This window comes from Artemia franciscana, chromosome 10, assembly GCF_032884065.1.
Source record: "Artemia franciscana chromosome 10, ASM3288406v1, whole genome shotgun sequence".
Classification (NCBI taxonomy): domain Eukaryota; kingdom Metazoa; phylum Arthropoda; class Branchiopoda; order Anostraca; family Artemiidae; genus Artemia; species Artemia franciscana.
The window spans coordinates 4,702,068-4,846,246 of NC_088872.1; the positions used below are offsets into that span (position 1 = coordinate 4,702,068).

The following is a 144,179-nucleotide window of genomic DNA, read 5'->3' on the forward strand; positions in this document are numbered from 1 at the left end:
TGGCATTCATTTTAATATGTTCAAAAATAAGTTGGATTAATTTAGTTTTTGCGTGAATGTATTTTGTCTGTAACAGAGCAGGAATGTTCTCCTTGATAAATACCTTACATTGTCGTATTCAGGAGAAAAGATTTTATTTCTGGATAACAACGGGGTATAAATTTTGAAATTTATATTACCATCTCCTTTTTGTACTTCAATGTGGTTATTCTCGAAAATATAATAAAAAGAGAATTAAAAATAGCAAATAGTTTAAGCGTATAATTTAATCGAAGCAAAGCTCGAATGCACTTTGCAAGTTTTTTTCTCTGTTAGATTTTTGAACAAAAACAGTTCTTCAGAAAAGTTTAAAAAGTTACTCTTGATCTTCTAAAAGTTAATGAAAATTTCAGATTAACCCTTTTATTATAGGCACGGTACTCTATGATTTTAACAACGTAAAACAAGAGTTCACGTTTTTACCCAGTCCACGGATTTCTTCATCGCTGAAGATATCTGAAATTTTAAACAGCTAAAACATGATAAATTATACTGAGGCTCTTCTATGGAAGAGTATTTTCTCTCAGCAATTTTTGGCAAAGCCTAAAAAGATAAATTTTTGTATACTTTTACTTAAGTAGAATATGGCCCAGTCATCTGTTTCAGGCTAGCTAAGATATCGGGTTTAATTGTTCAACTAAAATAGAATGCAAGAAACAAACCCTCTGTTAATAAAATCATTTGGTTCTCCTAATTTTTTGATCGATCACTCTATGTGTTCGATAAAAATAACTACTAAAAAAATACAAAATACTTCTTACCGATACCGTGTACATCAATACCTTTCTATTCCAGTGCAGTCAAAGCATGGATATGCTTTACTAATATCCAAATCAACAAAATCTGTCTTATTTCCAAGCCAGGGGGGGTTCTGGCCTCTCTTGCACCAGGGAAAAATATTCATTAGCGCCCCCTCCCCCTGACTTCTACAAAATTTTCAGACCAAATTTTTACCAAATTCTCATTTATGAACAAAATTATTATCAATTTATTAATTAATTAAAAAGTAATTTTCATTAATTTATTATTTGATCATTTTGATTTGATTATTTTAGTTATTATTTAACGATTTTCGAATTTACTGCACCCACTACCTTATTAATAAAATTTCAGAATTATAAAATGATTATTGGTTATTTTTTTGAAATTTTGAAGATTATTCGTTTGAAATTTTTCACACCTAAAATTTGTGTGCCCGTGGCAAGTGCCCCCTCTGTCCCTCCTCTAAAACCACCTCTGCTCCAAACTAAGTACGTAACTTCAGTTATCAAAACACTTATATCGCTATCTTTCCATTAATACCGTTTCTATTCTACCTTTTGATCGATGCCGAACTTATCAATATCTGTGTGGTATTATGCAGCCAAAGTGTGGACCCTGCTTTACTAATACCCAAGTCAACAAAGCCTACCTTACATCCAGACTACGTACTTGGCTTTCATTATAGAATCCCTCATGTTATTACAGTTTCTATCGTACCTTTCTTCTGACACCGTTTAAATCGATAACTCTCTATTGCAGCGTAGTCTAAAGATTAATTCTGCTTTCTTGATATTCAACTCAATAAAATTAGCATTAAATCAAGAATGGGTACTTTGCTTTTGTGTATCAATACCCTTCTATCGTTATCTTTTTATCTATAACATTCCTATTATACCTTTTTATCAGTACCTTGTAGATTGATACCTTTTTATCAATGCGTAATCAAACTATGGATTCTGCTGTTTGAATATTAAACGTAATAAAATTCGTCCTTATCATCAGTGGGTAATTATGAATCCTCTGTCTATACCTTTTCACAGATACCGTGAACATCAATACCTTTCTATTGCTGTGTAAGTGAAGTATGAATTCTGCCCCCCCCCCTAATACTCAACTCAATAAAATCAGCCTTACACCAGGAATACGTACTTGGATTCTGTGTATCGATACCTTCGTTTATTACCTTTCTATTGATGGCATTCCTATTACAACTTTCTACTGATACCGTATACATTTATACGACAGCTTTCTATTACTGTGTAACCTAAGCATGTATTCTACCTACCTAATACTTAACTTACAGAATTAGTCGTCATCATCAGAAGGTGCCTGTCTTTCATTATCAATACCCTTTTCTATTGATAGCTTTTAACCGATACCCCGAACACCAATGCCTTTTTGTTCCTTTGAGGAAAAGTATAGATTCTGCTTCACTAATACTCAACTCAACAAAAACAGCCCCACATCAAGACTAGGTACTTGGCCTCCGTGTATCGATACCCTTAATTTGATACTTCGTATATCACCATCTTTCTGCTGTTATCAAAACCAAAATAGGTTTTTGCCTTCCTAATACTCAACTCAAGAAAATTAGTCCTAGTCGCTACTTGGCTTCCATGCACACCTTTCCTTATAATCTTAAGCAAATAAAATAAAACAAGTTCCTTCAAATGAAAGTAAGGAGCAACATTAAAACTTAAAACGAAGAGAAATTATTACATATATGAAGGGGGGCCCCCTCCTCAACACCTCGCTCTTTACGCTAAATTTTTTTAGCACTTTTAAAAAAGCTTCTTATTGTTTTTATTAAATGACCCTTGTGTTTCAGGAGTCGTTGTTAAAGAATTGGGACAAATCAAACTTCAGCGTAAAGAGTGAGGTGTTAAGGAGGGGGCAATCCCCTTAATATACGTAATAATTTCTGTTCATTTTAAGTTTTAATGTTGCTCCTTACTTTCATCTGAATAATTGAAAAATTGAGGCGGAAAAGAGAAATCAAGACATATAAAAAGAATTCTGCTTAGGAATTTTAGAAAATTCCCAGTGTATAATTTCCTCTGATAAGTTCACCCCCTGGAAACTTCCCTACCCATGGAAAATTCCCCCGTAGAAGAACCCCGAGCAGGAAATTTTTCACCCTCCCACCTATACGAAAATGTATACAAACTTCCCAATAGCAAATACTATACGTAAACAATATGGATATGTTATAACCTAAAGACCTTTCCCTTTGGGCTCAAGGGGGGGGGGTTACATTATATACAAAGGCATAGTTATTGGGCCTTTCAATTATGTTGAACAAAGTGGCTATCTCAAAATTTTGTCCAGACGATTTTGAAAAAATGGGCAGGGGAGGGGGCCTAATTTTCCTCTATTATTTTTGGTGACTTAAAACGAGCACTAGAACTTTTAATTTCCGTTTGAATGAGGTGTGTCACGATATTCTAGGACCACTGAGTCGATACGATCACCCCTGGGAAAAAAATAAATACACATCTGCGATTTTTCTTCTAGCAAAAAATACAACATTCCACGTTTTCCCTTAAAATTCAATCTCTCACCATATTCTGAGACCACTGGGTCGAAAAAAAAACAAATATGCACGTCCGTGATCTTTCTTGTGGCAAAAAATTTAAAAATTCCACATTTTTGCAGATGGGAGTTTGAAACCTCTTTAGTAGCGCTTTCTGATATGCAGAATCAGATGGTATGATAATTATTAAGGTTCTGTGACTTTTAGGGGGTGTTTTCCCCTTTTCTTTAATATCAGGCAAATTCTCTCAGGCTTGTTGCCTTTAATGGGTAAGACTAAGCTTTATAAAACTTATGTATTTGAAATCAGCATAATAAGCAAATTTTTTTTATATATCTATTGGTATCAAAATTCCGGTTTTTAACAGTGTCGGTTAGTATTGAGCCGGGTCGCTCCTTACTTACAATTCGTTACCACGAACTCTTTTTTTACTGTGCTAATGATGATTATTTTTTTTACCTTCAATTCAGTAGCAATAAATGTCAGTTTTGATTTATATCGTTCATTTATGGTCACCTCTAGATAAATAGATAGATAACTAATACTTGACTCTCTTAAACTGTGTCGCAAGCAATATGTGCTTAGTTTCAGTTCGTGTCAAAAATATAGCTTAAAATCCAACCTAGTGTTAAGGGTTGAAAATCTGTAAGACTTGTGATAAAATAAAACGATTATACGTACTCAGCCTCGAACGTAGGAGGGGGGTTAGTACCTGCCTTCGAGAATCTTGATTTTTGTATAATCCACTCATTTCTAATACTGTCTTTTAATTTTCGAATCGTTTCCCCTCACACTTGAAATCAGCTCGTGCCTATGCACCAGCGTGAACAATTAGAAAATATATATATATATATATATATATATATATATATATATATATATATATATATATATATATATATATATATATATATATATATATATATATATATATATATATATATATATATATATATATATATATATATATAATAGCTATAAGTAAACAAGTAAGAATTAGGGGATATACTATAGGATCAGTTTATATTGCTGATTAAAAGATATCTAAATTAACTATAAACTGAGCTGACACAGAGAAATTGTCCTTTCTTGAAAATCGGACGAATTTTCTTAGCTCGTAGCTTTTGATGGATGACATTAAATTTACGAATCTTATATATTTGGATTCTGGACAAAAAAGTTAATTCTTTTGATACGTCTATTGATATCAAAATCACGTTTTCTAGAGTTTCGATTACTATTAAGCCTAGTCGCTCCTTACTTACAGTTCGTTACTTAGAACTATTTGATCACAAGTTTTCATTGGGCTCAAGTGAATATTTTAAATTGAAATTCTGTAAAACATTCTGTTAAAAGTACCTGCAATAGACTGAGCCGAAAAAGGGGAAAAAAAGTGAACGGCTGGTAAGAATACCTCATTAAGTTCTTATAAAATACAAACAGATCAAATTACTTTGACAAAAAAAAAGTTTAATAACTATAAAGACGCTTTTTTTTAACTTCGAGCAATTTCAAAATTCGATTGTCTTTGTGATCGTTCTGTCAATTGTCATATAGAAAAGAGTAATAAGCTTTTTTTGTACAAATATTCTTATGCGGTTCGGATCAGATCTGAACTTTATCCTATTTTAGCTGTGAAATGGCTCAGCAAGGACACGCAATGCTATTCGGATGCTCCGAGGAATTAATTGTCCACTCTCAATATAATGGCTTACCCGTAGGAAAGTATTCTGATATATACACTACGAATTCATTTATTCAAGTTCATTGGCAACTACTGTATTGGATCTTGTTAGAAATTAAATAAAAAAACAAGTTTTTTTTTAACTGAAAGTAAGGAGCGACATTAAAACTTAAAACGAACAGAAATTACTCCGTATATGAAAGGGCTGCTCCCTCCTCAACGCCCCGGTCTTTACGCTAAAGTTTCACTCTTTCTCTCAAATCTACTTTTTAAAACAGTAAAAAACTTTAGCGTAAAGATTTCCTAAAATAAGGCAAATCTTCTCAGACTGGTTACTTTTGACGAGTAAGACTAAATTTAATGAAACTTATATATTTAAAATCCTCATAAAAATCCAATTCTTTTGATGCATCTATTAGCATCAAAATGTTTTTGATGCTTCAAAAACTTTTGATGTATCTCCATTTCTTAGAGTTTCGTTTACTATTGAGCCGGGTCGCTCCTTACTACAGTCCTTAATACCACGAACTGTTTGGCTTAATCAGCCATGTCGTTGGCAACTAGTAACCCTACATTTTTCAGGGTAAACTTCGAATGTTTGGTATAGACATGGAAAAATACTTTTTAGCAAAGCTTGTTATAATTTTTAATATTATTGCCCATTTGCCCTCGCCTTTCATTCCATCTTAATAAGAATGATCCTTTTTTGTTTATTCTTTTTGTAAAAATAATCTCACTGACTTATTTTAAAAAATCAACAATTTTAACATTTTTATATACTATTTTTTCCCTTCGGTTTTAAGGAAAATTTTAGTCTCTTTACTAGTTAGGCCCTATGAGATTAAACTGACAGAGTAAATTTAAAATTTTACTGTGTTTGTGATAAGTCTGTAAATATGTAACTAAGAAAAAATGCAATAAAATTTGTTAGCCATCTTTTTCTTATGTGTCATACGCTAGATCTAATTTTTATTCTATTTTTGCAGTGAAGTGGTTTTATGGGGGTCTACTACTGCCACTACTACTAACAACAATTCAGTGCAGCACCAAGCTGCCTGAAGCCAATACAGCTGTGCATGCTCCCCCTATACCCCCAATCTATTCTTTACCCCCACATATACAGTTCCAATTTCCTTAGAATCCTTTATAGTGACCTCTTCCACCCTATTTAGGAACGACCTTCTTTATGTTTGGCCTCAGATAGGTTGTTGAAAAGCACAATATTTGGCAATCGGTCAATCTTCACCCATAAAACATGACCTATTCATCTTGATCTTTCTTTCATTATATCACTAGAAAGTAGGATCAAACCTCATTTTTGTAGTGCTAATTTTTTTTGTTTTTATCCAGTCACTCGAATGGGTAACTAAGACTACCCTCGAACAACTTCTCAGGAGAATATAGAACAACAGTGTTAGGTACACGGGTACCATTGACAATACCATTGACGGGTAACATTGACAATACTGTCAATGTTCAGTGGTTTTCTTGCAAGACACTTTTTTTTGTGGGAAAGCAAACATAATACGGTATTAATAATTCATGTGTTCATGATTCGCCGGCAATTATTGTATTCATTCTTACTCTACGTCAAATATATTATGCCGGGGAAACCCTATTTTTTGGAGAGTGGAGGACCCTAAAATTTTGAATGTAACCTTCTATAACACATTAAATTTTTAAAACTACACGGAAAAGACTTCTCTTGAAACTTGATATAAAGATAGACAATATTGATTAAGGAATAAGGTTGTTATCTTCTTAAAATCCTTTTAGCTTCTTTTAGACATTTTTTACAATATTGATAAAGAACTTCTGAATAAGGTTAGTGCTCTAAAAATTCTAAAAATGGACTTTCATCAAATGATCTTGAAAAAGAAGTTATTGAAGCTGTAAGAATCATTATTCTGATTTCATTTTGCTTTTAGAAAAAAATCAGTCCATTTATTAGCCACAATTTGTGAGATTATATTAAAAAAGCAAATTTAAAAGTTAAATGTATTTATTAGATAGGTATATATTGTGAAAAAGCCATAGGGTCCTGGTAACCCAGCAATTATCCCAGCCATCTAATGGTATCATAATAATTCACTACCAACCACACATTACATATTACAGAAACAATTAGGCGTACATCAGGGGCTTTTCTCTTCTTAAGCATCTTTAAAAGGTGTTTTTTCTATTTTTTATTTAATTTCAATAGCATGGTGTTCAAAATAACAACCAAATTATTTTCTTTAGCCTTTCTCTTGCTGTGCAATGATAAACCAACCCCAAAACCCCCGAAGATACAAAGAAAAGAACTAAAATAAATCAAAATATAAAAATAAATCACATAGGATATTCTACACCGTATATTCTACCTGTACTTAGGAATATAGGTAGAATTCCCTAGAATCCTTTTTGTTTTGTACTTATCTAATGTTAAACATTGTTATGTATGAATTACATTTGCTTTAAGTGACCTAAAATGCAAAAGCCGTTTTTGCCACCCTTTAATTGGAAAATATTTCTTTTGAGCGTACCAATGTTCTGGGACTTTACATAGTCAGGTAGTGCGTTTCCATTCCAGCTACGTTCTGTTGAAGTTCCTATCATTTTTGTTCCCGAAAATAGAATCACCTTGATTAGAGCTCTAGGTTATTACCTACCGGAAAGTGAGAAAGAAGACGATATTGCTCAAGCTTGAACTTCTGCGGAATTGTACGAATAAGGACCTTTTAATCTTATATCTCAGGGCTGCTGAAACTGGTTGTGAGATGCAGAGCCGTTCCTAGGGTTGGAGGTGCCGGGAAAAATTAATTAAAGCTCTGGTGAGAAGGTAGAGCATAAAAAGTTGTATCAAAACCGACATTGACAGGTATGGTTGACGAAGCAAAGCTATGATTAAAAAAAACGTTAATGAGAATGGTAACGAGATCCATTAATGAGATTGGTAACGAGAAATGGTATCAGAAACGAGATTTGGCGATTTCGAAGAGCGTCTTTCCTGAATAGGAAAGATCGAGTCTCCAGGATGTTAGAATTAAAAGATCACCGTAACGGCTCATGGCCATGACCCATTCAAGCATTCTTCAGCTAAGATAAGATGATGGCTAGAGATAGCTCATCTTTTCGGTGTAAATTGAGGGATATAGCTGGGAAAAGCATTGTCCGCCAGCTGAAACATTTATAAGTAGGGTTTGAAGACGATATTATAATATTCAACACCATTACTGGGGGTAAGGAACTGACAGACCCCATCTACCAGAGCCTTGATAGATAGGTCCACTCTATATAATACAAAGTTGATCCCCTTCAGCCCAGTGCTTAGAAGGAAAAACAAAGAATTAGGTTTCAAAAGTAGGGTTCCACAAACAAAACACGAGTAAAATAAAACGATATTTTTGTCAAATAATATTTTTTTACGGTATTACTCCACAGGAAGTATTAAGCTCTCGATCGAGATAATTGAAATTACCATGTTAACATTTATGAGAAAATTTTTGTGTCTCATTGGCTCTAAGTCCGTTCTTCGATTGACGATTGCTAGTTAGAAAGACGACCTATTAGCTCCTTCTTCGGTATTTAAATGCATTTTCTTTCATCGATTGTCTTCTCTGAATCTCATCAAGCGTAGTTTCACATATCACCGTGGAAAAAGAACACTATCATAGCTTTTGAATTGAATTTGTTAAAAAAAAACATAACTATATAGAAAAATCTACAGTGTTTTACATAAAGCAAAAACAACAAACACTTCAACTTAGTTTCCCCTGTAAGGCTCTATGGACAAAAAAAAAACAGGGGAGAAACATAAAAAAAACTATTACATGCATGATTTTTTTCCCCATCGGGTTAGAAAGAGCTAGCCCGGTCGGGTTCACCGAGCATGGAGCTCACTCTTCCTGCGAAAAAAAATTAAATACAAGAATGAAAAATGGTTTGAGCTTCTAAATGTGATAATTTAGCATACTTTTTTGGATTTCCTCGACCGCTTATTAGCTTGACATCCTAACCCTCTTGAAGTTCTAGGTTTGCGAGTGATTTTTGTGTAATTACCTAGCAACCCGGCGACTGCTAGTTAGAAAGACAACCTACCAGTTGTTATGAGAATGTTCATATATCTTCAAGTGTAGTTTCTTTTTTACGGTATTACTCCAGAGGAAGTATTAAGCTCTCGATCGAGATAATTGAAATTACCATGTTAACATTTATGAGAAAATTTTTGTGTCTCATTGGCTCTAAGTCCGTTCTTCGATTGACGATTGCTAGTTAGAAAGACGACCTATTAGCTCCTTCTTCGGTATTTAAATGCATTTTCTTTCATCGATTGTCTTCTCTGAATCTCATCAAGCGTAGTTTCACATATCACCGTGGAAAAAGAACACTATCATAGCTTTTGAATTGAATTTGTTAAAAAAAAACATAACTATATAGAAAAATCTACAGTGTTTTACATACAGCAAAAACAACAAACACTTCAACTTAGTTTCCCCTGTAAGGCTCTATGGACAAAAAAAAAAACAGGGGAGAAACATAAAAAAAACTATTACATGCATGATTTTTTTCCCCACCGGGTTAGAAAGAGCTAGCCCGGTCGGGTTCACCGAGCATGGAGCTCACTCTTCCTGCAAAAAATAAAATCAAATACAAGAATGAAAAATGGTTTGAGCTTCTAAATGTGATAATTTAGCATACTTTTTTGGATTTCCTCGACCGCTTATTAGCTTGACATCCTAACCCTCTTGAAGTTCTAGGTTTGCGAGTGATTTTTGTGTAATTACCTAGCAACCCGGCGACTGCTAGTTAGAAAGACAACCTACCAGTTGTTATGAGAATGTTCATATATCTTCAAGTGTAGTTTCTTTTGTCTATGGCCTCCCCCAAGGGCCATCAAGTATATTTCCGTTAATCTTGGTGAAAGAAATACCTTTGAAAAGTCGACCCTTAAAGCGGCTCCTAAATCTTATCTTGAAATATTCTTGCGTAACTTTAGGAATGCTTAGCCTTGTATGGAAACATAGTAAAAGTTAAAAAAATGCCTTCCTTATCTATTAGTATATCAGCATAATTTACGAGCGTTAACTGGCAATCCTTATGCTGCGTTGCCGACAAAAGAATTAGAAAGTTCAAAAAGCAAATTTTGACCAAAATTCATGGCCAATATCTAAGACGAAATCAATTTGAATCTGAATTATTATTTCATTTCATAGAAATGAATTATCATTTCTTAAAGAGTGTATTTTTCTTACAGTAAAGCTACTTTTATTCAGCCTCCAATCTATACAATGGCCAGAAAAAGCCCCCTAGCATCACATAGATTTTTGCTCACAAGAGAAATAAGGAGTATGCCAGCTCATAATTACCTTACTGACTGTGCTTGAACTTCATATCATAATGAATTGTAAATAAGGAGTGACGCTGCTCGATGCCAACCGAAACTCTAAGAAAAAGAGTTTTGGAGTTTTGGTATCAATGCACATGTCAAAAAAATTATGCGGATGAAACAATTGATGAGATTCATTAAAGTTTAGTACTACCGGTCAAAAGCTACGAGCATGAGAAAATCTGCGCGATTTCCGAAAAAGGGGAGAAATACCACCTAAAAGTCAAGTGATGTCATTAATTAAAAGTCAAGTCAAAGTCAAAGTCAAGTCATTAATTAAAGTTAATGAAAATCACAAAATCAGTTTCAGTGTATCCCGAGAACCCTATTGTAGAAGTTAAAAGCTTCTATCTGCAAAAGCGAGGAATTTTGAATTTTTGCCAGAATAAAGTCCACAGGTGCGTGTTTATTTGATTGTTTGTTCTTTTTTCTTAGCCCAGGAGGGATCACATCGAACCAATAGACCTGGAATATCAGGAAAGGACTCATTTGAACGGAAATTAAAAGTTCTAGCACCCTTTTTAAATGCCCAAACGGATTGGAGGGCAAATATACTCCCTCCCACCCCTCGTTTTTCCTCAAAGTCGTCCGATCAAAATCTCGAGATAGCGATTTTGCTTAGCATAGTTAAAATGTCCAATAAATATGCCTTTGGGAATAAGATGACCCCCTACAACCCCTGGGAAATGGTCTGTTAGTCATGAAGTTTATCCATTACTTATCTATAGTATTTGAAATTGGGGATGTATACTGACGTAAATTTTCAGTCACTAGTTGCCCAGTAAAAAGATGCATCTCTTTGACCAAACTCCTTGAAGTAAAAAAATCCTACAAAGTATATCTTTATGATTAATTCAAATAATTAAAACAAAATTACAATTCTACCCAACGGAGAGCAGAGCTCAACGTATCAGCTTTATTCGTAAGTAGCTGGAAACCAACACAAATATTCTCAGACAAAAATAAGACAAGTCAAGGAAAAAAGCACAAGACGTAGGAAAAGACACAGCAGAGGCTATCCTAGCGCGAATATAAATCAATCCAAAATTTTGACTAAATTTATCGTTCGCAAGTCCCCGCATCCCGATCAGGAAAAACATACTTTTTCATTTACCAACTATTCTTCGGAGTATTTCAGCCAGTTTTATGCGCAACATAGGGAATTTGGTAGTTGAGTTACTCTATTCTGGTACCGGTACTTAATATCAAAGACAAATAAATCAGATCAGCTATTTTATGTTTTTTTTTTATCCAACACCTAGTTTGAGCATTCAAATATCCTAAATTCAGTGTTTGATAAGTTTGGAGCCAAATAGTTACAAGCAAGCCATGTATTAGGGGAATTCTCTGTTGTCATCACATTTTCAAACCAGCAAGGGTGGACTTATAGTTTTTACCGTCCCTATAGTATAACAGTAAAAAATAAGGCTAAGATATTACCAGGATATCAGCATTTTGATAAGCCATCAATGTAGGTCAGGAATAATAAGGGCACTTGTGTGAATATTACATCCAAACAAGTTTTTCGGGCATGCAAATATGATTTCAGTAATTTTAATCATTTACCTATAATCCCTACATTGTTCGTTTTTTCAAGTAGAATTTTGTGATTTCTCGAATAAAAAACATTTTTCTTATGTCACAAAAAAGGTCGACAACTGATTTTGTCATTGAGAGAATAATTAATCTATTATTTTTATCATTATTGCTGTTTTAATTTTGATGATTTATTACTGTGTCTATTCATATAATTTGGGATAGTTTTGTAGAATGAACGTATTAAATATATGAAGGAATAGAACATAAATTACACATACCATACCTTTTAAATATCTTCATGAATAAACGATAATTCTTATTTCCCATTAAAAAAACGACGGTGTTATAATGGAGTAACTAAGAAAGTAGAAAATAATACAATATATACTAGAGAAACTTACTGTGAAAATTTCAAGCTCCTATCTACAAAAATGTGGAACTTAGTATTTTTTTTCCCCAGAAGACCAATAACAAGTGCGTGCGTATCTATATGTTGTTTTTTTTCCCAGGGGTGATCGTATCGACCAAGTGGTCCTAAAATGTCGCAAGAGGGTTCATTCCAACGGAAATTAAAAGTTCTAGTGCCCTTTTTAAGTTACAAAAAAATTGGAAGGCACCTAGGGCCCCTCCTACGCTCATTTTCCCCAAATTAACGGATCAAAATTTTGAGATAGCCATTTTCTTCAGCATAGTCGAAAAAACATAATAACCATGTCTTTGGGATTGGCTTACTCCCCCAAGGTCCCTGGGGGAGGGACTGCAAGTTGCAAACTTTGACCAGTTTTTACATACAGTAATGGTTATTGGGAAGTGTACAGACCTTTTCGAGGTAATTTTTCTTTTGGGGAAGGGTTGAGGGGAGGGAGCTACGTGGGAGGATCTTCACTTGGAGGAATTAGTCATGGGAGAAGAGAAATTGCAAGAAGGGGAAGCAGGACTTTCTAGCATTATTTAAAAAAACGAAAAAATAAATATGAAAAAGTTTTTTCAACTGAAAGCAAGGACCAGCATTAAAACTTAAAGCGAACAGAGATTATTATGCATATGGGGAGTTCGTCTCCTCCTAAAGACCTCGCTCTTTACGCTAAAGTGTTTTTAGTAATTTCAACTATTTGTTCTACAGCCTTTGTGATTCAGGGGTTATTCTTAAAGAATTGGCACAAAATTTATTTTAAAATTAAAATAAAACCTATTCCACATATGAAAGAGGTTGGCCCCTCCTCAACACCTCGCTCTTTACGGTAAAGTTTAACTCTTTCTCATAACTCTACTTTTTAAAACAATAATAAAAGACTTTAGCGTAAAGAGCGAGGTGTTGAGGAGACGGAATAATTTCGGTTCGTTTTAAGTTTTAATGTCGCTCCTTAATTGCAGTTAAAAGAATTTCTTTTTTTATTTAATTTCTGGACGTTTTCGAATTAATACATGTTTTGATTTTTGGCTCAGCGCACATGAATATTTAAAACGAAATTTGCATATTAATATTTTTTGGCTTTCTTATAGTTTTGATTGGACGATTTTGAAAGAAGGAGTGGGGGAGGAGACCTGGTTGCCCTCTGAATTTTGGTTACTTAAAAATACAACTAGAACTTTCCATTTTTTTCACGAACGTTTTTATTAGTAACAAATATGCGTAACTTACGAATTAACTAACGTAACAAATTTCTATATTTTTATATTTTTATTACGTATAAGAGGGGGTTCCCCGCCTTGTCAATACCTCGCTCTTTACACTAAAGCTTGAATTCAATCCCAGTTCTTTAAAAATGACCCCTGAATCACAAAGGCCTTAGAATAAATAGTTGAAATTACTAAAAAAAAATACTTTGGAGTAAAGAGCAAGGTATTGTGGAGAAGATGAACCCCTTTATATATTTAATATTTTCTGTGCGTTTTAAGTTTTAATGCTGCTCCTTACTTCTAGTTGAAAAAAAATTTCTTATTAATTTTCTCATTGTTTTGGTTTTTTAATAATACTAATGCATCCTGCCCACCTTCATGGAAATTCTCTTCCCTTATGATAAATTCCTTTATGGAAAGACCCTCCTATGTTACCCCCTTCCCCACCCCAACTCTAAAAATTTCCTCGAAAAACGTCTGTACACTTCGCGATGGCCATTACTCCCCCCCCCGAGCCAAAAATCCCCCTGACAGTGTCTGTAGACTTCCCATTAACGATTACCATATGTAAACAATAGTCAAAGTTTGTAAGTTTCAGCCCCTCCCACGGGAAATGTGGGGGATTAATTCGTCCCCAAAGACATAGTTATAAGGTTTTTCGACAATGCTGAACAGAATGGCTATCTCAAAATTTTTATCCGGTGAGTTTGGGCAAAAATGAGCGTGGGAGGGGACCTAGGTACCGTCCGGTTTTTTCGGTCACTTGAAAAGGGTACTAGAACTTTTAATTTTTGTTAGAATGAGCCCTCTCGTGATATTCTTGGACTACTGGGTCGATACGATCACCCCTAAAAAAAACAACAAACAAATAAACACATATCTGTGATCTGTCTTGTGGCAAAAAATACGGAATTCCAAATTTTTGTAGATAGGAGCTTGTAACTTCTACAGTATGGTTGTTGGCTACGCTGAATCTAATGGTGTGGTTTTGGTTAAGATTCTATGACTCTTAGGGGTTTTCCCCTATTTTTGAAAATAAGACAAATTTTCTAAGGCTCGTAACTTTTGATGGGTAAGACTAAACTTGATGAAATCAGCATTAAAATTCCATTCTTTTGATGTAACTATTGGTATCAAAATTCCGTTTTTTATAGTTTCGGTGTATATTGAGTCGGGTCGCTCCTTACTACAGTTCGTTACTTCGAACTGTTGGATACTAGTCTTCTCTTTGAGCTCAATCACTATTATTTATGATCAATTTTGGCTGTATCGTTTTATTTTTGTTTCGATTGTTGCTTTATTAAATTCCAAGTATTTTGAAGTGAAGTTTGACACCATTTTTTTTCACCTTTCTTCAAAATAATGCCAATCTAGTCTTTATAGCTAAGATTTGATTTTAATCTAGATAATATGTTGGTGAGTAACTTCTCACTTTTATAGAATTAGTTTTTGTGACTATCGTTTTTATTTTGAGATCAAGCATTATAAAACAGTGGTATAACGAGTCTGTCAAGCGCCATAGTGGTTTAGAACTATTTCTAGTGATTTTTATATTGCCTAAGAAACGAATTACTAAATCAGCACATAAATTACTAGATTATTGAAGGAAATCACTAAATTAAACAAACAATCACTAAAATACAGTGATTTTTTTTTGTTTTTCATTGAGTGGCAGCCCCACACGAATGTAGCCTCACATTGATCCAATAGCCAAAATATTGTCAACAAGAGAAGAAGAGGCTTTAGAGACTCGTGTAAGATATACTAGGTTTTCACCGTAAGATAACTTACACTCTAAAGGACACGGGGCATGCCTATGAACCCTTTTGCTGGCTAGCCGGATGACTGTCCATTACATTAAGATTAAAGTCACCAAGGATCATAAGGGGCACTCGAAGATCAAACATTATACTTGACACTGTCAGTAGTTTATTTTGTGGAACCATTTCGGTATACGGGGATAAGAATTCCTTTTTTAACCATGCATTTTTTACTATAATTGCAAAGCCATCATATTTTTGTCAAATTCTATATACATAAAAAAAATAGTAATTATTGGTATTAATTTTATTTGCAGATTATTCATTCAAAAAGGTCTCGTATACCACAAAGATATCTATGTATGATTCATGAAGAAAATTTCAACTTGTTCGCTCCTCCAATAACGATTGTTTCAAAACGATATTCTTCGTGCACCAGGACTTTTAGGGACTATTTCATAAGAGTTCAAGTATTTATTCCGAAGGACAAGAACAGAATTGGAAATTTTATTCTTATCACAAACTAGAGGTGCCTCAAAAACATTATCAAAGAAAGTTCTTTCAAATTCCTCTAACCTCGATACAGATGCTCCACGAACCCAATGAACAACATAAATATTTACAATATCAACACGTATCTAACAATATCAACATAATACAATATCAATATCAATATAATACAAAATCAACAATATCAACGATATTACAATATCAAATATTTATCTTACACCCTTCTGCCTTCCCCAAGAAGGATACTGTTCCTTCTGTCTTCCCCATTTGGAATAATGAAAAAAAAAGAAATAGTAGACACTCGTGCTTTTCTTTGCAAAAAAATAATTATAAATCAAACCAAATAAACTTTTGCTCGCAAAAAGTTCATAGTACCCTGCTAGGGGTCATGAAACAAAACATCACACCAAAAAGGAAAGAACAGAGGAAATAAAGTTTCTTCAATTATAAGCACAGTGAAGTTAGATGCAGATAAGAGCCAACATATTAACCGGGGCCCAATCTAATTTCATTTCCTCACCGAACTCGTCAATGTAGCACACCACCAGAGACTGGAGAAATCCAGGCTTAAAATACTTTCTGTTTAAGTTTATTTTTCTTCATTATAAGAGATAACTGAGTATCTTGAACTGATCTGCTAACATCATCTATTAATTATACATTTGACAAGATCAAGCATCTCTCAACATCAGCTTCTTTTCTAAAAGCTAGGCATCTAGGTTTACTGCTTTGCAGAATCGTGAATTTATCATTTACGTTGCAAACCCTGAACATAGTAAATTTTACCTTTTGTTAAATGATCTGAAATTCGTACTTTCAGCAATAGGTCAATGAATTGTGTAAAAATCTTATCTTTTATTGAGCACTTTAACACAACTTTAAGTTGCAATATTATTATTCTGATGTTCAGCATTTTCTAAAATGAACCCTATGTCTGTAAGTAGCCTGAGGCTAGAATTATCAACAGACTTACTCAATGACACGACTCCCACCTCATCTTTTAGTATTGTAATAGTACTATCACGAGTATCACTTGAACATTTAAGTACTGAGTCGAAGAGTATGGGTCATTCAGTTCAACATTAACGCCACCCAGCGTTTGGGGATACTAGTCATTTTTTCAAGCTTTGTAATCGTTTTTCTGTAAGGAACTAAGAATAGACATTTATTACTGCAATAATTTTATCAGCTATACAAACTAAATTAATTATTCTTATTATTAGGCTGAAAAAAAAATTCCAACAAACACTAAAAAGCGTTGAGGCTTTTTATTAACCAAAAATACTATGCAAAAATTTGTACAAAGGATAGACAGAGGCAACTCGTTACGTGTCCTTTCATAATAAAGAAAATGAAAAATAAATTAAATTTCAGTAGCTGTCGCTGAGCAGAGAGGAAAAGAAAGAAAGGAGTAAGAAAGAGAAGAATAAAAAAGAAGAGAAGAGAAAAGCAAACGAAGAAAATATTAACTGACGGAGATAAGGAAGGGATTTACAAACAAAATATAATTAAATCAATAATTCATTCAATCCCCGCTAATTGAGGCGGAAAGGACTGTCTCTTATAATTTCTGTTTATGTATATAAGTGATAGTGATTCACTTGCTATATTCAAATAGTGATTCAATAAGCTTATATTTATATATATTGATAGTGATTCAAATAGCTTATATTTGTTGGCGATCTGGGGAGGTTGATATCCCAAACTGAGTTTTGAAAAAGAAGCTTATGCCTAGGTCTTGACAAATGGCTATGCTTATTTTCAACCGAAATTTCCATGCTGTGGAAAAAATGAGCTCTTTGTTGGATGTTTGAAAACCATATACCCAAACCAAGGTGAAAAATTTGTTGCAAATCAAGAATATTGAGAAATAAAAAAGATGTTTTAGTTCAGATAATTATTCTGTCTTGCTAGGGTGTGTTAAAACATGGTCGAGGATTCTTATTGATTTGTTTTGAACAATTTGGAGCCCTCGTAGATGCGAAGGGAAAGTCAACAACCAAACGTTCATGCAATATTAAAAATAGCCCTCGCCGAAAAAAGCCCTGTTTTGAGTTTTATTTACTCTTTTGAGTATTCGGTGAATCTTTCAGCGCAGAAAAATAAATCTTTGCACCCTAAAATTGATGGTTTAAATGCATTTCAGGAGCAAACACTGGGTTTTCAAAAATACATAAAAAACTCAAAAACTCATAAAGATTCTGGGTCTGTTTTAGGGAAAAGAGCCTACCTTTCTTCGATGATATCAGTGTAGTATCTTATCTACTGCATAATCATTGCCCTTCACCAGTTTTCACAATATTGAAAATAGCCCTTCACCAGTTTCCACAATATTGAAAATAGCCCTTCGCCAGTTCTCATAATATTGAAAATAGCGCTTCGTGAGTTCCTACTCTAGTCACTTACCTATACTATTTGTTCTGGGTCCTAGAAAATATGCTTACTATCTCATGTCTATTTTCTAATTTTTGGCTACTTAGTCTTTGTACTTCATCTTGAATATTTTTCAACAGTTAATAAAAATCTACTGGTCACTTGCTATGGAATCTTGAATTAACTTGTGTATGACTACAGAATATAAACAATATATTGTAAAACTCGGTAAAAAAAAAAGGCTTGTACGTAGGGAGTCGATCGATATCAAACAGTTCGTGGTAACGAACTGTAGTAAGGAGCGACCCGGCTCAATAGTAACCAAAACTCTAAAAAATTGAATTTTGATACCAATAGCTATATCAAAAGAATCGCATTTCAATGCTGGTTTTAAATATATAAGTTTCATCAAGTTTAGTCTTACCCATCAAAAGTTACGAGCCTGAGAAAATTTGCGTTATTTTAGAAAATAGGGGGAAACGCCCCTTAAAAGTCAGAGAATCTTAACGAAAATCACGCCATCAGATTCAGCGTATCAGAGAACCCTATTGTAGAAGTTTCGAGCTCCTATCTACAAAAATGTGGAATTTTGCATTTTTTGCCAGAAGGCAGATCACGGATGCGTGTTTATTTGTTTTTTTGTTTTTTTTTTTTTTTTTTCCCAGGGGTGATCGTATCGACCCAGTTGTCCTAGAATGTTGCAAGAGGGCTCATTCTAACGGAAATGAAAAGTTCTAGTGCCCTTTTTAAGTGACCAAAAAAATTGGAGGGCACCTAGGCCCCCTCCCACGCTAATTATTTTCCCAAAGTCAACGGATCAAAATTCTGAGATAGCCATTTTATTCAGCGTAGTCGAAAAACCTTATAACTATGTCTTTGGGGACGACTTACTCCCCCACAGTCCCCGTGGGAGGGGCAACAAGTTACAAACTTTGACCTGTGCTTACATATAGTAATGGTTATTGGGAAGTATACAGGCGTTTTCAGGAGGATTTTATTGGTCTGGGGGAGGAGTTGAGAAGAGGGGGATATGCTGGGGGAACTTTCCTTCGAGAATTTGTAATGGGAGAAGAAAATTTCCATGAAGGGAGAGCAGGATTTACTAGCATTATTAAAAAAAAAAAAATTAAAAAATAAAAGTGAAAAAGCTTTTTCAGCTGGAAGTAAGGAACAGCAATAAAACTTAAAACAAACAGAAATTATTACCCATATGAGGGGCTCACCTCCTTCTAATACCTCGCTCTTTACGCTAAAGTATTTTCGGTAATTTCAACTACTTATTCTACGGCTTTTGTGATTCAGGGGGTCATTCTTAATGAATTGGGATAAAATTTAAGCTTTAGTGTAAAGAGCGAGGTACTGACGATGGGGCGAATCCCCTCATATATGTAATAAAAACATGAGAATACAAAAGTTCTTTACGTAACCTAATTTATAAGTTACGTAAATCTTTTACCAATAAAAAGATTCGTAAAAAATTAAAAGTTCTAGTTGCCTTTTTAATTAACCAAAAAATCGGGGGGCAACTAGGCTTCGTCCCCCGCTCTTTTTTTCTCAAAATCATTCGATCAAAATTATGAGAAAGCCATTGAGCCAAAAAAAAAAAATATGCAAATTTCGTTTTGATTATTCCCCTGCGGAGAGCCAAAATCAAAACATGCATTGATTCAAAAACGTTCAGAAATTAAATAAAAAAAACAAGTTTTTTCAACTGAAAGTAAGGAGTGACATCAAAACTTAAAACGCACAGAAATTACTTCGTATATGAAAGAGGCTGCTTCCTCATCAACGCCCCGCTCTTTACGCTAAAGTTTTTTACTGTTTTAGAAAGAAGAATTGAGAGAAAGAGTCAAACTTTAGCGTAAAGAGCGGGGCGTTGATGAGGAAGCAGCCTCTTTCATATACGAAGTAATTTCTGTGCGTTTTAAGTTTTGATGTCACTCCTTACTTTCAGTTGAAAAAACTTGTTTTTTTTATTTAATAAATAAAAAGGCCTGGTAATTTTTTTAGTAGCAAAGAAATAAAGCAATGTTGCTCAAATATTATAAGTTCTGGGTCATACATCTTATTTCAGATCTACTTTACAATTCTTTTCTTAATCCCTGCACTTAATTTTGGATATTATTTAATACTTGATAAAATCGGATGGACAGCTTTTGTGGGATTTTTAGTTGCTTTGTGTATGCTTAAAGAATGTAAATAATGTAATATAACTGATGTTCGCCTACTTTGGTCACTGATTTTTTTTTGTAATGTAGCTGATATTCACCTATTTTGGATTCAACTTGGAGAAAACAAGAATAGGATGGCTTTTAGGGAGGGGACCCATTTTCATAATAAATAGAAAAAGGGTTACTAACTTCTACTTTGTGACAGAACACAGAAAGGGGTGAAAATGTTCCCATATGTAAATGTCAGACTGGGTGCACATGTGGCTACCAAAATTTGTCCTTACCCTAAACCATAACTATCTACAACTATAAATGATCTAAATTTAAAAACAAACTATTACCATTATTAACATTTATTTATACAAATCAAAGAGCCCTGAGACAAAATACAAGACTAATCATTTTCATAACTCACACTACAATACGTAAATAACCCTTTTGTCCGTTGGGTCATAAATCAGGTACTTCAACAGCAACATTAATCATGTCGCTTGAAAAATATATCTTTATTATACTTATTTGTATGGCACCGAAATTTCAACTAAATATCAATTGATACGCCAGCAAATGGTTCTTTTAATCAATAGACAACGATCCGTTTTAATTCATCTCTTGCTCGTTCAGTGAATATGCACAGGTCTTTATGCTCTGTCTCACCATGCAACTTCAAAGAGACTCGGTGTAATACAACTTCCATTTTAGAAAATCTGTGATCATCCCAAATCTAAAATAGAAAAAAAAGAAACAAAGGGACGAAAAAAAATGTTATTAATTTGACTTTTTATATTGAAGTCAATATTTTCCAGGGCATTTTTTTTTTTTTTTTAAAGTTTGATTGAACTTAGTATGTTTCTTAAACGCTTTTATGGAGAATCGGTGTAATACAACTTCCATTTTAGAAAATCTGTAATCATCCCAAATCTAAAATAGAAAAAAAAACAAAGGGACGAGAAAAAAAGTTGCGAATTTGACTTTTTAACATTGAAGTCAATATTCTCCTGGGTATTTTTTTTATGAGAGTTTGATTTAACTTAGTATGTTTCTTAAACGCTTTTATGAAAAATCAGTGCAATACAACCATTTTAGAACATTTGCGATCATCCCAATTCTGAAATGGAAAAAAAGAAATAAAGGGGCAAAAAAGTCTTGCAAATTTGTGTTTTTGACATTGAATTTAATATTCTCCAGGGCATTTTTATAACAGTTAAATTAACTTAGTACGTTAATTAAATTTTTTATTGACGCTCGGTGTAATGCAACTTCCATTTTAGAAAATTTATGATCATTGCAAATCTAAAATAGAAAAAAAACATGAGAAGAGGAAAGTTGAGAATTCACAATTTTAACATTTAATCCAATTTGATATTCTTAAGGGCATATTACATTTAGTTTGGTCCGTTTATTAGGTCATTTAATTGAACTTACAATTAATCCTGCCAACTATCACCCCGTATCTCTTTCATGACTGTTTAGTAAAATTTTTGAAAAAGATATGATTCCTTGAGTTCAGGAATTTATCAATTCTAAATATATTTTTTTTTCATCAAATTTACTTGAGTTTTAAGGCAAACCATTCAACTGAGCATGCTTGTTCAACTTTCTTGAATTTCCACATTCAGATCTCGACGGTGCTCTTTTTCTCGATGTACAAAAAGCATTCGATTTATCACAACACAAGATTTTTCTTCAGAAATCGTTCATATGGGTATGACAGTGAGTGCTCATTCTTGATTTCTTTTATATCTGTCTGGTCAGGTCATCTGTGTTGATCTGCTCTTTTAAACTCTGAAATAGAGTTTGGAGTTACACAAGGATCTGGCTTTAAGTCGATCCTCTTTTTTCTGTTAATAATCGTAATGAAACGGTTAAAAATAAAATATCTACGATTTTCTGTCGTCTTCGTCAACCAGCATCTGCCACTAGCTGTTGCATTTCTAGGAGCAATTTATATGATCATTTTGTACAGGCTGGCTCAGTCTTACGTTTTGTATTGTCCAGTTATTGGATGTCAACCTTTCCCTCAACATCGATGCCACTTTCAAAACTTTCTGATAAAGCAAGAGCTATTGTTCAGGAAACTAACCGTTCTCAAGTTAAGCTCTTACTTGATTTGAAATCTCTTCGCTTTTTGTTTGGTACTGCTTTCACTTTTTTACAGTTGCATCGCAACCTTTCAATTGACATATGTAATAATATGTTTTCCATTTTTGGTCCGTCGACTTCTCATCTCCACGCTTCCAGAAACTTACTGATTCCTCATACTCCATGATTGCGGTTTGACTTAAATCTCCTGATAGCTTGTAACATGATCTAGAACAAGCTTCCAGAGTCTGCACGAAGGTGCCACTCGTTTCGTATCTTCAATAAGAATGTTAGTAATCTTCCAGCCCATACTTGAGTTTTTTCTTTTTTTTCTGTTTTTTTTTCAGTTCCTCTGGATTTGATGTCTCTAGAGGGAATTCGGATGTTTATTTGAGCTGATTAAATTATTGACTAATACCCCCACCTAGCTCATGATTTTGAGGATTTTTTACGAGAGCTAAAGGATTATTTTCATATTTTGTTGGTATTTTTTCTTCTTTGTTCTTTCCTAGTCATGGAGCCTTACGAGAGAGACTATATTAAAGTGTATGTTTTGTTCTCGCAAATTTATCGATTGATAAAAAAAATTTAAAAGTCAGAACTTAGTCTGTTTATAAGATCTTATGTCAAATCCTCAGAAAGTTTCCAAAAACTCCAGAAAAGTCTAAAGAAAGTTTTCAAAAAGTCTTATAAAATTCCCAGTCGAACGCATCGTATATACCGTACACAAGTAGTATAGTTTTTTTTCTAGCTTAGGTGGCAAATCAACTAAAGAATTTTCTTCATGTAAGTACTGCTAGAAATCCAGGGTAAGCTTTTAGGTAGTATAAAATAAGTCTTCTTTCGTGGAACATAAGAGCTCCGAAGCATATTGGGCGAGAAACATAAATGCCAACCTCGAGACAAGAGTGTCGCCTATGATCCTGCTTAGGGTGGTGGTACCCTCCTTCTCGAGCACAAAGAGGCAAGGCAGTATTGTAAACATTTAATTTGACTTATAGTGGACGTCAATGAAGCTTAAAATGAGGCCGCCCTGGTTATCTTAGAGAAGTAGCAAATATTGCTGAGAAGGCTAAGAGTATCACTTGAAAAACAGAGACTACCCTAGGAATCCAAGATGAGGCAAAGGAATGGTAAATACAATTAAGGTACCTATAAAAATCCTTCCCAATGAAAGAGTTGAACACTCAATTGAAACTCGCAACCAAATCAGGATTAGCATGTCAAACAAAGTTCAAGCAACCAGGGGAACGACCCTGTACCTTAGATAACTTTTAAATGTCAGTTCTACTTTCAGAAATATTTTCCCTGCTTTCTGGTTGTGTGTATGAATAATGTGGTAAAATTAATGGTATCACAAGTAGTGTCCTATTCAAAGGTTAGGAAAAAGACACATACAAGCGAAAGTTTAATTCATATTTTAATGATGCTCATTAATTTATATTTAGGATGTCAAAAGGTTATAGCCCTTGAAGCATCCATTCCCTTGTCATAAAAACATGACGAAACAATTTTTTGCAAGTATCTGAAGAACGTTATTAGCCTCATTTACTTCCTAGCTAAGAGGCAGCTCCAGGAATTTAAACACTGTCAAAAATAACATAAATGCTTAAGCTATTCTTTTAAATGTAATTTATATATATATATATATATATATATATATATATATATATATATATATATATATATATATATATATATATATATATATATATATATATATATATATATATATATAGGGTTGGGAAGAGGGGTTGCAAAATTTTTATTTTATGCATCAAAATTTGTTAATGTCCATTTTGGTTTTTTTTTTAAGAGTAAAACAAAAATTCCCTGGAGGTTTCAAACCAGGTAACCTCCTCCCCCTGGATATAGTCTTGATAATATATATATATATATATATATATATATATATATATATATATATATATATATATATATATATATATATATATATATATATATATATATATATATATATGCTTAACCATAAGCTTCCCTTAACCTTAACTTCTGGGAAGCTTAACCATAAGCTTCCCAGCCTCCTTTAAGCTTCCCTTAACTTCCGAATTTCAGATGGTAAGAAAGGCGGGAAAACGCGCTAGTGAATAAAATCGTAATTAAAAAGAATGAATTCTAAAAATTTGTGATTCCAGTTATAATTGGCATAAAATGTTTTGCAAAAGTGCGCTATGTGGTGTAATTTGCATCACCTGAATCTAGCCTAATAAAAATAGTGATTGACATAGGTAGCTCTGTTTATTCTCAAAAATCCGAAATAAAACAAGTTAAGTCTCCTCTTGTTAATGTGAGTCCCATATTCAAGTGTACCAGACAGCACAGAGCCAATCCTTCATGAATGCCACTCGAAAGCGGCTTTAGCAAACTTGCCCCAAAAGTGATTTCTTTGGCCTTGCATATTCTTACAATACTTCTGTCTCAAAAACCGAATGAAGAATTTAAAGGATACACAAGAAAACATACTCATACCACTTTGTGCTGTAGTAGACATAAACCCTGTGCAAAGCACTGATCAAAGATAGTGAGCGCATGTAATCCCTTGTTTTGTCAAATAGAATATGTGGATAGTTTCCCTCTCCTTTAAGCCAAAAATTTTCCCTCACCCTAAAAATCACACCATGAAATTTTTAATTATTGAATTATTTATATAAAATAAAAATTTAATAAAAATTTAAAATTTAAATATTGAATTATAAATTTTAAATTTAAATAAATTTAATTTAAATTAATATTAAATTTAAATTTAAATAAAAATTTAAATATTGAATTATAATATTTAATTCACGCCATGATTAAGCTGACTGTTGAAGTTTCTTACCTTTTCATCAGCATGATTTGCATTTTCCGGGTCAGATCCTTCCGTCGTATGTACTCGTTTAACGAGCCTAGAAAATATACAGAAAATTAGGCTGAAACAATTAAAAACGGATAGGAAAATGAGAAAATTAGTTTTACTCGTTTTTGTGATTATTTTATGCTCGAAGTACCAAGGAAATCAAAATAAAACATCCTTTGCCCTTAGACTCTTGTTAGTTCCAATTATATCTGAGCTTTTCCCAGTTGGGTATTTGAGACAGAACTTAAAATCCAACTTTGAAGGGCAATATGTCTTTCACGCTCAAATGGTTTTTCTCCTGAATAGCCCTTCAATGCCCAAGAAGAATTGCCCAAATGGGAAAATGCTCTCTTGTAGATTTTACTTTCAAGTGACTTTTTTTTTTCCTCCTGCGTGTATTCTCTTCCTTGGTACTTAATCCACTTTAACATCATTTGTTGCACTATAGTATAAAACACGTTTTATGTGCATGGTACTAAAACCAGAAAAGTCGTTTCGAACAGGCTTAATCATAAAGATCAAATTTTTAGCACAAAATTCATGGGGAAGGGTATTTCTTTTGGAAAGGCTGTGGGGAGGGGGGTGTAAAAAAACTTGAGTAATATATCCAAAAATTGTTTATATGCGTTTTTGTTACATTTTTACGAATCGGGCAAGCATTTGGGGGATGGGGCTCAAAACCCCTGCCCCCTGGATATGGCCTTAGTTCCACTTAGCTAAGTCAAACAGGTTTTATTTTCACTGTCCTTCGCACTTTTAACTAAAATCGGTCTTTATTTAGCTAAAAACATTGCAATCTTACACGATACTTTCATCACTTTAACAATAGAAGCATTGGTGTCAATTTGCGAAATTTCAAGGGTGGAGGGGGGGGGATTTCAAAATGTATTTATCAAATCTATAGGGATTACTAAATTCGTCACTTTTTCAACTTTTCCCCAAAAAAAGGTATTATTCATTGGATTTTTCACCCAAAAAAGGCATTATCCACTTAAAATATCCCACAAAAAGTTTTTTTTTAATCTATATAAGGGGACACATGCAAGGTCGTATTCAGTATTTTTGTTAGGGTTGGGGGGGTGGAGTTATTGTTTTTTTCGTGGGGGGGTTACAAAAAAACTTTTAAAAATGTATCCAGAATTTCCTATGTTTTTTCCAGTCAGAAAAAATTCGAGGCGAAAGATATAAGCTGGTAACTCTTCTTCGTGGATATGGCCTTGAGCACATGCCCCTACCCTAATCGACGCCATTGTAGAAAAGTGCCCTCTTCATTTGCAGCCAGAATTACAGTTACAACTTCTGCTAACTAAGGAAGTTGTTGCGATACACGGATTACAAGTTACAATCCCTAATTTTTATGGCACTTGGTATTTACCGAGTGACATGCAGCGATCGCAATTTCTGTCGGTCTGTCTGTCCCGGTTTTGCTAGTCTGAGCACTTCCAGGTAAGCTAGGACGATGAAATTTGACAGGTGTATCAGGGACCAGATATGATTGAATTAGAAATAGTCATTTCCCCGATTCAACTATATGGAGGGGGAGAGTGGGGAGCCGTTAATTCGGAAAAATTAGAAAAAATGAGGTATTTTCAACTTACGAACGGGTAATCGGATCTAAATGAAATTTGATATTTAGAAGGATATCGTGTCCCAGAGCTCTCATTTCAAATCCTGACCAAATCCGGTGACATTGGGAGAAGCTGGAGGAGTAAACCAGAAATCTTGGAAAACACTTGGAGTGGAGAGACCGTGATGATACTTGGTGGGAAGAATAAACACAAGTCCTAGATACGTTATTGACATAATCAGACCGGATTGGCTCTCTTTGGGAGAGTTGGGGGGAGGGTAATTCGGAAAAAAAATAGAAAAAATGGGGTATTTTTAACTTACGAACAGATGATCAGATCTAAATGAAATTTGATATTTAGAAGGACTTCGTGTCTCAGAGCTGTTATTTTAAATCCCGATTGGATTTGATTACATCGGGGAAAGTTGATGGGGGAAACACGAAATCTTGCAAAACACTTAACAGTGCAGAGATCGGATGAAACTTGGCGGGAAAATAAGCACATATCCTAGATACGTTATTGACATAACCGGACTGGAGTTTTTGGGGCAATTGGGAGGATTTGCTAGTTTGGAAACTTCCAGATAAGCTAGGACTATGAAAGTTGGCAGATGTATAAGGGACCAGACCAGATTAAATTAGAAATATTCTCTTCCCGATTCGACCATCTGGGCGGGGGGGAGCGAGCGGACAAAATAGTTGAGAAGAATTTTATTTGCCGATGAAGCAAATGATTGTTCTTCTCAAGTATGGCTTGTGGTCTAGGGGTATGATTCTCGCTTAGGGTGCAAGAGGTTCCAGGTCCGAATCCTGGACCACCCCAATTTTTACATGGAGAAGATCCGAAACTAGATACGTGATCAATATAGCGATCGATGAAAGTTGGTAGGCGTATCAGGAACCCGACCAGATTAAATTAGAAATATTCGCTTCCCCGATTTGACCATCTGGGGGGAGTGCAAGGATGGTTAATTCGGAAAAATTAGAAAAAATGAAGTATTTTTAACTTACAAACAGGTTATCGGATCTTGATAAAATTTGATATTTGGGATGACCTCGTGTCTCAGAGCTCTTATTTTAAATTCCGACCGGATCTTGTGACATTATGGGGAGCTGGAGGGGGAACCAGAAATCTTCGAAAATGCTTAGAGTGGAGAAATCGTAATGAAACTTGGTGGGAAGAAGCTATTGGCTCTTCCAACCTCGTCACAAGTGCCATATGAGCTCTTGGCTCTTGTTGAGTAGCTATTTTCTAATATGAGTTCAATAAAGATACCCCTTGCTATTAACTGTATTTTTGTCGCAACCAATTCGTTTTGGCATTGAAATTCATTCATTGACGATAATCAAGACATAATGACAGTGGCTTGCACCTCAAGGCAGTTCTGTTTTATTTGATCAATAAGCACATGGGAAATGGTTTGATGGTAATTTATGCTATCAGAGGGGACAGGAAATTGCCAATCGAAATTTCCTTTTTCAGGTAGATTAGGTGGCTTGTAGGCAGGGTTGCCGGTCGATGGAAAAAAAACTACTAGATTTTAGTGATTTTGTAGTTGGTTTACTGATTTCCTTCAATAATCTAGCGATTTATGTGCTGATCTAGTGATTTTTAACTTTAAACAATATAAAAAATTAATTGGGGCTGAAGTTGGGAGGAAATATAGAGCCTATCGATAGTATTGAACCGATCGAGTCTTTCAGTTTCCAATTGATAGCATTTTGGCCCTAATTGGGCTATTTTGTTCAATAATGCCAGAAACCGGAACTTTTCTGTAGCACAATTTCATTTGTTCCTTGAAAAGGACACTGAAAATTTAGATTTTAGTTTAACCTTTTTATTATTTGTTTAATGACAGTCAAGGAAGAAAATTGTTATCTACTTAAGTATGTGGTCAATTGTCCTCTTTACTCAAACATTAAAGGAGATTACTTCAAAAAATCGTCCGGCCGAAGTTCTTTTTAGTGTTATCAAAGATGTACGAAGAATTGACACAGGTAATCCTTTTATGTGTTTTGATTTATCCTGTCTCAACATTTTGCCTTTACAATAATAAAAAGTGAAAAAAGGTAAGAAATACAGTTCCAAATCACAAAGAAATATAGAAAGGAGAAATTATCCTCAGGAAATAAGTCCCCAAGCAATATTTCACTACGAAAAAACATTCATTGGCAGCGTTGAGTGTATATTCAACCTCATCGCCCTCTGCCATATGTGTGTGGTACTTGAATAATATGCCCCCTACTCCTCAAGTTGCTCATGCATTGGCACACTGTAAACCGGTTTCTTTCGCTAGTTTCTTTCAACTTAGTATGAAAAAAGACAAAGGAAAGTGACAGAATAGATGGGAAATATATAATTTGGGCTATAGATTTGCACAGTTTTAAAAGTATTTGGACAGTGTGAAATAAGAAAACAACTCTTAATTCATAATATCAGAATAATTGCAGCTTATACATTTTGCATACAGACCAGCTGTACTTCACCCTTACCCCCACCCCCTAATGTGCAAACGTATAGCTCAAATTTGTTTATAAAGTGTTATTTTTCTATCATGATTAGGCATATTTTATTAGGATTAACCTAACTTCACATCTTGAGCGTTAGGGAATATATTATACAAGTACCGTGTGTCTCTATCAAGAAAATTTGGCTCGAAATAAGGTAGTGGTAATGGAGGGCTAGTCCACTTCCACCACCGGGTGTATATTTCAGAGTGCCACGCATACCACACGGCCAATACGTGTAACGCAAAGTTCCGCAACGCCTGGCACAGTTTTCCCACGCTTGACAAGCATCATCAAATTTACATAATTTCAGAAAGTGTGCAATCCCTTGTTGAAAATGAACTCTTGTTGAAAATGTATTGACGATAAATAGATATTAATAAAAACACTGCTATTTTCTATTCCGGCGAACATTTTTTCAGTAACTTAGTTGTGGCTTAAGACACGCTAAAAATTCCAATGTCATTGTTCCTTTCTCATGGTTGTCGAGTTAATGGGAATCATAAGCCTGCATATTGATAATTAAATGGCAACTCCGAAAATAGGTATGTAGGACGAAGTCATTGTTGCGTAGAAAGTTATTCGTTTACTTTATGGGCATCGTAGCAACCATTTTAGACTTAGTTTCCCGAAGGTAAATTTGATGTAACTTCCACTGGTTGGCCATAATTCTATTTTAGAGTTGGCCAGCTCTTTCCAGGAAAAGCGGGGCCCGGCACACAAAATCATGGCTATCGAAAATCAGCTTCAAAAAAATGCTCACTGCAAAAACTCGTCCCAGGTCAATGCAGCACCGAACCATCTTAACTTCTTGAGTGTATTTACCTCAAGGGTCTCAATACCTTAAAGCCGTCACCATTGCGTGTTCATGAAACTGTCGGTTATGAACAGACACGCACCTCTTCTTCGTATATTTTTCTCTCTTATATCTTTATATAGTCCAATTAGATAGTCAAATTTATTATATTTTCAATGCCAATGTTTCGGCTTTTTTTAATGTTAGCCCTCGAAACGCCTCCCTCAAACCCATAAAAATGTTTCAGCACATTTAGCTGATTTTCGATTCCAAATAATAATTTTACATCATCGAGAATCAAGCAATTTGTGGTAATGAACTTTAAGTAAAGAGCGACTCAGTCAAATAATAACCAAAACTTGAAAAAAAAGGAATTTTGATGCCAATTAATATATATAAGTAGATTAAGCCTTTTATTTTGATAAAACAGAAAAAAGGTTTCTTCAACTACAAGTAATAAGTAACAGTAAAACTTAAAACGAACAGAAGCTATTACTCATATGAGGGACCTGCTTCTTCCTCAGCTTTTGTTCTTTGCGCCAAAGTGTTAAAATTCATTAAAAATAATTCTCGTTCAAACTCTAAGCCCTTTCTATTTCAGGAGTGCTTCTTACAGAATTGATACAAAAAGTCTAGCTTTGACGTAAAGAGCGAGGAATGACGAAGAGGGAGCACCCCTCATACACAGAAAGGTTTAATATTGCTCCTTACTTTCAATTGGAAAAAAACTTGTTTTTTTTTAATGTTTAATTTCTGCCCGTCTTTAAAATTATGCCAGACAATCCGCCTCCCCCAACTGAATTCCCCCGGAAGCTTTCCTCCCTTTGGAAAATCCCTTTCCCACCCAGAATTTCCCCATGGGGAAATGAGACCAACCAAGTAAATATTTATAAATTCAACATTTCCTTCGCAATTTAGCTGACACAGAAGACTGCCACCTTCGTTAGAAATTTATTTTACATTTAGGCAAGATTAAAGAAGAAAAAATTTACATCAAGACTTGGAATGAACTTTGTCATTGAACTCTCTCTGAAAAAAAAGTAGTGACGGAAGTTCATTATTTTGCAAATAACCCGAAAGTTAATTATTTTTTTGGATAAATATGTTAGTTTCAAGTATAATACTTCAGTATTTCTGACGATCGCTGCATATGTGATGGAAATATTTAGACTTTTATACCTGTTTTCGCTGTCTAAATAAATGGATTTATTCCCATTTGAACGTTTATTTTGTAAGATTTCACTTTCGTAAAACACGGATTTTTAAAGGTTATCAAAAGTCAGGGCCCTCTAGAAGGAGTGGTGCTGGGTACTACTAAATACCCTCCCGGGACATACTTTAGTCTGTAGACCCATCCCTGAAAGTTTTATTTTCCTAACCTAACCCCTTTCCAAGATAGCAAAAACTAGCTAACCTAGAATTTTACAATATTACATTTTTATCATACTCAGGTATATTTCGTTAGGATTGAGCGTCAGAGAAGCATATTAGAAGAACATTAGGCAGGATGTTTACCATACAAGTACAGAATTTTGTTTTTGTATTTAATAACAGTTAAAGGCCAACAGGCGGAAGGGAATATATAGGTAAAAATTGAAAAGTGACTTGAAAAGTGAAAGGGAAACAACTTCCTTTTTGAACCAACTTTGACATCTTATTTGCCAAAAAGTTACCTGACTGCGAAAGCCAGACTGACTTTTTTACGTATTAAATATAAAAACAAGTTTTTTTTAACTGGAAGTGAGGAGCGACTTTAAAACTTAAAACGAACAGAAATTATTCTGCATATGAAAAGGGCTGTCCCCTCCTCAATGCCCCGCTCTTTACGCTAAAGCTTGGCACTTTCTCACACCTCTACTTTATAAAACAATAAAAAAAATTAGTGTAAAGAGCGGGGCGTTGAGGATGGGAGAGAAAAAATCCCCCCTGAAAACGTCTGTATGCTTAACAATAACAAAAACAATGGGCAAAGTCCGTAACTTGCAGCCCTTATCCTGGGGACTCTGGGGGATCAAGTCGTCCTCAAAGACTATTAAGTATTTTGACTATGTTGAACAAAATGGCTATCTCGGTGACTTTTTGATCCGGTGACTTCGGGAAAAAATGAGCGAGGTAGGGAGCCTATTTACCCTTCAATTTTTTTGTTCACTTGAAAAATGCACTAGAACTTTTAATTTCCGTTGGAATGAGCCCTCTCGTGAAATTCTAGGACCACTGCGTCGATACGATCACCCCTGGGGAAAAGTAACACAAAACAAATAAACATGCATCCGTGATCTTTCTTTCGTGATCTTTTCAAAAAATACAAAATTCCACATTTCCGCAGATAGGAGCTTGAAACCTCTACAGTGGGGTTCTCTGATACGCTAAATCTGATGGTGCAATTTTCATTAAAATTCTATGACTTTTATGGGGTGTTTCTGCCTTATTTCAAAAGTAAGGCTAAACTTGATGAAACTTATATATTTAAAATCAACATAAAAATAAGGTTCTTTTGATATATCTATTGGTATCAAAATTCCGATTTTAGAGTTTCGTTTACTATTGAGCCGGGTCGCTACTTACTTACATTTCGTTACCATGCATTGTTTGAAACTTTTTTAGAGTGTAAATAAATTTCAAGTTTTTTGGAATGCAGTTCCTGTGTTTCTCCCCTCGAGTGTACAAGGATGCCCTAGATACTCCCCTTAAGATCAATTGAAACTAGTACCCTACAAAAACTTAAAGGTAATTCGGATTTTTTTACGCGTGTCCTTAGTCTGACCGTAAAGCGGTTTACACCATAAGATGGCACCGGTATAATATGCAAATGTTAACTTCTTGCCTGTGTCTCTCCAAGTAAAGACCAAATGTCAAGAGAAAAATACGTTTAGACCCCACAAGGTAACAGCCAACTATAAAAGCGTAACGTAATACGTACTTAATAACTAAAAACATTTACCAAAATCCGAGAAAATTGAACATGGCTAAAAAGCCCTTTGTTGAAACAAAAATCACTGGAAATAGGAACAGATCACTACTAGTGACACTTGAACAAATGACCAGATTTACAAAAAAGTATCATCGTTTGTGTCAACTATATTTTGAAACTAGATCAAAAGTCATGCCAATAAAGCGTGATTAGGGTGAGTATGAATAAACACGAGTCTTAAGTCACTTGAACCTTGCTAATTCATTTCCCATATCAGCATGGAAAATTAAGACTTACAAGTCAATTATAGCAATAGCTATGCCTTATTTATTACAATTATTCAGTAAAGATCCATGGGGTAATTAATCAATATTATTATTCAGTTATATTTATTATTTGTTCAATTAAATTTATTATATTTATTCAATTATATTATTATAATTATTCAATAAAGATCCGTGATTAATGAAATAGTTTTATAAAGAGAGAGAAAAATCAATTTAAGGCACCATTTTAGACTGAACACTCATTTGCATGAGGCAAAATTTCCAAATGTTTTAATTTTTGGCTTGATTAAAATTAAAAATGATACTTTTCAAGTAATTCTTAATTTACTCTATGACAGATACCAATTTGGAACCCGTTGGGTAGACATTCTCAAAGCATTACAATATTTAAGCTATATATAGTTATTATTCATAACAAACATAAAAGTAGAGCCATTATTTTTCAAAATATGTACAATTTCTTAAAAACCCTCATCACTCCACACACATAAGAATTTACTCAACGATACCAGCGTTAAAACACGTAACCACGCAGCATGGTATGATTACAGACCATTGGTGACTTCACAATTTTTTTTTTGTAAAGCCAACAATGATCGGAGAGTCATGAAAAAGATATTTATTATGCCACAGTTTTTATAATAATTAATTTATTTCTCTTGGAAAAACAAACACTACTCACCAAGTACAAGGGGAATGACCTTCGCTCGGTGAAAAGAAAGGCCATTGTAATTTAAGACAGTTAGAATTGTCCTCAAAACAATCTAATTTGTGAATTATCTTGAATATGGAGTTGTTGTATGCAGATTCGATTATTTCAGGTCCGAACGTTTCATAATTGTAATGTCGCTATTCACTCACTCATGCAACAAACCGTCAACCTTCAGATTTCCGGTTATTTCCGGGGGTTAAGTCTCTAAGTTCGGTCAGCACACGAATTGCGAAAAATATGTTAAGATAGCTGGAGGAGATGCACACTTTCCCGAAGTCATGATTTTCTCCAATTTGTTAAGGGTCCTCAAAACAATCTAATTTGTGAATTATCTTGAATATGGAGTTGTTGTATGCAGATTCGATTATTTCAGGTCCGAACGTTTTAATAATTGTAATGTCGCTAATCACTCACTCATGCAACAAACCGTCAACCTTCAGATTTCCGGTTATTTCCGGGGGTTAAGTCTCTAAGTTCGGTCAGCACACGAATTGCGAAAAATATGTTAAGATAGCTGGAGGAGATGCGCAGTTTCCCGAAGTCATGATTTTCTCCAATTTGTTAAGGGAGATACAATAAAAGGTTTTTTAATAACCAAGACAACAGTATAAATTTAGTTTTTCCACTTTTTCAGTGAAAATGCCAAAAAGTATTTTTTTTTCCAGTCTAGGGGAAGGGATATAATTCATCTCATGCCATCCTGATTTGTGCTCCTGGAGAATAGACCATATAGTAGAAAAGATGTAACTTTGAATTGTCTGAAGAACCCAGTAAGATAGGATAAAACAGACTAAATCAATAGAGCATACTTGCTGTGTAGGCCTTAAATTTAAGTCTTACAAAGAGTTTCACGTAGCCTTTTTTGAATTGCAGCAGCAAATTTACTCCAAGCAAGGTAAGTTTAATCAAACTGACCATAACAGAAAAAAACAAATTTAAAGGAATAGCATGAACCACACATGAAAACATGGTTTTACAGTCACTGTGGCTTTCATACCCGAAGATGCTGAAGATTTGTTGTCAATAGTCACACTGTGAATTTTGACGCTTAATTACAGTCTTAAACCACTTATCCAATGCAAATGGGGAGATTTGATGGTAGCAGAGCAGCAGGATGTAGATACAATTGGCGATTCCTTGTCGATGTGTCTGTGCCTCTAGAACCAGAGGAGCAGGAATATACTGAAGCACCAAGTGCAACAGTACATGAAGCAGCAGACAAGCTTACCTCAACGACGGTTATAAAATGATATATGGCACGCAGCCTACCTTAAGAGAGGACGTGACCAAAATTCCCAGAATCGTCGTACGAGGTAGCAAACCAGTTCATAGATAGTCCTCAGCATGTTCGACACTTTAAATTCCCAGTTTAAAAACCAGACACTTAACAAAAAAGAATTCATAAATAAAGCCTTGACTGAATGTCCATTCAGACATTGTGACATTTCAGATGATGTGCTTAAAACATAGTTTGCATAAAGTATGCTGAATACTAAAGTGGAATTTCTGAGGAAACAGTTGAACCTGCATTTTGATTGTTCACAATATGTTAAGCGAGAGGGTTTGGCTGGAAAAACTTTTATAAAGTATACAGGATATGGTTTGAGGGTACTTCTATGATATACCCCAACTTAATATTCGGTATTTGTATGATACACCCCCTACTGCTCAAGAAATGAAGTTAGGTTAATCCTACTAAAATATACCTCAATGGATAAAAATATAATACTTTTGAAACAAATTTGGGCTGTATAGTTGCACATTAGGGGGTGGGGGTAAAACATAGCGGGTCTGCATGCAAAATGTGTTAGCTACAATTATTCTCCTTGTCTTTTATCACGTTAAGCTGAGAGAAACCGGTTTACAGTGCGTCAATGCATGAGCGATAGGGGGTACATCATACAAGTGTGTAATATTCTTCATCTAAGAATAATCTGCTTCTCTGATGCTCAACCCTAATGAAATATGCCTAATTTTGATAAAAATGTAGTACTTTAGAATCGAAATTTGGGCCATATAGTACGGTTATTCTGCATATTATGAAGTGAGAATTATTTTCCAAATTCACACTGTCCAAATACCTTTCCCCCACCCTAATGTGCAAATATATATCCCAAAGTATATACTTTTCATCTATTCTGTCACTTCTCTTTGTCTTGTCTCATGCTAAGATAAAAGAAACCGAACGAGAAAAAAAAAAACGGTTCTACAATGTGTCAAAGGATGAAAAATTTGAGTGGTCGGGGCTATCTGGGCTGCAGTGGTAACTAGCAAACTAGTAAGAGACGATCGAGACAATATTGACAAAGAGCATGCTTGCGAGGGTGAAATTATAATGAAATTATAAATTATAATATAAGGGGGCTTATATTAAAATATATAAACATATATATATATATATATATATATATATATATATATATATATATATATATATATATATATATATATATATATATATATATATATATATATATATATATATATATATATATATATATATATATATACATATATAGAAATTAAAAAAATTTAAAAATTTTCTAAGATTTCTGGGAAAGTATGTGTAGGCTTTTAGTTTTCTATCATTTAATCTGATCTCTTATCCAAGCCTCACAAGTTATTGCAAGACAAGCCAAATAATTCCAATAGTTTGGCCACACAGAGTAAAAACAGTTATAATCAGCGAGATAGGGTGATCCTTTAAGGTATCGAATCCTCTTAAACCGTAGTTACTAAACTTTTTCACCGCTCTTTACGCTAAAGTTTGACTTTTTTCAATGCCCCGCTCTTTATGCTAAAGTTTGACTTTTTTCAATGCCCCGCTCTTTACGCTAAAGTTTGACTTTCTTCAATGCCCCGATCTTTCCGCTTTTTCTCACAACTCTTTTAAAACAATAAAACATAATACTTTTTAAAACAATAAAATACTTTAGCGGAAAGAGTGGGGCATTGAGGAGGGGGTAGCCCTTTCATATACGGAATAATTTCTGTTCGTATTAAGTTCTAATGTCGCTCCTTACTTTCAGTTAAAAAAACTTGTTTTTTTTTTTATTTAATTGAAGAAACAGTAGAACATGTATTATTTGAAAGTCTAATGCATGGGTGTCTTAGGTTGAATCTAAGTTTAAATCTGAGTTACTATTATTATGATATCCCTTGTTCATTAAGTACTATATGGCATAATAGAGACATTTGAAATTTGCTTATAGTTATATTTTGCAAACTATGCGTTTTAACGTTTAATTGTTTATTCAATTTAACTGATAAATGGCGTATTTAGTTGTCCATTATTTTTTTAATTCAATTTTCTTTTTCTCATTCATTTTGTTTATCTTGGTAGTTTGTATTGATTTATTTTAGGGAAATACTTCTTTTGTCAGTTTAATTGCACAATAAATTTATTCATAAATGGTTTGAATGTTTTTACAAACGAAGAAATAAAAACAAGGGTGAAAATTAGGTATTGATGTTGGCGGTTTTCGGTGTTGCCAAATCCGGTGTAGGTGACGTAGGATCATTTTACAAGCATTAGTCTTGGTTTTCCGAGAAACAGTCGAACTGCCAGTGACTATATATATATATATATATATATATATATATATATATATATATATATATATATATATATATATATACATATATATATATATATATATATATATATATATATATATATATATATATATAAGTAAATAGAAGAAAAAATGTGGTATTCATGCACTATATCATTTCATTGCCAGGGTCTATTAAATCATTTAAAACTTTGTTAGAAAAGTGATTCCCTCTTAGTAAAAGACATTTTTTATAAAAGATACAAATATATATATATATATATATATATATATATATATATATATATATATATATATATATATATATATATATATATATATATTTGCTAGGGCAATTTTTTATTTTCTTATGATCTTTTTATTGTAACTTTGATATTACATTAAACTGCTAATGCCTGTTATGACATGTTTTTATAATTTTCATTTACTTATTTCATTTATCATGCTCAAGCTCATATTTAAGCTCAGAGCCCCCCTCAGTATTTAAGCTCAGAGCCTCCCTCCTCTGTGTATCATTCTGATTGCATATATCTTCCTTTTTTTTCACACTCCTTAACAAAAATGGGCAATTAAGTCTATTTTTCACGCAAGTTCTTAGGCATTTATTTTAGGGAAAGAAACATAAATTTGAAACAAAAATAACCGAGGCCAATTATTTTAGAAATACTCTAGGCTGGTATATTTTTGAAATCTCATCTGAAAAATAACATAAGTTATCAAATCTAATTTTCTGCCATCTTTTGTAAGGAATAACAGCTAAATCGAAAGAAAAAGGTATTTTTAACTATTTGTAAACAGTAGTTAACTTTAAAAACTGTTTGACTTGAAAGATGATTTAACTGTAGAAAAAACTAATTATATTTAAAAAAGACTATAAGTAAACAACAACAGAAAACCCATTTTTTAATCATGAAAACTATTTTATTTTGGCGGAACGTAGGCTAATTTGTTCATAAGATCTGAAGAAAGTAAAGAGAGTAAAGAAAGTTCACTTTCTAAAGAAAGTGAAGAAAGTAAAGTAGTAGAAAGTAAAGCCAATTAAGCTTAAAATATTTACAGAAGATAGATAATTACTTATAGGTATTGCCATACATTTAAGACGATTGGTGTAAAATTAAACGTAGAAACAATGAATGATACTGGCTGATTTTGGAAAATATGACGCATTTGATTTCATTGTTGTATATAGTCATATAGCTCCAGTGACGGTTCTGGCCTCCCTTGTGTCCGGGTTAAAATCTTCCTTAGCACCCCTCCCTTTATCCCAAAAGTTTTCAGGTTAAATTCTTACAAAATTCTCGTTTACTCACAAAATTCGAATACAAAATATTAAAAAGAAATCCTCAAACTAACTAAATTCGGTCCATTTACTTGGATTTTCGAGGAATGGTGATGAAGATATGGAGAAAATGAGAACTTCAAATTCAATTTCCTTCTTGCCGCCAAGTGTGCCTTCTACTTTATTTTAGTAAAAAAAAATTAACTTTATAAAATAATTAGAACCTTTAGATTACTTATTTGAAATTTGGCACCCCTAAAATTTGTGCACCCAGGGCAAGTGCCCCTTCTGCTTTTTTCCTCTCATACCTAAAGCTAATCGACCAAGCATCTAACGAAGTCCGCTTAATCATTTGGTGAGGGATAATTTGTTGTTTTTTTTTCTTAGTTGCCAAGGAACTTAGTTTATACCTGACGGAAAGTGAAAAGCCATTAGCTGATGCTTAGTATTTTCGGGTCTATTTTTGTTCATTTACGGTTAAAATCGATGGGGGTGAATTAGGGAGATTGAAGGACAAAGGAAACATCTTGTATCTATTATGATAATTGTATTGTTCAGAAAAAAGAGAACTTAATTGTAGAAATGTTGTGACTCAAAAACTGCTCGTTCTTTCTATTGGCTTAAAATTTCATACAATAGAGCCAATCCGATTTTTCGTTCTCTTTACTCGCTCAACAGTTCATATATCAACAAGAGCTAAGAACTCATATGGCACTTGTGACGAGGCAAGAAGAGCTAAGAGCCAAGAGCTCGTATGGTATGAGCTCTAACAAAATTCTAAGAATCAACAGATTGATTTAAAAGGAAAATTAGAGGCTTAATGCCGGTCGTGAAAATAAGAGCTCTGAGTCACGATTTCCTTCTAAAATATCAAAATTCATTAAGATCCGATCACCCACACGTAAGTTATAAATACTTCATTTTTTCTAATTTTTCATCTCCCTTTAACCCCTCCCCCCAACTCCCCCAAAGAGATCGAATCCAGTACGGTTACGTCAATAACGTATCTACGACATTTGCTTATTCCATCCACCAAGCTTCATCCCGATTCCTCAACTCTAAGCGTTTTCCAAGATTTCCGATTTCCCCCTCCAACTCCCCCAATGTCAACAGATCTGGTCGGGATTTGAAATAAGAGCTCTGAGACAAGAATTCTTTCTAGATATCAAATTCCATTAAGATCCGGTCTCCCTTTCTTAAGTTAAAAATACCTGAATTTTTCTAGTTTTCCAAATTAACACCCCCAGCTCCTCCAAAGAGAACGTATCCGTTCCAATTATATCAATCACGTATCTGGAACTCGTGCTCATTCTTCCTATCAAGTTTCATTGCTCATTGCTCATTGCTGGAACTCGTGCTCATTCTTCCTATCAAGTTTCATCCCGATCTCTTCACTCTAAGCGTTTTCAAAGATTTCTGTTTCCCTCCTCCAACCCCCTATGTCCCCGGATTCAATTCAAGTCGAAAATGAAGCATCTGAGTCATTAGGATCCTTCTATATATCAAGTTTCATTAAGATCCGATCACTTACTCGTAAGATAACGAGTAAATACCCCAATTTTCAAGATTTCCAAGAATTCCGGTTTCCCCCTCCAACTCTCCCCAATGTCACAGGATCTGATCGGAATTTAAAATAAGAGCTTTAAAGCACAAGATCCTTCAAAATATCAAATTTCATTAAGATCTGATCACCCGTTCGTAAGTTAAAAATACCTCATTTTTCCGAATTACTCCCCCCCCCCACTCCACCAAAGAGAACGGATCCGGTCCAGTTATGTCAGTCAAGTATCTTAGACTTGTTTTATTCTTCCCATCCAGTTTCATCCTGATATCTCCGCTTTAAGTATTTTCTAAGGTTTCCGCCCCCCCCCAACTGCCCCCAACAATTGAGATTTAAAATAACCAGATCTGAGTTACGAGGTCCTTCTAAATATGAAGTTTCATGAAGATCCGATCGCTCCTTAGTAAGTTAAAAATAAGTCATTTTTTCTAATTTTTTAGAATTGAACCTCCCCCCTCCCCAATAGAGCGGATCCGTACCAATTATGTCAACCCCGTATCTAAGAATTCTGCTTATTTTTCCCACCAAGCTTCATCCCGATCCCTCCACTCGAAGCGGGTTTCATGATTTTAGGTTCCCCCCTCCACACTCCCCCGATGTCATCAGATCTGGTCAGGATTTAAAATGAGAGCTTTCAGACACGATATCCTTCTAAATATCAAATTTCATTGAGACCCGATCACCCTTTCGTAAGTTAAAGATACCTCATTTTTTTAATTTTTCAGAATTAACCCCCCCCCCAACAACCTCAAAGAGAGTGGATCCGTTCTGGCTATATCAATCATGTATCTAGGACTTGTGCTTATTTTTCCCACCACGTTTCGTCCCGATCCCTCCACTTTAAGTATTTTCCAAGATTTTAGGTTTCCCCCTCCCAACCCCCCCCCCCCACCAATGTCACCAGATTCTGTCGGGATTTGAAATAAGAGCCCTGAGACACGATATCCTTCCAAACATCAAATTTCATTAAGATCTGATCCACCGTTCATAAGTTAAAATACTTCATTTTTTCTATTTTTTTGTATTAACCGGCCCCCCATTCCCCCCAGATGGTCAAATCGGGAAAATGACTATTTCTAATTTAATCTGGTCCGGTCCCTGATACGCCTGCCAAATTTCATCGTCCTAGCTTACCTGGAAGTGCCTAAAGTAGCAAAACCGGGACCGACAGACAGACAGACAGACCGACAGAATTTGCGATGGCTATGTGTCACTTGGTTAATACCAAATGCCATAAAAACAGGTAAAAAGGCATGGTCATTTTGCTCCCGTGGATGACGCGCGGTTAAGAAATAATAAGACTGGTTAGCAAAAGCCGACAAAACGTCATAAAAATATAACTTCATAATCATCATAAACATTATTAAAATCAACCGAACTTTCTGACAGAGAATTATAGGACATTAATCTAAATTTTTTACTTTTTAAGTTGATTTTTAGTTGTTGAGGGCTCTGGACCGCAACCACAAAATAGAGTTTTGGAATCGACATTTCCAAAATTTTTTTTATCCTTTGACGCTATATGAAACTCACAAAACAAAGTCAAACAACAAAGTTTTATTTTGATAAAATTTTTCAAAAATTTGATATGGCCTTGATACCTTAGTTTAAGAGATGACATTGAAAATTCGAAGCCCAAAAATAAAAAATGGTGATTTAATCATATTTTTTTTGTTAGGTTCATTATCTATAGCTGATTAAAAAATAAAGACAGAGTAAACGAGTAAACGTTAGCATTAGGCGAAATCACTACTTGAATCAAGCGATTCTTGGTGTCAGTAACATATCATTGGTAACCAAACGAATGAGCCGTTGAAAAGCTCAACATAACAGCGTCACGACATGCAGCTACAAGATCATATCTTTCTTGTTTCTATGGAGAAGATCCAAATTGCATCTATTGTGGTCAGATAGAGACCTTAGCACACCTCATCATCCATTGTGTCGGCACAGAATGTTACAGGACAGACATTAGAAGGTTTATGAGAGAACATCGAATAAAACTATGTGAAGAATTACTCGGAGGAGCATTAACTGAAGAACAATCGGTTGAAAGTATAAATTTAGTTTGTGAATTTTTGAGATTGATTGATAGAAAAAGAACGTTGTAAACTGTCGTCTTTCGGCGATTCACTTCACTTCACTCAACATAACAGCACTGGAATGGCAAGTGACTACTATGTCAGTAGACTTAATGTTTGAAAAGGACGCCGCTTTATGAACAATGAATAGTGTCCCTCGTTTCATCGTTTAAACGAGTTCACTTAATATTTAAAAATACATCTTCACACTACAAATCAGACAATCAATTCCCAATTACTATGTTAGAATTTCGTTTCAGCAGTTGGATTCCAGATCACCCGGTGAAAAAAGTCTGAGGGATACTCGATATACTTCTGCACCAGACCAGACCTAAGAGAACATTTTTACCGGCAGAGAAACTTGTTTTAAAATAAATAATAACTTGATCTTCATCCAGTATTAAAAATATCGTCTCAGAATTCCTTTTTGAATATGCAACCAAAAGAGTTCTTTTTCGGAATACTTTTTAAAGAGAATTTAGCTTTTAATGAGGAATACTAGTCAGAATGGACATAGCAATGACGCTTAGTGATTTCCGTTTGATAATGTTTTTTTTTTTAGAAATTAGTTTAGCCTTGGTTTACAAGTGTAATTCCTGGATCACCAATACCCAAAAACATGTCCCTTACTAACGGCCGTGCTTACTATAGGAGTTTTCAAATCATTTTGACAAACTGCGTTTTCGCTTTTCGACCAGAATTACTAGTTCAAATTCCCACGGTGATGTCGCTTGATTTTACCCCCAAGATTTTTTACCCACCTCCTTCCTAACTTTTTAAAAATACCCTTTCCTTGATAATTTCATTGGAAAATGGCACATTTTTTGTATTTTCGAAGAATGTGTTGAGGAAAAAACAACATTGGCCCCCTACCCCCTAAATTTTAAAAAACAAACCCTCACTAATTTGCTGTTACTGACACAACCAGCTGCCAAAATGACTGTGTTTACTATTTGTTTTAAAATCCTTCTGACAAGTTACCTTTCTTTTTGATCAAACATACCGTAGTAATGCCTTTTATGCACAGCTTAGATACCAATATACAGTTATGAAAACTCTTGTCTAGCCCATGAGAAACTTTTGGTACAGAGCTCTGAAATTGGCGCCTCCTCCAAGCCCGCGCTCCGATGCGTAGATGGTACTACAACACCATAGGCGGGAGCGCAATTTTGTTTTGTTGTATATACAGCTTAGATACCAATATTGGTTATCTAAGCTGTGCTACCAGTTTCCTGTCTCCAGCCGCTAGCATCGCTACCGCGCACTGTGTCCCAAAAATAAATCGAGTTTTCATAACTGTATTGGTATCTAAGCTGTGCTTTCATGACAAGACTGCATTAAATCTTCACTGATTTACTTATAAATCTAATGATGGTTCAAGGCTTGCGGTTTGCAAGTAGTACACCTTTTTAAATAAGATTTTTGATGAAGCTATAAGCTTCATCAAATATAAGAAAGATGTTCTTTCATATAAGAAAGGAAAATAAATAATGTATGTGGATTTCATCATTGAAAAATTTCCAACAAGGCCGTATACAGAGAATACGGAGGGCGTTACGGAGTTTGAACCACCCCCAGAAATATTTTCCCCAACTTGTAAAAATGCAATTAAAATGCATAACCTAACAAGATTTGATGAATTTTCCAAAGTTTTTTTTATATCCCCCCCCCCAGAAAAATCCTGGATGCACCCTCGACTTCAAGTAAAATAGCGAAGACTGACCATGGTAGTTTGTCCTATAGTTTTTCCAAGGTACTTGAAAGGTACCTAGAAAATGCCACCCTTCCCTTTACGTTTTCTCCTTCTTATGGAAAGTTCTTAGAAAAGCCACAACAAAGGGGAAAAACAGATGGAAAAGACAATAAATCAAAACTTAGAGCTAGAAAACAAGATTTTCCATGGGAAGGGAAGTTTCCACGGAGTGAATTTTCCAGGGGGAATTATACACTGGGAAAATTCGCCAGAATTCCTATACAAAATTCTTTTTGAATTTTTGCTTTCTCTTTTCCGTCTCAATTTTCAGTATGTTAGTTTAATCGGAACAATAAGAAGCTTTTTTCAAAAAACTAAAAAACTTTTGTGTCGAGGAGGAGGCAACCCCCATGATCTACCTAATAATTTCTGCTCGTTTTAAGCTTTAATGTTTCTCCTTACTTTTATTTGAAAAAAAAAACTTGTTTTTTTTATTATATTGCTAATTAATGCAATTGTGAGATGAAACTAGAATAGCACTTTTGATTCTGTCTACATCAAAGCGGCATGAGCAAGCTGTTGTTCACAATAGAATACCGTTGTTCTGCACAACTCTATACCTTCGACTCTTGCACCTGCACCCAGTATTTTATCCGCACTTCCAGTTCCACCATTATGCCTCGACGGCAGATGCGGTTTTAGGGGGACAAAGGGGGCACTTGCCCCAACCGTAGAAATTCTTGGGCGCAAAATTTTGAATAAACAATCTAACGGATATAACCATTTAGTAGATTTTTTAATTTTATTTTTATTACAATAATGTAGAGGGTGTAATTAATAAATTACCAATTAATTAATAAGGAAAATAAAAATTATACAATCTAGATAATAAATTAAAAAATAAATTATTCATTAATTGATAAATTAAAAAAAAAATTGTTAATTAATGAAGATTTACTAAAATTTGGCCTGAAGATTTTTGTGGGGGACAGGAGGGGGGAGGGGCTTAAATTAAGACTTTGAATCGGGCGCAAAGGAGGTTTGAGCTGCCACTGCTCTACAGCTTTAAAGCACGATGATACCTAGTACTTATCTATTTAGACTTTGTTTCTTCTGAAGCCCGCAATGAAAAAAGGAATTCACGATATTCCTTTTCAACACCAAAGCTAAAATTAAATTATAATCAAATAAAATATTTGAAAACCATGTGGTTTATTTAATATCAAAAATAAAGAATGTCAGGTTCTTCAGCAATGAAAACATTCTTAAAAACCCTTTAAAAAAGAGAAGAGGGCACTTACAATATTAGCACGGCTATGGTAATGATGGCAACAGCAACACCACAAAGTGCAGATATTAATGCTAAATGATATTCCTGGTCGATGGTAGATGACTCCACTGTAAATTCAAAAGGAAATCAGTCACAATTAGAAAAAAAATTCTCTTTGCAATCATACCACTGTCAAAAAATAGAAAGACTTTGAGGAAAAGATTTAGTTGTTTATTTTTTTTAAGCAGTAGTTAGGAGTTACGAGACTAGGAAATTCGCGGGTAGATGTTATTACTTTCTAAATTGGGATAAATTCAAAAGGAAATATTTAATGATTTCTCAGACATAGTTAATGACAACGGTTGAGCTGATAACCATGCGTCAAACTTTAAACTTTACAAAATATACATCATACGTCTTGATTTCAAATGGTCTAATGGTTTTGTGGTCACGTTGACTTTTAGCATCATCTTTCTTCACTTTTTTCAAGCAATGTTTCATCTGCGAAAATCCCTGTTTTCTGCTACCTTTCGTATTGATATTTTAGCATAAAAATTAAAAAGACAGAAAAATAGCGGAAAAGATTCATCCGGTAAGCAAAATTGGGAAAGCATATATATATATATATATATATATATATATATATATATATATATATATATATATATATATATATATATATATATATATATATATATACATATCTATATATATAAAAATAAGTTGTCTGTCTGTCTGGCTGTGTGTCAGGTGACGTCATGTTTCTGTGTCGACTGACATCATGTTAAAAAACTAAAAAAAGGAAACAAAAAGAAAAATAAAGGAGAAAAACAAAACTAAAAAAATAAAAATAAAAAAAACTAAAAAGAAAAAAGAAAAAAAAAACTAAAAAAAAACTAAAAAAATGTAAAAACCAAAAAAAAAACTAAAAAGAAAAAAAGGGGAAAAATACAAAAATTTATTTCATCATTTACCATTTCAAAAACGAATGTATATACCCACTGGGACACCGGAATACAAATGATGACCGGGACACAGGGAATATAAATGACGACCGGGACACAGGGACACAACTACAGCGGGGACGCCGGGGGGCACAGGGGGATATATAAATGACGATGGGGACACAGAGAATGTTCGATTAGCAATCCCCATCAACAAAGCTCAAGGGCAATCATTAGAATCATGAGGTATAACTAAAAAAAACTAAAAAAAAGGCAGAAAACTAAAACCTAAAAAAAAGACCAATTCAAAAACGAATGTATATACAGACTGGGACACCGGGACACGAATGACGACCGGGACACAAGGAATATCAATGACGCCCGGGACCCTCAAAGAGAATTCACAGACTGGGACACCGGGACATAAATGACGACCGGAACACATGGAATATAAATGACGACCGGGACACCGGGGGGCACACGGGGATATATAAATGACGACGGCGACACAAGGAATCGTCGATTAGCAATCACCATCAACAAAGCTCAAGGGCAATCATTAGAATCATGAGGTATAGATCTGAATACGGATTGTTTTCCCATGGACCATTATATGTTGCATGTTCAAGAGTCGGTAAACCCGACAATCTATTTATATGCACAGACAATGGGACAGCAAAGAATGTTGTATATTCGCAAGTTTTACGTAGTTAAAAACATATATATATATATATATATATATATATATATATATATATATATATATATATATATATATATATATATATATATATATATATATATATATATCTATATTCACAGGTGGGACATAGGGACACAACTACAATGGCGCGTAACTAATATGGCGCGTACCGACTTACACGCGCGGGGGGGCTTTTGGGGGGGCGCGAAGCGCCCCCACCAACTAGGTGTTGGGGTGGCGCGAAGCGCCACCCCAACAGCTAGTATATATATATATATATATATATATATATATATATATATATATATATATATATATATATATATTTGACATATTAATTGAAAAAGTTTTTCAAATGCCTGCATTTAATTGAAATACATTTGTAGTTCTAAACTAGCTTTTTTCCTCACTTGAACAAAAATTTTATTCTCACTAATTACGTTTAAAACCTTTTTTATTTGCATAAAATCAACTTAGCATAGTCAGCATAAAAATGACCAGAACCATCCTATGACGGTTTCGTGGTACCCTACTAATGAATAAATATGCTTAAATGCTAAAGCTTACGTAACTCTCTTCAATGTTTCAGACTGGGAACAATGGTCAGGTTTCGGTTTATTAAAAAACAAGCTTTCTTAATGAGGGTAAATAGAGAAAATTGAAACAGCAAGGATTACCGTGGTCCTGCTTAAGACCAATTCACAATGAGATTTTACTAATGTTGACACACAGCTAGCACTGATTTGAGCCAATAAGACCTTTCATAGAATTTTATGATTGGTTCAAAAATTATAAGGAAAAATTCTGAAAAATCTCCGTATTAGTAAAATCTCATTGTGAATGGGCCTTCATTTGTTTGGGGGATTTGTATGATTATTTCTGTTAGACTGTTACCAGATATGCATTTCGGGGCACCACAAGTTGCAGACTTGGCACCACACGTGGTATACTTCCATCATGCTTGGCACGTTTCACAGGGTATAGGCAGTATTTTTTTTCGAACGGACTACCACCCAAACGTGATTATAATTAAAACTTAGCAGTGTTGTCAATTGCATGGAATAGAGTTGTGCTGCCTAAAAGTGAAAATGCACCGAAAGCTCCGTTTTTCTAGTGAAAATGCGCTCAGTGAACAATTTTCCCCTCAAAGATACACCGATTCAAAAAATTCAATGCTTAAACATCTCAAAAACCCTCTCGTAAATCTGCCCCATCTACCCACTCTGAAACTAATAAGACCTAGAACATGGATGTCACCTACCAAATAAAGGTAAGACCGAACAGCCCGAACCACGAGGCAATAAGAAAAACTAAAAAAAAAACTCTGGATATATTTTAATTTGTATATGTTCCAATAAGATGAGAAAATAGTCATTTTATCAAACGCTCAGGTTTCTGATCAAGATCAGAAGGACGACGAAGTTAATAAATACGATGATTCTAACTGTAAATATAATTTTTGCCGGGCAAAGTTAAAATTACGAATTTTTCATATTTCAAGTTAGCACAAAAGGCAGAATTTTTTCTGACAATATTCATGGCACTAGGGTGCTAAAAACTTTGGCGTGAAATACATTGTTTTAATTATGTTGGTTTCTATGCATATAAGTTTAGTATAGAATGGTGCTAAAGGATTGCAATCATCAAGAACGAAAAGTCTTACGCTAACATTTTAGTCATTTGTCGATGACGAATTTTGGCCGATTGCATACATTCATTGGGAAGGCCAACAAAAATTGAAAGTTCCATCAATGTTATTAATTCGCAGTATTTTTAGAAAGAGAGGGGGGGGGGCAAAAATGTGTTTTGCATTCGAGTGGGGTAAATTTGTCGAATTTTTCTAGAATTTCTTTAGTATGAGCTCAATATTGACGCTAGTGAGTCGACACATTTATATAGCATATACTCAGAGAATTCTGGAAGATGTGGTTATTCTAACAAAATGTGGGAAAATCTAAAGATACTACTGCTAAATACACAATATCAAACATACTAAAAAAATAAAAGACATTCTAAAAAAGAATCAAAGCAAAAACTGTCCTGCTGTCAGTCGGGAAAATTTCACTACTATAGGGGAAAATAAGTTAAAATATTATGACTATGATAATGCCGTTGCTCGTTTGTGCAGCAGATACCACCCTTGCTTAATAATTCAAAAGGTGTTATGAGACATTTTTTCCACGGGATCATACATAACTCACCAAGTCATAGAAAGATTGGAGACAAAAAGCCATGCAAGTTTCTTTCTTTCTTGATGACAAATTTTGGTCTTAAAAGTGAAAAATATGTACTTTATCAATGTATTACGAAGATCAAGATCATTTTGGAAGATTTTTTTGTCATTTTAATGGAACCCTTAAAAAAAATAAAATAGTAATACTAAATCCTCAACATGAAAGTACTTTACAAAACACTTATTGGGAACATGTGCAACAAAAACTAATAAGGCAGGCACACACGTTAGTATTATTGTTAGGGTCGGGCTACTTAAAAAAAAAAAAAATTTTAGTTGATAATTCAAGCTAGAAATTTTTGGAAATTCAGGAATATTTATGATTTTGAAGAGGTCCCAGGCTCCCAGATTCCTCTATTCGTACACCCCTTCAAAGGAAAACATATGGTATGTGAACATGATCATGAAGGCACTTATTTGTCGAACACCATCTCGGCTACGGAGGTTGAAAAGGTATTATACCCCACTTTTTGCGACAAAACCAATTACAGCTCACCCTATTAAAAAACAAATGTTTGATAGATTGGTCTAAACCGGGTTCCCGTATCTTATGTAGGTCTCAACATAATTAGACTGTTATTTTTTCGAGAATGTCGTTTATTTACTATTCTAAGATGTTAAAATAGTCACAATTGTAAACTTTTAATATCAATACCTTATTAGTATTATCATGAAGACTAGATAAAAATCATTTATTTACAAAAGACTATATGTCAAAAACAAAACAAAATATTGAAACATATTTTTAAAGTGTTTTTTGCCATTCTATAAAAACTTATAAATTGAAACGTATTGCCGTTCGAATTACTACTGTGAACGTGTATTTTGGAAATTTGGAAATATAGGACATATAGGACGTACAGTGCACATGACTATAAAAAAAGTAAAAAAAAACTTACTGGGATATTCCTTATACTGACTCTGTAAAATCAAAGGTAACAACACAGCTTAAACAACCATAAAAATGCGAGAAAATCCTGCCCCACCATACTTTTATTGTTAGAAGCGCTTCATTAGTAATTTTTATACAGTCCGTGTTTAAATTTAAAATGAATCTACTATTTTGCACTGGTTTATATCTTAACAAAACCAGATTTGTCCTCTCTGGATCCTGGGTTATCACGTTGTCATTGTGCTAAGTTCAATCAATATTTGGTGTTTTGCACTGGTTTATATCTCAACAAAACTAGATTTTTTTCTTTGGATACTGGGTTTTCACGTTGTCATTGTGCTAAGTTCAACAAATATTTGGTGTTTTAGTCATTCTTTTAAGAGCTTCATCATTTATTGACAGTATACTTGGAATATTGTTGCTTCATAATCATTGCTTAATTATTCTTTTATGGGATATTACCGCACATTTTCTGCTTCATTAGGAGTTTATGCGTTGAAGTTGCACTTTCTTAGACGTAGTGAGAGGGTGGTAGTCCTCCTCATATTTTGGAAAGCCTGGATAAGGTATGCGTGCGCACAGATGCAGATCATTAATGAAGGTGCTGGCTAATGGATTCTTATATGGGGAGGGGTTTCCAAAACTCATAAAATGGTTAAGTCCACTTTTTGAAACTTTTGGTCAAATTTTTTTTGCCTCCGACCTCCCCTCAATAGGAAGAATATATATACAGACCTCATAAAAAAAAAACATGTTGTATGAGTGCTGATGGACGGATGTCCTGTTTTTATTTAAAAAAAAAACAAATGAAATTTTTATCTCGAAGCATTGTTTTGCAAAAGTTAAACTTTGATTTAGAGATACAGACATTAAAGGGTGTTTCACAAAATTGAAACCCCCCCCCCCTTTCCCCTTCAATGTCTTTTTAACTACTCTGGTGCAAGCAAATGTCTTCTTTCTTTTCTTTTTTTTCATCTTTCGTTCCCAAAAATCGAGAACGAAACTTAAACGTGATTGAAAACGGGAACGGCAGGAAGAGCGTGATTGAAAATCACAGTTAAATTTCAGAATATTTTAATTTATGCAAGACAAAAAGGACTAATTTTTCTTTCCTCCCAAATTTCAAATTTTTATTCCTTAATTTTGGCATTTCCATCAAATTTGTTCCCCTATTTGCACATTAGCTCAACTACAACCAGGAATCAGTTCTGTTATCTCCGCCTTCTTTACTTTAATAACGCTAATGCGTCGGTTGTCTCTAGTGAATAATTTTGGTAAAAAGCTTCTTAGGTCAACATTTTGAAACTTTCTACGAGAGGTGCCTTAATATATATATTATATTAATATGTTAATATATAAATATATTAATATGTATATATATATATATATATATATATATATATATATATATATATATATATATATATATATATATATATATATATATATATATATATATATATATATATATATATATATATATATATATATATATATATATATATATATATATATATATCTATCTATATATATAAAAATAAGTTGTCTGTCTGTCTGTGGATGTGTGGATGGATGTGTCAGGTGACGTCACCTGAAAAAACTGGATTAGGTGACGTCAAAACTGAAAAAACTAAAAAAAGGCAAAAACTACAAAAAAAACTAAAAACTAATAAAAAAAATAAAAAAGCTAAAAAACTAAAAAAACTATAAAGGTAAAAACCAATAAAAAACTAAAAAAAAAACTGAAAAAACTAAAAAAAGGCAAAAACTACAAAAAAAAACTAAAAACTAATAAAAAAAGTAAAAAAGCTAAAAAACTAAAAAAACTAAAAAAACTAAAAAAAGGTAAAAAACTAAAAAAAATAAAAAATAAAAAAAAACTAAAAAAAAGGAAAAAACTGAAAAATAAGCTAAAATAAAGGTAAAAACCAATAAAAAACTAAAAAGAAAAAAAGGAAAAAACTAATAAATGACGACACTCAAAGAGAAAGCGACCAGGACAAAAGGAATGTTCGATTAGCAATCAACAAAGCACCGGGACACAGGGAGTATAAATGACGACCAGGACATAAGTAAAAAAAAAAAACTATCTATATATATAAAAATAAGTTGTCAGACTAAAAAAAGGCAAAAACTACAAAAAAAACTAAAAACTAATAAAAAAGCTAAAAAACTAAAAAAACTAAAAAAAAGGCAAAAACTACAAAAAAAACTAAAAACTAATAAAAAAAATAAAAAAGCTAAAAAACTAAAAAAACTAAAAAAACTAAAAAAAGGTAAAAAACTAAAAAAACTAAAAACTAAAAAAAAATAAAAAAAAGGAAAAAACTGAAAAATAAGCTAAAATAAAGGTAAAAACCAATAAAAAACTAAAAAAAAACTGAAAAAACTAAAAAAAGGCAAAAACTACAAAAAAACTAAAAACTAATAAAAAAAGGAAAAAACTGAAAAATAAGCTAACATAAAGGTAAAAACCAATAAAAAACTAAAAAGAAAAAAAGGAAAAAACTAAAAAAAATTTTCATCTAAAAAACTAAAAAAAACTAAAAAAGGTAAAAACTAAAAGAACTAAAAAAGAAAAAAATAAATGACGACACTCAAAGAGAAAGCGACCAGGACAAAAGGAAAAAACTAAAAACTAAAAAAAAATAAAAAAAAGGAAAAAACTGAAAAATAAGCTAAAATAAAGGTAAAAACCAATAAAAAACTAAAAAAAAACTGAAAAAACTAAAAAAAGGCAAAAACTACAAAAAAACTAAAAACTAATAAAAAAAGGAAAAAACTGAAAAATAAGCTAACATAAAGGTAAAAACCAATAAAAAACTAAAAAGAAAAAAAGGAAAAAACTAAAAAAAATTTTCATCTAAAAAACTAAAAAAAACTAAAAAAGGTAAAAACTAAAAGAACTAAAAAAGAAAAAAATAAATGACGACACTCAAAGAGAAAGCGACCAGGACAAAAGGAATGTTCGATTAGCAATCAACAAAGCACCGGGACATAGGGAGTATAAATGACGACCAGGACATAAGTAAAAAAAAAAATTAACAAAACTAAAAAGAAGGTAAAAACTACAAAAAAACTAAAAAGAAAAAAAAACTAAAAACTAATAAAAAAACTAAAAAATCTAAAAATCTAAATAAACTAAAAAAGAAAAAAAAAGGAAAAAAATAAAGGAGAAAAACAAAACTAAAAAACGAATGTATATACAGACCGGTACACCGGGATACAAATGACGACCGGGACAGAGGGAATATAAATGACGACCGGGACACAGGGACACAACTACAACGGGGACACCGGGGGAAACAGGGGGATATAAATGACGACCGGGACAAAAAAACTAAAAAGAAAAAAAAACTAAAAACTAATAAAAAAACTAAAAAATCTAAAAATCTAAATAAGCTAAAAAAGAAAAAAAAAGGAAAAAAATAAAGGAGAAAAACAAAACTAAAAAACGAATGTATATACAGACCGGGACACCGGGATACAAATGACGACCGGGACACAGGGAATATAAATGACGACCGGGACACAGGGACACAACTACAACGGGGACACCGGAGGAAACAGGGGGATGTAAATGACGACCGGGACACCGGGACAGGGAATGGTCGATTAGCAATCACCATCAACAAAGCTCAAGGGCAATCATTAGAATCATGAGGTATAGATCTGAATACAGATTGTTTTCCCATGGACCATTATATGTTGCATGTTCAAGAGTCGGTAAACCTGACAATCTATTTATATGCAAAGACAATGGGACAGCAAAGAATGTTGTATATTCGCAAGTTTTACGTAGTTAAAACCATATATATATATATCTATCTATATTCACAGGTGGGACATAGGGACACAACTACAATGGCGCGTAACTATTATGGCGCGTAACGACTTACGCGCGCGGGGGGGCTTGGGGGGGCGCGAAGCGCCCCCACCAACTAGGTGTTGGGGTGGCGCGAAGCGCCACCCCAACAGCTAGTATATATATATATATATATATATATTATATTATATATTATATATATACATTTTTTTCCGACATTTTTTTTTTGGTATTAAAATGCTAAAATATCAATACGAAAGGTAGCAGAAAACAGGGATTTTCACAGATGAAATATTTCAGGAAACAAGTGAAAAAAGATGGTGCACATTAGGAGGAGCGGACCCCTTCAAAAATTGAATAATCTATGTTCGCCTTAGGTTTGATGTCGCTCTTTACTTTCATTGAAAACAAATATTTTTTGAGGAGGACCAATACATAATGGTCAGTTAACAAACATTTCTAGTTAATTTTCACTTTAACTAATAGAGAAGACCTCTTGGTAGTGACCTGGTATAAAGCAGAATTATAGCTGACGATGGAGCCAACAATTTTATAAAGAGGGAGGGTGGGCTTCAGCAAATTCCTCTAGTAGTACATTGCTCTTAATAGGCTGCCTTAGCTACAAAATATTTGGGTAAAATTCTAATTAATTGACTTCTTGCTTTCTCGGAAAGGGTTTAGGTTTGGAAAATGAAACTTTCAGGGATGGACTGGTGGAGGGCCAGATAAACAAGCTAAGGACCATATTCTAAAGTACTGAAGAGGACCAAGACCTAATGTTCTGTTAATAAATATTTCTAGTTCATTTCCTGCTTTAAATGGCCAGAACCTAGTGGCAATGACAGACAGAATTGAAGTAAAATTAATGACAATGACACTTACAATTAGTAAAAGAAGACGAAGCTGTAGCCTCAACAACATATACACTTGATTTAGGAAACATTCGACACAGAATTGTCAGCAAGGAGTGTGGAAAATTGTCTCCGGTTCGGGACTTTTCTTTAGAACTGCCTTGCAACAATTAAATCCTCTCTCGCTGCGCTGAGATTTGAAATACTAACTGATAACATTTTGATAAGAATATACACCCTTTTGTAAAAAGCAACTGGTTTCAAAGGTAGACGGGTACCTCGTAAACGCTTCCTTGCTTACGCTACCACGGTACGTCAGGTAGAAATAATTGATGATGTACAGAAGTGACACCAGATCTATGAACCTAGGTTATGATCATATCGGAGCGCCTTCCAAATGGTTCCAATAGAACTAGGATTTTTAAATGAGCCGAATCAAATGTACGTTTGGTACTTGTCCATTATATCAACCACACTCGAGATGTGAAGTTGCGTTAATCATAATGAAACTTACCAAAATATGATGAAAATAGACTTTAATAACAAAATTATAGAAACTACGGAAAAAAATTATGGAAATCAGGCCACCCAGAAGCATTATATTAAATACCTAGGGTAAAATTCTAGTTAATTGACTTCTTGCTATCTCGGAAAGGGTTAAGGTTAGGAAAATGAAACTTTCAGGGATGGGTCCACAGGCTAAAGTACGTCCCGGGAAGGTAATTTAAAACACCCATCTCCACTCCTTCTCCCTCTAGAGGGCCCTGAAATTTGCCTACATGACAGGTCTATACCTATTGAAATTTGACAAAACAACATTTTACCTTAATTTTCAGTTACTAGTTACTTTTTATCTACGTTTAGTTCTGAAAATACAATTCCTGTTATTTGAGAAAAATTTTGAGCCATATCAATGTTTTTTTTTTTTAGTTTAGGAAATGTATTTGCATATCTTTAAAACCTTATAAAATGGAATTGAGCAAATTTACGAAGCTGAAAACAATTTTGTTGTACTTCAATTAAGCAGAAGATCTATTTTGCAAGGTTTCACTTTTATAGCACACATATTTTTAAAGGTCATCAAAGGTCAGGGCCCTCTAGAGGCAGAAGAAGTGGAGGTAGGTACTTCAAAATACCTTCCCAGGACATACTTTAGTCTGTAGATTCATTCCTGAAAGTTTCATTTTCATGACCTAAACCCTTACTGAGATAGCAAGAAGTCAAGAAACTAGAATTTTACCACCTAGGGTAACTAACACTATATATTAAATATTTAACTAAGATATATCTGTATAGTAGTTTATCTCACTGAGACTAAGCTAACTATCTCCAAATGCAGAGAGAGAAACCGATTTTACTCAGATCAAACAGACCAAACTTCTTCAGTGTAGTTGTTATAACTGACAAGTGCCACGCAATTTCTCATTTTCGGAAGAAAAAACAGTAAATTCCAAAAACGGCTTTAAAAATCTAAAATAATTATTTATGTCATTCCTAATAGCGCATCACTTTGCTTTATCACTCCCCTAATGTGAAAATATATAGCTAAAATAATATCCATGCATTTTTCGGTCTCTTGATTTTGTCATCTTAGGTTTTTCGCCGTTAAATCTATTTGGAGAAAAAGGTGACGTGTGGAAAAATATATGGAAAGTATGTAATCTGGTATATATGTTTGCGCATAAGGGTTGGAGGAAGATTTTTAAAGTAAAGTGAAGCCCTTTGTCGAATCACCAGGTGACTCGACTGATCAGACTAAAAGGCCCGTTGCTCCTAAAATGGTCAGAAATTGACCTTCAGAGCTTAGCCTTCATCGATTTTTTTCCTTAAAGAGCACTGAAATTCTTAATCTGTGATCTAATAACCCTCCCAAGTTTCTATGACTATATACTCTGTATGATCAGGCTTGAAAGAAAGTTTTATAGGAGACATACAGAGGCGTAATTTGCTGTAAGACACAGGGTGGGGTAACTACCCCCAGATCCCAGTTTGTCCCTCCAACTGAAATTCAGTTTCTCTCTTTGCCTTTATGACAGAGAGGCACATTTTCACTAGAAAAATGGAGCTTTTGGTACATTTCCACTTTTATGGTGTGCAACTTTAAACCGAACACCTGGCAACGCTGCCTTATAGTAATATATGGCTTATTTATAATTTTTCACAGTCATCTTCACTGGATTTGGGAAAATCGGATCCAACTTCTCCCCCCCCCGCTGGATTTCAACGAAATTACGGCACTGGTGACATACCATTCTTTTACTAAGTCAATACTATCACTAAGACTATGATAGGAATGGTAACTGGCTAAGCATAGTAATTATAATTATGGTAAAGTAGCCTAACTGAACGTGAGTTTTCAATTACCACATTACTTAGGTGTGGAAACGGCAATTAGGCTCATACACGGCTTGGCCCGTCTCAAAGCAGAACCAGCGATGTCCCACTATTTTCCACAGCTCTAACCACACATAAGGCCGCTCATGCAATTTTTAGTTGTCTGGACCTAAGAGACAACTAACAACTCTCTAACCATGTAATTCAATCCCCACATCCTCCAGACATAACTTCACATAGCGCAATTCTCCGCTAATGCAACGATAATCCTCTCAAAATAATTCTCATATACACAATCCCTCATAACAACAAAAAATATGCTGCTTCATACCTCATAATGAAGTGGTTGGCGAGAAACAAACCTGTTAGGGAGAAAATTTACATTCTCCTTACATAACTTAAAATTACTTAAAACTAGAATTCAAAAGTCAAAATTTATGAAAACTAGTTTAAAGTAGAAAATTCCGGGCTTACTCGACAACTTTTTTTTTATGTAAATGGTACTCTCATCGATAAAATAAAGCAATAGTTTCAGTAGCAGTAAAGAACGAGATATAAAATGAAAGGGAAGAACAAAAAATAGAATGAATTTTCAGCCATCAATTTAGTCAATGCTTCAGTCCATTGCTTAAATCAAACGCTGTGTACTTGGAAATTAACATCTTGGAATTAGGTTTCATCCCCCAGTCAGTTTCTTAAATGTACATACAACTGTTTGCCAAGGAAGTAGCTCTAGTATTTTTATTGGGTGGGGGGAGGTAAGAGGGTTCCGTACCCAGATATTCATGGGCAGGGGCTAAGTAATAATTTTTCTCCAAATTATTGTGGGCAACTGTCCCCCTCCCTCCCCCCAAACGACGACCTTACTTATTGCAAAATTCAAATTTTCCTTGAAACATAATCTGCACAAACCTTGAAGTCTTGAACATATCCTAAAATTGGAAACAAATATGAATGGAATCTGTACCCGGCAATTAGACATACCTTCCATAAATTAGATTAAGAATGTAGGGTTTTTTCTACTGGATGTAAGGAACAGCATTAGTATTTAAGACGACAAGAAATTACTCCGCATGTGATGGGGGGCTGCCCCTTCCTCAAAACTTGGTATTTAGGCTAAATCTTAACTCTTTAAAAAATTGTCTGGTACTTGTCGGTTATTGGAAACACATTCAAGAATTGCACTTGGCTTACATCTCAGAAAAACCGGTATCGTGGCTACAAAAGCAAGTGATGGATTATGCGAGGCATTGGACTTAGACAAAATGCACTGAACATGCGTAATTTGGGCTATATTTTCGTACATTAGGGGTGGGGGTTGAAGTTAGTTTACGTTAGGTTGGTTCGGTTAGGTTGGGTCAGGCTAGGTTTCCATAATTTTGTTTCTAAAATGTTACCTTATCATCATGTTTTGTTATTTTTGTTATTAGGATTAACCTAACTTCGCTTTTTGGGTGTGTTTCCAACAACCGACAAGTACCATTTTTATGGCACTTGGTAAATATCAAGTGCCATATAGCCATCGCAAATTCTGTCGGTCTGTCGGTCCCGGTTTTGCTAGTTTAGGCACTTCCAGATTAGCTAGGACGGTGAAATTTGGCAAGCGTATCAGGTACCAGACCAGATTAAATTAGAAATAGTCGTTTCCCCGAATCCACCAACTGGGAGGGGAGTGGAGGGATGGTTAATTAGGAAAAATTAGAAAAATGAGGTATTTTTAACTTATGAATGGGTCATCGGATCTTAATTATATTCGTTTTCCGATTTGACTACCTGGGGGAGTGGAGGGGGGGGGGTGTAATTCGGAAAAATTAGAAAAAAATTAGATATTTTTAACTTACGAACGTGTGTTTGAATCTTAATGAAATTTGATATTTAGGAAGATATTGTGTCTCAAAGCTGTTATTTTAAATCCCGACCAGATCCAATTTCATAGGGGGGAGTTGGGAGTGGGGAACTGGAAATCTTGGAAAACGCTTAGAGTCAGAAATCATGATGAAACTCGGTGGGAAGAATAAGCAGAAGCCCTAGATACGTGATTGACATAATTGGACTGAATCCACTGTCTTTGGGGGAGTTGGAGGGGTGTTCATTCGGAAAAATTAGAAAAAATGAGGTATTTTTAACTTACGAACAGGTGATTGGATTTTAATAAAATTGGATATTTAGAAGGATATTGTGTTTCAGAGTTCTTATTTTAGATTCCGACCAGATCACGTGACATTGGGAGAGTTGTAGGGGGGAACCTAAGATCTTGGAAAACACTTAGAGTGGAGGGATCGGAATGATCTCGGTGGGAAAAATGAGCACAAGTCTTAGATACATGATTGACATAACCAAAACGGATTCGCTCTCTTTGGGGGAGTTGGGGGGAGGGTTAATTCCAAAAAATTAGAAAAAATGAGTTATTTTTAACTTACGAAGGAGTGATCGAATCTTAATGAATTTCCAAATTTAGAAGGACCTCTTAACTCAGATCTGTTATTTCAAACCCCGGCCAGATCCAGTGGCATTGGAGAAGTTGAGGGAGGGGGGGCCGAAAATCTTTGAAAACGCTTAGAGTGGAGAGATTAGGATGAAACTTAGTGGGAAGAATAAGCACAAGCCCTAGATACCTGATTGACATAACTGGAATGAATCTACTCTCTTTTTTAGGAGCTGAAGGGGGTGTTAATTCTGAAAAATTAGAAAAATTGAGGTATTTTTAACTTCAGAACGAGTGACCGTTCGTGAGTTGTTTTTAAATTTAATATCTAGAAGAAAATCATGTCTCAGAGCTCTTATTTTAAATCCTGACCAAATCTGGTGACATCGGGGGGAGTTGGAGGGGTAAACCAGAAATCTTGGAAAAAGCTTAGAGTGGAGAGATCGGGATGGAACCTGGTGGGTAGAATAAGCAAATGTCGTAGATAAGTGATTGACATAACCGGACTGGATCTACTCTCTTTTTGGGAGTTAGGGGGGTCCAGTGCTTTGGCGAATTCGGTGCTTCTGGACGTACTAGGAAGATGAAAATTGGTAGGCGTGTCGGGGATCTGAACAAATTGACTTGATAAAGTCGTTTTCTCCGATTAGACCATCTGGGGGAGGTCTGAAGGGAGAAGAAAAATTAGAAAAATTGAGATATTCTTAACTAACGAGTGGTTGATCGGATCTTAATGAACTTTGATATTTAGAAGGACCTCGTGTCTGAGACCTCTTATTTTAAATCCCAACCGGCATTACGCCTATGATTTTCCTTTTTAAATTAATCTATTGATTGATTAATCTAGAGCTCATGCCATATGAGCTATTGGCTCTTGGTTCTTCCGACCTCGTCATAAGTGCCATATGAGCTCTTAGCTCTTGTTCTTATTCAGTTCAACGTCCCTTGTGTTTGAAATGTCTTTAATAGAAAATTGCGATACAAAGTCAAACTTTAGCATAAAGAATGGGGGCTGAGAAAGTGGCAGCCTCCCTCACACGGAATAATTTCTTCTAGTTATAAGTTTTATTTTTGCTCCTTACTTTCAGTTAAAAAAAATTATTTGTTTAATTTAATTTTTAACAGTCTTTCGGATCATGCAAGACAGTATACTTCCCCCTCCCGTGAAAAATTTATCCCGAAAAATTCCTCCCCCCAGGGGATAATTCTCCCTGTGTAAATTCCCATCCGCAGAAACTTCACCCAAAATATTTATCTCTTTATATTTCCCAATAACAAATACTACATGTGAACAATGAGCAAAATGCATAAATTACAGCCCTATCCCCTGGAGCCATGGTACGTCAAGTCATACCCAGAGGTATAGTTATTGGCCCTTTCAACTATGCTGAATCAGATGGCTTATTGATCGATGTCTTTGGGGAAAAAGGGACGCAGGAGGGGGGCTGGTTGCCCTCTAATGTTTTAGTCACTAATAAAGAGCACTAGATCTCTTGATTTTCGTTCGAGTAAGCTTTCCCTTGATCTTCTAGGACTATTGGTTCAATATGATCATCCCTGGAAAAAAAACGAAAAAAAAAACAGAAAAACAAAAAAACATGCATCCGTTATTTTTCGCTTGGCAAAAGACATAAAATTGCACGTTTTTGTAAATAGGAGCTTGAAACATCTACAGTTGGGTACTCTGACATAATGAATCTGACGGTGAGATATCCATTTAATAGCTACATCAAAAGAATTGCATTTTAATGCTGATTTTAAATGTATAAGCTTCATCAAGCTTAGTCTTACTCGTCAAAAGTTACGAGCCAGAGAAAAATTTGCCTTATTTTAGAAAAAAAGGGGGAAATACCCCCTAAAAGTCAGAATCTTAATTAAAATCACACCATCAGATTCAGCGTATCAGAGAACACTATTGTAGAAGTTTCAAGCTCCTATCTACAAAAATGTGGAATTTTGTATTTTTTGCCAGAAGGCAGATTACGGACGCGTGTTTATTTGATTGTTTGTTTGTTTTTTTCCCAGAGATGATCGTATTGAACCAGTGGCCCTAGAATGTTGCGAGAGGGCTCATTCTAACGAAAATGAAAAGTTCTAGTGCCCTTTTTAAGTGACCAAAAAACTGGAGGGCACCTAGGCCCCCTCCCACGCTAATTATCTTCCCAAAGTCAACGGATCAAAATTCTGAGATAACGATTTTATTTAGCGTCGTCGAAAAACCTTATAACTATGTCTTTCAGGACCACTTACTCCCCCACAGTCCCCGTGGGAGGGGCTACAAGTTGCAAACTTTGACCAGTGCTTACTTATAGTAATGGTTATTGGGAAGTGTAGAGATGTTTTCAGGGGGATTTATTGGTTGGGGGAGGGGTTGAGAAGAGGGGAATATGTTGGGGGAACTTTCCATCGAGGAATTTATCATGGGGGAGGAAATTTCCAAGAAGGGAGCGCAGGATTTTCTAGCATTATTAAAAAAACAAAATAATGAAAAAATAAAGATGAAAAAGTTTTTTCAACTGGAAGTAAGGAGCTACCTTAAAACCTAAAACGAACAGAAATTATTACGTACATGAGGGGCTCACATCTTCCTAATACTTTGTTCTTTACGCTATAGTATTTTTAGTAATTTCAACTATTTATTCTGCGGCTTTTGTGATTCAGGGGTCATTCTTAATGAACTGGGACAAAATTTATACTTTACTGTAAAGAGTGAAGTACTGAGGAGAGGGTGAGCCTCCTCAAATAAGTAATAAAAACATGAGAAAACAAAAGTTCGTTACGTAAGCTAATCTATAAGTTACGTATATCTTTTACTAATAAAAACGTTCGTAAAAAATTAAAATTTCTAGTTGCCTTTTTAAGTAACAAAAAAATCGGAGGGTAGCTAGGCTTCCTCCCCCACTCCTTTTTTTTCTCAAAATCATTTGATTAAAACTATGAGAAAGCCATTTAGCCAAAAAAAAAATAAAAAATATGCAAATTTCGTTTTAGTTGTTTCTCTGCGGAGAGCCAAAATCAAAACATGCATTTATTCAAAAACGTTCAGAAATTAAATAAAAAAAAAACAATTTTTTTACTGAAAGTAAGGAGCGACATTAAAACTTAAAACGAACAGAAATTATTTCGTATATGAAAGGGGCTGCTTCCTCATCAACGTCCCACTCTTTACGCTAAAGTTTTTTACTGTTTCAAAAAGTAGAGTTGATAGAAAGAGTCAAACTTTAGCGTAAAGAGCGGGACGTTGATGAGGAAGCAACCCCTTTCATATACCAAGTAATTTCTGTTCGTTTTAAGTTTCAATGTCGCTTCTTACTTTCAGTTTAAAAAAACCTGTTTTTTTATTTAATATTACAAGGATGAATAAAAAAACTGTATTAATGCCAAGCTATCAACTATTATGACGCTAGTGAATTGCGAACCAGCTGTGAGGGGATTCAAATACATCCCCGCCAGCTCTTCGGCTATTCTAAGAGTGGCGTTAATCAGAAATCCAAAAAAAGACAGATTTCGCAACATGCAGCAACATTTCTTTGACTAGCGACGCATGTCTCTGTGCAGTGAAACATGTAAGATGCGCAGCATTCAACATTAATTAATCCTAAATAATTCTGAATAAACAACAACTAAGATAACTTCGAAGACCACACTGCATTTCCATGACGAAAGTAAAACAGTTCAAAATAGGGATGAAACCTTTTTATTGACAGTGAATAGATATAAAATTATTTAACTGGACATATACAGTGTTCATCATCAGCAGTAAAACTCTGATGATGATTTACTGCTGATGATGAACACTCTATATGTGTTCGAATATCCAGTTAAATAATTTTATATCTATTCACTGTCAATAAAAAGGTTTCATCCCTATTTTGAACTGTTTTACTTTTAACAACAACTAAATGATTAAAAGCCAAAAAGGTATAACTATAGATAATTAATTATCAGTTAATGTTGGTTATCAATCAGTTGTTAAATAATTAGTTAAACAGACTGCCCAAATTAACAATAACTAATAATCATAATTAATTTTTAATAGAAAAGCTATTAAATCACTATAACATAAAATTAAAATAATCCTTTGCAGCTACAACAACGCAGTCCACTGAACAACAGAAATAGAGACACCCTTAAACCATTTTGTTTTCCATTCAGTTTTTTTTAATTCTTGTTATGTTTGTTATTCTAAAACTTTTTCAGGAATCGTTCGATGCGTAGACGTTTTTGATGTACCCAACATGCAAAATCAACTCCCTGCAGACATCAAACATACCAGTGTGATGTACTCCAAAAACCTTACTGTCCCAGCATGTAGACATTGGAACCTACCAGTGTAACCCATTGGTACTTTAAAAACCTTACTGTTCAGCAGGCAGACATCAAAACATACCACTGTGACCCAATGGTACTTCAAAAACCTTATTGTCCTTACTATCATTGCATGCAAACATCAAAACATACCAGTGTGAACCAACGGTATTTCAAAAACTTTACTGTCCAAGCATGCAGACATTAAACGTACCAATTTGAAGCAACGGTATCTTAAAACCCTTACTGTCCCAGCATGCAGACATCAAAATCTACCAGTTTGACCTGACGGTACTTCAAAAACCTTACTGTCCTTAATGTCTCAGCATACAGACATCAAACATACCAGTTTGACACAACGGTATTTCAAAACCCTTACTGTCCCAGCATGCAGACATCAAAACGTACCAGTTCAACCCAACAGTACTTGAAAAACCTTACTGTCTCAGCATGCAGACATCGAAACATACCAGCGTGATCAAACGGTACTTCAAGAAACTTACTGTAAAGCATGCAGACATCAAAATATACCGGTGAGACCCAACGGTACTTCAAAAATCTTGCTGTCCTTGCGGTCCCAGCATGCAGACATCAAACATACCATTGTGACCCAACGGTACTTCAAAAATCTTACTCTCCTTACTGTCCTATCATGCAGACATCAAAACATACCAGTGTGACCAAACGGTACTTGAAAACCTTACTGTAAAGCACGCAGACATCAAAACATACCAATGTAACCTAACGGTTCTTAAAAAATCTTACTGTTCTTACGGTCTCAGCATGCAGATATCAAACATACCAGTGTGACCCAGGGGTACTTATAAAATATTATTCTCCTTACTGTCCTAGCATGCAGACATCAAAACATACCAGCGTGACCAAAGGGTATTTCAAAAACCTTACTGTAAAACATGCAGACATCAAAACATACCAGTGTGACCCAACGGTACTTCAAAAATCTTACTGTCCTTACGGTCCGAGCATGCAGACATCAAACATACCAGTGTGATACAACGGTACTTGAAAAACTTTACTGTTCTTTACTTAAATACCCATATTGCAAAACAACTAATTTAATGTTTTCCAGGAAACAGTTGGACCCAATTTCAAGTAATTGGTTTGCAAAACATAAGCTAAAACAAAGGAATTCTAATCCGTTAAGTAAAATTATTAAAGGCTATAATATTTTGGCTCAAACATCTCGTCATGGTAAACTTATTTTCAAGAATGCAAGAGCAAGCGTTTTGTTAAACTACACTAACAAATATGTGTTTTACGTTCTTTTTATTTGGCATTCCCATTACAGTTCTGATTCTGGATGAAAAGAAACGAAAGCTATTTTATTTAAACATATAATTAGTAATACTAGGACCAAATTCAACGAATCCATTGAGTTATTTCATCAGGGAGAAAATGCCTTAATAATTGCATACCAAACCATTTTTTGATCAAAAAGTGCTAGACGAGAGGGGGCAAATACATTCTTAAAATCCGGGGGGAAAGGCAATTTTGTTCCTTTCTGTATAAGTTTTTGAATGAAATACAAGAAAAGGATATTCTTCAAGATCTTGGGGAAATGATTTCCGCCCCCTCCGATAAAAAGAAAATAAATTGACGCCAATGCTCAAGGGCCTGAAGAATTCCCTAACTTATGTTTCTGAGGCTATGGTGACCCTGACACGGTAAAAATATTTAAATTGTACCATGAAGGGGTAAGTCTCTTGAAAAAGTGTAAAAGTTCCCTTCATTTTCATTAATTTATTTTTGTATCTATTCACTTTTTGAACACTTAACCCTTTGATGCCTGAATTATGAAAAAAGAATGGGAAAAATATTTCGGCCGTTTCAGGCTTCGTTATGACCTATTCCACGACAGAAATGGCAAGAAAAAAAATGTATTGATAAAGATGATGAAATAAAAAAATGGTTCCCACAGGAGCCATCCGGCAATCATGGCACAAAAACACTCTGATCGGCTGCATAGTGTGGTAAGTCAGAAAACAATTCCTGTTGGGTGTGAAACACAAGGACACTTCACATTTTACGCATTTCACTTTGGAATGAGCTTGTACACATACTCTGCATCTCTGTTTTCTCTCTATCCAAGCCGGGAAGTGCCCCTGTCCATCGAGTCTTGTCGAATCTGGGGGGCGACAAGTATAATTTCTTTTTTTCTAAGAGTTGGTATCTGCGTCACTGAAAGGTCTACCTCTCTTTGGTGCTGCCAAAGATGCACCAGATAGAAGTGCACGTGCCACATCTGTCTTGAACTGTAGCAGGTTCATTGGTTTCTGCCCAGCAGCAAGACACCTGCGGTATAAGAGCCAGCCATTCGCAACGGAGAGGTCAAACAAGAAGAAGAAGATCCTCATGTACCATTTGCTCCGTGACTTGAAGTCGATCCTGGAAAGCTCCAGCAACATGTCGGCAAGATCTACACCACCCATAAAGCGGTTGTACTCCTTCACACAATATGGTCGCTTGACATCGGCATACTCTTTTCGTTTACCATCCCACCGCCTACACGTATCTTCTGGGTCTAGGGCGGCATAGGTCGAAATCAAGTGGACTGGCTTATTGTCATACCCCTTCACCACAATGGCATTCGACTGCGTTTCCACTCGCCAGTCGTAAGAGCCTCTTCCTCGGGCTTTCAATTTGCTGTCTGATTCCAAAGCACAGCCTTTCAACCTGTTTGCCCTCACTGTGGCCAGTGTTAGTATGCCCTGATCACTTAGTGTTTGTGCCAAGTCTAACGAGGAGAACCAATTGTCAAAGAATAGCTTGTAATTTTTGTGCTTGGGTATTCCTCTTGCAAGCCGCAGGACAAAATCAGCTCCAACTCCCAGGTCACTGACATCAACCGACCCCTTACCCGTATACATTTCAAAGTCGTAAACGAAACCACTCTCCCCAGCCCTTGAGATGAACTTATAACCCCACTTATGCGGTTTCTTGGGATTGTACTGCTTCAACGAAATCCTCTGTTTTGTCGGCACAATTTACTGGTCTACTGCCTGGTGTTCTTCTGGGGGTATCTTCATAAAGTTATCTCTGATCATCTCTATCAGAGGACGAACTTTGTGGATCTTGTCGTGCCCAGGGTCTCCTCGTGGTTTCTGGGTAAGATTGTCGTTGAAATGAAGATACTTTTTGATCTGCTCGAATCTGTCACGCGACATGGCATCAGCTATTACAGGGTAGCGCGTTTCGTTTGACCAGTAACTGCGGTATGACGGCATTTTCACTATTCCTGTGAATGCAAGGATCCCTAAGAAGCATTCCACCTCGGCAGATGAAACTCCAAATTCTTTGGCATCTTTTTGAAGAGCGTAAATTTTTGTTTGGTCACGTATATGGTTGACCACGCCTTGGTCAAAAAACAGCCTGACAAATTCCAGGGGTGTCTTGCCACTCATTTCTTGGTCGACGACAAGATGATCCTTCCACGCAGCATCTGGCTGGACGAAATCCACTTTTCTCCCAGCAAGGTCCCGTCGTTTGCTTGGTTTCGAAGCAGCAGTGCCTGAGCTCGTGGAATTTTGTCTGGCGATCTCGACGTCCTCATGGTCATCTTCACTGTTGTGGTCGTCAGCTTCAATTCGACCGCTTTCTATTTCTTCTTCAATCTCTTCTTCCTGCGGGTTATTACCAGGATCAGGAAGGAGAAAACTAGGATCAGATGGGTCCTCATCTTCATCAGACAGATCTTCGAGGTCGAAGTTGTCTTCCGGGCAAAGAACAAAATTCAGAGCCTGTGCTAATGACACGGGGCGTCTTCGAAGTCTTCGCTGGACAGCCGAATACCCATCTTCCACAGTTTTTGATGTACTCGGAGAAGGCTGGTCCATTTCTGCACTGTAAAAAATATATTTGGTAACAGTCTAGTAGGGGAGACCGGGGTTGACCCGGACACGGGGTTGATCTGGACAGTCAAGTATGGACACCTAGCGGTTTAGTAAAAATTCTCAAAAAATCACGAAAGGTGCACCATCTACTGCCCTATTATCAAGCCAGTTTGGATCTAGATACACGCAGCCATTTGTTTGTATTTTGCAAAAAGTGTTTTTTAAGGTAAGAATTTTTTTCAAGTGTCTCTGTTTGGAGTTTAATAGAGTGGACCAGGCTGCTGGATTTGCAATGACATTTTTTCAGGAGAAAAGTAGCTCACATAGAAAGATTCTAGAGCAGTTTATTGAGCGCCATCTATTTGATTTTTTTTTCAAATCACTTTGACGTCGCACGAGGACACATGGGGTTGGGCCGGACACGGCGTTTGGGGGTTGGTTCGGACATTTATTTTATCTGTCCGAACCAACCCCGTCTCTAAAAGGTTGTTATTTACGGTAGAAAATACACTCATGAATGCTTGAAAATAAGTATTTCTACTAAGCAAGTACAGCAGTTCGCATTAGGAATATATTTTAGTGGTATACTAAGCGGTCTTTGAGTAAAATCTCAGCTCGTACCAACTCCGGTGAATGGTGTGTCATTTTAAAGCTTTTTTGTCATTTTATATAGCTGAAGTACTGTTTTTTACTTTTTATACTTTTATGCATATTTGAAAAAAAAAGAAGTCGAAATCTAATGGTTTAGCATGGTGTCCGAACCAATACTGGGGCCATCCGATCCAACCCCGTGGGTAGGGGTTGTTTCGGACATTTCAAAAAAATGAAAAAAAATAAAAATCTTTTTTTTCCTTTTTGTAGAAAAATCTGAAAAAAAATCTCGAAGGTAGTCCTAACGGATACGCATTTTATGATGGCTTAGAAGATATGCCGTTTCAAAAAATCGCGTCCGGGTCAACCCCGGTCTCCCCTACATTGTTATTGACGACGGCAACTCCACCAGTTCTTGTCTAGATGGCTCTTCCGAGCGATAAAATTCGGAGCTATGCATGCCGGATGGTTCCTTGAAGCCACAGAACATGGTCGAGCTCTCAAAATTTGATTCCAATGGTGTAAAGCAACTGTTTTCATGATATCTAGGCATCTTACACTGTATACGGCTTACCGTCTCATCTGGTCTCGCTACCGCCGGATGGTTCCCAGAGGAACCACGACGTTGGGGGTCGTTTCTATCCTCTGGTTTTCCAGCTATAGGAGTGTATGATAGCTCATCTGAACAAACAAAACGTCCTCTTTCTAAAACTTTTGGAATGAAAACTCTAGCACAATAAACAATAAAGTTATTCACAAAAAAGTATTCTCACCTTTCAGAAAAAACAAGCAAGGCTAGAGGGAACAGGTTCAAACTTCATTACCTCACACAAGGGTGACAGATTACGGACTAAGAAAAATACAAACCTGTCTAGGTAGATCAGATTGAGACAATGGCAAACGGATTGACGTTAATAGGTCAAACGGTCAGGATTAAAATAAATTAAAAAGTTCATGGTTCCTGAGGGAACCTTCAGGCATCAAAGGGTCACTTTTTAATGTTAATACTTTAACACTTTTTGAACATCTTGTTCAAAAAGTGTAAAATACAAAGGTTTCTCTATAGCATTGGTTAGTCAAAAGAAAAATACTTTTTTAAATCCCCCCCCCAAGAAAAAGAAAAGAAAAAAAATGACTTTCAAGAATTCAATGGTTAGCAATCCATTTAAGTCTTAGAGGTGGAATAGATACAAAAATAAATTAATGAAAATGAAGGGAACTTGGTTATATTTCAGTTTTCTTTCTGAATGAAAACTAAATTCCTGAAACAAAGAATCATATACGCCATTCTTATTCAAAACTTTGACACATTAAGTGTAAAAAAAAAATAAAAATGTTTAGGAATTTGTTTCAAGCTTTAGTAAGTATATATATATATATAGCAAAAAATGAAATTTACGATTTCTAATGTGCACGTGTCCAATATTTTATGATTAAAAATAAAATTGTCAAAATAAACATTGATTGGTTTCTCAGACACCAACTGTCAATTCTTATATGTTGATTACTACATTCACCAGCCTTCATGACTTGACTTCCTATATCAGCTTGATGAAGAATCACATAACAGAATTACAATAATTCGTAAGTTAGGCAATTAAGAACTATTTTTAGTTTGGGAAGAAGGCGATTTTATACAACTTCCAACATTTCTTAGTTAGCAAGACTAGTTAAAAATCATGTAAGTTTTTCTCCGTATACTAGTCATTTTCTAAGCCTAATCATTTTCTAAGTTAAAACTATAGTTTGCTTTTTATTTCTACATCTATAAAGTAAATGAGGTTCGCACTGCTATCTATAATTTTAGTCGTCATCAGAAATTCGTTTCTATTCCTTTTTTTAGACAGAGAAAGATGGGTTTATTGATATAAATAAACAAAACAAAACAAGAAGTTGGCCCGAAGCACTAATCAAGCGCTATCCCTTTAGGGATAACGCTTAACGAGTTGTATTTGTATTCCTAAGATGATAATTGAATTAAACATCACAGGCGAGATTAGCAGGACTTTGGATCTCAGGGACACCAATTCAGGGGTAATTAAACCGATCGAATATAGGGAGCTGAAATACCTTGGTCGTGTGATCCGCATACCCAAAACTTGATTATAAAAGGTCGTCCTTCAGTCGCTGCCATGTGGTACCAGAAGAAGAGAACGCCGCAAAAAAAAAAGCCTACAATGCAGCTAATGGGCTGACCTCTGAAATCTCAATGCCTCAATCCAACCCAATGGGAAGATGTTTGGGCGGCCGCAGCGATGAGATTAGATTGATAACGCTTCTTGGATGCCCTAAGCGCCTTTGGAGGGACAGGAGAATCTAAGGTCTAAGGAATTTGGTGGAGGGGTGGGGCAAGGGTAAATTTTGAAAAATGTCTTTTTTGTATTTTCAGCGAAAAAAAAACAGAGTTTCACCACCTCTCCTCATATTTTGAAGTTTATCTTCATTAAACGAAAACTGACATGAATTCGTTCCCCTGGTAGATTTTTCTCAGTCTGATCAACAGTTGCAAAAATTAATAATGTTTTCTGTAAGTGAGAATAAATAATGAAAAAAAGTACATCTCCATTAATCGATTTGTAATGTTTTTCAATAACATGTAGTAAGGGATGGTGGCAGTTAAAATATGAATTAATTCACGTAACAGCATTAGAGAAATATTAAAAATATAGAGGCTAGATCGCCGCTTATTTCCGCTATTTATTTAACAATGAAAATTCCAATGGTAAAATGGCAGTGACTCATAATTGACGACGAAGTCTGACCACAAAATATTATGAATCTGACCTCTTATTTTTTTTCTATCTTTAACGACCTTTCCACAAACTATAGATTTGGCTATCGTTTTGAAATTTAGCATAGATCGCTGTGAAACTGAGGTTTAAAATACTTGGAAAATTCCAACTGATATTGCAGTCTGATCAAAATGGATGTTTCGCTCTCCAAATTTATTCTTGAATTTGACTTGACTCAGGGTTAACAACGGAACCTGACCGCAAAATTTTCAAAATCTGGCCTCTTATCTTTTTTCTATCTTTAAATTCCTTTCCAGAAATACTAGATCGTTTTCAAAAATAAGCATTAATCGCTGTAAAGTTGAGCTCCCAAATCTCTGAAAAAATCCGACTGGAAAAATTTCAAATTTAACTGGGTTGAACGTTCCATACTCCAATCTCGTTCTTAAGATCGGCTTGGCTCGGGGTTAATGACGGAATCTGACTGTAAATTTTTCCGAATTTTTTTGAATATAGTTTGGGGTCTTATTCCTTGATTACACGCATCGCTCCCTGGAGTTACATTATTAAACCTTTCACACATTTTAATTAAAATTGCTGTTGAAATTCGGTTTTGAGATCATGTGGGTCTATGCAGATGCTTGCAGTACATGCGTCGTTCGAGGGGAATCACGTTTGCCAGATCGGGAACCCTTAAAAAGGGTACTAAAAATTTTGCTTCGCAAATGAAAGAGTCTTCTCCTAAGTTTTTACGACCAGTTGTTTTATGATATGTATCCTTCAATGATTTAATATATATACTTTACACAAAGTAAACTTTAGATTAATTGTAATTAAGTATTATGCTAAGCCTCATTTATTTTCTTTGTATTTTAAATATAAGTTTTATTTTGTCTTATATTTTTTATCATAATTTATTGTTTTCTCACTTACCAGTTTTAAGCCAGTGCGGAGGCTTTATTGCAGAAAAGAAGCATTTTGTGTTTCTAGATGTCACGTTCTGCTGGCTTCACCCATGCGTAAGAAATGAATGACAGTTCACAGAAAAGCTACGATTCCAGCCATCTCACAGGCAGCTCTTCAGGTTTTGCTAAGGTAACAGCTGAAAAAAAGATGTCACGCATTTTGATCGTGTCGCAGATAGATTTTTTTAAGTTTTTCAGCACGACTGGCCTTTTTTAGCCTGGTTTTTGCGACCTCTCCTTTGATTCTTCGCATATGTATAATACTCTAAACCGTGAAGCTCCATCTGTAGAATCATATATCAGATTGCCCCATCGAAGAAGTGGCGGCTTTTCATTTCGTACCAAAAAATGAGTATTTGGTTGAATTATATGACAATCTTTTCGGCCGATTCTTTGATTTCAAAGCTACGGACAACATTTAGGGAAAGGGTGCGACTGGTGGGACAAGTCGGCCTTTCAAAGTTTCTGGTATTCAAGAGATATGTTTCACAATGGCAATTGTGATAATAATGAATTATCACAATAATGAATCAAAATGTCTCAATAATATCAAAATCTCAATAATGAATCAAAATATGGTAAGCTGCAGCCCTTATCCCCCCTCTGAGAATTACTATTAGCTCTAATTCTCATTAGAAAAACCTAAAACTTAAGTAGTGTTCTCGATCTAAATGGATTCAAAAAAGTTACTACAAGATTTTTCGAGGGGTAAGCAGGGACGATTTTTTTAGTGGATGTGACCTAGCTCGGATAAACAGCTCTCAAAGAAAGGTGTTCTATGTTTCCCAAGCATTAAAAAACATTAATCTTTTTATTTCTGCCATCCAAGAGGGGAGATTCGAAGTGCTCCAATGTAGGTCCTCGTCGATGTCTATTGTTACCTAGCCCATTTTCGGATTGAAAATTTTTTGCCATGTAAATTATATCATTCAGATAATAATTTTTTTTAAAAGGCAGCTTTAGCGGCTAGTAGAGTCAACACTATGAATTTTTCATTACAAGTTTCACAAATCTCAGTTAGACACGGTGTTTCATTTCGCAGGTATTCAGCTCCATTAGTAAAAAAATAGTAGACGCAATGACAATACACAGTAGTTTTGTTGCAACTTCCACTTCCATTAATCCAATATCTTGTTCCTTACCAGGCCGTAATCTTTTTTCCTCTTTCATTTATAAGCATTCAATTTTTCGTCTTTATTTCTTTTCTAACAAACACAACTTAGAAACTAGGGAAATTTTCTCAAGAACGTTAAAACTAAAAATGGTTTTAAAAATTTAAAACAGCCCTAGCATCCTTACTTCAGCGAAGTTCAGCCAGGACTGATAAATAAAATGGTATCAAATGATAAATTCATTCAAACAAAACAGAACAAAATAATCAAAAAGTTCGTGGTAATGAACTGTAGTAAAGAGCGACCCGGCTCAATAGTAACCGAAACTCTAAAAAACGGGATTTTTATAACAGTAGTTACGTCAAAAGAATCGAATTTTAATGCTGATTTTAAATATATAGGTTTCATTAAGTGTAGACTTACCTATCAAAAGATACGAGCCTGAGAAAATTTGCCTTATTTTAGAAAATAGGAGGAAACACCCCTTAAAAGTCATAGTATCTTAACGAAAATCACATAATCAGATTTAGCGTATCAGAGAACCCTACAGTAGAAGTTTCAGGCTCCTATCAACAAAAATGTGGTATTTTACATTTTTGCCACAAGACAGATGACGGATGCGTTTTTATTTGTTTTTTTTTGTTTTTTTTGTTTGTTGTTTTTTTTTCCAGGGGTGGTCGAATCGACCCAATGAACCTAGAATCTCGTGAGAGGGCTCATTCTAACGGAAATTAAAGTTTCTAGTGCCCTTTTTAAGTGACCAAAAATTGGAGGGCACCAAGGCCCCCTCCCATGCTCTTTTTCTCCCCTAAGTCACGGGATCAAAATTTTGAGATAGCCGTTTTATTCAGCATAGTCAAAAAACATAATAACTGTGTCTTTCAGGACGATTTACTCCCCCACAGTCCCCGTGGGAGGGGCTTCTCCCACGTTTTGTTCAGCATAGTCAGATTTTCTGACTAAGCTGAACAAAATGGCTATATCCAAATTTGGATCTGGTAACTTCGGAAAAAACAATAGCGTGGGATGGGGCCTAGATGCCGTCCAATTTTTTGGTATCTTAAAAAGTGAGCTAGAACTTTTAATTTACATTAAAATGGGCCCTTCCAGTAAAACGTAAAATGTGGCTCACGTAAAAAAGAGCCACAGTCCCCGTGGGAGGGGCTGCAAGTTATAAACTTTGACCATTGTTCACATATAGTAATGGTTATTGGGAAGTGTACAGACGCTTTCAGGGGGATTTTTTTGTTGGGGGAGGGTTTGAGGGGAGGGGGTTATGTGGGGAAGCTTCTCATGGAGGAATTTGTCACGGGGGAAGAAAATTTCCATGAAGGGGATGCAGGATCTCTTAGCATTTTTTTTTGAGAACAATGGTAAAATAAACATGAAAAAGTTTTTTCAACTGAAAGTAAGGAGCAGTGTTAAAACTTAAAACGAACAGACATTTTTACGCATATGACGGGTTCACCTCCTCATAATACTTCGCTCTTTACGCTAAAGTAATTTTATTAATTCCAACTATTTATTCTACAGCCTTTGTGATTCAGGGGTCATTCTTAAGAAATTGGGACAAAATTTGAGCTTTAGTGTAAAGAACGAGGTACTGACGAGGGGGTGAATTCCGTCTTATACGTAATAAAAACATAAAAATATAGAAGTTCGTTACGTAAGTTAATTCGTAGGTTACATATATTTTTACTAATAAAAACGTTCGTAAAAAATTAAAAGTTCTAGTTACCTTTTAAACAATCCAAAAACTGGAGGGTAACTAGGCCTGGGAGGGTACTACCCCGCTCCTTTTTCTCAAAATTGTCCGATCAAAACTATGAGAAAGCCATTTAGCCATAAAAATAAATTTGGTTTTAATTATTCATATGCGGAGAGCCAAAATCAAAACATGCATTAATTCAAAAACGTTCAGAAATTAAATAAGTAAAACAAGTTTTTATGGCACTTGGTATTAACCAAGTGACATATAGCAATCGCCAATTCTGTCGGTCTGTCTGTCTGTCGGTCTGTCGGTCCCGGTTTTGCTACTTTAGGCACTTCCAGGTAAGCTAGGACGATGAAATTCGGCAGGCGTATCAGGGACGGGACTAGCTTAAATTAGAAATAGTCGTTTTCCCAATTTGACCATCTGGGGGAGAGTGGGGGGCCGGTTAATTCGGAAAAAATAGAAAAAATGAAGTATTTTTAACTTATGAATGGGTAATGGGATCTTCATGAAATTTGATGTTTGGAATGATATTGTGTCTCAGAGCTCTTATTTTAAATCCCGACAGGATCTGATGATATTGGGGGAGTTGGAGGGGGGAAACCTAAAATCTTGGAAAACACTTAGAGTGGAGGGATCGGGATGAAACTTGATGGGAAAACTATGCACAAGTCCCAGATACATGATGGACATAATCGGAACGGATCCGCGCTCTTTGGGATAGTTGGGGGGGAGATAATTCTAAAAAATTAGAAAAAATGAGGTATTTTCAACTTACGAACGGGTAATGTGATCTCAATGAAATTTGATGTTTAGAAGTATATCGTGTCTTAGAGCTCTTTTTTAAAATCCCAACCGGATCTGGTGACATTGGGGGGGGGAGTTGGGAGGGGGAAACCTAAAACTTGGAAAACGCTTAGAGTGGTGGGATCAGGATGAAACTTGGTGGGAAAAATAAACACAAGTGCTAGATACATGATTGGTATAAACGGAACGGATCTGCTCTCTTTGGGATAGTTGGGGGGGGGGTTATTTCTGAAAAATTAGAAAAAATGATGTATTTTGAACTTACGAACAGGTGATCGGATCTCAATGGAATTTGATATTTAGAAGGATATCGTGGCTCAGGGCTTTTATTTTAAACCCGACAAGATCAGGTGACATTGGGGGGGGGGGGAGTTGGGAGGGGGAAACCTAAAACTTGAAAAACACTTAGAGTGGAGGGATCGGGATGAAACTTGGTGGAAAAAATAATCGTGAGTCCTAGATACATAATTGGCATAATCGGAACGGATCCGCTCTTTTTGGGGTAGGTGGGGGAGGGGTTAATTCTGAAAAATTAGAAAAAATTAGGTATTTTTAACTTACGAACCTACCGGATCTCAATGAAATTTGATATTTAGAAAGTTATCGTGTCTCAAAGCTCTTATTTTAAATTCTGACTGGATCTGGTGACGTTGGGGGAAGTTTGAAGTGGGGAAACCTAAAATCATGAAAAACGCTTATATTGGAGGGATCGGGATAAAACTTGGTGGGGAAAATAAGCAGAAGTCTTACGTACGTGATTAACATAATTGGAACGAATCCGATCTATTAGGGAGGGGGGAGGGTTAATTCTGAAAAATAAGAAAAAATGACGTATTTTTAACTTATGAAGGAGTGATCGGATCTTCATGAAACTTCATATTTAGAAGGACCTCGTAACTCAGATCTCTTATTTTAAATCTCAACCGGATCAAGCGTAATTGGGGGGGGGGGGCAGTTGGGGGGGGGGGCGGAAATCTAGAAAATACTTAAAGCGGTGAGATCAGGATGAAACTGGATGGGAAGATTAAAAACCCGTCTAAGATACGTGACTGACATAACCGGACCGGATCTGCTCTCTTTGGTGGAATTGGAGGGGGGGGTAATTTTGAAAATTAAGGTATTTGTAACTTACGAAAGGGTGGCCAGATCTTAATAAAATTTGATATTTAGAAGGATATTGTGCTATAAAGTTCTTATTTTAAATTCTGACCAGATCCTGTGACGTTGGGGGAGTTGGAGGGGGAAACCGGAATTCTTGGAAAACGTGAAAATTGGGGTATTTTTATCGTACGAATAAATGATCGGATCTTAATGAAATTTGATTTTTAGAAAGACTTCATGTCTCAGAGCTTTTATTTCAAATCTTGACCAGATCGTTTGACGTTGGGGGGAGTTGGAGGGAGAAATCTTGGAAAAACACTTGGAGTGTAGGAATCAGGATGAAGCTTGGTGTATAGAATAAACAAATGTCCTTGATATGTGATTGACAGAATCGTATGGATTCGCTCTCTTTGGGAGATTTGGGGGGAGGAGTTCAGTGACTTGGCGAGTTTGGTGCTTCTGGGCGTGCTAGGACGATTAAATTGATAGGCGTGTCAGGGAGCTGCACAATTTGACTTGATAAAGTCGTTTTCCCACTTTCGACCATCTAGGGGGCTAAAGGGAGAGGGAAATTTAGAAAAAATTGGGTATTTATAACTTACGAGTGGGTGATCGGATCTTAATGAATTTTGATATTTAGAAGGACATCGTGACTCAGAGCTCTTATTTTAAATCCTGACCGGCATTAAGCCTCTTATTTTTCTTTTTAAATAAATCTATTGATTCATAGAATTTTGTTAGAGCTCATACCATATGATCTCTTGGCTCTTAGCTCTTCTCGCCTCGTCACAAGTGCCATATGAGCTCTTAGCTCTTGTTTTTTAACTGAAAGTAAGGAGCAATATTAAAACTTAAAACGAATAGAAATTACTCCGTATACAAAAGGGGCTGTTCCCTCCAGAATGCCCCGCTTTTTATGCTAAAGTTTTTTAACTGTTTTAAAAAGTAGAGTTGAGAAAAAGAGTAAAACTTTAGCGTAAAGAGCTGAGTGTTGAGAAGGAAACAGCCCCATTCATATACAGAGTAATTTCTGTTCGTTTTAAGTTTTAATTAAATAAAAAAAAACAAGTTTTTTTAAATGAAAGTAAGGAGCGACATTAAAACTTAAAACGAACAGAAATTACTCCGTATATGAAAGGGGCTTTTCCTTCTCGACACCCCGCTCCTTGCGCTAAAGTTTGATTCTTTCTCGCAACTCTACTTTTTAAAACAATAAAAAACTTTAGCGTAAGGAGCGGGGTGTCGAGGAGGAAAAGCCCCTTTCATATACGGAGTAATTTCTGTTCGTTTTAAGTTTTAATGTCGCTCCTTACTTTCATTTAAAAAACCTTGTTTTTTTTTATTTAATTTCTGAAAGTTTTTGAATTAATGCATGTCTGATTTTGGCTCTCCGTACATAAATTACTAAAATGAAATTTGCATATTAATTCTTTTTTTGGCTAAATGGCTTTCTCTTAGTTTTGATCAGACGATTTTGAGAAATAAGGGGTGGGGAAGGAGGTCTAGTTGCCCTCCAATTTTTCGGTTACTCAAAAAGGCAACTAGATTTTTGCCTTTAAAAAGGCAAATAGAATTTTAATTTTTAACGAACGTTTTTATTAGTAAAAAAAAAAGTAACTTGAGAATTAACTTACAGTAACAAACGTACATAACTTACGTAACTTACGTTACGTTTTATCCCAATTCTTTAAGAATGACCCCTGAATCAGAAAGGCCGTAGAATAAATAGTTGAAATTATTTAAAAAATTTTTAGCCTAAAGAGCGAAGTATTTATCTCCTCCTAAATACCTCGCTCTTTATGCTAAAGTATTTTTAGAACCCTTCATATGCGTAATAATCTCTGTTCGATTTAAGTTTTAATGCTTCTCCTTACTTTCAAATGAAAAAACTTTTTCATGTTTATATTTTCATTGTTTTTTTTATAGTAATGCTAGAAAGTCCTGCGCCCTTTTCATTGAATTTCTCTTCCCCCGTGAAATACTCATCCAAGGAAAGATCCTCCCATATAGCCCCCTCCCCTGAACCCCACACCCAAGCCAAAAAAATCCCCCTGATAACGTCGGTACACTTCCCAGTAACCATTACTGTATGTAAACATTGGTCAAAGTTTGTAACTTGCAGCCCCTCCCCCAGGGACTCTGGGGGGGGGGGGGTAAATCATCCCCAAAGACATAGTTATTATGGTTTTCGACTATGCGGAACAAAATGGCTATCTCAAAATTTTGATCCGTTTTGGGAAAAAAATGAGCGTGGGAGGGGGCCTAGGTGCCCTCCAATTTTTTTGGTCACTTAATAAAGGCACTAGAACTTTTCATTTCCGTTAGAATGAGCCCTCTTGCAACACTCTAGGACCACTTGGTCGATACGATGACCCCTGGGGAAAAAAAACAAAAACAAATAAACACTCACCCGTTATTTGTCTTCTGGCAAAAAATACGAAATTCCACATTTTTGTAGATTGTACCTTGGAATTTTTCTATAGGGTTCTCCGATACGCTGAATGCGATGGTGTAATTTTCGTTAAGATCCTATGACTTTTAGGGGGTGTTACCCCCTATTTTCCAAAATAAGGCAAATTTTCTCAGGCTCGTAACTTTTGATGACAAAGACTAAATTTGATGAAATTTATATATTTAAAATCAGCATAAAAATCCGATTCTTTTGATATATCTTTTAGTATCTAAATTCCGTTTTTTAGAGTTTCGTTTACTATTGAGCCGGGTCGCTCCTTACTACAGTTCGTTACCACGAACTGTTTGATATTGCTCCTTACTTTCAGTTAAAAAAACTTGTTTTTTTTTATTTAATAAAATACAAAGGAAGATTAGGTTTGAAAGCTTGTATTACATATATATATATATATATATATATATATATATATATATATATATATATATATATATATATATATATATATATATATATATATATATATATATATATATATATATATATATATATATATATATATATATATATATATATATATATATATATATATATATATATATATATATATATATATATATATATATATATATATATATATATATATATATATATATATATATATATATATATATATATATATATATACATATATATATATATGTGTGTGTGTGTGTGTGTGTGTGTGTGTAATTAATATTCGAAATATTCGAAAACGAAATTATTCACTTAATTGAATTCCCCTGTCTTCAGAAAATTTTCTTATTGTTTCTAAGTTGTTTTTTTTATATGGAAAAGCAGTGTCGTCTTCGTTGCTGTTCTTTCACTTGTCATATTTATGTCATAATATGTCATAAATATAACATATTTATTTTATTTCCTTTCCATCATTTTGTATCTTTGTTCCTAAAATTGACTATTATTTTTATTATTCATTTTTTACGGATGATGTATATGTTTAGAGACGTATACAGGCTACCATGGCATTATGGCCTCTGGAGCTGGGAAAGCCCTTAATAGCTCTTCGATAGTTCTCACCTGATTTTCATCCCAAAATTTTCATTCGATGGCGTTTCCACTTTAGTAAGGCCACAATTGTCATTTTTTGGAAAAAAAATGTGAATTGGCATTTTTTGTCCTAATAGCTTTTTTATATCCATTTAATATGGGCTGTATGTGTAATAAGGGTCAAAACAAAAACACCGTGTGGCGATGCAATCTTTGAATTTGGGAAGCTCTGTAAGCAGGCGCGTCAATAGAGGGGAAGGGAAGGGAGGTAATTGACCCTGTTCCCTGAGATTTTAAAGAATAACCTGTTTTGCTATTTTCATTGCAAACAACTTTTTATTTGGGCACTGTCGTCAAAGAAAATTGAAAAGCAACATCATTGATTTTTTAAATTATATTTTTCTCCCCCTCTCCTCTAAATGTTCGTGCATTGACGCCCCAATATATGAGTAGCTCTTTGATAGTTTGAAACAAATTGATTATTCCAAATTTTCACTGGTTACCACAGTAGCCCTAATTATGCCATTGCTATTTTACGAAAAAATTGGCAGAAACCAGGACTTTACCATGGTTATTTTACAAAAAGAAAAAGGTAAAAATCTGGATTTTACTGCTAGATAGTTTCTTTTTCACTCGATAATTAAATTTTGCTGGGCGATTTTTCTTTCGATTTTTCTTCGATTTTCTCTGGCTCAGTACAAACACCCCTGGTTTAGAAAAAAGATACATAAGCAAACAAATAAATTCGGTTCTATGACCAATTTTGTTGCAAAAATTCATTTTTTTTTTCTGCATATACAAACCTCCATTATAAGGATCTTGATCATTTAAGTCTGACGGTCTTCATCCGATTGTTTTCTTAAATCGTCCTCATATTACGGGTGGGTTTCCAACATTTCTAGAATTAAATAAATCTTTCGATGCAAATAATTTTGATGGAGAACTTCATCATGTTTCTATGATATTTGTTCTATTTAATGCAACTGGGGAAAATCCGAATCTGGACACACTTCACGTATTGAAAATCAAGAATTTATGCTATGCTATTACGCTATCTAGTGTTATTGCGCGCTTATAATTTATAAACTGTACTGACAGACGAATGCAAAAAAAATACATGAGATTCTTAGCACTTATCAAATAGATTAAGATAGATAAAAATCAAACTGAATAACATTATCTCAATTAAACTCATTTTCAATTAAATTTATTATAATCTGAGGAAATTGGATTATACTAATACAAATCAAAATAAACCAAACCGCATTATGGGAGACGCTTACGTACTGTTCCGTGAATCTAAGCCGTTTCGTACTTACTACCACTACTACTAATAACTCACTGCAGCACCAAGCCGCCTGAGGCCAACACAGCTACGCAAGCTCCTCCTCCAACCTAATCTATTCAATGCCTCCCTCTTTCCAACCTCCCAGGAAGTTCCCATTTCCTTTAAATCTGTATTTATGACATCCTCCCAACCCAGACAAGGACGACCTGCTTTCCGTGTAGCCCCAGACGGTTGGCCAAAAAGGACAATCTTCGGTAATCTGTCATCCTTCATCCGTAGAACGTGGCCTAGCCATCTCAACCTTTCTTTCATTGTAGCCCCAGAAAGCGGGATTGAACCACACTTTTCGTACAACCTACTGTTTGAAATACGGTCAGTCAGCCGGGAACCCAGAACAATTCGTAGGCAATTTCTCTGGAAAACATCTAGTAAATTTTCATCTGCTTTTCGGAGTGCCCATGCTTCAGAGCCATATTTGACCACTGTCATCACTGTAGCTTCCTATATTCTAATCTTGATTTGCAGAATTATCTTTCTATTCTTACAAAAAAATTTTAACCGTATTTGCAGATTGCAATATTGCGTACTATGCAATGACATTACATATTGTGTATTTATTATTACTAATTCATATTTACTGAAAAAAAAATATAATTCTTATCGAATAAATCCCTTTTTGGAACACAAGGTCACCAAGTTTTCATTCTGATTGATAAGAAAATTATTGAATCATTTTTGAATTACAATCATGTTTTCAAATTGTTAAAATTTTTCTAAACAAGGTTTTTAAAAAAGAAAACAACTAAAATAACCTTTATTTTAATTCAAAGAAACAATTTTACAATGTGATAAAGATGAAATCACTCTGGCCCTACTCGATTATTGAATAATAACTTTTAATTTGTATCTTATCCTCATCTGTTCCTTTTTTTTAGTCCTTAAGACCTGAATGCACATTTTTAGCCCCTATAGATTAATTTTGAGAAATGATTTCCAAAAAAAACTTTTCAAACAAAGGTGAAGAATCGTGCTAAAAACAAAAACGAGGATAAATACATTAATATACTGATATAAATTTGAAACGAAAAAAAATTGTCAAAAACGAATAAACAAAACCCAAGAAGAAAAAAAAATTAAAATGAATTATTAAACTTAAAGAAGACAGATACTTAAAAGTGGCAATTAAGTCAAACTTAAAAAGAACATAAATTACCCCAAAATTGAGCTGGGTTATCCCCCCCCCCTTAGACTCCCTAAAGGCCAGAGTGGTCTTGGCATTTTACTGTAAAAAAAAAACCTGGAAAATACCCCCCCCATGGAAAATTGATCCCCACTGAAAGAAAATTATTGGGAAAAATTGTCTTACCACCGAAAATTCCCTCAAACAATCCCCCCACCAACATAAGCCACAAGTAAGGTGAATATTGCTGCTTCAATGTCTAAAGGTCACATGTGACATTTTCAGGCTCATGACATAATTTCCAAAAACCACATGTGTAATCTGTTCTCAAAAGTAGATGTGCAAGACAATAAAGATCAGAAGGATTAAAATGTGATTCACAAAAATTCCTCCGTTGATTTACCGTTTGTCAGAAGGATTAAAATGTGATTTACACAGATTGCTCCTTTGAGCATAGCAAACAGTTTTTAGAATTCATCTTGGAAGTATGAAGTGTCATATGGAAAGTTTGGCAGTGTCAGTGACGATATCGATTATCTACGTAACAGTATTTTGTATTTTGCGACATATAGGAAGACAAGTTGCTTCACTGATTAGAAAATTTCACATTCAATCAAAAAATGTACACATTATAAACAACTTTTACAAGTAAAAAACTTGACCGGAAATTCTACGCAAGTCCGGAAAATAAAAGCGCAATATCATAGATGATTTTGTAAAACGTCATTGATTTCAATCTCCAATGGATCTCAAAATTATTGTCGATAATAATAAGAAGGCTATTTACATAAAATATACTCTTCAATTCGGGCACATAAAGCAAGGAAAAATTGCTGAAAAAATGAAAGTGTTTGAGGAATTCGCCATTGCTTGCTTTCCAAGCTACATAGTGTGCGAAAGCACACGATGGCTGGCCCCCAACCCCCCATTCCACTTCCTGGCTGAAGGGCCAAGAAACGTAGATCAGCACCGCCGGTACGGACTGTAAAGTCTAATGCCGTATCCTTTACCTTTTACCTTTTTTTCCAAGCTACATGCAGCTCTGCAGAGCATGGTCGTCCACCAGAATTTTCTACGACGAGGAGACTGGGCATCAATGTTTTTTTTTTTTTTTGGGGGGGGGGGGTAAAAAAATCAACAAAGAAGTGTTAGTTTTCTTATGTACATTACAAAAGTTAGAAATTTTGCGAATGATGGCCAAGAGTGGGGGAAAGGTCCCTCTTTCTCTTACCTGTTAGCCTAGTGATACCCGGTAAAGAGTAAGATGAAAGAGGTTTCTTTCCAGTACTTTTTTCTATATTTTTTCCATGTTTCATAACATTTTGTGAGCCTAAGATCGAAATACACGCCATGACCCCAAATACATTTGTGTGCACTTATCACGTGTGTACCTTATTGTAAGCTCAACAGGGATGTACGGATTAATGCATTCGTGACGGGGTCAAGCTTGTATAATACAAAAAATAAACAATTTATGCAGACAATTAAGAAAAACAATAAAGATTTTGAAAGGGAGACTTCACGAGTACAAAAGCTACTAGCGTCAATTATGATGTAGCCTCAGAGAATATCATAAAAAAAAAAAAAAAAAAAAAAAAAAAAAATCTCGAAGAGAATTGGAGGTATTTGTTAGTTACTCAGAACGCACTCAAGAATTTTGATCTGAATGTAAGATCTGAGAGAACTGGTTTCGTACGACGGGTTAGATCAAAAACAATTTGCACGTTAGGGGGTGAAGTATAGCGGGTCTGCATGCAAAATGTGTTAGCTACATTTATTCTGTATATTATGAAGTAAGCATTGTTTTCTAACTTCATGCTGTCATAATACTTTCCCTCCCTCCTAATTTGCAAATATATAGAGTAAATTATATAAGTCCAGTGCATTATGTCACCTGTCGCTTGTCTTTGCGGCTATGAAACCGGTTTTATAGACCTACAGATCAAAATTCTTGGGTGTCTTCTGAATAATTAACAAGTAATAAATTTGATATTTGATGAAACTGCCTTTACCCTTCAACACGATGTGATTAAAACTGAAATTTCTCTGTAAATGACAATTGATCAGTAGTTTTTGTTTTTAAGACTTATTTAAAATATAAATTCAACCTGCACAAGATCGGCCTTGGTTGGCTTGATCAAATCAAGTCAGATTAAGTAGGTTAGGTGACTTTAAGCCCAGGGGCGTAATTTGTTATTGGGAAGGGGGGTAACTGCCCACCTCAGACCCCAATTTTCCCTGCTAGCTGTCAAAACTATCTTATCAAAACTAAGATAATCCTTCATAGTTCAAGCATCCATATATCTTTCAAGCATCCGTATATCTTTGCCTTTATGTCACTATATGGCTTATTTTTCAGTTTTCACAGTCAGTTTCACTTGATTTGGCAAAATTTGCTCAAAATTACCCCCCCCCCCCATGATTTTGACGAAATTACGCCAGTGTCTTTTAAAGCAGTGTCTTTCAGCTTTTCCAAGCAATGTCGCCAATGCCTTTTGACGTTTTTTAGCAGCTCCAGTCTCCATTGGTGCTTTTTAATGCTCTAAAAGGAAATGAGGCACATTTAAAGTTTTTTTTTTCAAGAGAAGTTAAATCTGATAAACTGAAGCTCTTTTCACTCGGCCGACTATGCCTGAAAAATCTATAACAAAGACAGGGCTTAACACTGTAGGCCTACTGGGAACAGAATTCTGCCTTTTTTTTTACCCTCTTTTCCATTTTAAAACCCCTGGTAAGTTAAGCGTGCAGTAGTTTTCGGTTAAACAAAGTTGCTAAATGTATATCTGCTGTGTATGCAACAATATATTTTGAGAAGTTCTGAATTTAAAAAAAAAGACAAAAACGGATTTACCATATAAATAAGGTAAAAAAGTAAAACTCTTCAATACTTTCAATAAAAGATGAATGGTGCAATTCAACTAAAGAACCATCCTTTTATTTTCTCTGCAACCTATCTCCTTTGTTAGTTTACAAGAATAAAGTACCATAAACATCAAAATAACAACATTTACCCCCCATGGTCCGAACTTAAGTCTATGTGCGCCTGAAAACCGTAATTTTTTTTACGATTCTTTTAATTGTTTCGAAATTATAAATTTTTTTGGGCAGCATTACGCTCTCATTAGTGTTGCTATGTTAAAGCGTAAAAATTTGTCATTTAAAAATATTTTCGGTCCATAAAATCCAACTTTAACATTCTGTAAATTCCTAGGGACAACTATGCCTTCAAAGAAAAGTTTTACCTTCTCAAAGTGCTTGGTGCCACATGTTTTTAGCTCCTTTTTTGCTAATTTTTCGCCCAGGTTCTTTTTTAGATTTGGCACCCACTACTACTAAGAACTGTATAACTGCTCATAAAGGTCTTTTTCACAAGAATTCAATTCCCAATTTTTCTTAGTTTTTAGATGTATGGTGTCTAACAAGCCTTGCAATATAATGTGATTATTATTGTCTATCATGAACAATAATTTCTAATCTTTATTAATTTTTATTTGCTACTCGTAGCAGCATCTCACGTAACACAAATTAAGATATTAAAGAACAAGGGTGGAGAAACAGGATTATGAAAACTCAGACTTGAAAGCGAGCAGACCGAAAGGTCCACTAGGACCGGGCCTAGGGGTGCACAATGCCAAGGAGTGCAATTAATTTATCACAGAGTGATTTTTTTCTTAACAAAACTGGACTGATGTGATTTATTGCCAAAGTGCCAGATGTGTTCCGCTGCCACCCTGTCTATTCGCAGAAAAATGATTTTAAAATAACTCAGGAATTCCGTGGCCCTTTAAGACTATCATATTTCTTCCAAGAATGGCAGCTGGGAGTTCGGTATCACCTCTTTCATTACTTTTGGCTTGTCAGTTAGGTTATGTTCAGTGATTCCGCTATCCCCGAATTTTCGACGACCTCCCGAAAATCTAGTAAAAACGGAGTGGCAAAAGCACTTCGGCCTAGGAGGGTTTAAAACCAGCCCTGCTTGGAAGAAGAGGCGAATTTCAGTTATGTAGGCTATGGTTGAGTTGTGTAAATTAATTGTTAGAGTATATTGAATGTAGATAGATGCACGGCATTTGACACAACAAGGTTGTTTACACAACAATTGAATTGTTTAGGTTAGAGTACATGGTTGTGTAAATTTCCACTTGACCAATTCAAACAATAAGATTTTACTTTCGCTGTTCTTGGTACTTTAAATGCTCGGATCCTGAACTAGTCGCAGGAGAAAAACTTCATATTAATATAACACTGTCAATGAATAATACTGGGAATCTAATTCTTAAGAATACTACATTAACATAGCGGATGTTATCTTTTCAGCAAGAATGGCTTTATTCCGTGCACATTAGAGATCATGTCCCATTTTAAGGAAACAAAATGTCAATAATTATCAACAATCATTGGGTATTTTAGCAAGCTCAGAGAATTATCATTGTATAATTGTAAATATAATTTATGTGAAAAAAGATACAGAGCTTAGATCTTTATTTGGATCTTTATTTGAAACACTTTATTATGTGCATGGCAACCCTGCCTCTGAAAAGCGTAAACAAAACTTCACAAAATTTAGTATTGTTGCGCGTTTAGTAAATATAGTTATTATATAGGTTCGTCATGAAACAAAGATGATGAAGTTGATGACACTTGAATATTATTTGTTGCCCTGGAATGCTGTAATGAAGTTTTGCTATTGATGTATGGCAAACTGTAGTAATTACAGTTTGCACGTGATTAATCAAACAGTTCGTGGTAACGAACTGTAGTAAGGAGCGACCCGGCTCAATAGTAAACGAAACTCTAAAAATGGAATTTTGATGCTAAAATATACATCAAAAGAATCAGATTTTCATGCTGATTTTGAATATATATAAGTTTCATCAAATTAGTCTTTGTCATCAAAAGTTACGAGCCTGAAAAAATTTGCCTTATTTTAGAAAATAGGGGAAAACACCCCCTAAAAGTCACAGAATCCTAACGAAAATCACACCATCGTATTCAGTGTATCAGAAAACCCTATAGCGAAATTTTCAAGCTTCTATCTACAAAAATGTGGAATTTCGTATTTTTTGCCAAAAGACAAATCACGGGTGCGTGTTTATTTGTTTGTTTTTTTTGTTTTTTTTTCCAGGGGTCATCGTATCGACCAAGTGGTCCTAGAATGCCGCAAGAGGGCTCATTCTAACGGAAATGAAAAGTTCTAGTGCCCTTTTTAAGTGACCAAAAAATTGGAGGGCACCTAAGCCCCCTCCCACGCTCATATTTTCTCCAAAGTCAACAGATCAAAATTTTGAGATAGCCATTTTGTTCTGCATAGTCAAAAACCATAATAACTATGTCTTTGGGAATGACTTACTCCCCCAGAGTCCCTGGGGGAGGGGCTGCAAGTTACAAACTTCAACCAGTGTTTACATATAATAATGGTTATTGCGAAGTGTAGAGTCGTTTTCAGGGGATTTTTTTTAGTTTTGGGTTTGGGGTTGAGGGGAGGGGGCTATGTGGGAGGATCTTTCCTTGGAGAAATATGTCATGGGGGAACAGAAATTCAATGAAAAGGGCGCAGGATTTCCTAAAATTACTATAAAAAAAAACAATGAAAAAATAAACATGGAAATTTTTTTCAATTGAAAGTAAAGAGTAGCATGTTTACATATAATAATGGTTATTGCGAAGTGTAGAGTCGTTTTCAGGGGATTTTTTTTAGTTTTGGGTTTGGGGTTGAGGGAAGGGGGCTATGTGGGAGGATCTTTCCTTGGAGAAATATGTCATGGGGGAACAGAAATTCAATGAAAAGGGCGCAGGATTTCCTAAAATTACTATAAAAAAACAATGAAAAAATAAACATGGAAATTTTTTTCAATTGAAAGTAAAGAGTAGCATTGAAACTTAAAACGGACAGAGAGTATTACGCATATGAGGGGTTCTAAGAATACTTTAGCATAAAGAGCGAGGTATTTAGGAGGAGATAAATACCTCGCTCTTTATGCTATAGTATTTTTAGTAATTTCAACTATTTATTCTACGGCCTTTCTGATTCAGGGGTCATTCTTAAAGAATTAGGACAAAACTTACGATTTTGTGTAAAGAACGAGGTATTAACGAGGGTACGAACCTCCTCATATACATAATAAAAATTAATGAATATAAAAGTTTGTTACGTAAGTTAATTCTTAAGTTACGTATATTTTTTACTAATAAAAAAATTCGTTAAAAATTAAAATTTATTGTTGCCTTTTTATGTAACCGAAAAATTGCATGGCAACTAGGCCTCCTTCCCCATCCCTTATTTCTCAAAATCGTCTGATCAAAACTAAGAAAAAGCCATTTAGCCAAAAAAGGAATTAATATGCAAATTTCATTTTAATAATTTATGTGTGGAGAGCCAAAATCAAACATGCATTAATTCAAAAACGTTCAAAAATTATATAAAAAAAACTAGTTTTTTAAACTGAAAGTAAGGAGCGACATTAAAACTTAAAACGGACAGAAATTACTCCGTATATGAAATGGGTCTTCCCCTCCGCAATCCCTCACTCTTTACCCTAAAGTTTGACTCTTTGCCACAATTCTGCTTTTTAAAACAATTGAAAGCTTTAGCGTAAAGAGCGAGGGATTGCGGAGGGGATAACCCATTTCATATACGGAGTAATTTCTGTCCGTTTTAAGCTTTAATGTCGCTCCTTACTTTCAGTTTAAAAACTAGTTTTTTTTATATAATTAGCTTATAAGCTCTAATGCTCAATAGAAACGTAATTAGAAGATTACAATTTTGGTCTCGGTTTTCAGATATTCTCGTACTGTGATCATGTCTATTTATCCCTAAATTTACATTTTTATAGTAAAGTCCATTGTTATAGTAAGGTGTATTGTACGTTTTCTTTAGACTCAGATCTCGTATAATTTCCTGAAACAAAGAGTGGGGTTATTCGCGACAAGCCGTATCACAGCGGAAAAATGAGCCAATTGCGAATATCCAATGAAAGTTAAGATGGTTTATAAAACCGGCTGTCGAAAATTGTATGGATAATGATGGAAAAACCAAAATATTTAATAAATTGACTAAACTTTCAATGGAATGACCAGTTTGGCAATTAGGAAAGAAATGTCTGCCATGACCGCCATCACACTGGGTCTGACCCATATTTTGTCAAACAGTTCGTGGTAAATAACTGTAGTAGGGAGCGACCCTGCTCAATAGTAACTAAAACTCTAAAAAATGGAATTTTGATACCAATAGCTACATCAAAAGAATCATAGTTTTAATGCTGATTTTAAATATATAAGTTTCATAAATTAGTTTGATTTTAAATATATAAGTTTAGTCTTACCCATCAAAAGTTACGAGCCTGAGAAAATTTGCCTTATTTTAGAAAATAGGGGGAAATACCCCCTAAAAGTCACCACCAGACTCAGCTATCAGAGAACGCTATTGTAGATGTTTCAAGCTCCTATCTACAAAAATATGGAATTCTGTATTTTTTGCCAAAAGGCAGATCACGGATGCCTGTTTATTTGTTTGGGGTGTTTTTTTCCCAGGGGTGATCGTATCGACCCAGTGGTCCTAGAATGTTGCGAGACGGCTCGTTCTAACGGAAATGAAAAGTTCTAGTGCCCTTTTTAAGTGACCAAAAAAACTGGAATGCACCTAGGCCCCCTCCCACGCTAATTATTTTCCCAAAGTCAACGGATCAAAATTCTGAGATAGTCATTTTATTCAGCATAGTCGAAGAACCTTATAACTATGTCTTTGGGGACGACTTACTCTCCCACAATCCCCGTAGGAGGGGCTACAAGTTACAAACTTTGACCAGTGCTTACATATTGTAATGGTTATTGGGAAGTGTACATACGTTTTCAGGGGGATTTTTTTGTTGGGGGAGGGGTTGATAAGGGGGGATATGTTGGGGTTAAAAAAACTTGTTTTTTTTATTTAGTTTCTGAACGTTTTTGAATCAATGCATGTTTTGATTTTGGCTCTCCGCAGGGAACAATTAAAACGAAATTTGCATATTTATTTTTTTGGGCTCCATGGCTTCCTCATAGTTTTGATCGAATTATTTTGAGAAAAAAAGAGCGGGGGAGGAAGCCTAGTTGCCCTCCAATTTTTTGGTTACTTAAAAGGCAACTAAAACTTAAAATGTTTTACGAATGTTTTTATTAGTAAAAGATACACGTAACTTATAAATTAGCCTGCGTAACGAACTTTTGTATTCTCATATTTTTATAACATATATGAGGGGGTTCACCCCCTCGTTAGTACCTCGCTCTTTAAACTAAAGCTTAAATTTTGTCCCAATTCATTAAGAATGACCCCTGAATCACAAAAGCCCTTGAATAAATAGTTGAAATTACTAAAAATACTTTAGCGTAAAGAGCGACGTATTAGGAGGAGGTGAGCCAAAGCTGTTTTTTGAATAGTTACATGTGTGACTTTTGGTTTAATTTTGCTGTTTCAAAACGACACTTTTTTTTGTCTTTTCGATTAGTTTTATTCCAACGAGTAGAAAGGCGCTGTCCTTCTAAAACTTTAAACCAACACTGATAATTTTTTAAGCAGTCTGTTTAGTTTGCAGAAGTAATATTTTGAGTTGACAAATCAACAGTCACCATTGATTTCGATACATTTGAATGAAATGTGTTTATAAGGAAGACTGCAATGGTACAAATTTATGAACTAGGTACAAATAATGAAATGGTACAAATATATATAATGGTACAAATATATAATGGTACAATGGTACAAATAATGAAACTAGATTGATTGTTACAATATCATGACATTAATATGTGGAAGTCTTTGAAATTTTGCGTTTTACAATGAAGTGATCACCAATGAGCAAACGCTTTGACTAGCTTGATTAGCTGTTGTTGCTGATATTATGATAAATGACTTCTTGAAATGCAAATTATTTGAGTAAATCTAACAATTAGAGGGTTTAAGCGTTCAGTAGCCCTACTCTTAGTTTTAGTAATTTCTGTTTCTTTTTATTTTTTTCTTTTCTCTCTCTTTTTTTGCATATTTGTTTTCTGATTAGAGATACGTCATAATTTATCTGTTTCATTTTGTTTGTTTGTTAAGAGCTTTATTTGTTAAGCGTTTGTCATATATGTGTTCGCCCAATGTCAAGTGCCTTTATGTCTTCCTTTGGGCAGCCGCTTGTATTAATGCTATCTGCTATATCATTTTGTGCTTAAATGAATTGAACTAAAATTGAACTCAATTGAACTTTCAAGTTTGTCTTGATTATTTATTTCAGTTTCTTTTTGTTTAATCTATATATCCATAGTTGTAGTCTATTTTTTATTTTTATGTTAGATGTGATTATTTATTTTGATTTCTGTACATTTCGTGTTTAGTTTATTTATTTACATATTACTTATTACATTTTACTTATTTTCAATTTAATTCTGTTCCTTTCAAATTTGCATATGGCTTTTATTATTTTTTTTAGGAATATTTTTTTATACTTTTAGTGAATAGGAAGAAAAGAAATATATTGTTTGATTTGCTGTTCAATGCTATTCATAAATATAACAACAATTTGTTTCAGGTATTCCTTCGTTGTTTTTTTTTTTTTTTAATGCGAATGTAATTCCCAGAACGCCCAGCCCGGGCAATCCTAATGCCCAATAGCCACCAGTGGTGTTTTTTTAGCGGTGTTACTTATTCTTCAAAATCTAAGGGAATGGAGAATTTTTTCAATAAAAGAATAAAAAATAGCCATTTTTCAATGAAAATACCAAAAAGGGTATTTTTCCAAGCCCCCGAAAGGGTAGTGTTACAAATCCCCTACAACAAAATTTACCCCAAAAACAGACCACTCGCTTGCATTAACAGTCGCCAAAGGGCCTTGCGCTGATTGTAATTGGAAGATCCAACCAAAATGCTCTTCTAATTCGTTATAAAAATTTATCTCACTTCAAATCGCCAACTTTTGCCCAGTAGACTGCTATGTAAAACTAAGGAAAAGAACTATATAATTTTTGGGTATTTGCAAACAATAACTTATTTAACTGGGGCGCTTTCCGGTCTTCTTAACCTCGTGCGTCGGACCACCGTCATCAGCTGGACCTTTATGAGGTGAAGACGCTAAAATTCTCACAAAATTTACGTATATGTTTCCCCTTCTCCTACATATTTAAAAGCACATTGTTGTATCTTCGTTAAGAAAAGGTCGGAAAAAATTCTTGCCCCATCCCTGCACTTTTGTGAATTGGCGCCCCTACTATTGGAATCATTTTAGCTGAGTTGGTAAAATGAGCTCAAAATAATACAGCCCAATATAGATTGATTTACCTTTGCCGCCGAGGCATACTTGCTATTCTGAGATTTCTTGCTTTAAAACAGTATGTACAGAGACAGGGCCGTATCTAGGGGAGGGCTACTTGACTTACACCCCTCCCAATTTTGTCTGACGATTGATTATTTTACGTCAAAAAATGGTCGTTAAAAAATATTCGTTACTTTTTGTTAAGTCTCCTCTCCGAACAAAACACCCTCTCCCCCGAACAAAATCCTGAATGCGACCCTGGTGAGAGGCAAAAAACAATTTAATAGGGAGGGTGGATGACCAAAATGTTCACAGGTATTGTCCGCATGCCCCTGATAATTCTGAACAAGCGGTGGTATTGCGGTGTCGAAATTTGCAGATATCGCAACCCCCCTTAAAAGGTAGGCAAAATTATGCTTATGATTAAGAAAGATTGACTCTTTCACTAACCTGACGGTGGTTCGTCTCCTTCATCATCATCCTCACTATTTGTCACCATCAACACCGATATAGAGCACATCCTCGGACTGTTTTTGAAAGTTTAAAAAAAGGATCGCACATAGAAAAGCCTTTATTTATACCTTTTTTGCGGGTAGACCTACCCTGGGGGTTTAATTTACAAGTTTTACAAGAAACAGGATAATAAATTTAGTTTTTTTAGGGATATTTCCTTATCAAAGATAGTCATGCTAAATTTTAATTATTCAAGGCTCGACAGGATTGGCTGTCAACTTTTGTCCCTAGAGTGCTACACGGTTCGGTCTTGTGACTACAGTCATGTGACTTAAACTTGATTTTTACAGGTAATGAAAAAAAGGAAAATGAAGAACTTTGCACTAACCAACTTGTACGACGTAGCTTGACAAATAGTATACGCAAAATGGATATGTTATAGGAGTTAAGTGCCCGCCCCAAGGTTATTTCATTTACATCAAAAGAAAGGATTTGGAACAGAACGCTGTGTTGTATACAGGATGTTGCGACGGACAGTGTGATACTTCTCGACAGTTTATACACGTCCCTAATTATTACGTCCCTAATTCATGGTAAGGAAGCTCTAGAAGTAGCCTAGCCGAGACACCATTTTGTAGGAAACAAACAAAATAGTTTCTCCAACTGAAAGTAAGGAGCAATATTAAAACCAACAGAATTTAATCCGTGTATGAAGTGGGCTGCCTGCCCCTTCCTCAGCCCTTGCTCTTTACGCTAAGGTATATATATATATATATATATATATATATATATATATATATATATATATATATATATATATATATATATATATATATATATATATATATATATATATATATATATCTTATCAAGATCAAATACATCCATTAAAATCAATTGATCATAGAGCTGGAGCTAGGTTTGCTTCAGGGGGGGGGGGGAAACATAGACTTTGGTGCCCCTGCCGCATCATCAATACTGTAAATACTGTAAATATACTTTGACCTTGTTTTGCCGCCCCTGGGCATACCACCCGGGGGGCTTCTCTCCTCTAGCCCCCCTAGATCCAACCATGATTGATCATGAATAAACAATGTTTAGTTATCGGAAAAAGGGGGGATATTGCAAAAGAAAAATTGGAATATAACCACGGTTAACATTCTAGGCTTAAACCCTGTGTCTGAAGCATTAAATTTCAGACAATACAATGAATAATCTTTTTTCTTCTTTAAGAGGGAGGGGGGTATCAAATTGATATGGTTGATCAGTGAAAGATGGGGAAATGCTTAAACGATTTCATTATGTGAAGCTTAGTATCATTTCACAATTCGAAACGTATCCGGCTTCATGTAAGGCCATTCTGGTCCGAATTTTAACCTTAATGGAAGAAGAACTCCACTGTCAGGTAAGAAATACAAAATACATATTCAAACAATTCATGGTAGTGAACTGCAAGTAAAGAGCGACCCAGCTCAATAGTAGCTAAAACTCTAAAAAAAGGAATTTTGATACCAATAGATATATCAAAAGAATTGGTTTATAATTCTGATTCCAAATATGTGAGTTTCATTAAGTTTAGTCGATTCCATCAATCTCTACGAGCCTGAGAAAATTTGCCTGATTTTCGAAAAAAGGGGGAAACACCCCCTATAAGTCAAAGACTCTTGAAAAAAATTGAACCATCAGGTTCAACTTATCAGAGAACCCTACTATAGAGGTTACAAGCCCTTGTCAGCAAACATGTGGAATTTTTTATTTTTTTCTTAGAAAAAAGATCACGGATGCGTGTTTGTTAGTTTGTTTGTTTTTCCAAGGGGTTGTCGCCGACCCAGTGGTCCTAGTATATCAGAAGAGAGCTTTTATGAACGCAAATCAAATGTTCTAGTGCCCTTTTCAAGTGAACAGAAAGATTGTAGGGCAACTAGGCCCTCCCACTCCCTTTTTTTTCTCAAAATCGTCCCATCAAAATTTTATTCCAGTCCACTCGATACAGTCACTTCGCAGAACGCTATTACCCCGTCTTATTTGGTTCCAAATGGCACCGGACGGTTTGTCCACAAATCGTCATCACTCGAAATAGCGTTCGAACTTTGTCTGCTAAAGAGTCCTTGGACTTCAGATATTGCATATAATTTTCCAATATCCGGGGAAAGAAAGTTAAAGTTTCAGTTGGGTTGGCTGTTTCGTTTCAGCTGGTTGTCCTATTCACCATCTGAGGACTGTGCTTTTCGTCGATTACGTCTTCTTTTTTCGCTCGAAACAGCTGACAAAGTCAACCATCAGTGCTTAGTTAACCTTGTCAGCAAACGCTTCAGGAAGTGGAAGGATTCAATTGATTGCTACACATATCTTCACTTCAACTTCTGGCTGGATTGCGAAAACAAAACCTGACCGGACTCTGCGAAACAAGATGGGTCGAGCGCCGTGATTCAGTTACGCGGTTTATTGAGCTCTGCCAGCCAATTGTGCGTTCTCTCGAGCCTCTTGAGGAGAACGGCAACACAGTAACGTCTGCGAAAGTGTCGCAAATGCTGGATATCACGAACCAGTCACAGTTTGTTATGTGCCTCCATTTCCGCCTAACGCTGCCTTTGTGCAAGACTCTTCGGTCGGTTGACTGCAACTTGGTTGCCACTTTTAGACATGTAAAAATTGTTCTTTCTAGTACAATGACAATGTGACGAGATTCTGTCACTACCTTCACTCCTGTTTTCGACAATGCTCAGTTTTTTGCAACTACTTTAGGGCTTGAGATAGCTAACCCAAGAACAAGAGGTGGAAGGAAATATTGAAAATACATAGATGTTTTGGCAGGGAAGAAAAAATCGACGTTTGCATTTCGTTAAGTAGGGAGTTAGTTTACTTAACAAAAACACTTGGTCGGCTTTGTCGATCGGCTTTGATCGATGTTTTGTCGATGGACAAAATTTATTGGAGGGCAACCAAGCTCCTCCCACGGCTATTATTTCCCCAATCACATTCACTCAAATTTTCTAGATTGCCATTTTGTTCATCGTAGTTAAAAGATCCAGAAATTATGTATTTGAGGATGAGCCCTCAGGGCAAAAGTCATTATTTATTCTCTAAGGGCATATAAGGTTTTTATACAAAGAGTGGTCGTAAAAACTTCGGGGTTGGCTATTTGGATTGGTAATCAGAAGTTCTAGGCACATTTTTAAGATTTAAAGCGATCGGATTGCAGATAACCCCCTCCACACGTCGTATTTTCCCGAAGTCCATCTGGCAGAAATTTCAAGATGGTCATTTGTTAACGTAGAAACTTCGAAAAGGCTCAATCGATTGGTAACTGAAAGGGCTAGTTCCCTTTTCAGTAGTGATTTGATTGGAGGGCAACCGAACCCCCTCTCAAATCCATCATTTCTCCAACAAGATCAAATCAAAATCTTGAGATAGACATTTGCTCAGTGTAGTTGAAAGGTCTGAAATTTTGTCTTTGATGATGACAACCTCCCCACAGCCCTCAGAGTAAGGGTTGTAAGTTATGCCCCAAGGGCACATAAAGTTTTTATGGAAAGGGTGGTCTTAGAACTTCAGAGGGAGATCATTGGATTGGTAATCAAAAGCTCTAGTGCTCTTTCCGAGATCCAAATTGATCGAAGGGCAGCCATCTCCCCTCATCCCCGTCGTACTTTCTTCAAATGATTGAAATTTTGAGATAGTCATTTGTTCAAAATGACTAGGTGAGGATTGAAACTTTTGGGGCTACTAGTATTAATACTTCTGCTCTTTCAATTTAAATGAATAAAAAGAGTGTAAGTGTATCCAGGTTACCAAGAAACATAAATAGAATTGTTTTGGATTAATACTAAGTTTATTTTCCACGTCAACATCAGGAGGTATAAAATTAAATCAAAATACTGTTTGTGTTAGAATTGTTGAAATTGTTGAAAAAGTTTTTCCAACATACAAATAGCAACCCAACTTCATTTTTTGCTGTAAGAAAATAAGCGCTTTATGTTTTTACTTTCAAAATCATATGTTGTCTTGAGTTTTCATTAAAGTGCTATTTTTTTAATCCTAACATCATAGGAAAACGCCATGAAAGGTTTTTTTAGGTAATTTTATGGATGCGTAAAGTATGAAGGGTGTCCTTATACATCCACGCTGGAGGTCATATTTTGAGGAGAGTAAAACTTATCAGTTTAGCAAACTCACAGTAATCAATTGAAGATTAAGTGAGATTAAGGAGAGGAAGAAATATTTTAAGTTATCTTTTAGAGCTGTTAAACTTTCGATGAAGTGGAAAAAAGAATCTCTAAGAGAACCTGAAAAATGTTTTGATGATAGATTGAATGAAGAAAAATAAAAACGCCCAAAATAAATTTCCGCAGTAATTTCTCTTGTAACTCCACCAATTAAAATACATTTCTTGAAAAGTTAGTGCTAGCATGGAAGTTGAACTTGAGACTTTCTGGTAACTTTTCAGTAAAAACTTTCACTTTTTTTTGAAAAAAAAGTTAAAAAAAAAGTTTTTTAAAAGTTTTTAAAAAAAAACTTTTTTACTTTTTGGTAACTTTTTCAGTAGCGCAAAATGCGCTACGGAATTAAAGAGGCAGTAGCCAAACTCCTGTTTGAAGTAAATTTCTGTATTGTTTCAGGTTTGAGTTGATTAGTCATATGAATTTCTATTTATTTTAAGGTTTATTTATTCATCTATAACAATATCTGCCAGTTTCATGTATGACGTAACTGATTATTTTCATATTTGTTTGTTTTGGTTTCATTTGTTTGTTGGTAATATTTCCTTTTAAGTTTTAATTATTAAAGGACGCTAGCTGAGAGCGGACACACAATGGCGGATCCAAGAGGGGTGGACCCCGGCTTCCCCCTTCAAAAATATTTCCGGTGTCCTCTTATCCTTTTTTTTCTTCTTTTTGTAACTCTTTTTTTAGATTCAATTTGTCAATTCGGTCAATTAATGGCACCTTTATCACATTGCCCCCAACATTTTGCTCATTGGCCCCTTGCGGCATTGGGCCTCCCCCAAGATTTGGCCCTATGTCCACCTTTGCGGACAAAGATGATTTTTGTGCCACCAATTTGCCAAATTAGCACCAGATTGCGAAGGAAAAGGCAGCAATCGAAGCTTGAAAAATGTTACAGTTTTCGTTGCCGATTTAAGTTATGTCGTCGACAAAAACGGTATTGAATTTCGTATCGATCATAAAACAAAAACTGTCAAAAAAAATTCCTGATGTGTTTCAATCTTCAATCAATTTTTTTTTCTCTTTAGCAGTTGACTATTATTTGAAAGGAAGAAAAGTTAAAGTGCGATTTGGTGGAACCATTTTAAATCTAACAGTGTTTCCTGAACGAAGAATCACTCAAGGATCTGCATTGGGCCCTGACATGTACAACATAGGATCATATGATATTCTTATCAAAATGAAGGAAGGTGGAGGATCTATTTTTGTAGAAGACAATACTGCGTGAGTCATGTCACGTGACACCCACCAAATAAAGACCCTAATGACCCAAGTCATTGCAAAATTTGAAAAATGGTCCAAAGAAGCTGACTTAAGGTTTTATGCAACAAAGACGAAGGCAATTGTGATCACAAGGAAAAGAATTAGAACCCTTCCAGATTTTTATATAAGTGGCCCCCCAGTTGAATATGTTAGCGGAGCAAAAATACTAGGTGTAATGCTTGACAATAAACTTACCTGGAAACCCCATGTGATCTATCTAAATCAACATGTAAGAAAAGACACAATCTTATGAATAGTTTGGCCTATATGGCTAGAGGATTACCAGCAGAATTTTTGATCCAATATTATATCAAATATGTATTGCCTAAAATGGAATATTGCTCAACAATATACGGCACAGCTTGTCATTCTACCACTGCAAGATAAAATGTAATCCTCAGCCATGAGAATCAGAGGCGCCAATTGGCCAAGTCTTGGGGTGAGCATGAACTCCATCTCACCCCCCCCCCCCGACTCACTTCGTGTCGCGTAAGAAAAATGCAGGTTTTGGCAGCACATCGGTCGAATATTCTAAGGAAAAACGCATTTTCAGCACCCGTGTGTTGCATGGAAATGTACTGTAACCGAATGTGGAACTCAGCCACACTGACCTCTAAGATTAATTATAACAACGAAGATACAATCAACGAGGTTAAGTGATTAAACTGAAAGTGGAAAAATTCAACCAGACTGCGGGCTGGCCTTCCTCAGCGAGAAACTTTCTTATCTAAGTAAACAATACGTCGGTGAAAGTAATCTTCATTAACATGCTCAGGGTTGTAGCCAAAATCTTTGTTTTCATTCATCAAAGATCTTTCAGATCAAACATATTTACAAAAAGGAAAAATCTAACAAGGGAAAATATATTACAACACTCAAGACAACAAGAGGAACCGCCGAGGTTTCATCTTTGCAAAATCGTCAACAAGCTGGTCGTAGTCCAAATTTTTTACTAAATCCTTCTCTGCAAACATCAAAAGGAGGTGACTAAGACGATTGTCTCCTGTTATAGACCGTAGGTAGTTTTTCGCTATTTCTAGGCTAGAAGACAAACTCTTATTGCTCGCTGTTGTCACAGGAAGTGTTGCAGCAATATAGAGTATTTTAATTACTTCTGAATAAGCCACTGGTAATGCCTGAAGATAGTCGACAATGTCTAGGAAGTTTTTCGGCTTTTTCTCCTCATCGAGCAACAAACGCTTGGCAATACCAGCTTGAGATTCGAGAAGAATGTCGTCGATATCCAACTCGCCGTAGAGAGCAGAGAAGCGCTTGATCAACTCTGTGTCCATAAACTTGGTCGAGCTTGGATCCAAGGCTTCGAGTGTGCTCAGCACTGGCTAGTTATCAGTGAACCTCCTGTCAAATTCGGCTAGTAGACGGGCGAAAGATTCGGAGTACTCTCGCTTCATTTCATCCGCAAAAGTAGCAGTCCGATTTCCAGATTGGATGATGTTCTTTCCAAGCTTCGAAGTTGTCACAAATTTTTTCAGATGCTTGGTCATCTTTTGAGTTCTAATGCTAATGTATGTTAATACCTTAAGTTAATAGGCTTAATGATGTAAAGTCTTCTACTTCTCTCTGTGCTCTCTTCTTTAGAGTCTTATGGTAGCATTGGCCTACAATCTGGGGTTCGACCGGTAAAGGATATCAAGCGTCTCTAACTTTCATAAGGTTTATGTTTCAAGTAAAAATGTTTTTTTTACAAATATAATACAGTAAATGTTCACAAGACGAGGAGAGAAATAGAATTAGAACTGACTGGACGAATCTAAAACGCTTGTCATTCTACCACTGCAAGATTAGATGTAACCCTCAGCCATGAGAATTGCATTTGGAGCAAGAAAAACAGCATCTGTTAGTTTCCTTCTATTAAAAGGCGGTCTAGCAGATCTGGAAAAAGGAAGAAAAATCAGATTTGTAAAATATGTACAGAGGGATTTCAACTTCAGGAAAACAACCACCCAGTTAAGTCAAAAATCATCAAACCTGGTCGCCAATCAACTGCTAACATATCTAACGCAAGGAATCAATCCAATTGTCTTCAAGCAGCATTAGAATTTTGTAGATATTATGGAATTGATATGGTACTCTCGTTGCCCTTTTAAAAATTTGTCCAAAAAATTTAAATTACTTTGTATTCCTGGCAGAAGTTTACACCATTAAGAGGGCGCTGGAGTTCATCGAGGATTCTGTTGAAGAGGACAAGGTGATCATTTGCTCTGATTCAAAAAGTGCTATTTAAGCAGTTGTAAATGCTAATACTATCGCAAAACCAAATAGGGATGCCCTTATATGTTGCATTAAACTACAAAACCCGAATAAAATAGTTATTCAGTGGATTCTCACCCACATTGGGATTACTGAAAGTGCAACGGCAGATTTGAAGGCCAAATCCGCAGTTGAGTCAGGAATACTTATAACCGACATGCACACTTCTTCCAAAGCTATTATGTTTGATAAAGTGATTAAAGAGATTGATCGTCAGGGTATTAAAATGAATAGAAAGCTGGCTGGAAATCTTTTTGTGACAATGAAAAAACAGAAGAATATAGAAACAAAAGTGTATAAAGAACTCACTAGATATGAGCCAAAGAAACTGTTTTGACTCCAATCACACCATGCTGGAGTTGATTGTTACAAAGATAGATTTTTGGTAGAGAGAGAGGAATTTCCTAAGTGTGGTGTCTCAGAAACTAAAGAAGACTTGATTATAATGTGCCGTGGAAGCGAACAAGAGAGACGTGAAATAACTGAATTTCTCAGCCAGAAGAAAGTGCGGCCGAGCCTGTATATGTTATTAGGAGGATTTGATGGTGAAGAAGAAAATTGTATGATAGTTCGTGTTGTCATATAGCTTCTGACAAGAAATGCAAGATTAAAGGACATTGAAGTACAGTTTCAGGAAAATAGATTTCTCCCTATTATTTAATAACTATTCAATCAAATTGCCATAGAACGCCACCTAGGCTAAACAATAAGAGGGCAGTCATAGCAACGTCTTAAAAGAATCATTGTATGAAGAAATCGTCTAATTTTCCTGTTATGACTCAACAATGAAAGGAATTTGCGCATCAACTCTGCTAGGTTTTTAAGTTTTTTTTGGCTATTTGTAATATAATTAATAATTTATTAGGGTTTTATGACCAGAATTTATGTATACAATGGATCCTAGGCTGCTCTAATATGTTTAATGTGAGTTAAGCATAGCATGTAGGCTAGCCTTAGAGCAAGAATAAATCATAAGAAACTTGGCTTAATTTGGGTTTTTCTTTAGGATTCGGCTCTTTGGATGATATCGACAGCAAATGTAAAAATATACAATTATCAATTCCAATTTATGACATTTCAAAGATCTGCACAACACATTTCCTAGATTTAGAAAAAAAAACTGTTGATGTGGCTTAAAATTCTACTCAAATAGGCATAATAGGAATTGCATAATCAAAACTAAAACCATAGAAAAAGAAGTGATAACTAAAAATTAAAATCAAATGTAGTTTTGTCAATTATAGACCCAAGTAGGCTAGGCAAATTTCTAGGCTCAGAAATCAGAAGAGGGTTAACATAGAAACTTAGCAATACCTTCCCAGAGTGGTAAATTTATGACAGCTAATACCAGTAAAGTGAATTTACCATTTGATGCCTTTTTTATGTTCTTTATGAATATAATAATTGCTTCTAGGCTACTATAAATTGAAATTTAAGCACTTTTTAACCTAACCATATAATAAATAATTTTAGCACTGGAAAAATGTAGCATTATTTTTTTGAAAACAGCCAAGAAAAGTTATTGCTGAGAAAATGTAGTAGGCTATTATTTTGTGAAAAATGATTGATAGGCTAACTCATACTTTCATTAAAAATTTGTCGTTTTTAAGAGCTCAAAAAGTACTTAAATTTGAATTCGCAATAGAAGCAATTATTACATTCATAAAGAAGATAAAAAAGACATCAAATGGTAGGCTATATCCACTTTGTTATTAAGTCAGTTATTTGAATTGTGATAATTTTACTCTCAGAGTATGTTTTCTGCCCTGGATTCATCACTGAAAGTTTCATTTTCCTAATCTAACCCCTTTCCAAAATAGTGAAAAATTAGCAACTAGAATTTTACCACATTCTAAAATACTTATATCACTCACAAAAGTTCATTGTTTTTCTTTGCCCTGCCCCCCTCCCCCCCCAAGTTCAGATATAGCCTATAGCCCAAATTAATTATCCCATGATTTTTTCTGTTTCTTGAAGTTCTCAATGTTGCTTCTTTGATGTTAAATCTATTTGAACAAAAGTGTTATGTAGGCTAATCAGAAAATAGAAAAATGTATAAGAAATATGTAATTTGGGCTATATATTTGCATATTAGGGAGGCTGGTTAGGGCTAAGGTATAATGAAGCACTTTTAGGAATTTTGTTCTCAAAGTGCTCTTTCAATCTAGATTTAATTCCATCTGTGGATTATATCTAGTTGCCATGTTTGTCAAGGAGGGAGCAAACCCTAAGGTCCTTCTTTTTAGCCAGTTCCCTTACTCTCATGTGCATGAAGTGCAACTCTCCTTTCTTAAAAGCTGTATTATGCTGCTCACATTTTTCTTTAAGAAAGCCATGGTGAGCATAGTGTATTGCTTTCTTTATAGATTCCTGTAAGTTTGATGTTAGATAAGAAAGGAGTGCAATGTCATCCATTAAATTGTCATAAAATACAACATGGCTCTCATTTGACTGTGTCCCTCCAACAAAGGAATGCCTAAAGTATATAGTCAATGGCCATGGTGGCCATTACATAAAGCAACAGTAATGCTAATAGTCTTGTCTGAGGATTTTATGTTGGAATTCTGTGTGTACAGAATCAAAAACCAATTAAGGTTATATAAATGTAACCTTATATAAAAACCAATTAACCTTATATAAAAACCTATGTAACCTTATATAAAAACCAATTAAGGTTATATGAGTTGATAAATGCTATTAGTATTTCAGTCTGCTACTTTTTTGGTTCTTTAATTAATATTTTTAAACTGAATATCAAATTGGTGCAAGATCTGCCTGGGCAAAAACCATTTTTTTATCTTACCATTTTTCCAGTCCTGAACTAGATAGCATTGATGAATATTTGGCAGACAGCTTTACTTCCATTGGACTTCTATGTGATACCTTGCCAATTGCTACAGTCAACAGTGTGACCTTTCTTAAAAAGTTCAACAATGACCCCTTTCTTCTAGTCTGTACAACCTTCCAACTATTTTCATAATGTAGCCTGAATAAATACATTTATTATTCTTCACAGCACTTGTCTGTCATTGAGTCTGCTTACAATTGAGTCTTTCTGGGATTGACAGGCTTTGTTTTAATTTTTAGATTCTGTGTCCAAGATTGGGCAGTATTTTCAAAGATTAAGCACTAGATAAAAATACATATTTGCAATTAGGCTCCACTTTTAATTATCTGTGTATTTGAAATAGTTAGTATTTTATATTCAGACTAGCTGAATATTCAGAAATAGTTAGTATTTTATATTCAGACTAGCTGAATATTCAGACTGGTGAGTTAGTGACATTCTACTTAGACACTTTGAACAAATCTAATGGTGAAACATCAAATGTATTGGTGGTATAATTACAATTCATACTTTAGAGCAAAATAATGTCTAACACTGGATATGATTGACTCCATTCTCAAGATGAAAACTGTTTGAACACTTTGTACAAAAACATACAAAAAAAAGAAGGGGGCTGTATATATATTGAATATATATATTATATATATATTCCTTCCATCTAGAAGATAATATATATATATATATATATATATATATATATATATATATATATATATATATATATATATATATATATATATATATATATATATATATATATATATATATATCTATATATATAAAAATAAGTTGTCTTTGTGTGTGTGTGTGTTGAGTGATGTCATGTTTGTGTGTCAACTGACGTCATGTTTGTTGGCTGACATCATTTTAAGGATTGAGCTGTATGTGTCATGAAGTTGTTTGTCAACTGATGAAATTACATACTGGGACACCGGGACACAAATGACGACTGGGACACAGGGAATATAAATGACGACCGGGAACCTCAAAGAGAAATTACAGACTGGGACACCCAGACACAAATCACGACCAGGACACAGGGAATATAAATGACGACTGGGACACAACTACAACAGGGACGCCAGGGGTACAGGCGGGATATATGAATGATGACTGGGACACAGGGATTGTTTGAATAGAAATTACAGACCAGGACACTGGGACACAAATGATGACTGGGACACAGGGAATATAAATGATGACTGGGACACTCAAAGAGAAATTACAACCTGGGACACCAGGACACAAATGACAACCGGGACACAGGGAATATAAATGACAACTGGGACACAGGGACACATCATTAGAATAATGAGGTATAGATCTGAATATAGATTGTTTTTCCCATGGACAATTATATGTTGCATGTTCAAGAGTCAGTAAACCTGACAATCTATTTATATGCATAGACAATGGGACAGTGAAGAATGTTGTATATTTGCATGTTTTACGTAGTTAAAAACATATATATATATATATATATATATATATATATATATATATATATATATATATATATATATATATATATATATATATATATATATATATATATATATATATATATATATATATATATATATATCTCTATTCACAGGTGGGACACAGGGACACAACTACAATGGCGCATAACTAATATGGCGCGTAATGACTTACGTGCGCGGGGGGGGGGGGGCTTGGGGGGCGTGAAGCGCCCCACCAACTAGGTGTTGGGGGTGGTGCTTCATGGATCAATTCAATAAAGTGACAGCTAAATAGTGTCCAGAAGCAGGGGCATGTAAATTTTCAATATCACTAAGTTCAGTTATGGTAAGATACCCAGTAGTTGAATAAATTCTTTACCATCTTGGATCTCTCAAAAAGAGATCATATATATATATATATATATATATATATATATATATATATATATATATTATATATATATTATATATATATATATATATATATATATATATATATATATATATATATATATATATATATATATATATATATATATATATATATTATATATATATATATATATATATGTATATATATATATATATATATATATATATATATATATATATATATATATATATATATATATATATATATATATATATATGTACACATGCGAACATATTCCAAAGTGAATATATGTAAGAATGTCTTTGGCACAATATTCAAATAATTTATTTGGTATTGTTATGTTTTAACACAAGGTTACCTTAATATGGTTCCTTAATATTGCTTCAAATTTTTCTTTGTTTGTCCCTGAGTCCATTTCTGCCAGGTATCCTTCCAGACCACGATATCCTTCCAAACATCAAATTTCATTAAGATCTGATCAACCTTTTGTAAGTTAAAAGTACTTCATTTTTTCTGAATTTACCAGCCCTCTCCCCAGATGGTCAAATTGGGAAAATGGCTATATCTAATTTAATCTGGTCTGGTCCCTGATACGACTGCCAAATTTCATCGTCCTAGCTTACCTGGAAGTGTCTAAAGTGGCAAAACCAGGACAGACCGACAGACAGGCTGACAGATCGACAGAATTCGCGATTGCTATATGCCATAAATACTTTGACAAAATCTCCATTTCTTGTGAAATTACAAATGTAGCAAAAAGCTATGCTGAGGTATGACTTGTATGGAACTTGGAACTTAGCACATGGAATAGTATACAGTATGGAACTGGACAATGTGAACCTATGTAAGAATGTCTTTGGCACAATATTCAAATAATTTATTTGGTATTGTTATGTTGCCAAATGTTTTAACACAAGGTTACCTTAATATGGTTCCTTAATATTGCTTCAAATTTTTCTTTGTTTGTCCCTGAGTCCTTTTCTGCCAATTATTCTCCATAATCTTTATGGACACAAAAAACAGCTATCCAACAGATAATCTGATTATTTGAGTTGATTTTATGATTGTCTTCAATCTTGCTCTGTTTTGCAAGGATTAAAATGTGGATTGCAAGGTTGTTGTATTGTAGAAAGGAAATGTTTGCCTGCATTAACCAAATCACACTCAAACTTATTGTTTCATGTAATGCTAAGTTACTGTCTTTTGTAGTTAGTTTAGTCAAAGTCTCAAGAAGCTTCTTGATCAACTTTTGTAAGTGATTGCAGCATCTAATTACTCAGATGTTAGACAATGAACAACAAGTCTGTATCTCATGTAAAAGCTCTTGCCAATGGAAATTTCCAAGCACTTGCAATTAAAATATTTTTTTTTCAGATCCACCCTGCTTCTTGTGAACTGGATAGGGGTAGCTTAGGTAGGGTAGTTGAATGATACAATCCATGGTTTCTGAAGAATTTTATATAATGTAAAAATTTCTAATTTTCAGTTTGATTGATACAACATCAAAGATAATTTTAGCTTTCTTTCAATATAAAATGCTTCTATCATTAATTATTGTGTTAGGCAATGCATAGGTTAATGCTACCAATGAATCATCCACAATCTTTGCTATTTGTCATAATAATGACATCACTAGAATTATTGAAGCTGTCATTATTTCTATCTTCAATTGTACCCACCCACTCTTCCCCCCTTCTTCTCTTTGGTTTTGAAACTTGGCTGATTGCTGCTTCTGTTTGTCATGTGGCCCAAACAAACATCTTAAGACGAATCAAAGGGGTTAAGTGGTATGACTTCGTATCGAACACCTGACTGCTGACACTTATAGATCAGGCCCCCAACTGTTGTGAGCTTGCTATAAGAACCCTACAGTAGTTCGGCCACCGTAATTTGCATAACAGCAGAAGCACCCACCAGAATATTTTTCAATTTCGATCCCCCTGAATATGGATAGAAGCGCCCTCGTTGAAGACACCAGTTCAGATGGAGGGATATGATTGGTACATGAATGGAGGCAAAGAGTCACATCTCTTTCTATGCTGGACCACCAACTTTAAGTTAAGTAAGTCAGTTGTATCATTCACTCTCATTGCCTCCGAACATAAAAGTTGCCCAGAGTTCTCTGCTGACTTTGTTTTGTCATCATAAAACGTTAGTACTCTTCAAAAACCCTAATTGCTAAATCAATCTAGAACTGCACCAAATACTATGACATCTCTGTTGTTATAGCACTTTCAAAAAACTTGCTCACTAACACAGCCTTAGATCGAGTTTCACACTGCTGGAAATCAGGTCAGATTTAGTAACTTCTGTGCCATAACTATGTTGCCTCATTCTTTCATATAGGAGATAGCTTGGGGGCTTAACTATTTCAGGCTTGTAGGGTATTTCAAGGCTCTAATATCTTGTGTTTATTTTCCAACATGGCATTGGATTGGTCCAAGGGCTTACAGGTTACCTTTGATACCATGAATAACAATACATAATTCTAATTCATGGTATGTATAGCCTCTTTAAATTTTGTGGAGAATATCAAAGATCAACTGGTAAAACCCTGAGTGATAAGCTCAAGGATTCGAAAGGACTTGGGCATAACGGCCTTTGAGTAGGGAGCAAACCTTGGGTTTTCATCAGTTGAAGTATTAATAACTTAAAGATACCTTATGCACCATCAATATGTAAACATTAAAAACAAGAAGAACAATAGTGAAATATTTTCGCAAGACAGTCGAATTCTATATTTAAATGAATATTTCGACCCTATGTCCAAGGATTGTCCTCAGCAAAATATAAATATGTAAGAGAAAAGAGACTTGTATTGAAATACAACCATTAAAACTAAAATGAAAAATTTAAAACAGTCCCAGTATCCTTACTTCAACAAAGTTCAATCAGGAGTTCACAAATTTCAAATCTTAAATCTTAATTTTCCTTATCTCCATAGCTCTTCTATGAGCTATTATCATTTTAGTTTTAGTGGTCATATTTTAATGCAAGTTCTCTTTTCTTTTATATATTTATATTTTGCTGAGGACAGCCCTTGGACATAAGGTCGAAATGTTCATTCAAATATTGAATTTCACTATCTTGTGAAAAGATTTCCCTGTTGTTCTTCTTGTTGTTGATGTTTATGATGGAAAGGAAGTGTGGTCTTTATCACTATTTTTCCATCAACATAGTCTGACTTCAACCCTCTGATAGCTTGCAACATGATATAGAATTTGTTTTTATTTTTTGTTGTTGTTGTTGTTGTTCAGATAGTCAGTTATTCCTGACTAAAGGCCTAATACCCAAAATTTATTTCCCTGCACCATTATTATATTTGAAAAAAGAAGAAGCATCAGTTGATAAAACTCTATTTTCTGAGCTATAAATAAAAGAGTGTAAATAATAGAGAAGAAAAAAAGCTCATGGTGATCATAACAAAACATAAAGGCTTATTGTGTTTCTAATTTTAGTCTTGCTTTTTTTCTAATGCAATAAAACCCGTACTGTTTCAGTTTTTGGCTTACTAAGCCTGGGCAGCTGCTCAGTTTTGGTAAAGAATCATGGAAAGGACAGAAATCCATCATGTTACAAAGGGCCTGAATACTGGTGCCAGAATTTGAAGTAAGTACCTGTTTGTAATTACTGTTCCAACCTGTTTTATGTGGATGCTGTTGTGATTAGCTTCTAACCATAAAGAAGTTGGTAACAATAAAGAAGGAGCTTTGTAAGTCTGAGGAAGACTGTTTAAATGCTTTCAGGTGGATGATGAAGAATAGATATAGGTATTTGTTTGACAAACCATATACTAAACAATTGATGTAAAAAAATGTGGTTTGATCCCATTTTCTTGGGCCATAACGAAAGAAAGGTTAAGATGGCTAGGTCATGTTTAACGGATGAAAGATAATGGTTGCTAAAGTTTGTGCTTATTGACTATCAATCATCAGGTCTATGAAAATCAATCAATTATCAGGTCTGAAGAAAAGGCAGGTTATCTCCAAATGAGGTGGGAATAGGTCACCAAGAATGATCTAAGGGAAATCATAGGTAAATCATTTATTTTGACCCGTCAATTCAAAACATTATCCCAACAAAAAGAAATAGGAGCTAGATAGAAATAGGCTACATAGGAGGATCTTTCCATGGAGGAATTTGTCATGGGGAAAGAGAGTTTTCCATGAAGGGGGCGCCGGATTTCCCAGCAGTATTGAAAAAACGATCAGAAATTAAATAAAAAAAAAGACTATACTGGCGTGCAGCATGTCATTCGTTCCTCGACTTCATAAATAAACCGTTATTAAAGACCCTTTGTCCAATTAAATTTGTTTAAACTTTGTGGGAGGGAGTAATGAGTGAAACTTTGTATAGATTGTGGCGGAGGAGGGGGTTGTACTTAATGCTGCAATTAGCTGTTAGTTGTTGTAGTGTAAAGTAGTTTCTTGGGCACTGCGATTTATCAAATAAGTGATAGTAAACACTTGTAGTTCATTCAGATATTAAGGAAGAAGGCAAGATCCATAAAGTACAGAAGGATTCCTTTAAGGTTTCCCTTAAAGGTTCAAAGAATTTTCTAACAGGAATTGTTTAATTTTTCCCAGAAGTATCACTGGAGACATTTTGTGTCTGTATATAATGGTAAACTAGAAGTGTTGAAAGCCGTTTTCCAACCCAGGACTGAAGTTCTTGAAGTATCGTCAATTTCGAGGGGGCAGAGGGGCATGTGCCCCCTCTTTTTTGAAAAATACTTTTTGAGGGCGTGTTTCCCTTGAAAAATGTCTTTTCTTTGTGTACTTTCATTGAAAAAAAATAGAAAAACGGTAATCCCTCCCCCTAGATTTTGAAAAATCCCCCCGCCCCCTCCTAAATTTTTGTGAATTGACTACAATGAGTTCTTGCTCAATTATCTTTTAGAGACTCCTGTTGGAACACTTTGTGCAAGGTCATTAGCAGGTCATTAACGTGTACAAATGTGTTCTGACTGTGTAAGCTACTATAGTTGTGCATTTACATGCTCTGGAACTATTTCAGTGAATTTATGCGAAGTTAATTCAGAACATGGAATTGTAGCTTATATTAGTATTTATTATTATAATGTATCCCCTGAAACGGTTTAAAGCATAAAATCAAGGACAATTTTGCTGCTTAATGTTACTATATTGTATTATTGAATATGACTACTTTTGAAATTGTTTTGTGCATATAGAGAAAAGGTTAGCCCAAAGCTTAATTATTATTGTTATTTTTTATTTGCCAAAGGTCCAAGAGATACCACAAAAAAGATTACCCCCCTCCCACCCCCTTAGATTTGTTCAGAAATTCAAGATATGCCAAAAAAAGAAAGATTGCCACATTTTAAATTTACAAGAAAAATAAGTCAACTTTTATGCGAATAAATGGCTGCCACACACACAAATATGGCATCAAATAGCATCTTACTGTGATAGGACTCAAAATGCCTCAGTGAATTTTAAGTATGGATAGGGATTGTTTTTTCAATGAAAATAAAAACTAAATTTACTAAAGAACGGGTTTTATCCTATTTAAGATTATCCAAACTACAACTTTTCGGAAGTCTTGATTAGACTTTTGATTTTCAAGTCTTTCAATATGTGAGAAAAGATAAGAAATTGAATTTCGGAAATGCTCAAATTATGATTAAGACTTATATTAGAACTTTCCATAGCTTCTATATGCGTAAAAGTGCACATAAGCAATTATTTATGAAATAAGTAACACCTAATATATCGAACTTGCATAGTTTGTGCATCTGACAATGGTGCCATTTCTTGGAAATGTGGGCGGTAAACATTTTGTTTCCTGATTTTCGGTTAATGAAAACCTAAAGAAGTTATTATTCAAAATTTAGGGGTGAGACAAATTGCCCTTAATGTTTCCCAGAGAAACTATTTACAGACAGTCTTTGAAAAACGAGAGAAATTCAGAGAAGAAAGAAACGAGGATAATAACAGCCAATGACAAACAAAAGTAAACTATGCAAGTTTTTCGGTTGAGATCTCAACTCAACCGTCCTCAGTGCAGGATAGTAATAAAAAATATATATATACGGATGAAAGTCCAAAGGGCAATATAAAAACTAAAAACTTCAACAAAAATAGGACTCGGTTTTGAGGCTTGGTTTTTATACTGTCCTTTAGACTTTTATCTGTATATATTTTTTTATTATTCTGCACAGTTTGACTGACCGTATGCTTACTCTTTCAGACCTGAACATATAAAGCGTAGGCAAATTCTCAAACTTGGAATGGGATATCCATAGGTATCAGTATAACTAAATCTACTTCATTTGTATTTTTATTTTACTCTGGTACGAAAATATAAACGGACCGTATGGTCACGTCAGCAACTTGGAGTAAATAACCTATCGTTCTAAAGCCAGCACTTTGCCTATTTATGGTGAAAAAGAGTAAAGCTGATACGATCCTTGTTGATGTTGAGTCGAAATTTAAATTGATACGCTTGATGTGACTGGTACCATCCTTCAGTCGCTTTTCGTAATGGCAAATCCCTTTGTTTGCCGTTCCAGGGTAGTGTCCAACATAGTCAAAGCCGTTGGATTGACTTGGAAGCCCCTCTTTCGTTGTAGCGGTCGCTCTCTTGGAGAGGGACGGTCAGTGGCCTGCCCTTGGGCTGAGCGAAACGCTGTTTGCTAAGAGTGCACGTACTATGTTTATCTTGAAATACAGCAAGGATGTCAGATGTCAATTAAAACAGGTCATCCTCGGTTTGGGTGGGCGGATGTCGTAAAGAAAGATTTAAGGAAAAGGGAACTTCCTAGGAATGTGCAAAAAGGGAGGCTTTGAATAGATTGGAATGTGGAAGCGTGCGTAGTTGTGTTGGCCTCAGGTGCATTCGTGCTATGGTGAGTTCTTAGTAGTAGCAGTAGAATATATGGTCCTTCTTCATATCTTTGTCTATGGCGTAGCACCCAAGCCTTTATTACAGCCAGGTCACAAATTTAATATACTATTCTCATATACCACATTTTTGACCTTGTGTTCGAGTGATACAGTTCAAGTAACATATCTGCCAAGACCACGCTCCACATCGACTTTTTGTACTCGTAAATAGTTCATGGTCTGTATACCTCAATGGGTTTCTTGATGATACTGCCCCCTGCCCCATCTCTGGTATTTATCAAGCCGTCCACACAGCAATAGGAAGAGGCAAAGTGTACCGCTTTGTTGTTGTACCACTTAACAATGTTAACCTGAATGTGTCTCTCAACTCTCCATTTTACACAACCCCTCCTCTGTTTCTTCATTTTGCTGTCGGAGCCGAGGACAAGCTCCTCTCAGTCTGTTGCTTCTGACGGTTCGACACGATTCAATTCCATATTCATCTCTAAGCTTCTCGATGAGCTTGATGGAGGTTTAGAAGTTGTCAAAAACGCCTTATAGCTCATGAACTCGGGAATGGCCTGTACCAGGCCATTCGGACTCGGGAATGAACTCGGGAATGTCAATATCGGTATTCTGTGGTTCATTTTGCTTCCAAGCTGTGTCTCTTTGTACCATTGCAGTCTTCAACCGTCGTTACTCTTTTGTCTTCTGCTTTTTTGCCACAAGTACACAGTCCTTCTCCACAAGGTACTAGATCATTCGATTCATGATCAACTTCATAAAGGTCTAAATCGAACACCTGCAGCTGAGAAAGAGTATATTTTCCATCGGATTGGCAGATTGTTCGTTATCGAATGTAGACGAACCAGCGGTAGCTTCTTGAGGAACGGAAATGTTCCAGAAATTTCGCTATACTGAGGTGGTAACAACGGGCTCTGGTCGTCACCAGAAGACATATCCAAGTCAGAACGGTCGTCGGGCAGGAATAAGAGCATATTGATCGTTTTTTCTTCTATCATTTTTTTGGAAGGCAACTCTTCGTGATCTCTCTTGGAAAATCTTTTCCTCTGATGGCTGTGAATGCGAAGACAGTTGCATACCAAGTTCTATCTCTTCATCGTCTGGAAAAACCCGTCATAAGTTTGACTATGTCAGCTATGTTAGTGGTTAGTTTGTACAAAAGATATGATTTCTAGAGAAAGGTTGCTTTGAAGAATAAAGAAGGGTCAGTAACCTAACACATAATTAGTAAATGTGTTAGTAAATTTAAAAAGGATATGAATCAGTATCTTGTGGTATATACCTTATTCAAGTTATCCATCCAAGGATTTCAGCTGCCATACACCTGACTAGGTATAGCTATAGGAGTGCCAGAAAATGTTGTGATCTGTTTAGCAGTTTTACTTGTGACATTATTTTCTTATGTCCTTTTGTTTCTAGTTCTGCTAAAGAATGTGGTGCTGTGAAACACTGTTCACAAACAACATGGCTGCACAAGAAGTTACCTGAGGACAAAGAAGATATCTGTCAAATTTGTATGGAAATGGTACAAGAAGCACGTGACCAGCTCATCTCTAATGAGACTCAGGTTAGTTCTATTGTTTTTGTTTAAGAACTACCTTTCTCTTGCCTTCTGGTATATGGAATTAGTTGATTGATTCCATTATTTTTATTGTGAAAGCCCAGATAGTTTGAATGATTTTTGCATGTAAGTATTCTATTTCATTTAAAGATATACATGAAAAAAGTTTTCAAGGACACTTATTAAGTGTTCTGGAGTAGGCTATGTTAAATTTACATAATTAAACAGTTTTATTAAATTTAATTAAACAGTAGGCTATATTAAATTTATGAGAGTGGAAACCGGCGCTAGTTAGAGTGGAAGATGGTGTTGGTGAGAAATCACCAACACCATTGAGCATTTGACGGCTGACCCAAAAGTACTGCATACTGTCTTTTCAGGTACTTCAAGATGCAGAGAATCTTGGCAGATTAAGTAGGCATGTTGAACTTACGCCGGTAGGTCAACTGGGGACATAATTCTGCTTTCTTTAACCCTAGTTATTCCTGCCCTTTAGAATAATTTTTTTGTTGTCAAAACGTATTTAACTTACTTTTTTTCACAACGGAATATATTTCCTTTTTTACGTATAGAATTGGGTGGGAATTAAGGACGTTTGTTTCTCTATATAGGACCCTGTAGTGGAGTTACTTTTCGATATGTTTCGAAGTTTTGCTAATTGAATTCTAAGAATTTCCTACTACAACGTTTTCTATGGGATTAGTAGCAGTTGGTGTCAATCCACAAAAATTAGGGAGTTGGGGGTGGGATTTTCAGGATGTATTTTTCAGTATTTAGGAAGGGTTGGAGGTAAAAAATATATTTTTCAGCGTCTATGGAGACAAATTTTTTTTTTAGTTAATATACCCTCTAACAATGTCCCGGTTGTAATCCGGTTCGATTCACTTAGTATATAACACTATGTTGCTGCAACTAGTTTATTACATTAACACTTTAGCATTGATTACTAGTTGTAGTAACAATAACTGCAGTTGTAATGCTATTTAAAGAGGTTTTATTTGGTTGACCAATTTAAGAAACAGGTGGTGGAATTGGTGCTTTGAAATTAGTTCTGTTCTGCTCAAAATTCATATAATATTATTTCATTTTCTATGTGGTTTGGAAAAACTTCACTTTTTACGTACGCTATTGATATTAGAAGTATCAAGGAAATTATTTGCGTTCTGAAAATGTACATTTATATGTGTTTTGCGAAACTGATAAAACAAATTTAGAATGATTCAAAGCTCCTTTTGTAACTCGTTCTGTTAGGCTGCAGCTAACAGACCTTACCATAGGCTCTAGGCCATAGCTAACAGGCCATACGTCTTCTCAGTATCCTCCTTTTTGCAGCACATCTTGGATTGTCAGAACGTGTTAATAGCGTAGAAATCTGATTAATATAGGTCGCATAGGATGCTGTTAGTGCGACTTCTCTTCTTCAATCTTGCAAGTTGTCTTTGGAGTTCTAAGGTCCCCTCTCCTCGAATATGACCGTAGATGTTGATAAATGGTATTCGTTGTAAGAAGCTTGTTGATTATTATTTGGATCTCAATATTTGAAACTTCCTTTATCCGGTGTACATACAGAATTCTTTGACAAAGACCCTTGCGTTGGCCCTGGGGCATCTGAGATCATAACCTGGACCATACATCCCGACGCAAAGATCAACCCACTGAGCTACCACAGAGAAGCCTTACAAAGCAAATTCTTCATTTAAAAGCTAATTTTTATATGTTATCAGTTTTTAATAATTTCGTCTTGATAACGCCATCATAAAGTGCCATATAGTACCCAAAAAGTGTACTGTAGGTGCCATTGGAAAAACTGAGAGGAATGAAAAGAGTGCCGTATTATAATTTCCACGCCTGGAAACCTTTAACCTGAGGCTCACAATCTACCCTACTCTATATTTTCGCCTCCCAGCTCCCTTGATATCTTTTCTAAATTTTCTACTAACAGAACTACCAGGCTACTGCAGCATCATAGAAAGTTGTTTGAGGTCTCATTTCAAAGATAGTTTTAAATATCCACCTGATTTTACTAATTCGCCTTGATAACACCGTCTTTTGGTACAATTTTCGGAGTACAAATGCTGGAAAGCATAAAAAGGGTACAATAACAATCTACATGGTCGAAAACCAATAACCAGAAGTTTGTAATTCCTCCTTTCTAGTCCTAACCCTGTCAGCCCCTTTAACAGCCTATTAACGAACAAACCACTGTCCATAGTAACCGAAATTTTAAAAGCTCTTGTTGACCAAAAACAACTCAGAAATGGTAAGAAATGGTAAATATTATTTCGATTAATATTAATAGTAAAATTTTATTACAAAAAGAAATTGGTAGAGATTTCAAAAAAGAGCCTGAAACCTCTTGCAAATGTTTTTACCTTGAGCATTCTCAAATATCTCCGCTTCTTTATCTCTGCTTTAACACACCAATAGACTTGGTTAGGGTACATATTTGGAATGATTTGCCCTCCAGTTTTTGGTCACTTAAAAAGGACACTGAGCTCTCTCGCGATATTCTAGGACCACTGGCTCGAGACGATCACCCATAAAAAAAAAAAAAATGATCTTTCTTTTGGCAAAAAAATACAAAATTCGATTTTTGGAGATAGGATAGGAGCTTAAAACCTCTACAGTAGGGTTCCCTGATACGCCGAATCTGGTGGTTTGATTTCATTAAGATTTTATGACCTTCAGGGGGTATTTCCCTCTTTTTTCGAAAAGAAGGCAAATTTTCTCGTAACTTTTGAAGGGTAAGACTAAACTTAATACAATTTATATATTTGAAATTAGTGTAAAAATCCGATGCTTTTGATGTACCTATTGATATCAAAATTCCTTTTTTTAGAGCTTCGGTTACTATTGAACCGTATCGCTCTTTACTTGTAGTTCGTTACCACTAACTGTTAGATTGAAAAGTTCAAGTCTAAAGTGTAAAAGTGTTTAAAATGTTTTTTTATATATAAAAAAATAAATTACTTAAGGACATAATCTTCTCTGTCAAAAGTTAATTTTATTTTCATCTCGCGATGAAATACAAAGCTAGTTAAGCACTAGGAATTTTACACGGGAAGTAGATAGAGGTAACAAATATCTAAATGTTTCATATTCAAGTCTTGGCTGATTCATTAGAATTCTCTTTACATTGCCAAATGCAACATTCTATAGAATCAAGTTTGTTTACTTTAAAGAGATAATCATTACGTAATGATAGGCTGTTATATAATGGCGTAATTACTAAACATAAAAATTATATAGTTGCTAAACGTTTTACCATAATTAGTTAGTAAGATATTAGATAGTGTATGTGGCATTTCGGCCACACCTGAAGCTGTAAACAGGATCAGGAGCTAAAGCAGGGATTTGCTCAGAGGAGGCTCGGGAATCGGGCCCCCTGAAATCTTAAATTTTTTGAATTTCTGGGCACTTCTTATTCAAAAGTACAAAACGATTTTTTAGCCCCCCCCCCCTGAAGTTTTTTACTGCCCCTGCTGTTGTCCTTTCCGTTGCGATGATCTCTTTCTGTATAGATTAAAATATTACATTTATGATAAGGGAAAGTTTGAGTACCTTGAGCCTTGCCATAATTTTTGGTGTGTATGGGGGGGCCGGTTCCCCCCCCCCCATACAAAATTGCTTTCAGCGATTTTAAATTGCAACATTGCTCATTTACTGAATTTCAAGAAAAGTAAGCAGTGGACCGTGGTTATGTGCAGTCATATGCTAATTAATTGCATGAGGTAAAATAACAACAACTTTTAGGGGTTAAACTCCTCCCTTGGGGAGTATAGGGATTTATTTTAGAATTTCAAGCCTCAGAAACCATTTTGTCAATGACCAACTGTAACAACTGTAGTCTGTTTTCTTTAAAAATGTTCTTCTTTGGATAATGCCCCAATCAGAAGTTTTAGACTAAACACTCGAGTTTAGGAGTTATCACTTGAGTTGAGAGTGTTAAACAAAACATTGGAGAGACTATGCTAAAAAACAACATTATGACAATGATTTTGGTTGCCAGAATTTCTCCTAATTCCTCACCTTACAGTGCAAATTCCTCCTTTAGGAGAGGGGTGATGGGATTGACTTTGAAATAGGATGGGATATTCCTTATAAACTACTACTGATCTGGATTCTACTAGCAAAAGAAGTATGATTTCAAGAGGCTATTGAAGCTTGCTGAAAATTTTCCCTTTGTCTGAAGGACTTTATTTTTACTCTGTGCGTAAAATTCTCTCATAAAAGAAATTGTTCGTCAGGAAAATTTTGTAATCTGATTTTTTGGCCTCTTAGATTCTAGATATATAACATGTTATTATTGCCGCTATTGACAAACTTGAAGTTGGTACTAGGCTCATTACCACCGGTACCCCCCCCCAGTGGAAAATTTTAACCCGCTTGGAAAATTCCCCCCACACGCAAAATTGAGCAGCTGAAGAGAAATTATGATAAATAAAGATAATGAAGAGATATTCAATAATTTTTACATTTTCTTTTTATTTCGATACTCCTGTTTTATTCAGAACACATTCGAGAAGTGAAATGAAGTTAGGTTAATCTTAAGGAAATATACCAAAATATGATGAAAATATAATACTTTAGTTTATAGAATAATATAGTTTGGGTTATATTATTATCATTTTAAGGGGATGTGGGGGTAAGGCAACCCGATCTAACCTAACTTAACCTAACATAACCTTACCCTCCCCTCCTAATTTGCGAATATATAGCCCAAATTATACAAGTTCAATGCAGTCTGTCCCCCGTTATTTGTCTTTGTGGCTATGAAACCGGTTTTCATAGATCGTACATTCAGCAAACTTCTCGAGTGCGTCCTGAATAATACATAATTACATTTATTCTTTTTTCGTGAGCCTGGGGGTTGAGTTACCATCGTAGGGTAAGATAAAGTTTAACATTGGGACTGTGGGGGTGATATCAACCCCGAAAGCAAGCTTCGCCAGAAAAACGTTGAACCTAATTTTTTGAGCTCGTAGATTCCAGATATGTAACATGTTATTGTGGCCGCTATTTACAACTTTGATGTTACTCTTTATGTTGTTTTTGCAATTTTCTACGTCCTCCTCGTGTATTCTTTCTCCTCCGTTTTCCTTTATTATCATGGTTGTTGTGGTATGCTATATGTCATGGTTTTGTCATAATTATTGTCAGACAAATATATTAAAGCGATTTGTGCTATGTACGAGAATAATACTGCTGCGGTTAAGGTAGGAAATGGTGTTAGCAACTGATTTTGTATTAAATCAGGAGTTAAGCAGGGTTGTGTTCTATCCCCCTTTATGCGGATCATTTTGTTGGACTTCGTCTTAAGGAGCACAGGAAAGGCAATTGCAGACCATGGAATCAAATGGGTAGGAAAAACTCTCCAGGACTTAGATTATGCTGATGATTTAAGCAGATTAGATGAAAGCATGAGAAAAATGAAGGAATTTTTAGAGGTTTTGCCAGTTCAGGGTGCTAGAATAGGCTTGAAAATTAATGTTAAGAAGACTGAGTCACTAAGGCTAGGAATAAGTGAAGATGAAAAGGTGACGTTGGGTAACGAAAAGATTGATCAGGTTGACAGCTTCACTTACCTTGGTAGTATTATTAGTACCGACGGTGGGAGCAGTGAAGATGATAAACGTAGAATAGCTAAGGCTCAGGGTATTTTTTCACAGTTAAGAAAGGTTTGGAAGAATAGGAAGATAAGTCTGCAAACCAAGATTAGAATATTGGAAGCAACAGTGATGACAGTGGTCAAATATGGCTCTGAAGCATGGGTGCTCCGAAAAGCGGCCGAAAATCTACTAGATGTTTTCCAGAGAAATTGTCTACGGATTGTTCTAAGTACCCGGCTGACTGACTGTATTTCAAACAGTAGGTTGTACGAAAAATGTGGTTCAATCCCGCTTTCTAGGGCTATAATGAAAGAAAGGTTGAGATGGCTAGGTCACGTTCTGCGGATAAAGGATGAAAGATTGCCGAAGATTGTCCTTTTTTGGCCAAACGTCTGGGGCTACACGGAAAGCAGGTCGTCCTCGTCTGGGGTGGGAGGATGTCATAAATAAAGATTTAAAGGAAATGGGAACTTCCTTGGAAGGCGTAAAGAGAGAGGCCTTGAATAGATTAGGTTGGAGGAGGAGCGTGCGTAGCTGTGTTGGCCTCAGGTGGCTTGGTGGTGCAGTGAGTTATTAGTAGTATTAGTAGTACTGTTTTGGTTTCCAGTGGCACATTAGCGTGCCATCTATTATGTCATATTTAATGATTGATTTAGCATATGATCTATTGAACCGCACAAAATCCTTACGAAACACCATATTAAGGAAGAAACAGCAAATTTAGCTTAGTTTAGATATTAGTCTCTTTTTTTTATTTAAATAAATAGACCATAATATAAAAAATATAGTGGTGTATTATTCAGTACACAATCGAGAGAATTTTTGGATCTGCAGATCAGACAATAACCGGTTAGGTTAGGAATTCAATATAATGCGTTCTGTGCGGCTGCCTAGCCTAACATAACCTAACCCAACCAAAATACCATCTCTGTATATTAAATATTTAATAAAAATATAACTAAAACGTAGATTTCAACTGAGTTTAAGGTAATCTTCTTCGAGTACTGAAAGATATAAGCCGTTTACTGTCTAATCTGCAGATCCAAACATCTCGATTGCATACTAAGTAATACGCAAGTACCTAAATAATTATACAAAATCCTTTTCTAATACGTTTTTAAATTATTCTTCTTTTCTTTGTCTCATCCTATGGTTTTTGGTACCTATTGATATATTCTAGATGTAACTCCTTTCTTTGTTTCCTCTTTCTTTTCATTTTCTAGAAAATAAATTTATTACCTCTCAGGTATTAGTCTTTATTACATATTTATTACATGAACTGTTACTAGATAATGTATAAAAAGTGTTTCTATGTTTAAGCAGCTAAAGTCACCGGGCATCTTACAAGATTAGTAGCAATCAATGGTGGTACTAAAGAAACAAACCAATATAACTATTTTTGTCGGCACGAGATGAGCTAGAAAACTTCAATTTTTAGTTATTTCAAGTATATATCTCTGGCTGTGTTTGCCCAGAGTTGCAAATTAAGGCTACGAATTTTCACTGAATAAATTTGTTTTATTATATCTACTCAAATAAAAATAATTTAGGACGTTCAAACTTTTCAGGACGAACTCCGTCAGGTCTTTGAAGGCTCCTGCAAGTTGATTCTAGTAAAAGCCATTCGGAAGGAATGTATGAAATTGGCTGACGAATTCATCCCTGAACTTGTAGACATGCTGGCATCTCAGATGAATCCTCAAATGGTTTGTGCTACTGCTGGTCTCTGTAATTCGGAAAGAATCAATCGACTATGGCTAGATTATAAAAGTGCTAAGGTGACACTCTTTTATCTCCTAAAATAAGCTATAATTCTGTAATAATATATATATATATTCATTTATTTACAATTGCATCTCACGTATAAGTTAGTGAGGTACCTTCACAAATAAACAGAAGCAAATGGCAAAAATAAGGCAATAATCTAAAATGAACTTAGCGAATTTTGCCAGTTGCTTTTGTGTTTTCAAACAGGTAGCTTTCTAATTGTATATATGAGTAGCGATTGTCAAATTCCTTTTTTTTCGGAGGCAGAGGTAAAAAAAAGCATCAAAAATTTGTTTGTATGCATTTTTGTTATATTTTTACGAATCGGACAAAACTTTTTTTTTGGGGGGGGGGTTCAAACACCCTCTTTAATATGGCACTGGCAATTGTATTTATGTATTGATTTGTTTGTATATTTTTATTTTTTTTTTCTGTTTTTTTTTTGAACGCTGGAGATGCCATTTTTTATTAGGCAAAATATTCGTTTGATTGTTTTTTCTTCTTCTTTATTCAGGTCATAGACCTGTTTGTCTTCCCGAGATTTATATCTTTGTTTGAAGTAATTTTCAGCAATTGCTGTGATGACTAGGAAAATTGATGGTCGGTGAATTTCTTAAGTGAAACCTGGGTGCTATTTTTTAACATAATCCGACCTGAGAGCGGATGGCCTACTGCTCGAAAACGCATTCCGTGTTATATAGGATTAAAAATTTTGAACGCTTTTTTTCGAAATCTCTGTAGCCCAATTAATACATTTGAATCCGTTTATTTTTTGTTCGTCCATTAGTGATAGAGAAAACAATTAAGCGGAATAAGATAACTTCATTTGTAGAATAAGTTCGCTCTTAGGAAAAGTGCTGACAGGTTGAATTTTTAAATTAATGCTGCATTTTTGTTTCTAAGCAAATAGAGGGACATACAGATTCTCCATATAGACTATTCGAAAGAGCAGAAAAAATTACGCTCTATGCCAGAAGGTATAATTTTTTTTTTTTTTTACGGAATTGGTCGCGTTTTTCACGATTCGATAAAGCATAGTATTTTAAGCACAATCGCTCTCTCGCCGCGTCCTCAAAGTTATTTTTAAGTTTTTATCAAGTTGTATCTTTCAAGATCGATATCAATCAATCTTATTTTGTAATCAGTAAGCTAGTAACTACTAAAAAAGTTTAACATAAAAATAGTTTTAATAAATAGCAATTTGTGAAAGTACTTGAAAATTAGCTAAGTACTAAAATTGCAACATAGATTATACATGCACTTCACAAGGGCCCCATGTTTATATATATATATATATATATATATATATATATATATATATATATATATATATATATATATATATATATATATATATATATATATATATATATATATATATATATATATATATATATATATATATATATATATATATATATATATATTTATTTATATATAATAATAATAATAATAATATTTATTACCCACAAATATACAAAAGTATAAACAGTGGAGTACAGAGAAAAAATTAATAAACAAAGCAAAAACAAAAGTACACGTAACTCAGCAATGGCAAGCACAATAAATCTAATATAACAAAGAAAAACAGTGTAATAAAATAGACTAACAGATCAGTAGAACAGACGAAGTAAAGCTGATTTGATAACTAGAAATATTTACAAACACAGTATAGATCGCCACTCATCTTTCGCATTCATCAAATTCATCCTTTATTTATAACCCACAAAGATAACCCTATGGAGAAAAGAAAAAGCAAACGAAATTAACAAAACGACCAAAAAAAAAGAAACTAAATACTTATCCTACATAATACATAAATAACAAGAGAAAATATAACTAAACTAGAAATATAACTTATAAGAAGAAGAAGATTATGGTAGCATCGCCCCATACAGGGAATTATTCTTGCAGAGAGATAGGACATAGCGAGACAGCCGATTTTGGACGGCCAGGTATGGATCAAGAATGCCATATCTTTCACTAATCCAAGAGTTTCTAGTCCAGGGTGGTAGGCCTAACAAGAACTTACAAAAACGGTAAAAGCATGACCAGATGGTACGTTTATTCCGATCGGTTAATAGAGCCCAAAACGGGGAAAGACTAATAACATGTGGCTGCACCAGCGCATTGAAATATATATGTATATATATATATATATAAATGCATATATATATATGCATATATATATATAAGCATAAAACTATATATAAAAACATATATATATATATATATATATATATATATATATATAAATGCATATATATATATGCATATATATATATATAAGCATAAAACTATATATAAAAACATATATATATATATATAAATATATATATATATATATATATATATATATATATATATATATATATATATATATATATATATATATATATATACATATATATATATATATACATATATATATATACATATATACATATATACATATATATATATATATATATATATATATATATATATATATATATATATATATACATATATATATATAACGACTTGTTTCATTCACAAAGTGAAATATGGAAAAAGCATAATTCTAGGTTCAAGTGCAGATCATTTTAACCTTCTAGATCCATATCAATTGATCTTAGTGAATCATCCGTCAGTTCTTTTCAATTAGTTACAAAAAAATATAATACATATCATCAATCCAAGTGGCTGCCCAAAGAAAGACATTACAGTACTCGGTTCTGGGCCATTACATATATTTCTCTTAAAAAACAAATCAAAACCAAAGATAAAGGAAACAAAACGACCAAAATATGACCATGTCAGTTACTGTATAACCACGCTGCCTTTCTACTTAGATGGATAGATAGATACATGTTTATTTACAACAAGAATTAAACTATTTAAACAAACAGCGCAAATGCCTAATGGCATACTTAAGCGCGTGGTATATCACCAAAAAAAATAAACACAAACAAAAGAAAAAACCATCATTACTTCGGCTTAAACTAATTTGCACTTCTTTCGGAAATCAAACTTCAACACTCACAACGGAAAATATTATGGGAGACTAGAAACATGATTTCTTAATAACTTCAGAAATTTATTTCTATCATTACAATTTCTCACAGCTATTGGGATTAAATTCCAAACTTTTGGACCAATATGACGCAAACTAAACCCCGATCGAACCGTTGGCCTAGTTTCAAAAGAGAAATCAGAACTATGAGATGTTGGGTAATTGTGGAATTGTGAATTTGTCGGGAATAATCTTGGGAAATTTAGTGAAAGTTGTCCAAAAACATAATTGTGGCAAATATTAGAAATGGAAATAAAATGATGTTGATGAACAGAGAAGAAACCAGAAGATCGATAAAGATGGCTAACTGAGGATCTATTATTAACGTTGAACATTAATCTAAGGGCTTTATTTTGTAGGGTTTGAAGAGGTTTAAACGTCGAAGGAAAAGTAGACGCCCAAACAGAAACACAGTAAAGAAAATATGGATTAACAAAAGAAAAATATATTGTCTTTAAAATATTCTTTGGGAAAAAATGGCGTAAACGAGAAAGAATGCAGATATTTCGCGAGATTTTTAGAGACAATGTTTTCACGTGTTCACGGAAAGACAGATTTTCATCCAAAATAATTCCAAGATATTTAAATTTATCAACACGTTTTAGTGCCATATCATTTAGATAAAGAGAAAACTGTTCTGTTTTCTGAGAACCAGATCGAGAAAACAGCATACATTGACATTTCTTCTCATTTAGTGAAAGTAAATTTCTGGCATACCAATCCCCTGCAGATAAAAGTGTGTTATTAAGATTATGAAAGAGTATGGATAAATCAGCATGGGATGCAAAAATAACAACATCATCTGCAAACATTACAATTTTACAAAGTGGTAATACCTCAGGCAAATCATTTATAAATAGAAGGAATAAGGTCGGTCCAAGGACAGACCCGTGAGGGACCCCACAACTTGTCAAAAACCTTTCCGAACGGATATCATGAATTCTATCATGACATTCAAGTTTTCTATCCATAAGATAAGTTTAAAAAAATTTAAAGATTTTGAAGCAAAACCATATTTTTGGAGTCTCATTAACAACAGACGATGGTCGACTGTGTCAAAGGCCTTGGCGACATCAAGAAATACCGCCAACGCATACTGATCACTGTCAATTGCCTCATTTATCTCAAGCAGAAGTTGATGAATTGGTAACTCCGTTGATGTTCCTTTAATGAAACCAAACTGAGAAGGATGAAAAATATTTTTACCAATCAAATAATTATGGAGCTGATGGTTCGCTATCTTTTCCAAAAGTTTACTAAACACTGATAAAAGTGATATACCTCTATAATTTGAACTAGTAATTCCGCCTTTATGTAGTGCAATAAATTTAGCTTTCTTCAACAAATCGGGAAAAACTCCATGTACAAATGACAAATTATATATGTGTGAAAGTAATGGGGCAACATCAGTAGCTACCTGCTTTACTGTTCGAGTAGAAAAACCAAATTCATCAGACGAAGAACTATTTTTAAGCTTCATGATAATTTTTTTCACATGTTGGGGCGTCGTTTCGGAAAAATCAAAAGGGTTTTCAGTTTGATTATCATTATCAAAAGAAATGGTAGGGAAATTTAACAATGGAGAAAAAAAATGCGATGTAAGCTTTTTTCCTACTGAACTAAAATAGTCTCCCAATATATTCAAAATTTCTTTACGGTCAGTTACCTTCCTTCCATCAACTTCTAGGCAATCAACACTAGATTTAGACTTATGGCTAGGTCGAATTCTTTCATTAATCAATTGCCAAATTTTTTTCATATCTGACTTATACTGAATAAACTTAAATTTATAATATCTTCTCTTTGCATATCTAAGAATCGAACTTAACTTATTTCTATATGCTCTATATTCTTCAAAAGAGGCATCACTTGGAATTTTTAAATACCTCTTAAATTTTATATTCTTATAAATTTATACAAGATTTAAATTTATATTTATACTTATAAATAAATGAAATATAACTTTGAGAACGGGTGAAACTTTATATTTATACAGTGAATTAAATAAAATAATAAATCCAAATATTTTGGCCTAAAGGTCAGAAACGCTTATCCACAAAAAAAGAGTTAAAAGTTTTACCCGTTGCTGTATCTTTACACTTTAGTTTCTCTTATATTATTAATATAGAGATTTTTGTTGTTGCTAAATATGTTTTAATTTAAGCTGTCTGGTAGAGCAGAGGAAGAAGAAGAACCAGAGCGATCAAATCCGATTCCAGGAGGTTGTGATGATTGTCGTCGTTTTATTGAGGACACTAAAACAATAATTGAAACACATTCAAAAGAAGAGGTCTTAGAACGTTTGCTCTATGTATGTATATTGCTGTTAATTCTCAAGTTAACTTAAGTAAAGCTATCTTTTTTTTCTATTTATGTTTCATAACATTTTTTCACCTCATGTGTCCTTAAGTTATATCTTTCAAGATAGATATCAGTCAATCTTATTTTGTAATCAGTAAGCTAATAACTTCTGGAAAAAATTAACATAAAAGTAGTTTTAATAAATAGCAATTTGTGAAAGTACTTGAAAATTACTTAAGTACTAAAATTGCAACACAGATAATATATGCGCTTCATAAGGACAACTTTTATATATATATATATATATATATATATATATATATATATATATATATATATATATATATATATATATATATAACGACTTGTTTCATTCACAAAGTGAAATATGGAAAAAGAATAATTCTAGGTTCAAATTTAGATCATCATAGATGATCATCAATACATCGCCTCATGCGTGTGACAATGGGATAAATGATGAATAATGGTAGTTTTTGCTTGCCTGTATTTCTACGTTGAATTTCATTTGGTGAGCTTTATTAGGCCCAACATTTGAGTGAACTTCATTTGGTTATATTCCTTTAAACTAAGTATTTAAAGAAAGAAAGTAATAGGGTATTACATGGTATAATATGTCTATTCTGCTTCTTTTCTAGTTTTTTTATTTATTTTTTATTGCTAATATAGCCTCACTAATATTTTTTCCGAAGAAACGAACCGCGCTAAATAGGGCTATATTTTGAGCCATCAGGGGATGGGATGGGATATTTTGTCTGGAAAGCAAGTATAATATTTGGAATCGGTCTTAAATAAGGAATTTAATAGTACTACTTTTAACTGTTTAGTATGTTTTCCTTCAAAATTTGCCCACCAATAAATATTTACCCATGGAATAATTGCCCACACATCACCTTGTAAATAGCCAAAGCATAAGTTTGGCCCCATAGGGGGAGGGGGGGGGGTCGGGACGAAAAGCAGTGGCAACGCTTATGGATGGGGAATCACATTGGGCATTTAATTTTTCCCTACTTGATTTCTGTCCCATGAGTAATATTAGTCCCCGTCTAGAAAACTGTACATAAATGTTGCCCTAAAATGTTTTCAAATACAGATATAAAAAACAATTTTTTCTTTAAAAAAAATTGTATTTATCCTTATAATTTGTTGTGTCGTTTTTTCTTGACTATAAACTAGCAACTTTGAGGATGTTTAGTTATTTTTTTTCACCGTTCGTTTCTCCGCTTGCGTGGTTTGTATCTCGGGACAAACAAAGATAACCTCTAGAATCTCACTATGAGGTTCGATATGGCTGTATGACTGTAAAAGTTGACATTTTTTCACTCTTTTGCAAAATTTAGTTTTTTTTTCTTTGTCCCTTTTTGCAAGGATAGGAAGACACGTTTTTAATTTGTATGATTTTTATCATTTACCACATAATTCAGTTTTCTCTACTAATGCAACCTCGAGGCAAAAATGCCCTAGAATTGTCTTGGCCTTATTATAAAGTTCTTTATTGCTTAAGAAAAAAGGATGTCAAAAATAATTTGTTTTCCAAATCTCTTGTATAATTTTGATGGTAGTGAATGCTAACATGGGACAATATTGTCTTTTATAAAAAAAGAAGGGTTGCTTCTGTCTTGCATTACGGATTCGGTGGACGAGGCACCGTTCTTATTTTGTTAGTTTATGTCTTACAAACTATTTGTTTAATGAAATATGCCCAAGTAAAATGGAAAAAATTAGTTCTTTTGTTTTTCTCCCTGTTTGGGATCTCGCTCGCCCAATGACTCTATTAAAGTGTTTTCACCGGATTTGGCCCTCTTTCTAAAAGTTGGAATCAATCGGAAAACGAAGAGCTGGTTAATGAAAGATCTGATGTTACTAGACTGCAAGTGGGGGTAAACATACGCTGGGGGATCCGAGTTGGTTCAGATTTCTTCTAGGCAGGACGTACAGGCTAGTCTTCATTGTCTTTCTACAGTCTTTCTACAGTTATCTTATTGTTCCTAAAGTATAGAAGAATACAAGTTGTATTTTCCCTACAAAGAAAATACGGACTGACATTATTCAAAAAAGTTTTATATGGTGTCTATAGTATTCTAAGATATTGGGGCTAATAATCAAATACGAAAATCGTGGACAGAAGGATTTATATAAAATCAAAACACAATAAATAGCTGGGTGAAAGTTGATGCGTGTAGAGGTAGATTAGTAGAGGAGGTTGTTCAATGGTAGAGGTCGTGTTCGCTGGTTGGTTGTTTTCTATGAAATTAAAATTTGTCTTTGGAAGTCAGAATTGACTTTCACTTGTTTTGGAGGGAGGGGGATTAATTCCTTATCTTCGTCAAATAAAAAGCTAGCTGTATGTTTTTAATCCAGCTCAAAGTAAGTTATTTGTACATTTTTAGTAGAAAATGTAAAAGAAAAATAATAAGAAGAACAAAGAAAATGGGTTTAAGACCATTGGAATTTAGAGAAGAAAAATATACCGTGTAGGCCAATTTATTCTTATGATTTTTCTATCGAATTTCGGCTTGGCTGGTCAGTTAGCTTTATATCTTCGTTTTTTTGCTGCTAAATATACTTACCTTTATGAATAATTGACAGAAAGGCTTCTGGCTTCTCGGCCATTCAGACTTGAATCAATTTTTCGTGACTAAAAGCGATAAGCGAAGACTACAAAATAGGAAAGAAGCTTTGAAACCATGGAAAGGAGATAATAAAGTGAAATAATGGAGGATATGAAGGAATGTAGATGTGAAAAAAGTATTATCCTAACTGTATCTAGTCTCCTTTGCCTTTTCTCAACATGCGTGCACACTTGTATTATTGTCCCAAGAGTGGACGGTACCCCTAGGATTGGTCCAAACGCTACTCCTTAGTTAACCAAAATTTGTTAAATAATTCCGGGAGCTAAAGCAACGGTTATAAACCTTGGAGGAAGATGTGAAATAATAGAAACACTCTTTATAAAAAAGATTTAGGGGTTAGATGGGTACAATCAAGGCCGTATCCATGGGGGTAGGTGTTTCCCCTCTCCCCGAAATGTTTGCTTGACTCGTTAAAACGTAACAAAATGTATATAAACATATTTCTTATGCGTTTTTTAAAGTTTTTTTTTTTTACCCCCGTCCCCGTTTGAACAAAACCCTGGATACAGCCAAACCAGAAAAACTCTTTTGTTTCTTTTATTATTTATATGAAAAAAAAACGATATAAAAACTGAACAAAAATTTTTATGTCTATACTTTGCCCATTCTAATTCCCTCCTTTTGCATAAACAAAGAAATTCGGCGATCTTATTGCTGTTGAGATTGTCAAAAACCAAATTATCGTTACTGGTAAGTGCCTTGCGGATAGCACCATGTATAATACCCATTGGCTATTTTAATTCAAAATGTGTTATGTGACAATGTTTGCCCAACTGGAAATTGTAGCTTAGATTCTCAAACTGAGCATGAGTTGTCGATTGCTTCAGTCTATTTTTCTATGTTTTTCTTTATATTAGAAGTTGTTATTTTTTCCCAAAATGACCCCGAACAATTTTTCATTGTTAAAAAAAAAACAATGCAATATAAATGAAAGGGCACAATGTCCTTACTTCTGGATCTTAATGTTATATAACTGTTGCTTATCTACTGGTAATGTATTTATGTTCAAAATCAGTGTTTTCAAATTCTCGAAACGAGTCTTTGTATGTTGTATGCATCAGCGCGTTATGTGTGATTTGGCTGCAGAATTGTTTTGAGTAAAATTGTTATAAAATCTCCTGTAAATACACTTTATTTAATTCCCATGGCAATGTCGGATGGACATTTTATCTTGACGAAATTTGTCGAATTCTACCAAAAACACCTACCTTCTTCACACAGAATTCAAGAAGTAATCTGGAGATGTAATAAAGACGTGTTGAAGTTTTCCATAGTAATTTGGGTATTTTTACGATGTGTTTGTTAAGGGTTTCTTTTATAGCCAGTTAGTGGTTTTGGGCCATAATTGACCCTTTCCTATTATTACCTTGTATATTTTTACCAAGTGTGTGTTGTCAATAACTTGAATTTTGCTAGTATAAAACAAGTATTTTTATGGTGAATTTGTGTAAATTTGCGTGCCAATTGTTGCTCATGTTGTATATACCTGCATGCAAGGCCGTATTCAGAGCCCCCCCCCGAAATGTTTGTCCGACTCAAAAAAACGTAACAAAAATGAAAATAAACCAATTTTGCGGCGTTTTCTTAGTTTTTCGTAACCCTCCCCCCGGAAAAATTCTTTTGTAGCCTCCCACCCCAACCCCCCAAAAAAGAATTTGGGATACGTTCCTGCCTGCACGCATGGGAGAAGGGAGATATTCTGTTGCAATCCATAACATTTTAGTAAATGTAGGGTTTGTTTGCTTCAAGTTGCTCATTTGTTCTTGCTCTTGAATCGCTTGAATTTATTTTAGTTTTTTTTTAGTTTTAGATTTTTTTATTTTCTATGAATTTATTTCTTTTATATTTTAGATTTTATGTTTTTTAATTTTTTTAAATTTATTTTCAATGATTTTTCTAGATTTTATTTTAGATTTTTGAGTCGCTCGAATTTCTTTCAGATCTGTGACCAAGCTCAAAGCTATGCTGATGCCTGTAAATACGCAATTGTTGAAAACTTTCCAGAAATCTACGAAGTATTGACCACGGACTTGGACTCAAACAAGATCTGCAAACTCGTTGGAATGTGCGATGAGTCACTTGTGAGTCTTTGTAGTTTTTCTATTTCTTATTTACATTTTCGCTTATTCGTCTAGTATAAATTATGAAGTCACTGAGGATCTTCTTCTCTTATTTGAATATTCTCAGCGCCGCCACTTGGTGTGTCAATAGACGGTGCATTAGCATAAATGTACTAAGTTATGAACTCTACTATCACTCTTATCAGCATTTTCTTTTATTTCTTTTATTTTCTTTTTCTTTTATTTATCTTTTCTTTTATACTGATATCACTCTTATCAGTATTTTTTCTATTTGTTGTTTTATAATATTTGCAGCCCCACCACAAAAAAACGCAAATAGTAGAATAGTGTAATACGCTTTTGCCCTTTTTTAGAATTACCGTCAATTTTTTGTCAAATATTATTTCACTTATATACCGTACTTGGTAATTGTACAGAAAAAGATATGCAATGTAGGCGTGTAAACCGGAGGTGATATCGATTCAGTAAAATTTCCAGATTAGAGTGGCTCGCGCACAATATCCTATATTTCTTAAATATTGAGCCCGTTTTGAGAAATTCCAGTCACAAACTATTTTAAACTTCCCATTCCAGTCAAACTTACGACGGTCCCTGGATTAGGTTACCTTGACTGACAATAAGAGTTTCATTTACTTATCCAGTTTTTCAACATACGTAGCTATTACCCTCGAAAACTAAAACTTTTGACATAGGAAAAGAGCCTTTAATCACATTCTTTACCATTTGCAATCATAAAATAGTCTAATATCTTCATTTTTTAAACATACGTAGCTATTACCCTCGAAAACTAACCTAAGTCAAAATAAGCCAATTCACAATTCAGAAACAAAACAAAGACAATAAAAAAGAGAAATATGGTAATATTGATCAAGAAAAAGACAGATTGATAAGTTGACATGTTACAAACATTGGAAACATAAAAAAAACTCGCAGAATTTAAAATTTTCTCAGGCTCTTAACTTTTGATGACAAAGACTAAATTTGATGAAACTTATATATTTAAAATCAGCATAAAAATCTGATTCTTTTGATATATCTTTTAGCATCGAAATTCCGTTTTTTAGAATTTCGTTTAAATGTATGATTTTTGTGAAAAAACTGAATTTAGCTTTTTTTTCTACAGTAAATGTTTTTAAACTGAGCTACAGTAAAACTACAGTTTTATTTTCTGCAGTAAATGATGTTGATCACATCTCAAGAAGACATCCTAACAAAATAACAGTAGTACTATAAAATTTATTATTCCGAATACCGTGGTCACTGTTTTAGCAGTGCACCCACTCTCAGATGCAAGGCTGTATCCAGGGGGGGGAGATCTGAACCCCCTCCCCGCCCCCTGAAATTTTTTGACTTGTAAAAACATAAAAAAAAATGATTATAAAAAAAATTCATGTGTTTTTAAAAGTTTTTTTGTATATGCTATGCATTTTTTTCTTGGCTAGAGCCTGAAGCAATTTTGAAATAGTAGAAATTTTTAGAATTTACGGGTGAAATTCTGTACTTTCACTGGTAATATTGTAACTTAAACTGGTTTTCACCGTTTTCTTTTTTATATGCTAAGTATATTAAATGCTAATTATTAGCTATTATCAACTAGTTATAATTATTAGCTATTAATATGCTAAGTCTTAATATAGACTTTCAGTGCCTCTGCTTGCATCAATAAACGGAGAAAAAAAAACCAATCCATGTAGTATATTAACATATAGCCAAGCTATGTTAAGCCTTTCTACTGGTTTGTATGTATTATCTTTTAGCCTTCTGCAAAAAAAGAAAGTTTTCTTGCCGTTTGCAAGTCTGGTGTTCTAACAGACCTTATGAGAGTAGCCTTTCCACCTTTTGTCCACACTTGCATGTAGAAAATCTTCGAAAGTCCTATTTTCTGATTGACAACCCACAAAAGTACAAAATTAACTTCTTCTCTTACTCAACAACCCTAGTGTGTTATTCTAAGGGTAGAAGAAGAAGATATTTTGAAAGGGTTAGAACGAAGAGGGGTCCTTAAAGTTGCCCAATGTGTGGAGCAGGGGGGGGGTGGAACTTCTTGCATTTTCTGAGGAAGTGTGAAGGGCTAAGGGTCTTGAGACAGGAAATTTTTGAGTGGACGACGGGGATGAGCCTTTATTAATGGGTGTTTTAGTGGTATTAAGAATTTGTGGCAGTTTATTCGTGTAGGTGTATCCTATCGTGAATATTGTGTGATGACTTTGTTCTTTCTTTGCATTACTGCTTTCAATGATTTTCTGTGCTTTAATCGTTTTGACAAAAAATTTAAATTGAATCCATTAATTGTGTTTGTCTGTTGTTAATTGCATTTGTACGTGTTAAGTAATTTTTCTTTTTTTTTTTTGTGGCCATGGCCTTGTGGGTTTTTTTTTGTGTGTGTCAGATATACTATGTAGTTTTTGTGCTGAGTAAATGGTGCCACCAAATAATATATCAATTAGAAATAATTTTGACAACTTTTTTGTTTTGTTAGTGCTTTGGGAAACGTTTATCGTTGTTACTTTTTCTAAAAATTAAATTATTGTTGGCTTTTCTGAAAATTTACTGTCTGGAAATTAAAATTCCCTAAACTAGGTCTTTTAACTAGTTTTTTTTTTTATTAGTAAAGTAAAAATCTTTTTTTGAAGTTAAATATATTTTTGTAATAAAATTTTTATTTTCATTTAAGTTACTGTTTCAGACAAGAAACACCATTCTTTTTAATTTTTTGTTGTTGTCAAAATCGTTAAAAGAAATCTGAAAAAAAACTGTTTTTCAACATTTTAATGTCCATATTTATTTTTTTGAATATTTTTGTGATATTTTTATGCGTGTTCTATGAAATATTCTATTTTTGCATATTAAATGTGAATTTCTGGGGTGTTCGTCCCCCTTCCCTTCTTTGCTCACAGATTTACTTCTAAGTGTTACATTGTTGTTTCATACATTTCATATATTTGCTTTCCATTTTTGTTTTAGGCCTCTTCCGTAAAGGTTGTCACCAAAGGAAATCAAGACAGATTTACTAGGATCAATGATGACATGGAATGTGAATTTTGCGAAGCGATGGTCAATCATGTAAGAGATCTGATGAATAATACAACAACTGAAGACGAGTTTCTCCAAATTATGGAGGGTTTGTGTCACGCTAGCAAAAAGGAGGACAAGGTTAGTATTTTTGTTTCTTACAGCCTTTTCTTTCTTTTTTTTGAAATATTCTAATGTCAAAGTACAAAGGCAATTGAAAATGGGATCCCATTGTTTGACCTGGTTAAGAATGATATTTAGACAACCGTATATACGACAAAATAATGAACAAAACTATCCATATTTATGCATTTGGTAAAATAAAAGTATCTTTAGGAACAAGTAAGATAAAGAGCAAAGAGTGTGGGTAACTTATAAAGAGTGAAAAAAAAACATTGATATGACTCAGAATTCTACTCAAATAACAAGAATTGCATTTTTAGAACTAAAGGCAGAGAAAAAGTAACTGGTAACTGAAAATTAAGGTAAAATGTTGTTTTGTCAAAATTTCAATATGTATAGACCTGTCATGTAGGCGAATTTCAGGACCCTCTAGAGGGAGAAGGAGTGGAGGTGGGTACTCAAGTACCTCCACCGGATATACTTTAGCCTGTAGACCCATCCCCGAAATTTTCATTTTCCTAACCTAACCTCTTTCCGAGATAGCAAGGAGTCACTAAACTAGAATTATACCCCTGGCGCTAACGTCGGCAAGAAAAAACATCATCGCCATCTAGCGTTTAGTGACACTTGGCAGTTTTTCAAGTTTTATAACAGTTTTACTGCACTAATTCGTGTAATCGTTTAGACTCTTACTACTACACTAATTTTACCAACTACCCAAATCAAATTGATTGTTCTAATTATTATGGCGAGAAAATACCAAGTGTCACCAAATGCTAGATTGCATTGAGGTTTTTTGTCGGCACTAGCGCCAGTACTACTATTGTAAGTAGTTCCTACTCAGAAAAAGTTTTTCTACTCAGGAATAAATTTTACGTAGCGCCTATTGACTTTCTCCATCCATATTTGTCCAATATTGGTCGCAAAAATACCTATGCAAATGAGACCTGACAGGTAAAGATCTACTAGAGAACTACAGGATGTTCTTCAATTATTCACTCATTTGCAAAAAAGTGTAAGATACGCCCTTTTGTTTCGGGCGTAGCACTATTATTCCTCAAGTGTTGTCTTTTCTCACTATGAAAGTGTGTAAGAAAACTGGTTTATTCTTTGATCATCCTATCTTTTATGCTTTATGTCTTTTCCTTATTATTACAAAAAAAGCTTTTTCTTATGCCTGCCAATGGTCCGCAGAGCAGAGATATCTTGATTCTCTGTCTCCGGCTGGAAGTGCTATGCTTGGCTGGAGGGTAAATCAAACGAGGCTTCCAGCGTTCCCACCCCCTAGATTTCCTCAGGTACCACTCTGAGCTGGGTCGACTCTAGACGTGCTTACAGTTTCACGGCACTGACCCCCGTCCCAAATCAAATTATCAGTGACACTAGAACTCGATTAACTGTGCTTGTTGTTAAGATAAGATAATTGTACTTGACGAATACATACATAACATTTTTGCAGCACCTGCTAAGAAAACCTCATAGGGTTTGTTGGGCGCAGGTGGGAGTTTTCTATTTTACATATTCTAAAAACGCTATTTTATATTTACTAAAAACTCTAAAAACTGTAATTGAACCGTATTTCCTTTGAACCTCTATGCCTCCTTTTCAAAATCTCAAAATATTGAGTTAAAAAGTAATTTGTTATAGTTATATAATTGTATACTTATAATGCGTTTTAAGTTTCTCCTTTATCATCTGCCTTAGAGATAAACTGATTTTGTTGTGAATAATTTCGTATAAAAGAAAAAGCTAGCCTTTTGAAATAAAGTTGATAGAACAAAATTAACTGAAGAAATAGATAGCAAATGAAAGACGATCCCCAAAATTTGACGCTCTTAATTTTTTTAATTTTTTTTTATATTGCCCGGATTATTAATAAACGTAATATGTTAATACAACTGAAGACTAAAAAGATTTCAAAGTTAAAGATCAGGCATAGAAAATTCTTAGGCACGGCGTGTGTTACTTTATCTCCTTTTCTTCCCCTTATCGGTTTTTTTCCTTGATAATTTATTTTTCTGTTTTGTTAATTCCCTATTTTACTCAACCAGTATTTGCGCGGTATTCCGCGTAAACTGTGTAATATATTACGCTTTATATTACGTTAAGTGCCAGGAACTGAGCTCGGTGAAACAAATTTTAGAAATAAACTTAGTGTTTTATGTATTCCCCTGACGGAGAATTCCTCTGGATAATTCCTACTTGGAAAACTCCCCCTTACGTGTAAATTATAGCAGCTAAAGGGAAAGTAAGACAAATACTAAGAATGAAGAAAAGAAGGAATCCTGGAGCCTCCTACCTATATTCTAAAATGTAGGTAGAATAGATGGCGTAGTATATCCTGTAAGATTTTTTTATATTTATTTTAATTCTTCTTTTCATATTTTTGGAGGCCGGGGGATGAGTTGTCATAGCAAGCTATGATAAAGGCTAAAGAAACTAATATGCTTGCTTATTTGGAATTTCAGGTAATGAGTTTTGCTTGGTGAAAACTGTCAACCATCCTGTCAAACTTGACAATCGGCATGATCAACAATAAACATATGTAATGAAACAGTTCGTGGTAACGACCTGTAGGCGAGGAGTGACTCGGCTCAATAGTAACGGAATACATGAAAGAATTGGCTTATTACGCTGATCCCAAAATATAAGATTCATCAAGTTTAGTGTTACCCATCAACAGCTACGAGCCTGAAAAAATTGTCCTGATTTTCGAAAAATGAGGGAGACCTCCTATAAGTCAAAGAATCTTAATGAAAATTACACCAACAGATTCAGTACATCAGTTAGCCTTACTGTAGAAATTCCAGCTCCCATATACAAAAATGTGAAATTTAGCATTTTTGCCAAAAAAAAGAATCATGAATGGGTGATTATTTATTTTTTGCTTGTTTTTTTTTCGTAAGGTTGGTTGTATTGAACTAATGGTCCCAGAATATCAAGAGAGGGTGCATTCGAACAGAAATTAAAAGTTTTAGTGGCCTTTTTAAGTGACCAAAATGATTGGAGGGCTACTAGCCCCTATTTCAAGCCTCTTTTTTCCAAAGTCATCCGAGAAAAATTTAGAGATTTTGTTCAGAATTGTACACTGAGGGAATTTGACAAAATTCCTGTAAGATATTATAAATTCACATCCTATAAAGCTTATCGCTTTTGGATTTAATAAATAAATGAAAATGTTTTTCTTTGTATTAGTTGTTTTTGTGACCTTTATGTTTTCATAGTGTGTTATTTTCATAGATTTGTATGTGTGTATTATGTTGCCGGTGTTGTCATAAAGAATGTTTTGCGCGATAAGCTTGATAAAGCTTACCGCTTCTGGATTTAATAAATAAATATTTTTTTATTTGTCTTACTTTCTCTTTGCCAAAACAATTTTGCATGTGGAGATTTTCAGGGGAATTGCCAGGAAGAAATTTTGAGCGGGTTTCGATTTCCAGGTAAAATATTTCCACGGAAGCGGGAATTTTCGGAGTGATCGGAAAAACGAATAGAAAAGACTTTTTCGAATCAAAGTATGCTAAGAAGAATTTTTCAGGCTGAATCGTCCGCAAGAAATTTTATGGGGGGGGGGGCTTTAAGCGAGCATAGAATTACACGGAGGGAATTTTACAGGGGAAGGGTGTGTTTTACGTGGGAAGAACTTTCCGCAGAGGAGTTTCCAATGGGGGATAGGGAATTTTTCACTGAGGATGAGCCAGATTTACCAGTATTATTTGAAAAACGATCAAAAATTAAGTAAAAAAGCAAAATTTTTCAACTGAAAGTAAGGGGCAACATTAAAACTCGAAACGAACAGAAATTATTCCGTGTGTGAAGTGGTTGCCCCCCTCCTCAATACTTTGGTCTTTACGCTAGAGTTTCACTGTTTGTCAAAACAGTTTAATTTTTAAGAACAAATCCTGTTACACAAGGGCCGTTTACTTAGAATAGGAAGCTTTTTTTAATAGTACTTAAAATTTCAGCGTGAAGAGCAAAGTATTGAGGAGGGGACAACCCCTTCATATATGGAATAATTTCTGTCGTTTTGATTTTTAATGTTGCTCCTTACTTTCAGTTGAGAAGACTTATTTTTTTTTTTATTTAATAAGTATTTATGCTTTTTATTCTTGCAGTGTCTTCAGTTCGTCCATCGATACTATAAGGCAGCATATGCCTTTGTTCTTAACGAATTGCATCCAAGAGAATTATGTTCAACTATTGGACTCTGCAAAGGGAATGTCCTCGATGTAAGTTTTGTTTTTAGAAATTTACGAATGGAAATCCTTTATATAGTTGACTTCGTTAAAATTAAATATATGGATCGATTAGGGGGTGTCAATTTACGAAGACAGAGGAGGTGTCAATTTTCGAAGGAAGAGGGCAAGGCTTTCTTACGCATTTCTTAATGGAAGATACAGTTGAAAATTACAGGGAGGGGGTGGGGTTAGTCAATCGAAAGAAAAACAAGATTTTTTTTTATGTCCTTGGTATTTTCAAGAAGTTCTGGTGTTTTCTCACCAGTATTTTTACGCTTTTTATTTTTCTCACCTGTATTTTAGCGCTTTTTATTGTTCTGGTGTCATTTTTTTATCCCTAGACTAATTTGTTCCTCCAACAACATTTTTTTTTCCAAAAACACCTGGATAGGTCCTCTTGACAGGTTCCCCTCCTCTAGACAGGTCCTCTGATATCTTTTGTTTCATTATAACGAGTATCTAATCGTTTCACCTATTTACTCGAAGTAGTATATTACGTAGTAGTATATTTTCGTATGCTACGGTGTAGAGTATATCACGATATCTAAAGATCAATAATAATGATAAGAAGTGGGGTTCTGTGATGTTTTTAGAATAAATTAATGTCTGTTATAGTTTCTTCAAAGGCATATATGTCACTTCTAATGACTTGGTGTCAAAGTAAATATTAATGCCATATTAAATCTGCCATATTAATCTGGCAGAAAATAAAGGTGCCATAAAAGGTGCCATAAAAGGTGCCATATTAATCTGCTATATTAATATGGCATTAAGAAATAAAAACATTAAGACTTTTAAAAGTTACTATGTCCAGTGTGATTTTTATATTGGAGGAGGTAACGAACCCCGAAACTTTCATCCTTACCTACGTTTTTAAGTAAATTGATTATAAAAGAATATTGAAACTAATATCATTTGGCACAATTGAATAGACCCAACTATTAGTAAGGGACTTACTATTTCAAATATCGTTTCTTGTCTGTTGTGTTTTAAAGTTTTTTCAGTTGCTGTTCAAAGAAGAAACAAAAGAAGAGTCCTTTTTAGGTTGTAAGTTCCAGCTTTTAGAGCCAGAAACATTCAGGATGAGCGAATTCCGAGAACTTTTTCGACTCGAGTTAAGATAGGTAACAGATAAGATAACAGATAGAGGCAAGAATTTTAGGGGGGCATTTTCTTTTCCCCCAATAGATATTGAAAATACCCTTTTTGGCATTTTCATTGAAAAACGACTTTTTTTTGTATTTTCAGTAGGCAAATAAAAAAAAAACAAAAAAACATTAGAAATGCCCTCCTCCCTCTAGATTTGAAAAATTCATTTTCGCTCCCCCCCCCCTAATCTCTGTTAAAGAGAAAAAATAAGGCAGAGACATGAATGATGGATTGTAAAACAACAAAACGAAAGTAAAACAGTTCAAAATAGGGATGACACCTTTTTATTGACAGTGAATAGATATAAAATTATTTAACTGGATATTTCGAACACATATACAGTGTTCGAAATATCCAGTTAAATAATTTTATATCTATTCACTGTCAATAAAAAGGTATCATCCCTATTTTGAACTGTTTTACTTTCGTCATGGAAAGGCAATGTGGTCTTCGAAGTTATTTAAAACAACAGAAATACCACTTTGCACAGGAAAGGACTGGCGAGACGCAGGGTTTTCAAGCTAAAAACGGCCAGATGCATTCGACACGGGAGTATTTTACCCCAATTTTTATAATTTGCTTATTTTCTTATATTACTAATTTACTTATTTACGTATTGTATCCCAACTTTTGACCTAAGAGTTCTTTCCAGATTAATACTCATTTTGAGTTTTTATTAGGCTGAATCATTGAAGTTTGAGAGTCCGACATAATAGCACTGTAATATTTTGTATACCTGTAGGGATCAATCCCGTACCCTTTTGTGGTGGTAGAGGGTTTGACCACCCTTCCTCCCCCTGAAACGTTCTTCCGACTCGTAAAGCGCAATAAATTGCATTTAAACCAATTGTTGATGAGTTTTTTAAGTTTTTCTTTGTAGCCCCCCCCCGAGCAAAAATCCTGGATACGGCTTGGTAAAAATACTTACTATAGTGGTTTTAATCTGTCCAATCTTACTTAATTTACTACCTGGCCAAACGAATTTTCTTCATTTTGTGTTCATGTTTTACAAATTTAAAATATCTGCCAAGAAAACACTGTTTTTTCTGTGAAAAAAGTAACCTTAAAACGCTGTGTCTCTTCAGCACTTAACTTTGAATGTGGTGAATACTGAATATTAAATATTTAATGATCATAAAAATCTGTACGCGCAGTTCTATAATTTTAAAGCTGATAAAGCTTATTATCACTTATTCAAGTTTGAAGTCGAATAAAACAGTTGCTGCGAACTTCGAACTCAGTTTGTTTGTAGTTTCAATCCTTAAGTATAGGCAAAGGGCAGCTACGTAGATGTGGGGACTGTACAATTACTTGTTGAATCAAAGTTGGCCTCCGGGGATTGTAGAAGAACAATCAAATATGTTACAGCAATGCTTGTCATAGTAAGCAGCGTTGTCGGTGATACTGAATACATTCCAAAAGGCGTGGCTCTTGGCGGAGTTGATTGTATAATGGCCAAAACCATGTGAAATGCCTTTCGATCGGATTCTCCTATGTTGGTCCAGTTTTCGGAAGCTTTTGTCTTTACCACGCTCTGAAATAAAGAAGATTATTTGAAAATTAAGTTCAATGCTTCTTGGTTTAGTTTTTTACGTGTTTTTCAGTATCAGTGGCTCAAAAGGTGATATGTTACAAGACATAGATTTTAAAGGAAAATAGGAGTCTCAAGTCGCCGAAGTATTGCAAGGAAGAAAAAGAAACTAATAAACAAAATAACGAAACTAAAAGAAACTAAAGAAACAAAAGAAACCAAGAAACAAAATAAACTGCTATAGACGTGGATCTTAGTTTAAATTCAGATTAAATTAGTTCCTTGCCTGATTTGTGGATTTTTGTTATTGACGATGACTTCCACTTCTAATGCTATCAGGATACTGTATCAGTATCGTATCGATTTGTAGTTTTTTAGTAGTATTTATGGTATATTTAAGTAATTTTTAGTGTACACTAAGTGATTTCCAATTTGAATATCTCAGTTATATTTTCGTGGTTTGAGATGTTTTCATCCCTCAACATGACAATAAACGAATTGACCTTTAATTAGAACATATCTTACAACAAAATGTTTGAGTACATAAGCAATTTTATATTATATTAGCCTAAATTTCTTTCTTATGTAGAAAAAAGAAAAAGAAACCTAACGGAAAAAATTTATATTCGAAATAAGCTGCTAAAAACATGGAACTCGTCATAATTCAAAGTTAGATCAAATTAGTTCCTTGTCTGATTTCTGGATTTTTGTTATTGACGATGACTTCCACTTCTAGTGCTGTTAGGAAACAGTCATCACACAATCAATCACACAATCAATCTCCATACTGTCACAAAGAATACTATCTCCATAATATAATCCTTTTCCCATTGAATATGTTTGCAAGCACAATTTTCATGCTAATGTCTCTGACACGTACTTTTTTTTTTACACCTGTAGCTTTTACACGTGGCTTTTTTACTTCTGTTTCTATACACTGGTATAGAATCAGTTATGTTATGTTTATTACACCATGTGAAGAAAGACCACCAGATTTAGAGTCGCATCTTCCGTCATGGCTAAGCGAAAATATGACCAATAGTTCATCTTCAGGCGACAGTAGTGACTCACTTCCTTTGATTGACTCACTTTGATTTCAAAAGTTTTAGTTTTCGAAGGGTAATAGCTACGTCCATGGATAAAAATGAGGATATTAGACTATTTTATGATTGCACATGGTAAAGAATGTGATTAAAGGCTCTTTTCCTATTTCAAAAGTTTTAGTTTTCGAGGGTAATAGCTATGTCTGTGGAAAAAATGAAAACATTAGACTATCTTATGATTGCACATGGTAAAGAACGTGATCAAAGGCTCTTTTCCCACAATCAATCTCCATACTGTCACAAAGAATACTATCTCCATTCCTTGTCGAGACTGTTTTTCATGGTAGCTATTGAAACCGATGTTGCAGGAAGATGATGCTTGCATTTTACATGCTTCTGTGGAGCATGCCAAAAAGAGAATTTGGGAGATACTATTATTTAGTAGTGGTCTTTACTAGAGTTACCACTTTCAAAACTCGACATTTTTATTGCTCACCTACTCCAACAAAAAGAGGAAGAATTGTTTTGGGTGGTTTTTAACTGTCTAAAACCTCTGAAACATGATGTAGCAGGGGTGTGAACTGTCGCATTGCAGCAAACCAATCACATATGATCAAAATTGGGGCGTCCACTGTAATGTACCTACACCAAGTGGCGCGTGCCAAGCGAAACGGAAGTGTGCCAAGCGTGGCGAAAACTGTTTCATGCGTGGCGGAAACTGTTTCAAGCGTGAAAAAATTGTGTCAAACGTGATGGAGCTGTGCAGCGCGTGTGGCGTAATGAGATGTATACCGGGTGGAGGAAAGTGGGCGCGCTCTTGAAACTGCCGCGCCATTTGAAAACCAGTTTACTAATTTTGAGCGACAAATCCAGACTAGCAAGGAAATGCGATTTCAGGTGTGAAATGTCATTTCGTCGTTTAAAAATCTGATTTATTCTTTTATGAGAAATATCCAGTCAGTAAAAGGAACGGAAGGTTTTTGAGTCGCAGCATTTTCTACAAGTAAATTGTCTGTTTCTCTCTGGTGTGATCTTGATTGAAAAATGAATAAAGTAAAAAAATAATATAAAAAATTCTCTGTTTCTAAGTGGTATGATCGTGATTGAAAAATAAATAACTAAAATAAATAAAATTAAAATGGAAAGTCTGCGGT

General features: G+C 34.6%; 4 protein-coding genes across 6 annotated transcripts in view; 2 read left to right on the forward strand and 2 right to left on the reverse strand.

Annotated features, from left to right (window-relative positions):
- LOC136031682 (uncharacterized) overlaps positions 1–4,120 on the forward strand; it is an 82,099-nt gene extending 77,979 nt beyond the window's left edge. For both annotated transcript variants that reach the window (XR_010618557.1, XM_065711360.1), the window contains exon 2: positions 1–4,120. This exon is cut by the window's left edge and continues 1,741 nt beyond it. The gene's annotated coding sequence lies outside the window, so the exon portion shown is untranslated.
- A 16,576-nt stretch (positions 4,121–20,696) lies between these two features.
- Positions 20,697–93,684, reverse strand: LOC136031683 (uncharacterized). Of its 2 annotated transcripts, none has more exons than XM_065711362.1 (4): positions 93,568–93,684; positions 45,570–45,666; positions 25,281–25,347; positions 20,697–21,083 (listed from the first exon to the last, which is right to left on the reverse strand). In XM_065711362.1, the coding sequence occupies exons 1-4, from the start codon at positions 93,635–93,637 to the stop codon at positions 20,940–20,942; spliced, it is 378 nt and encodes a 125-aa protein (XP_065567434.1). In that variant the 5' UTR covers positions 93,638–93,684; the 3' UTR covers positions 20,697–20,939. The 2 variants fall into 2 exon arrangements, with proteins under 2 accessions (XP_065567434.1, XP_065567435.1); XM_065711363.1 differs by lacking the exon at positions 93,568–93,684 and adding an exon at positions 55,019–55,211.
- Positions 93,685–102,013: 8,329 nt separating this feature from the next.
- The window catches only part of LOC136031684 (prosaposin-like), a gene marked incomplete at its 3' end in the record, with an annotated part of 95,776 nt that continues 53,610 nt past the window's right edge, over positions 102,014–144,179 (forward strand). The window contains 8 exon segments of the mRNA XM_065711364.1: positions 102,014–102,146; positions 109,536–109,644; positions 114,324–114,471; positions 121,643–121,852; positions 127,061–127,207; positions 131,789–131,929; positions 134,894–135,082; positions 139,180–139,293. Of these exon segments, the coding sequence (XP_065567436.1) occupies positions 102,116–102,146; positions 109,536–109,644; positions 114,324–114,471; positions 121,643–121,852; positions 127,061–127,207; positions 131,789–131,929; positions 134,894–135,082; positions 139,180–139,293 (1,089 nt within the window).
- Positions 141,407–144,179, reverse strand: part of LOC136031685 (uncharacterized) — a 13,271-nt gene continuing 10,498 nt past the window's right edge. Inside the window, exon 3 of the mRNA XM_065711365.1 lies at positions 141,407–141,985. Coding sequence (XP_065567437.1) covers positions 141,734–141,985 — 252 coding nt within the window. The 3' untranslated portion in view covers positions 141,407–141,733. The remainder of the gene's footprint in view (positions 141,986–144,179) is intronic.

Bases quoted from the DNA above. Each gene is read 5' to 3' on its own strand.
- LOC136031683 (XM_065711362.1), bottom strand. From the start codon at position 93,637: ATGTGCTCTATATCGGTGTTGATGGTGACAAATAGTGAGGATGATGAT. The intron at 45,667-93,567 runs GTTAGTGAAAGA...TTGAATTTACAG, and splicing joins AGGAGACGAACCACCGTCAG to TGGAGTCATCTACCATCGAC. The intron at 25,348-45,569 runs GTAAGTGCCCTC...TATATTTTCTAG, and splicing joins ACCATAGCCGTGCTAATATT to GCTCGTTAAACGAGTACATA.